Genomic DNA, 143,430 nt, shown 5'->3' with positions numbered 1-143,430 from the left:
GTTGGTATTTATCCTGGGCTTTGCCTATAAACTTCCATTTTCCCTCAAGCTGGTCACTTTCCCCAGCAATTTCACCCATACCCAAAGTTTAAGTTATCTCTTACTGATGCTTCTTAGGTTTATATTGTTAGCCTCGTTTCTCTCTGAAGCTCCAGTTTCATTCTGTGATAGCCTACTAAACCCCTCCCCTGGAGCTACCACGGACACTGCAGATTCAACATGTCCACAGCTACCCTCTATCCCTCCCCAAACTTGTTTCACCCACCACCTTTACCCTTTCACCTGGTCATCGAGAAAAAATATTGGAATCATTTTGAGTATTATTGTTATTATTATTATTATCATTATTATTATTAATTGGATGCCTACCTTGTCCCAGGATCTATGTCTTTATGTGCATTAGCTTATTTAATGCTCAGAACAAGACCTTAACGTAAGCATTATTGCTAATATCATTTTACAAATTAGGAAACAGAAACTTGCCTACAACTACTGAGATTTAAACTCAGGCAGTATAGTTTCAGAGTCCATACTGCTAATCCACACTATTTACAGTAACAGTACCAAATATCCATATGTTTCTAAACATTTTTCTCACCTTCCTTGCAGTTAAGTTGGACCATCTGGTTCTGGCTAGTAAGAATGGCAGTAAGAATGGCCTCTTCCAGGCCAAGGTCCTTAGGAAATGATGGTCCTCTCAATCTTTAAGACACTTAAGAAATGGTGTTCTGCTCAGTCTCTTTTTTGTTCAGCTGTGACAAACTTAGAGGCCATGAATTATGGACAATAAAAGAGCTGCAAGTTGGAAGAGACACTACACAAGGAAAAAAATGTTCCGGAGATTACATGGTGTTGTTACCACAACATATCCTAGCTTATCCTGACTAATTAATACAAGCAATATGCCAATAAATTCCTCCCTCTCCTTCACTATCTATATTCAATCAAATAGCATTAACAAATCTTCTCATTCCTCCTTAATTCTTCTCTGTCCTTCCCACAATGTTTTAGGTCAAGCTCTCGTTATTTCTTTAGTTGGAACGGTTACCAACATCTTCCAAACAACTGATCTTCTGAACTCCATCCCCAATCCATACTATACACTACTGCTAGAGTGACCCTCCTAAAATAACACTATATTAATGCCCTGTTCTTACTTAAAACTTTTTGGATGGCCTCCCATTCTCTACCACATAATGTCCAAACTCCTCAGCATGTTCTACAAGATCCTTGACAAGCTTGATAATACCTACCTCATTGGCCAGCCTCCTCGGATCTTAAACATACCTTACTCTGCTTTCTAATATGCTGTTCCTTCTGGGAGTGCCTTGTTTATGTATCTTCTGACACTCGCTTGCTTGTTGCGTTTGAGAGCTAAATCTTCTCTGACACTTTATTACATCTCCTCTTTTCTTTTTCTGTGCTCCCATGGCTGTTGCCCCAATCTTTTCTAGCCCTTATAGAATTGCATTGTAGCTCATTGTTACGTCTGTTCATTTTACTAACCGTGTCATCATATTTATATTAACACTTTTACTACCATGCACAATGTCTAGCACATATTAGAAAATTAAATAGTTGTTGAATGATCTGATGAATGCATGAATGAGTAAATATTTTTAGCTATAATGTCTTTCCTAGATAGCCCCTAGAGAAAATAATATTATTAAAACAGTCACAAAACTGTATTCTCTGGTTGTGGTTGTTAGTTTGTATAGAGAGACCGCAATGATGCCTTCTAGGATTTTTATGGAAACCATTTCCACATTGAATCTGGGCTGACCCTGTGATCAATGTCAATCAATAGAAAGGAGCAGAAGTGACACTGTGGAACTTCTAAAGTTGGGATTAAGGTATCTAAAACTTCCAGTTTCTTTGCTTGGAATATTCCCTTTCCTCAGAGAATCATGGGGAGGAAAAACTGAGATAATCTCGTCAACAGTCCCATATGATTTCTAGGATGCCAGCCAGCACAAGCTGCCAGCCATATGAATGATCTACCTTGGATATTCCAGACCAGTTGGGCCACAGATGACTGCAGCCCCAGTTAACATTTTATGGAAAAGAAGAACCCCTGAGCCTAGTCAACTCTTTCTCTCCTATTCTAACTTCATGTGATTTTGTGAAAAATATATGCTTTGTTGGGGTAAAATGACAATTTACAAAGTCACCTCAGCCTTACTATTACTTTCTGTGCATGCAATGACAACAGTAACAAGTTTGCTGTCTTTCAAAGTCTTTGCCAAGTTATCAATGCCTACCAATGTCTATGCTACTACTTTAACACCCGATGTTGAGAATGCAGATGTCTATGTTGGGGTGTGGTCTCTGGTCACTCCAAAAGTTATTGTTATAAATGCCATTGCTCTTCAGGATTCCACAGAGACCAACGTAAAACAGCCAGATTTAATCATATTTTAATTGCACTGTTTTCAGGCTAAGACTGAGGCATGAATCCATGGGGGCTGGTCCAGTAAATAATCTGAGTTATAGAATGACAGATGAAAATAGTGCTACATTCATAAACATTTCTCTTCCTTTGTCCTGGCCCATTGTCCTTAAGCCTCTTCTGTGCCCTGACATTCCCTTCCCTTGAATTAAAATCTTTTCAAAGAGGTGCTAAATCCTTGATGTAAAGAGATCCTAGGATGTGAATTCCACCAGATCTCCACTTGTCCAGATAAGAACCAAACCAAGAGGCTCAACATGCTCAGATTCCAGTAAATTAAGACCAGAGACACGTATTGGTTTTTTTCACCTGTGTACAATTCCTCTTCTCTCCCCACCTTTATTTGCTAACAGCTACACTTTTCCTGGGGAAACTGCCCTTTCCCCTTACTAATGAGCTGTGGTTGGATGTCAATTATAGCACATCACTCCACCCTGGCCCATAGGGATGGGAACATAACCCTGTTTTGGTCAATCATAGTAGGTATTTCATCTCTCTAGGGAAAGGAATTGTCCTAAAAGATGAGGACAGGCTTCAAGATAGAGCAATTAGAGTACTTCTCAGAGGATTTGTTTTTCACAGGAAGAGACTCTGGCTTTCTTGAAGTACAGAATAAGAAGGTTGTAATCTTGAACCTCAAGTGGAAAATACTTGGAGGAGATAATGAACCGAGAAGAATTAAGCAGAAGAGAGGTAAATGGTGCAAAACAGAGTGAGCCCTAGCTGCGTCAAGTTTGAAGTTACTCTCTCTGAGATTCCTGAAGTTACCTGCTCTCCACAGAATTTCAATTCTATGACACACCCCATTCTTCTTCCATCAATTCTTATTTTTTTAATTAGCTAGTTTGAGTTGAATTTCTGTCTATTACAACTTAAAATGCTGACTATTGCAAATACAAGCACAGCAAAATTATAAAAATATATTTTCTTGTTATTAAGTTACCTGCAAGTCATTTATATTTATAATGAGAAAATGACTTAAAGTAAAAAGAGCTGAAGTTGCAGTATACTTAAAGAGTTATCTAATAAGAAATCAATGTTCTATATGTAACTTGCAGTGACTATGACCTAATGAGGTTAACAAATGGTTCAAGAAAAGGAAATTCAATTCCCAGAGTTTTTTATAATGGAAAAAATTTATGAAATGTATGCTTTGTTAGGATAAATTGGCAATTTAGCTTTACTAAATTTCTCTTGCAACTCTATTTTGAAATTGTGGATTAAAATATGAATATATCTATAATTTTGCCATCCACAAAAGAAAAGATAATTATATACTATAAAGTGATAAAACTCTGAGAGAGTTAATACCATGCTCTGGATTTAATAAAGCTTTTTTATTAGTTTTTAAAGTGAATCATGAGCAAAGGTTTAACTAATATTGACTCATTCTTTTATTTAACAAATGATTATATTAACTTAAGAAGGAAAGTTTAGCAAAATATAAAGGTTATTTTATTTATTTATTTACTTATTTATTGTATTTTTCCAAAGTTAGAAGCTGGGAGGCAGGCAGACTCCTGCATGCGTGCCACTGGGATCCACCCAGCATGCCCACAAGGGGGCGCTGCTCTCCCCATCTGGGGCATCGCTCCTTTGCGGCTGGTGCCATTCCAACGCCTGAGGCGTAGGCCACGAAGCCACCCTAAATTCCCAGGCCAACCTTGCTCCAATGGAGCCTTGGCTTCAGAAGGGGAAGAGAGGCCCTGGCCGGTTGGCTCAGCGGCAGAGCGTTGCGGGGAAAACTGATGGCGTGCGGGGAACCCGGGTTCGATTCCCAGCCAGGGCACATAGGAGAGGCGCCCATTTGCTTCTCCACCCCCCCTCCTTCCTCTCTGTCTCTCTCTTCCTCTCCCGCAGCCAAGGCTCCATTGGAGCAAAGATGGCCCTGGCGCTGGGGATGGCTCCTTGGCCTCTGCCCCAGGCGCTAGAGTGGCTCTGGTCTCTGCAGAGCGACGCCCCGGAGGGGCGCCCCCTGGTGGGCAGAGTGTAGCCCTTGGTGGGCGTGCTGGGTGGATCCTGGACAGGCACATGCGGGAGTCTGTCTGACTGTCTTTCCCCGTTTCCAGCTTCAGAAAAATACAAAAACAAAAACAAAAACAAAAAAAAAAGAAGGGGAAGAGAGAGAGAGGAAGGAGAGGGGTAAGGGCAGAGAAGCAGATGGGTGCTTCTCCTTTGTGCCCTGACTGGGAATTGAACCTGGGACTTCCAGACGCCGGGCTGACACTCGACTGCTGAGCCAACTGGCCAGAGCCTATAAAGGTTCTTGTACACAAGGCCATGCCAAGGGTCATTTCTGAAATGTATAAAATATAAAGCTGTCTAAAGAAGACAAACTAATTAAATTCATCATCCAAGTTTTACTATGTCAAATGAGAAAGTAGAAATTTGACAACCTGATTTATACTGTAAATTGCCTTTGTACAGTGTGTTTACAAGTATGAACACTGATTTCCCAACACTGTGAAGAAAAGTAGGCACAGAGGATAAATATCATGAAAGAGAAAGGCAGCTAGCTACTGACTATAAAGTTTACATCTCTCCTGCTTTCAAATAATTAAATCACGCTCACAAATTGTGAATGGTGAAAGGTGTAAGTTGTTCAGTGTTTAAGACACTGTACTCTCACAGGACTTAAAAATAAACCACATGAGCTCCACTACTGATTGGAATATAAAGTGGAACTGCTCGCAATTAGGTTGCCAGAAGATTCTACTAAGAGAAATAGTTGACAAAACAAGCAACTGCTTTTTTTTTCATAGAATTTTGGATTCAGGTAGAATTCTAATGACTTCAATATTTTCCTTTTTATTATTTTCCTATGTAAACCTTGTGCTTCATTTCATTTGAGAATATTTTTACTCTGTAATATAATAGATAGTATTAGATTTTTATACTGTGGAAAGGAGAAAAGCATTGAACTCAATGTAGAAGTTTTACCTTATTTCATTTGTCACTCTCATAACCAAGAAACTAACATTTACTAAATGCATATGTGCCAGGCACCATAATGTACATTTGATAGACATACTGTCATTTCATCTTCCCTTAAAATCTATGGTAAGTATGTGTTATCCACATTTTACAGAGAAGAAAACTGATGCCAAATGGGTCTGCAATTTGAGGTTATTCAACTGGTTAATTGCCTGACCAGAATTTAAAGTCAGGTCCCCCTGACTCCAGAATATTTCTTTTTTCCATTGTTCCATAGTCTCCCAGATATAAAAGTTAGAAAGTTGAAAGCTAACAGCCTACTCTTAAAGCAGTAGCAATTGTAAAAAGAGAACTTGGAACCCTCAAAGATACTTTCCTTGAAACCTAGCTAAGAGGGTTTATGGGAAGAATTATATATATTTTTTTTATTTTATTTTTTTTAAATAACTCCTGGGATTTTGGATCTTGTGAGTTTTTTTTTCAATCCGTTTATTGTTAGGAATGGGGGGAGTTTTGTTTCCAGACTCTTTTTTTTTTTTTTACATAGGCAGAGATAGACAGGGACAGACAGGAACGGAGAGAGAGATGAGAAGCATCAATCAGTTTTTCGTTGCGCATTGCGACTTCTTAGTTGTTCATTGATTGCTTTTTCATATGTGCCTTGACCGTGGGCCTTCAGCAGACCGAGTAACCCCTTGCTGGAGCCAGGGACCTTGGGTCCAAGCTGGTGAGCTTTTTTTGCTCAAGCCAGATGAGCCTGCGCTCAAGCTGGCGACCTCGGGGTCTCGAACCTGGGTCCTTCTGTATCCCAGTCCAACGCTCTATCCACTGCGCCACCACCTGGTCAGGCAAGAATTATATTATTTGAGGTTAATAATAGCTCTTATTGATTCTTCTTTGAAATGATGTCTAGCAAATTCTTAGTAGAGTGCTTGTTATATTGTAAGAATTAACTACTTTCTTTTTCAGTTGCTCTCCACTTTAACAATGGGGGATTAATAAAATCTACTACTTCAGATATTTACTGTGTTTGTATCTACATAATAATGATATAGTGAATACCTATTATCTATCTATCTATTTATTTTTATTTTAGTGAGAGAAGGGGAGGCAGAGACAGAGTCCCTCATGCACCTCGACCAGGATCTACCTGGCAAGCCCTCTAGGGGGGATGCTCTGCCCATCTAGAGCCCTTGCTCCATTGCAACCAGAGCCGTTTTTTAGCGCCTGAGGCAGAGGCCATGGAGCTATCTTCAGTGCCCAGGACCAACACGCTCTAATCAAGCCATGGCTGTAGGAGGGGAGGAGAGAGAGAGACAGAGACAGAGAACAAGAGGAGGAGGGGTGGAGAAGCAGATGGACACTTCTCCTGTGTGCCCTGACTGAGAATCGAACCCAGGACTTCCACACACCAGGCCATAGCCATGCTCTACTGCTGAACCAACCAGCCAGGGCCCTGATACTTATCTTGTTTGTCCACCATGCAACCTTCCTCTGGGACACATCTATCCTCTGGTAAATTAAATGGCTTATCTCCATCTTATCCTAGTCCCTACATCCCACTCTAACTAAAGTTTCACTGTGGGAAGAAAGTATTTCTCTGCCTCTTAATGTTTAGCCATATGACTTTGATCAATGGCATGTATTAGGATGTTTCTGAGCCTAAGTTTCAGAGGTCTCCAGTGTGCCCTGGCAAGCTTACTGCTCGCAGAATGAAGATGACCACTGTGTGGAAGGCAGTCACCCTGGTCTCCACAACCAATATGCAGATCTGTGGAAATGAATGACAACTACTTTAAACCACTAGTTTGGGTCTTTTGTTATACAGCATTAAAGTGTTAACAGCTAACTGATACACCTCCCAGTCCATTCCACTCCCAGGCATATTGTTCCCATAAGACTTACTAGGCAGTTCTTACAAGACCTGACTTCTTGTAAGATCTTTTTACAAGATCTTGGCATCAGTTTGTCCAGAGGCTGACTGGGCCACTTAGAGCTCTTCTCAATACTTTAAACTTAGGCAGTTTTTCCGCAGCACTGAAAGTCTAAGGTGTAAAACTTGAGAGTTCCATTGGCCACTCTGGAGAAAGCAGTTTCACAGTGAGAAAGATGAGTCAGGAGGTGGAGGGCGACACCTAGGGGTTCTTTAGAATCCTCGTTGCAGTTATTCTTAAGGCCCTGCTTCATTCCTGTTTGTTTCTTGGGTTCTCTGAACCAAAAATTCTCTGTTTGACCAAGCTGTTCTAGTTTGGTTTATGGCTTAAAATTGATCACTTTTATTTTCTTATTGTGGTTAAAAAAACAAAAACAAAAACAAACAAACAACAACAAAAAAACCCATACGGTAATATTAGCTGTATGCACATTTCCTGGTCTTTGACAAACAACAAATCTCTAGATATTTTTCATCTTGCAAAACTGAAACACTACATACATCCATTGAATAATAACTCCTTTTTTTCCTCATCCTCCTTACTGCTGGCCACCACCAATTTAGTCTGTTTCTATTTAGATATCTCATATAAGTGGAATCATGCATTATCTGCCCCTTTGTGACCAGCTTATTTCACTTAGCATAATGTCTTCAAGGTTGATCAATCTTAAAATATATGACCAGATTTCCTTCTTTTTAGGGGCTGCATTGTATGTATATACCACTTTCCCCCCCATTCATCCACTGATGGACATTTCATTGCTTCTACCTCTTGGTTATTGTGAATAATGATGCAATAAACATGGGTGTGCAAACATACACATATTTTCTTGATGAATTCAAACTAATAATTATTTTGCTTTTTCTCCTTCTCCAGTTTGAGAGAAAACAATGGTGGAAAAACACTATGGATGACAATAATAATGGTTTTGGAACACAAACAACCAGGAGTGAAACATACTTCCACCCCAGGGCCTTTGCCCATACTATAACTTCTAGCTGTCAAAATCCCATTCTACCCTTATTTTAGGGGTTCTCTTAAATGCCACATCCTCATGGAGTTTTCTATGGTGTTCCCAGTGGAGAATCACTTTCTTTGGCTTGAACCTCCATGAAATACCTCTCTGCCTCTCTAGGGCTCTTATCACATTTTACTTACATTATGCTCTATTTTCTGTTGGATTCTTTCTGGAAAAATAAAGAGTGTTTTATTCATATTTGTATTTCCCAAATTATCCTATCAAATATTTTACACATAATAGGCACTCAATAAATATCTGTTAATTAAGTGGTCCCCCACCCAAACCTCAGAGTTAAAACTATATCCCTCTTTTATCTGAGCAACTCCATACATACTGTAACCACCTACTTTATACTGAAGGTTCATATTTCAATCACTGCCCGTAATTTGACTGAAATTAAAACTTTCAATTAAAATTGGAGGAATGACTCAGTCAGCTAGTTTTTTAAAGGTCAAAGTATTTGCTGGCGAAAGGCCAACAAGCTGAATTTGATCATGCCTTAGGTTAAAGTCTAGTTTAGCTTCAAAGTTCTTTAATTTTGTGATTTATATAGTTAGTTCTTCTCTAATAATAAATAAATGAATTTCCTGGTGACTTTCTTAAGTTATTAGAAAATATGCCTCGATTTATTTTTTCTGATATCTTTACACAGGCATGTTCTGTTCTTAGACCCAGAACTACTTTCCTATTCTATTTCTGGTTTATATCTACTTTTTTGGTAATCTCATCCATTTTTTACTTTAAATTTTATCTATGTGTAGATGAAACTCAAATTTTTATATCCTGCCCATATCTCTCCTCTGAATTCCAGACTGATAGGACCAACTAACTGCCTATTCGCCATCTTTATCTGGATGCATAATAGGCATCCTAAACTTAATGACTCAACACAAATTCTAAAATCCCATCCCCATTCCTCAGCAAGGTAGTCTCCTCTTCAGGTTTTATCACATCTCAGTTAACAGCCACTTATCCAACCTTTCTAGGTGCTTAAGTGTGAATCCTTGGAGTCATTGTCGCTTCTGTATGTAAAATCTCCCAATGGCTTAACTCAATCATCAGAAGAGCCGAAGGCCTCCTGGACCCTCACAATACTGTCCACCACCCCTCACCACAGTTACTCCTCTGAGCTCATTTTCTTTTGATTTTATTCTATTGTCCTCTTCCTTACTTCGCTCTTCCCACAGTGACCTCCCTACTGGACTTTTAATGCACCCAGAGGTTCTTTTTCCCCTTCCTCCCTGTCTCCCCACTGCTCTGTCTGTCGTGAATTAACTCCATGGCCCCTCCCTCACTCCTGCTGGATCTTTGCTTGATGTTATATTCCAGCAAGAACTTCTATCTGCACAGTAAATTTGCCTGCCCTTTCCACTTTATTTCTCTCCAAATGCCACATCAAACTATACTTGGCTTACTGGTTTTACTTACTATCTATCTCCTCTCACTAAAATGTAAGCTCCATGAGGACTGGAGTTTTGTCTGTTTTGTTTACTCCTTTATTTCAGTGCTGAAATAATTGCTGGAACATAGTGAACACTCAGTAAATAGTTCTTGAAAAAATGAATGTTCAAATAAATACAAAGGTCAGAACAAATATGGACAGAACAAAATGATGAAGAATAAATTTCCTTTCACTTCAGTTATACCTCTCAATGCATGTTTCCAGAAAGGCAAGAACGATTCCATGGTATACATTGCATTCTTAATTTTAAAAACACTCTCGCCGGTTCAAAACCCTGGGCTTGCCTGGTCAAGGCACATATGGGAGTTGATGCTTCCTGCTCCTCCCCCTGTTCTCTCTGTCTCTTTCCAATCTCTCTCTCTCTCTCTCTCTCTAATCAAAATGGATAAATAAAATCTTTAAAAAAAACACTCTCATTCAGTTATTTTTAAAAAAATGTATATAGTCTTGTGCCACTTAACAATGAGGATACATTCTGAGAAATGTGTTTTTAGGCAATTTTGTTATTGGGTGAACATCATAAAGTGCATTTACACAATTCTAGATGGCATAGCACAGGTGTGTAGTAGGCTATTGTATGTACCAGCAGAAACAAAAACAAACACCTGAACACACATTTCGATTAAATAGTACAATTTAAAAGGTGTTTTTCAGATTTTCAATGTATCAATGTTTGAGATGAGCAAAGACCAGGAAAACCACTGAAGATCATTGGTTTCCATGCAAACAGGTCCTCTCTCTTTCATTTGAGAGGGTAAAATTGTGAATCATTCTGGAGAAGACCTTCAATATTCAAAATTGTTAGTATAAATAGGCTTGCAAATTTGAATATCTTATTAATATCTTTGTTAATTTGAACAGCCTAGAATCACCCTTATGATTTGAACTTTCATTAGAATTATAAGAAGAGGCTAAGTGAATGAGCCTGCAATACTGAGTGATGAGTGTGTGCCTTGACCATAGTGAGTTTTATTATTCTTTATTCAAAAAATTCTCTAAAAGAATTTTGAATATCAAGAAAAACTTCATAAGTAGTTTATTCCACTGATTAGAGAGAGTGAGTGGATAAACAGCACTTTTCTTCTATAACCAGCTATCATTTATAGCTTATGGGTTTCTAATCCAATCATATTGTTCAGTGTTAAGTAATGGAAAATAATTAAAAAAATCTTATGATACAAATTTTTCATCAAAGTCAATAATAATTCATGATAATAAGTATTAATAATAGTAATTATTATAGCAATAAACACATTTTAAAAAAAGTAAGGTCTCAAAGAAATAACTTGTTATACCTCAAGGGGCAAAAAAAGAAGAACTAAGTTAGCAGAAGGAAGTAAATAACAAATATCAGAGCGAAAATAAATGAAACAGACTAAAAATACCATAGACAATATCAACAAAACTGTTCTTTTAAAGAATAAACATGATTCCCAGCCAGGGCACACAGGAGAGGCACCCATCTGCTTCTCCACCCTTCTCATTCTCCTTGCTCTCTATCTCCCTCTTCCCTTCCAGCAGCCAAGGCTCCATTGGAGCAAAAGTTGGCCTGGACATTGTGGCCTCCGCATCAGGTGTTAGAAGGGCTCAGGTTACAACTGAGCAACTCCCCAGATAGGCAGAGCATCACCCCCTAGTGGGCATGCTGAATGGACCCTGGTCAGGGCACATGCAGGAATCTGTCTCTCTGCCTTCCTGTTTCTCACATCAAAAAAACAAACAAAACAAAACTAATTAAAGAATAAACAAAATTGAAAAAATTTTAGCTTGACTAAGAAAAGAGAGAGAAACTCAAATAAATCCTAAATGAATAATGTTGATACTGCAGAAATACAAAGGCTCATAAGAGACTACTATGAATATGCCAACAAATTGAGTAATCTAAAAAAGGTGGGCCTGACCTGTGGTGGTGCAGTGGATAAAGCGTTGACCTGGAATGCTGAAGTCACTGGTTCAAAACCCTGGGCTTGCCCGGTCAAGGCATATATGGGAATTGATGCTTCCTGCTCCTCCCCCCTTTCTCTCTCTCTCTCTCTCTCTCTCTCTCTCTCTCTCTCTCCTCTCTAAAATGAATAAATAAATAAATAAAATTAAAAAAAATAAAAAAGGTGGATAAATTCCTAGAAATATTTAACCTACCAAGACTGTTCAAGAAGAAACAAAAAATCTGAACAGACTTGATTAATAAAATAGAGATAGAATCAGTAATCAAAATCTCCCAACAAAGAAAAAATCAAACATTTAAAGAGAACACCAATCTTCATTAAACTCTTCCAAAAAATTGAATAGGGAAAACCATTTTCAAACTCATTTTACAAAGCAACATAATTCTGCTACTAAAGCAGACAAAGACAAACAAAACTGACAAATCTTTTTGATGCCCTGATATATAAGTCAGACAAAGGCACTTACAAGAAAAGAAAATTACAGCTCAATATCCCTGATGAACACAGATGCAAAAAATCCTCAACAAACACTATCAAACAGCTTGACCAGGCGGTGGCGCAGTGGATAGAGTGTTAGACTGTGATGTAGAGGACCCAGGTTCGAGACCCCGAGGTTGCCAGCTTGAGTGCGGGCTCATCTGCTTTGAGCAAAGCTCACCAGCTTGGACCCAAGGTCGCTGGTTTGAGCAAGTGGTTACTCTGTCTGCTGTAGCCCCACGGTCAAGGCACATATGAGAAAGCAATCAATGAACAACTAAGTATCACAACGAAAAACTAATAATTGATGCTTCTCATCTCTCTCCATTCCTGTCTGTCTGTTTCTATCTATCCCTCTCTCTGACTCTCTCTCTGTCTCTGAAAAAAACAAACAAACAAAAAACCACACTATCAAACAGAATTAAACAACACATTAAAAATATTATACACTATGATCTAATGGGGTTTATCCCTGATATGCAAGGATGATTCAAATAGGCAAATCAATAAATGTGATATATCACAGTAACAAAATGAAGGATAAAAATCATATAATCATCTCAATAGATGCAGAAAAATCTTGACAAAATTCAACATTCTTTCACAATAAAAGTTCTCAACAAATTAGGTATTGAAGGAATGTTCCTCAACATAATAAAAGCTATTAATGACACATCCACAATTAACATTATACTCAATAGTAAAATTCTAAAAGCCTTTCCTTGAAAATAAAAAACAAGACAAAGATGCTCACTCCACCACTTTTATTGACATAGTACTGGCAGCCCAAAGCAAAGCAATTAAGCAAGAAAAAGAAATATAAGATACCTAATTTAGAAAAGAAATAAAACTGTCTTTTTGCAGATGACATGATCTTATATATAGAAAACCCTAAAAACTGCACCAGAAAGACTATTAGAACTAATAAATTCAGTAATGTTTCAAGGTAAAACAAATCAATATACAAAATCAGTTGTATTTCTATACACTAACAATGACTATCTGAAAGAGAAATTAAGAATATCCTTATTTGCAAGAGCATCAAAAATGATAAAAAATACTTAGGATTAATTTAACCAAGAATATGAAAGAATTGTATATTGAAAACTGTAAGAAATTGAAGAAGACACAAATAAATGGAAAGATACACCATGTTCCTGGATTGGAAGAATTACCGTAATATTGTTAAAATTTCCATACTATTCAAGACTATATATATTCAATGCAATCCTTACAAAATTACAATGGCATTTTTCACAGAAATAGAAAAAAACACATAGATTTATTTCTGGGCTTTCTATTCTGTTCCATTGGCCTATATCTCTGTTTTTATGCCAATACTGCACTATATTACTTACTATAGCTTTGTGATGTAGTTTGAAATCAGGAAGTGTAATGCCTCCGACTTTGTTCATTTTTCTCAAGATTGTCTTGGATATTCAGATTTGGGGGGGGGGGTCTGGAGTTCCACATACAAATATAGGACTGTTTTTTTTTTAATTTTTAAATCCACACATATGTAATCAACTACTATTTGACAAGAGCACAAAGAACACATATTGGCCATATTGGGGAATGGACAATCTCTTCAATAAATGGTTTTGGGAAAACTGAATATCCACATGCAAAAGAATAAAATTATCCCCCTATCATACATCACACAGAAGAATTAACTCAAAATGTATTAAGGACTTAAATCGAGACCTGAAACTATAAAAATCCTGGAGGAAAACAAAGGGGAAAAGCTTCTGGACATTGGTCTGGGGCAATGATTTTTTTTTTTTTTGGACGTGGCACCAAAGGCACAGGAAACAAACAAGAATAAGCAAGTGGGACTATGTGCCCAAGTCTCTGTACCACAAAGGAAGCCGTCAGCAAAATGAAAAGGCACCCCATGGAATGGGAAAAATATTTGCAAACCATATGTCTGATGAGGGGTTAATACCCAAAATATATAAGGAACTTATTATACAATGTAAGAGCAAAATATCCAAATATTGTGATTTTAAAATAGACAAAGAACCTCAATAAACGTTTTTCTAAAAAAGATACACAAATTATAAACAGGTATATGGAAAAGTGCTCAACATCACTAATTCATCAAGGAAATGCATATCAAAACCACAATGAGATATCACTTCTCATTTGTTAGGATGGTTATTATCAAAAAGAAAAGATAACAAATGTTGATGAGGAAGTAGAAAAAATGGAACTCTTTTTTTTTTTTCAAAAAAAATTTTAAATTTATTTATTTATTCATTTTTAGAGAGGAGAGAGAGACCGAGAGAGAGGAGAGACCGAGAGAGAGGAGAGAAAGACAGAGAGAGAGAAAGGGGGGAGGAGCCGGAAGCATCAACTCCCATATGTGCCTTGACCAGGCAAGCCCAGGGTTTCGAACCAGCGACCTCAGCATTTCCAGGTCGATCCTTTATCCACTGCGCCACCACAGGTCAGGCCAAAATGGAACTCTTGTACACTGTTAGTGGAAATGTAAATTGGTACAAGCACTATGGAAAACAGCATGGAGGTTTCTCAAAAAATTAAAAATAGAGCTACCATATGACCCTGCAATCCCACTACTGGCAGTATATTCAAAGGAAGCAAAAACAGTGTCTCAAAGATATATCTATACTCTCATGTTTATTGTCGCATTATTCACAAGAGCCAAGAGATGGACACAATATAAGTGTCTATTGACAGATGAAAAAAAAAAACCCTCTCTCCCTACTCTACTTGTAGTTAAATTTGCATAAGTAAAACGTGTACAGCAGTAGACATATCAGTAATTCCCTCCTGCTGTCTCATATTTTAGAATTGACTAGGAAGGAACTTGCCTTAATATTCCTTCCTTTAAAGTTTTCCTTGTTCTTTAATGTGTTTAGTATTTTTAAATTGTTTTAAAATGATCACATATACTCATCCTAAAAAATAGAAAGCTACAAAAAAGCAAAAGGAAGAAAAAATAACCATAATTCCACAATCTAAAGAAATTACTATTGATACTTTGGTGTATTTTTTCCACATATGCTTTTGTCGGGCTTATGTAGTTAAGCTCTATCTAGTGAAGTGATCTAAATGTTTTAGTACCTTGAAAAGAAGCTTTTAAAATTATGCACTTTCTTGCAATTTTAAATTGATATCTAAAATACTAAACATGAGTCAAATAGATTCACTTCCTTTTATATTGACAATAGAAACAATTGAACATTTTATAAGATGAAGTAAGTGAGGGTAGGCTATAATAGGAAGAAATATGCCATAACATAATAGCATCACCTTTAACTAGAGTACCGAAAATCTGTAAGAAATCAAGTAAAATTTTCACATGATTTTGTCTGATGTATCTAGAAAAAATGTCATAGTCCATCAAAAACCTAATTTACATTTAAGAAGATAACCATAAGTCCTTCATATTGCTTCTGATTTCAAGTTTCAGACTATCCCCAAATGGTCACAAATAACCCCTATGTGGCTAAAATTCAGAGTATTTTAACATGGGCTAAAACACAAGCATTTTAGTAAACTTTGCTTTTTTAAAGAATATATATCTGTTGGGGAAGGACTAGAAGTCTTATGAGTTTAAAGCTCCTTGATTAATTGTCCAAAAAGACTTCCCTAAAAATAATATTTCATTTGTTTGTTTGGTACTGTGGAGATTCTTACACCCAGGGTAATGCACAATACTGAGATTTAGGATGGAGGAATAGCACTGTTTATGAAGGGAAAGAAAAATGACTATGAACTCAAGTTCATTCTGAGAGAAATGAAATTTAGTAAAGGGCACATGTGGAAGCTGAGAATCTGGAACTAGACCTTTTTTGAACTATGTCTGCATTCTTCAAGAGCTAGAGTTTTACATTGAAGGCTTTGAATTCAGTCCCATTTCTTAGAGTTCTTAAGTCTCTAACAAACTCATGAGAAATATGACAAAGCTGACCTTTAGTGCATACCTCACAGGAAACGGTGATGATTCAGCCTCTAGCACCTGTTCTTCCAACAGAGCTGGATGAGCCATAAGGTGTTTGATGCTGAGAAGAATCAAGCAGCTGCATGTAAGTGCAATCCTTTGGATGAGTCAAAAAGATTTATGGTATTCATTTCTCTTCATAGAATCTACATAACTCTTTATGAATAATGGGTTAATTATTCAGTGGTTGAGAAAATTAACATAAAGTGGCAACTTATTTATCTGGCTTATTTGAAGACTGCATTCTTCTAAGAACAATTACCCTCAAGATAGTTAAAAAATTAAAACTTAAAGTTTAAGCCACGAAGTTAGAAAAATAAGTTCAACATTCTTGATAACTTTTCTTAAATGAATAATATTTTCTGTTATCTTATTCAATAAAGACTTTGGGACTGAAATTGTACTTTTTGTAATTACTCAGGGTTGTGAGCACTGGGAACTAAGGCAGGCCCAGACAGTGAACTGGGCATTGTTGGTCAAGTAAAGTGGATATAGTGTGGTAACACATACCCATTGAAGGCTGATGAGATAGCAGGAGAGGCAGCTGAAAGAGGGATGCTGGTACCATAAAATCTACTTCAGAAAACAGGCAAGAAACCAAGCTCGAGTCATTGACCTACAAGAGTTGGCACTCAGGGCTGAAAGTTGCAAAAAGTGTGGACCTGAGGCTGCCGTATATTCCTCTCTGTATGTAACTGTTTTCATATCTTTCCATTACCATTTTATTCTTCCCCATTTTACTTTTTAAATACTACCTTCTTTCCCACTTCAGAGTCCTTGAAATCCATTTACATCCTCTTTTGTAATCATGGCCGCTGATACAGTGTGCATGGACACAGAGAAGCCAGTGAAGGAATGTGCAGCCCTTTATTAGGCCTATTAACAGAAAAGCAGGATGCCACAATCAATCATCAAAATACTCTTCATTGTGCCTGACCAGGTGGTGGTGCAGTGGCTAGAGTGTCGGACTGGGATGCGGAAGACCCAGGTTCGAGACCCCGAGGTCGCCAGCTTGAGCGTGGGCTCATCTGGTTTAAACAGAAATTCACCAGCTTGGACCCAAGGTCGCTGGCTCAAGCAAGGGGTTGCTCAGTTTGCAGAAGGCCCGCGGTCAAGGCACATATGAGAAAGCAATCAATGAACAAGTAAGGTGTTGCAATGCGCAATGAAAAACTAATGATTGATGCTTCTCATCTCTCCGTCCCTGTCTATCCCTCACTCTGACTCTCTCTCTCTGTTTCTGTAAAAAACAAAAACAAAAACAAAAAACTCTTCATTGTAATTACACATAGAGTCTACAGTTTATTGGAGGCTGCAAAAGAGTTGTTACAGCTCTCATACAGTAAATGAGTCTTTTTTAGTCTATTTAGTGCCATGTTTTTTACATTTTGTGCTTTTTGTTGATGATTTTGCTTTTAAAATGATCCCCAAGTGTAGTCCTAAAGTCTTATGTGCAAAAAGGCTGCAATGTATATTACAAAGAAAATATGTATATTAGATAAACTTCATTCAGGCATGAATGATAGTGCTGTTAGCCCTACGCTTGATATTAATCAACAATATAGTTTAAATAAGCTATCGTTACACAGAAACACATAAAAAAAAGATTATATTGATCTGTTGATGAAATGTATGCAGAGGCTCTCAGGACAAAAGAATATGAATCATTAAAACAGTTAATAAGGCCTGACCTGTTGTGGCGCAGTGGATAAAGCGTCGACCTGGAAATGCTGAGGTCGCCTGTTCGAAACCCTGGGCTTGCCTGGTCAAGGCACATATGGGAGTTGATGCTTCCTGCTCCTCCCTCCTTCTCTCTCTCCTCTCTCTCTCTTTCCCTTTCTCTCTCCTTTCTAAAATGAATAAAAAAAAAACCAGTTAATAAATTGAACTTAAAATTTAAAAAGTTTTGCTCTCAAAAGACATCATTTATGGTCTCTGGCTAGTTAGCTCAATTGGTTAGAGTGTCGTCCTAAAACACCAAGGTTTTGGGTTCAATCCTGGGTCAGGGCACATACAGGAAGTGACCAATGAATACACAACTAAGTGGAACAACAAATAAATAGTTCTCTCTCTCTCTCTCCCTTCCTCTCTCTGTCTTTCTAAAATAAATTAATAAAAAAAAAGACAGCTTTAAGAAAATAAAAACGTAAGCTACATACTAGGATAAAATAGTTGCAGAACACATATCTGATAACTGGTTTCTCAAAATATATAAAGAACTTTCCAAGAATAAAAAAACCCAACAAACCAATAAAAATGGGGAGAAGAGTTGAACAGATTGTTCACTATAAAAATATATATAGCAAATCACCACCACCAGCCCTCATTAAAATAAATACATGAATTCTGATTTGCACTGAACTCTAACAATCTCATCTCCACTGTCCTAATTCCTCATTGTCCTCTCATTTTTTTTCTGTTCTGATTCACTGCTATCTCGTTTCCATCTTCATTTCTTTTCTGAGACTATTTTTTGGGGAAGACTGACTGTTGTTAAATCCAACAATGCCTTTTAGTTCTTATATTTAATCTCTGTTTGACACTGATCACACACCTCTACTCCTTCCTCTTATTGTTCTTCATGTTCTCTCTGAGTCCTCTTAATCTTTTTAATTATTTTCATTTATTTATTCATTTTAAAGAAGAGAGATAGAAAGAGAGAGAGAGAGAGAGAGAGAGAAGGGGGAGGAGCAGGAAGCATCAACTCTCACACGTGCCTTGACCAGACAAGACCAGGGTTTTGAAACGGCAACCTCAGTGTTCCAGGTTGACGATCCACTGCACCACCACAGGTCAGGAGAGTCCTCTTTTCCTAATCTTGGTTTTAATACTGTTGACATGCTGAAATATTCCAAATTTAGATCTCCAGCTCAAACATTTTTTCCCAACTTTACCAATGTCTGAATATGTGATAACGGCCCTGGCCGGTTGGCTCAGTGGTAGAGCGTCGGCCTGGAGTGCAGGAGTCCCCGGTTCGATTCCCGGCCGGGCACACAGGAGAAGCACTCATCTGTTTCTCCACCCCTCCCCTTCTCCTTCCTCTCTGTCTATCTCTTCCCCTTACGCATCCAAGGCTCCACTGGAGCAAAGTTGGCCAGAGCGCTGAGGATGGCTCCATGGCCTCTGCCTCAGGCGCTGGAATGGCTCTGGTTGCAACAGAGTGGCGCCCCAGATGGGCAAAGCATCGCCCCCTGGTGGGCATGCCGGGCGGATCCCGGTGGGGCGCATGCAGGAGTCTGTCTGACTGCCTCCCTGTTTCCAACTTCAGAAAAATACAAAAAAAAAAAAAAGAATATGTGATAAGCACTTATCAACATGCCCAGAACCAAATTCATCATTTCGCCACCATCACTCCTCCTCTTTGTGCTCAGTTAATGTCATTGCCTACTGGGCCAGCAAAACTAGTCACCAAAGTCATTCTTCATGTCCTGAATCCTTAATTTCCCACACACGTTGTTGAGCGCACAACTCCAAAAGTCACTATTTCTTTATTAGTCACAATAGCCTGTCCAACCTGCCTCCTCTTAGCTCTCAATTCTATTTTCTCCTCTCAGTTCTTGCTGCCTTGGCTTTGGTTTAAGTTCTCATTAGCTTTTGATTTTCAAAAGCTTCCTAACTGGGGTCTTCATCTTCAGTCGATTCTCTACACTATAATTAGAATTATCTTTCTACAATCCAATCTGATTGTTATTTCTATTTAATAACCTTTTTTAAAAGAGTTTTATCATTTTTTAATGTTTATTGTATTGATTTGAGAGAAAGAGAGGACATGGGAGAGAGAGAGACAGGAACATCAATCTATTCCTGTATGTGCCCTGACCAGGGATCCAACTAGCAACCTCTATGCTTTGGGACAATGTTCTGACCAACCAAGCTATCCAGCCAGGGCTATTAAATCATCTTTCTTACCTTTTGACTAACATCAAGATAAAGGTTAAACTACTTAGTAGAAATATTCAACCTGGAATGCTGAGGTCACTGATATGAATCCCTGGGTTTGCCTGATCAAGGCACATATGGGAGTTGATGCTTCCTGTTCCTCCCCCCTTTTCTCTTTCTCTCCCCCCACCTCTAAAAATGAATAAATAAAATCTAAAAAGAAATATAAAGTCCATTACATTCTGCCATTGACCCTAATTTTTCAGCTCAAATCCTATTCCTCTCAATCTAGAGAAGCACTTACCAGTCCCAGACATCTACGTCACTAGCACAATTTGTTCTTCGTATGTAAAATGTTTACCCACATCCTCTCTTCCACAGTTTGGAAAATTGTCATGAATCATTAAGCCCAGATGATAATCATTTCTTCTGTGTGGTCTTCGAAACAACCTTATTTGTCTATTCCAGTGGTTTCTCAACTCTGCGCATTATATTACCTGGGCAGGGAGCTTTTTTCAAATTGATTTTATTGGAGTGGCACTGTTTAACACAATTGTACAGGTTTCAAGTGCCCAATTCTATGGGGGGTGGCTTTTAAAAAATATCAATATCTCCCCCCCCCAAAAAAAAAAGAAGAAAAAAAAAATCAATGTCTAGCCTCCACCCACAGAAATTCTGGCTTCATTGTTTAAAATGAATTTAAGCATAGGAATGATTTAAGCATTCCTCTGGAGCAGAGGTCCCCAAACTTTTTACACAGAGGGCCAGTTCACTGTCCCTCAGACCGTTGGAGGGCCGCCACATACAGTGCTCTTCTCACTGACCACCAATGAAAGAGGTGCCCCTTCCGGAAGTGCGGTGGGGGGCCGGATAGATGGCCTCAGGGGGCCTCATGTGGCCCGCGGGCCGTAGTTTGGGGATGCCTGCTGGAGTATTTTAACGTGTGAGGTACTAAAAATATAAAAACTGAAAAGATAATGTGAAGTTTCTGACTTTAGGAAGCTTGCGATAGAGGAAATCAATAAATTAATTATCATTTACAATAGAACAGAGAGTATAAAGTGAAAGGCTGTGCATGTAGAACAGAGAGAGGAGGCAGGAAAAAGGTACGCCAAGAGAGGCCCCTGGAGATGCCTACTATAAACTAACCAAATATATGGCAAACATTTTATTTGCTTGTAGAATCCTGCTAAACCACTACTGATAGTTCAAAGCAAAGAATCTGTGATTTAATCACTACACAATACAACAAAAGAACTGTTCTGTAATCAAGCACCATGATACCTTCAATGCCCAGAACAATACATGGCACATAGTACTCAGACATATTTATTAAATTAATGATCAACACTAGCACGTAAAATTTCTTTTCTTTTCATTTCTTTTTTTTTTGTATTTTTCTGAAGCTGGAAACGGGGAGAGACAGACAGGCTCCCGCATGCACCCGACCGGGATCCACCCGGCACGCCCACCAGGGGGCGACACTCTGCCCACCAGGGGGCGATGCTCTGCCCCTCAGGGCCATCGCTTCGTTGCGATCAGAGCCACTCCAGCGCCTGGGGCAGAGGCCAAGGAGCCATCCCCAGCGCCCGGGCCATCTTTGCTCCAATTGAGCCTCGGCTGCGGCTGCGGGAGGGGAAGAGAGAGACAGAGAGGAAGGAGAGGGGGAGGGGTGGAGAAGCAGATGGGCGCTTCTCCTGTGTGCCCTGGCCGGGAATCGAACCCGGGACTTCTGCACGCCAGGCCAACGCTCTACCACTGAGCCAACCGGCCAGGGCCAAAATTTCTTTTCTTAAGAAACAAATTTATAATTAATACCAATGTTGGCTGCTAATTAAAACTAAGCATTGTATTTTTGGTGTCAAAGATTTTGACAAAGCACATATATGTATTCTACTTCTTGGATGAGACAGGTAAGATTAAATTAAGCTGAGAAAAAAAAAAAAGTACTGACAAAGCAGTTCACTTTCAGTAATCTGGGTTTTCCCAAATAGTGACACAAGAGCCAGTCTTTGAATTGGACAGTTTGAGTTCCTCTTCAAAAATCTGAAATGTAGGTCAGGGTTTGCTGACATTTCCATTGCCTCAGAGCTGCAAATCGGAAGAGATCACTGACAGGCAGGCAGTGGGGAAGAAGACATGGTGTGGACCTGGCTCTGAAGGGGAATTATGTGCTTCACACAGATGGAAAGGTAAAGAGAAAATGATCATCCAAATACTTAAAAACAGCTTTATTTCTTTTTGGAAACACATAGATAAAGTTCTTTTCTCTTTCCTTTTCTTTTCGAGAGACACAGGGAGAGAGAGACAGGAACATCGAGCTGTTCTTATATGTCCTATATGTGCCCTGACCTGGGAATCAAACCAGCAACCTCCATGCACTGGGACAATGCTCCAACCAACTGAGCTATCCGACCAGGGCTTAATTTTCATTGATTTTTAGAGAGACAGAAAGAGGAAGGAAGAGAGAAGACAGGGGGAAGAAAAGCATTTGTTGTTCCACTCAGTTGTGCATTTTTGGGTTGCTGCCTGTGTGCACCCTGACTGCGGATCAATTCCACAACCTTGTTGTTTTGGGATGACGTTCTTAACTGACTGATCTAACTGGCCAGGACCTAAAGTTATTTTCTCTTACAATTTCTTGTGATACTTTCTACAATGGTTACTGATGAAAATTGAATCTGTAATATTGTCTGACACCACATCATCTTAAATAATTAATTATTGTGTATATTCTACTAGGTGAGCAGTTAATTTCTGATTAGAAACACTTTAGGGCTTGTTATGCTTATCATTTATAAAGAGAACTACTATTTAATTATTTTTAAAAATTTATTTTTTTATTTCAGCTAGGGAGTAAAGGAGAGAGAGAAGAAGACAGAAACACTGTTCTGTTCCTGTATGTGCCCTGACCAGGGATCGAACTGGCAACCTCTGCCCTTCAGGACCATGCTGTAACCAACTGAGCTATCCAGCCAGGGCAAGAGGAGAATTACTATTATTAACAACTTATGAAAAGGACCCCTATATTCATGAGTCACTAGAACTCCAGATTTTAAAAATGTTATCAGATATTTTATGCTATTTGATGAGTCATGAACTTTGTTTTATATGAAAGGTTCAAATTTTATTAAATAGATAAAATAAATGAATAATATTGATTATTGAATAACTAAATTATGAATAATGTAAAAAACTGATTAACTGAATGATGTAACTCTAGTTGCAAACTCATGGCAATGTGTATAATGTGTTTCTTTTGAACGCTCTACAGATGAATGAGCTTCCTATAAATTCAACTAGTGATAATATATATGCATTTGTCTCACTTCATCTTTCTTCATTTTAAATGCCTTTTCTCTGGAGAGTCTGAACTTTCTAGTTTTCCAAAATTTTACTTATCAAATATTGATATTTTGGGAGCTTGATTGTACATAATCTGGTCAGGAGGAATAGTCATCATCACGAGTTAGAGCAGAGATTTCTGATGAGAGACTAGATTAGCAGAAATTGTATTAGATCAAGGGTCAAAAGGTCCTACTGAGGTCATTCATACTGATTTTTGAAGGGTATAAAATGCTACTCTTTTGCTTTGCTCCTCAACTTATATTATACCTCCTCATACACCAGTGATTTTTTGCCATTTCCTCCCTCCCTCCTTCCTTCCCTCCCTCCCTCCCTCCCTTCTTTCCTTCCTTCCTTCCTTCCTTCCTTCCTTCCTTCCTTCCTTCCTTCCTTCCTTCCTTCCTTCCTTCCTTCCTTCCTTTTTTCTTTAGTTTCTTCCTAATCAATTGTTTTCATCAAAGAGTTAGGAAAAATGTATTGCTTTTTATTATTTTATTAAAATATTACAATTTAAACATTTTTAATATTTTTTTCTAGAGAGGAACAAAGAGCCTTTTCCTGCTTTCCAGAATGAATCAAGTCACAGTTCAATGGGATGTGTTAATAGCTCTTTACGTATTCTTCAACTGGTGTAATGGAGGTATAATATTTTAAATACTTATTGTTGTCTTTTTTTAAATTTGAAAGTATTTGATATTTGTTTTTGATAAATACCTATTAGTCTATGGCCATACCACCCTGAATGCGCCCGATCTCATCTAATCTCCGTAGCTAAGCAGGGTCGGGCCTGGTTAGTAGTACTTGGATGGGAGATAAATACCTACTGTTATCATTTATTCAAGTAAAATATTGAGTGTCTAATATTTTCAAGACATGATGCTAGGATCTCTGAAGAACCAACAATTAGTATATTGGAAAAATTATACTCACATAAAAAATTATGTAGAATTAAATAAAAAGTCCAACCTTCTTCCAAATGCAGGATTTCTCTCTCAAGTATCCCTAATAAACAGACCTTTAACTCATATATAAACATGTCCATGAAGGAGTTTATTACTTTGAGTTGGCATGTTTTATTTCTGAACTATAACTCTTATATAATAATCCATCAACATTTTGAATTTAATTTAATTCCATAAACCATTTGTTAATGGTTATTCCATGTCAGGCATTGTTCTAAAGGTTGGGACACAATTCTGTCAGTGCCTTTATTTATTTTATTCTGCCAACTTTGTGCAGTAGTATTGTGTGCTATTATTATTCCTACCTTATAATTTACACAAATGTCTGGCACTATGGCAGACATAAGCAGTTTTGAGGAATCCAGGAAGGAGATCTTCAGAAGTTCAAACAGGGCTGAGTAGGTGGCAAGGATTCATTTACTGGGTGACAAGTAAGGGTTCTAGACCTTGAAGAAAACTTTGCAAATAATGCAAGTTACTCAGAGTAGTGACAATGCAAAACATTGTTCTACAGGTTGGGACACAATTCTTTTAGAGATACAGATATGGCCTCATCATCAGAACCAGAAGCCCTTCCAGGGTCAGACCAACACTATCCAAGAAGACTTGGGGAAAATAAGGTCTCAGTTACTTTTCCAGGCTTCTTGAAAAACACAAGTGACACGTAGGACTTCTGTTTATAAATTCAAGTGAATATAATTTATTAATTATATAAATTAATATAAAGCATAGAGAAATAAGATGAGCCCCTGTGATGTGGCATTAAAGACCTTTCAGCTTTCTATTAGAAACTATTTTATATATTATTGTCCAATCAGCTATGGAAAATTTTAATGTCATCTAGACTACATTTTCCAAGTTTTCTACTAGAATGTTATATTACCCCCTTTCAATAGCTTTGCTGAGATAACAAGATATATATATATATATATATCTTGTTTAACAAGATATATATATATATATATCATGTTTAACATTCCTCTGACCAATCCAAGAACTTTATTAAAAAGAGAAATTAACACATCTTTGTATGACTTATTCTTATGTAATCCATGTTGACTCCTTCAGATAACTGATTTTTTTATGTACTGAAAGATTACTGACTAACTCATTGTCAATATCATTGTATTTCTCTTTACTTACTGTATTTCTAACATTGAACATATATTAAATAGGCTGTTTTGCAATTCCTTTTTTTAAAGGAATTAAACAAAACCTAAACATTTCCCATATTATTAATTTAATGATGAATTTTAAGTAGATACCAAGTAATAGGTTTTTGTCATAAGAGTATGGTTTTATTCATTAAACTGAGAATTTTCATGTAAAACTTGTCATTATCTACAAAATATTGAAAGATCGATTGATTAGCTAGAGAATGGGGTTTAGATTCTGCAGTGCCAAGTGTTATATCTAATCTTATCTTTCAAAAAAGGTGTAGCCTCATAATGCCTCAGTTCTCTGCTTGAAGATAAGACAGCTCATTATATTTGCTTTTTAGACAGAGAAGCTTAAAGGCTCACACTAGTCTTCGCTCAGACTGCTGAACCTTAAGAGAAGCACAGTAAAAATACATGTTAATAAACTAATCACTTAAAAGATACACTTAGTCCCCAAACTTTTTCTCAATGGAAATCATTTAATTAATAGACAAGAATAAATTTTAAATGAAATAGCCTACTCTTTTGAATCTTCTGTCTTAATGTTTTACATGAAATTTATTATTTTAATCTACTTATTTCCAGGAATTACAAATATAAAGTGCTCTGGCCACATCTGGGTAGAACCAGCCACAATTTTTAAGATGGGTATGAATATCTCCATATATTGCCAAGCAGCAATTAAGAACTGCCAACCACAGAAACTTTATTTTTATAAGAATGGCATCAAAGAAAGATTTAAAATCACAAGAATTAATAGAACAACGGCTCAGCTTCGGTATAACAACTTCCTGGAACCACGTGCCTCTCTGCATTGCTCTACGGAATGTCCTGGGTATTCTCAAGAGATACTGATATGTGGAAAAGACATTTCTTCTGGATGTAAGTGTTGGGGGTGTATTCGAAGTCCAAATGAAAGCTGGTCTAACAATTAACTGATAATTACCAACTTGTCTAAAAATAGAGGTAAATTGATGTAGTTCACCTCTTGCATTAGTTTAGATTTTTTAAATGTATTTATTGATTTCTAGAGAAAGGGGAGAGAGAGAAAGAAAGGGTGTAGGAGAGAAGTGGAAAGCATCAACTCGTAGCTGTTGCTTCTTGTGTGCGCCTTGACCAGGAAAGCCCCGGGTTTTGAACCAGCGACTTCAGCATTCCAGGTCGATGTTCTACCCACTGTGTCACCTCAAGTCAGGCCTTACATTAGTTTAATACAGGAGTTGCAAACTTAAATGTCTCCAGGGGCCAGACTGGTAAAAAATATGAGTTCTGAAAGCTGGTCGGATCTATGCAGAGAGGAAAACACAAATATGGTCGATTGGGAACAGCCACTGCCCAGCGCCAGCATTTGTGAGGGCTCAATATTCCTAGATTTTTTTACTCTTTAACAGGAATATGAACTTTTAATGTGAATTTCACAAGTCTTACAATGTGACTAATGCATTTGAAAAAACAGTTTTTTCAACACCTGCCTGGCCAGACACAGCATACATGAGAGGCAGCAAACTCAAATTTTAAATGTTCTTTTCATTTATTTTCTCTTATGCTTTTTGTTTGTTTTTATTTTTCCAAACTAATATCATCAACCTTGAAACAAATCCCACTATGAAATTTTAAGGTTAAGATTTAGAGAGAAAAAAATAGCAAAACTAGCTTTGTGTTCCTGCTATATTCCTTACCAGCTGTGTGACCTTGGGCAGGTTGTTTAACTGATCTGAGACTCAATTCTGTGTCTGTAAAATGAGGCAAATTATACTGGCTGTGGTAAGCTCTTGATCTTAATAATTTACTTTAAAGCATATTATACATTTTAAAGTACAATGCCAATGTGCCTAAACCCTTAAAAACACATGTTTTGAATAAAACATAGAGGATTCTGATACAATTTTCTGCTTCTAATCCCATTGCCCCAATTGTGAATCACTGTGTTTATTCTTTTAGTTATTAAGAAAAACGATTTATCAAGTTTATCTTTTTTTATTCAGCAATTAAATTTAATGAGTTGACATTGATAAATAAGAGTACATAGGTTTTCAATTTGTGTTCACAGTATTCTGAAGATGTTTAAATTATTGTATATATGCTGATTTGCATAATTATATACTTAATTCTTAGTTCTACTATTATGAAGGATAGATAAATACATTGAGTACTGTTTTAATCCAGATATTTATTCCTATGGCATCTGGGCCCATTTTCAGTGAAGTAGGGGACTTTGAGTGTTTGCCATGTTTTCTTCCTCCATACTTATGGAATAAAACCTGAGTTCTTACTTCCTCATTGCCAGACATTACCTGGTAAGAGTCAGACCACTTGGCCCCTAGAGTGCATAACTGAAAAGCAGGAGGCTTCCTTGTTCTAAAATAAGGTCATTGTCCTACTTAACTCTGGTTACCTGATCTTGTAAGATTTTCAAAACAGAAGAAATATGGGAGGTGGTAGAGGTAAACTGAAGAAGAAAAGTAAGTAGTAGAAAGGGAAGCAGTAAATTTTGGAATCAAAGAATAAGTTTGACAGAGGTAAGCCTTAAATTGATAACAGCATGCTAAACTTGCCCTAAATTGTGGGAACTGAAACGACAGGCAGACATCTTATCTGAAGTCTGAGGACTCTTTACCTTGTCCACATCCTCGAAATATAAATAACCCTTAAGGCTTAAATACTTTACTGTATATCCTTTGAGGTGGGGGTGTTGAGATAATAAACAATTTCTTTGGAAGGCAAATAGGCAACTTCCACAGTTATGAGGAAGGGTTAGTTTTTAATTTAAACCAGAGAAAGAAAGGAGGCAAAAGAAGCATGGCCTTCTTCCCTGTGTTGCCGTATTGGTCAAATAAGTTTGTAAATATGATGTATATGTTTGCTCACTTATAGTTTGCATTGTGTGTGGGAGATAGGCTGTAAGCTGGCAAAGTCCTTATAGCCTAACGCTTAGTTTTAAGACTAAGGCCTTTCCTACCCTTTTAATACTAAGATCTTTTCAAAACTAAACTTTCCCCCACACACTTGACTGTTACATGGTGCGGGATGATGCACTCTCATGAGGAATCCCATTTATGCCTCAGATAAGTGGCTTTGTATCAGAGACTTCCTTATTTGTATATTGGCTTAAAGGCTTTAATTTTCTACACTATAATATAAAGCAGACCAGGTGTTCTCTCTTTCGGTTCCTGCCATCAGCATTGCAGAAGAGAGGCAGCCAAGATGGCGGAGTGCTGAAGAAGAAGCCAGTTAGTGCAGAGTTTGTGCAGAGAGAAGAAGATGGGGAACAGATGTGAATAAGGCTGGTGGGGCCTTTGATTCTAGGAAAACTCTGATGAGTCAGTAGCTTTGGGAGCCCTGAATGGAAAAGGCAGTGTTTTCCCGCTGTGTGTATTTACTCGCTTGCTGGGTGTGAACTAGGATTAAAGGGAATGGCCCACCAGTTCTTGGCTCTGTTGTTTCATTATTATCTGTCCGAATTAATTGCAAACCTGCATGGGCCAGCCGACTCTGATGGTGGCCGCGACTACTGGCTTTACATGAGGTGTGTGCGGTAGATTCCTCCCAGTAGCTCTCCCAGCGTTGGCTGAAGGCTTCTGTTCCCCCAAAACCACTGAGCAACGTTTAAGATCACAGGTGGCCTTTGCTCCCTTAGCAGCATAATAGGAGCACTATTCTCTGCAAAAGGCTGCTTAAAAAGAACATCACTCTCTCCATTTGTTTACTTTGTGAGTTGTAACTTCCCACACAAACCTCTGGCTATGAGTGTGAAAGTCTGATTGCCAGGTAAAAATGTCTTCAAACCCCTGTGTTCTTGAGTTCAGCATTCTTAGCAAACAAAACTTCCTATTTAAGTAGGTCAAAAAAAGGTTTTTGAGGGTTTTTATGGCACTCTAGAAATCACATTGCTTTCACTGGGTCACTTTCATCACAGGATATTTGTAATGTGAGCTCTACTATGTCAAACTAGCATTACTGTTTTAAACAAAATAATTATGTGTATATTTTTAGACTGGAGACAAGTTATAAAAGACAGAGAAGATAAATGAGTCATTGTTTTTCCTGAAAAGTTATCCGTATATATTTTAAAATGATCTGTACTTTAATGTATAATGTGTGAAATACAAACTATGATTATCACAATTTTCATTTTTAGCCATAATTTAAACACTTCTTAGATTCTTATCTGTGATTAAATGCATGCTTATTATGGGAAGTTTGTTCTATCAGAATAACAACGATCAGCCTGACTAGGTGGTGGTACAGTGGATAGAGCGTCGGACTGGGATGCGGAGGACCCAGGTTCGAGACCCTGAGGTCGCCAGCTTGAGCGCGGGCTCATCTGGTTTGAGCAAAGCTCACCAGCTTGGACCCAAGGTTGCTGGCTCGAGCAAGGGTTTACTCAGTCTGCTGAAGGCTCATGGTCAAGGCACATATGAGAAAGCAATCAATGAACAACTAAGATGTCACAACGAAAAACTAATGATTGATGCTTCTCATCTCTCTCCGTTCCTGTTTGTCCCTATCTATCCCTCTCTCTGTAGAAAAAAAACAACAACAAAAAAGAATAACAACAATCATGAAATCAAAAACTATAAGATGTCTTTATACATTTAAATATACCAAGTTAAATTAAACCATACATAGAACAGTCATATTGTCAATCATTTATTTAAAAGTTTAAATATCTTTGACTTAAATTTTAACCATCTTTTATCTCTACTTATCTTGATGAAAGCAGATTTATCCATTAAAAGCCTTATTAATCTTTAATATTGCTATATAGTACAATTAGATTTACCTGTGCTCTCCTTGGATAAGGAATTAAAGAATAATCTTTGCCAGAAGCATTGGATTTCTCTTCATTTTATCTTCTTATTATTATCATTTTATTAACTAAGCCAATCAATTCATAAAATACCATTTTATTGAGAAATTGTTATGCACCAAAAATATATTAAATGTTAAAAATTCAAAGAAAAGGGAATCACAGATTCTGCTTTCAAGAAGCTCTCAGTAGAAAATAATCCTTGGCTGAACTCTTAATTAACAAAAACACTGGCCTGTGATTAATGAGTGCCCCAATAATAGGGGAGGGATGACATTGGTAAGAAAAAGCAATCACTTAAACCTCAGCTTTGCATATTTCTGGGTATTCTCTAGTATATGGCTGGAGAATAGGTTTTTAATTCTTAAAAACTGAATAACCTGACAATGAGATCTAACAACAATTTGGTCTTATTCTCATAACCATACTCACATTCCCTTTACATAGATTCGCATTAATATTACAAATATTGTGTTTATTTGTATGGGTGTATATAATCTATTTGCTCTTTTGCAAAGTTAATTAACTGCCAGACAATTAAAACCCTGAGCATTCACTTCATATAGAATGCTATAGAATAAATAACATATCCCAAAGATTGACAGTTGTCTTTTATGATCACCAAATCAATGACACTATCTAAAACCAGAGGACAAAATAACTTCAGCACAAATCACTGTAATCACTGAGGGATAACAACTCAATCAACATTCAAAATGACTTAAATGACTGTTTTCACAGCTACCTCTAAGGTGCCGATAAACTTTAAAGATTTCTTTATCCAATTTGGTGTCCTGTTTCTTCCCATTGTAATTCAATGCTACAACTCACCAAAATATTTTAAAGTACTCTGGTCTAGTCTTCCTGTTTGAAAACCATTTTTTAATTATAAAATCAAATTACAGTCAATGAATAAAGTTTAAAGAGATTCAGACCAGCAAAAAGAAATGCCCATCATCTCTATAATCCCATAACCTCATCAGTAATGTAATCCTTCTTTAATAATTTAGAATGTCTTTCAAGTTACAATCTCTCTCTCTCTTTCCCTCTCCCTCTACTCTTTTCATCTCTCAAATGAAATCACTACACTATACTATTTTACAATCTGGTTTTTTTTTCACTCTATCATATGACTATTATTCACTAATCTAATTTTAAAAATGCTTAAATTGTATTCTACATTGTTTGGGGATATATTTTAGGACTGTATCATAGTTTATTTCATTTTATTTTGGGGTATTAAGATTGTTTCTAATTTTATTATTATTATAAACAATACTTTAAGAGGCATATTTTTTAGCCAAATATTTTGTATAGTGCCGCAGACCAGTGCAGCTAGTAATTCCAGGTCCTGAGTGGGAATGGTGCAGAATTAAGAAATAAGCTTAAAGAGAAAAAAAGGGATGGGCTCTGGAGGACTCTTTGCAATGCAAAAGATAGCTTGCAAAAGGTGAGTCTCCACTCTCCTACCGCTTTATTTATAGGGCAAAGTGAAATCATTAGCAAATCAAAGAAATTATTAAAACAAAGTCACATTTATAAGGCAACCCAAGAATTCTCCCAAGTTCAGAAACCCTCCACCCCGCATAGCATCTTAATCTTTACAAAACAAAGAATAAAAAGAAAACAGCCTCCAGTCTCTCTGAGGGACATGGGGGATAAGACAAGTAGAAACAATCCAGCATCACAGCTAACAGAGGTGTGGAAAAAAAAAACAGCCTGACCGGGCAGTGGTGCAGTGGATAGAGTGTCGAACTGGGATGCGGAAGACCCAGGTTCGAGACCCCGAGCTCACCAGCTTGAGCGAGGGCTCATCTGGTTTGAGTCAAAAGCTCACCAGCTTGAGCCCAAAGATGCTGGCTCGAGCGAAGGGTTATTCGGTCTGCTGAAGGCCCGTGGTCAAGGCACGTATGAGAAGGCAATCAATGAACAACTAAGGTGTTGCAATGCGCAACGAAAAACTAATGATTGATGCTTCTCATCTCTTCGTTCCTGTCTGTCCCTGTCTATCCCTCTCTCTGATTCTCTCTCAGTCTCTGTAAAAAAAAAAATTAAAAAAAAAAACAACTTAGCCTTTAGCAACTTCACTAAGCAAGTGAGGTGGGTGGGGGATTGGGATGAGTGCAAATAGCTTCAGAGCCAATATGGAGGTATGGGGAGGAGAATTTAGCCTTTTGCTAAACCTTGAACTGCAAGGGCTTTGCTGATTTGCAGTCTCCCACAGTATAGCTATGAACATTTCACTAAAGATGCAATCCTAGATGTAAAATTGCTGGGTTGCAAGATATTACTGTGATATATAAAGTGTTCCTCATAAAGGCTATAGCAATTTGCAAGTGTGTTAGAGGATTTTCCTGAGTTCATTCCAACACTGAGAATGACCATTTTTAAAAATCCTTGCCATTTTGATAGGTCTAAATGGTATTTATTATCAATTTGCAGTAATGATAATTTTTTCACATATTTATTTATTTTACAAGTAATATTCTTGATACATGATTTGCAGGTGAAATGTCAATCACCTTTGGGTATGACTTCAGGTGCATCAATGTCTATCCTTTTATTCTTTATGAGTCCTTATTCTGCCATTTGTCTGGTCATTTCCTGAGTAGTTTAGTTTCCCAGATAGGATTGCACACATAGGCACAAGCTAAGAGAGTCATATCTGAAAAGTGAGTATATAAGCAGCACTCAATTATTTCCATACTTTTAAAAATATTTTTCTTGGTAATTTATTATTGGATGATGTAACTGAAAATTCCAGCTGTTGTTCCATAGCTGTTGAGGTTTCACAGCCTCCAGAGGCCCCAACAAATGTCGTCAGAACTCTGATCTTTGCCCATGTCATGAGTTTTGTTTTCCCCTGTGTTGGCTTCATTCTTAAATAGACAGTTTCACTATGACATCAAGATGGCCACCAGCAACTCACAGCTCTATGTTACTCAGAGACAGTAATTTCAGGGAAGGAAGAAAGTGTCTCTTTTAGAATGGTTCCTAAAAAAAGTCACTTGGGGGATTCTGATTGGTTCACCTTGAGTCATATGACCATTCCCAAGGGAAATACTCAACTAATCAGCCTAGAGCAAGGGCATGTTTCTTTGTGGAACCTAGTAATTGATAACCCTTGGGATAGAAAGGAGGTGAGGTAGGGAATGAGAGAGCTGTTAGTTCTGAAAACGGAAAAGTGCTAGCAGAAAAAACCAACAATGTACTCTATAACAGTGGTCCCCAACAGCTGGGCCGCGGACTGGTACTGGTCCATGGGCCATTTGGTACCGGTCCGCAGAGAAAGAATAAATAACTTCCATTATTTCCGTTTTATTTATATTTAAGTCTGAACGATGTTTTATTTTTAAAAAATGACCAGATTCCCTCTGTTACATCCATCTAAGACTCACTCTTGACACTTGTCTCGGTCACGTGATACATTTATCCATCCCACCCTAAGGCTGGTCCGTGAAAATATTTTCTGACATTAAACCAGTCCGTGGCCCAAAAAAGGTTGGGGACCACTGCTCTATAATATGGTCACTCAGAGAAAGTACTGAGGAGAGATGGGGGAAGGGAGAAAGAGAGAACCTTGAAATAGAATTTTGTAATTACTACAGTTTTTTTAAATCTTGTTTTTTACTGTGGTAAAATAGATACAACATAAAACATACCACTTTATTTTTCTGAAGCTGAAAACGGGGAGAGACAGTCAGACAGACTCCCGCATGCGCCCGACCGGGATCCACCCGGCACGCCCACCAGGGGCGATGCTCTGCCCACCAGGGGGCGATGCTCTGCCCCTTCGGGGCGTCGCTCTGCCACGACCAGAGCCACTCTAGCGCCTGGGGCAGAGGCCAAGGAGCCATCCCCAGCGCCAGGGCCATCTTTGCTCCAATGGAGCCTCGCTGTGTTAGGGGAAGAGAGAGACAGAGAGGAAGGGGTGGAGAAGCAGATGGGCGCCTCTCCTGTGTGCCCTGGCCGGGAATCGATCCCGGGACCCCTGCACACCAGGCCGACACTCTACCACTGAGCCAACCAGCCAGGGCCAAACATACCACTTTAACTATCCTTAAGTGCACAGTTCTGTGGCCTTAAGTACATTGTTTTGCAACCATCACCACCATCCATCTCCAGAACTCCTTTCCTCTTACGAAACTGAAACTCTGTATCCATTACACATCAACTTTCCCATCCCTTCCTACCCCCAACCCCTGGCAGCCACCGTTCTACTTTCTGTCTCTATGACTTTGACTATTCTAGCTACCTTATATAAGTGAAATCATTCAGTATTTGTGCTTTTGTGTCTGGCTTATTTTACTTTGTATAAGGTCTCTAAGGTTTATCTGTGTTGTAGCATATGTCAGAATTCTCTTTCCTTTTAAGGTTGAACAATACTCCATTGTAGGCATGAACACTAAACTTTTCAAGTAGACTAGGTGCCAGAGTAGTAGAAAACCACTTTGGAGAACTCTTTCACAGGAGCCAAAGGCACATAGGTTTCAAGAGGGGTGTAACCCAAATACTAAATGCTGAAGAGGTCAAGGTCCATAATGACTGCAAAGAGATCAAGGGATTTACTGATTAGAACATCATTAACAACTTAGCAACAGTGGTTTTGGTGGAATAATGGACAAAATCTTGGTTGATAGGGGTTTAAGAGTAAATGGGAGATGAAGAAAAAGACCAGTATAATGAGTTCTTAAAAGAAATAAAAAGTTTTGCTGTTAAATAAAGGAGAAAGATACAGTGGTAGCTAAAAAAAGAGAATTTAGGGGGATGGAGTTTTTTTTTCAGATTGGAGGATTTTTTTTTTTTTTTTTTTTTAATGGGAGAACCTTGATCACATTAATATCCCTAAAGGAGTGGAGAATACTGAAAAGTACACAAAAAGAATGGAGCAATGTCGCCTGACCAGGCGGTGGCGCAGCAGATAGAGCGTCGGACTGGGATGCAGAGGACCCAGGTTCGAGACCCCGAGGTTGCCAGCTTGAGCGCGGGCTCATCTGGTTTGAGCAAAAGCCCACCAGCTTGAACCCAAGGTTGCTGGCTCCAGCAAGGGGTTACTCGGTTTGCTGAAGGCCCGCGGTCAAGGCACATATGAGAAAGCAATCAATGAACAACTAAGGTGTTGTAACACGCAATGAAAAACTAATGATTGATGCTTCTCATCTCCTCCATTCCTGTCTGTCTGTCCCTGTCTATCCCTCTCTCTGTCTCTGTAAAAAAAAAAAGTATAAATAAATAAAAAAATTAAAATTAAAGAACGGAGCAATGTTTGATGGCAGAGTGGCTTGCAAGGTGAGGTGGTAGGGAACAAATGAGAGAAGGGCTGAGTGGGGAATGACCTGTTTTCCAAATAAAATAGAAAGTTTATCAACCAACTACCTTATAAAGAACTTCATCTTTCTATGATAGCTCCTAAGTGATGCATTTTGTTGTAGATCCACCAGATGTCCCTGACAAGGTAACCTGTGTCATTTATGAATATTCAGGCAACATGACCTGTACCTGGAATACCGGGAAGCCCACCTACATAGACACAAACTACGTGGTGTACGTGAAGAGGTAGGTTCTTTCCTCAGCACGTGAGCGTGGGCAATTCCACAGCAGTTCAGCCAGTGCTTTACTCCAGCAGGGATGATCCAAGAAATCAGCCTCAGGCATTAAGTGTACACCCTGTGTATCCTCAGCTCCCTAGTTATGATCAATGAAGGTACCAAAACCCTTTTGGCCCGTTAATATTTTCACTCAGGGGGACAAGGTTTTCTATCATCTTTCTAACCTTTTAATTCATTGGTAGGGACCTGGGGGCAGGGTCCTAATGGTGATACAGCACGACAGTTTTAGAAGGACCTTTGCTTAAAAATCCTAGCACTATCCCCCTTCTAAAGTCTAAGCACTTAACTCAATTTCTCCAGATTGCCTTCTCTTTATTTTTAAAATGGGCCTAAAATAGAACCTATTGCATGGGTTTGTTCTAATTATTTATATGGAATTTGACTTTTAATAAAGTGTGTTTCACAGTGCCGAGTCCTTAGTTAGCACTAAATTCATAAAAGCTATTATTATTCTTAATAATTATTGCCCAAACTTAAATGTGGTGTCTGTATAAGCTGAGCGACTTTCTCAGTTGGCCTAAGTCTAGGGAGGTTACGAGGACACAGGACTTTCAGTTTTAAAACTGAAAGCAATAATTGAAGAAAGTAATTATTTTCTACTTGGAGTTGAGAAGAGCTTTGTAGAAATGCTCTTCTGTTATGTTCTAACAATACCCAGACTACAGGAACCAAGACAACTAGGCAGCCAAAATCTCTGGAATTTTATGCTTAAAGACAGATGGTTGATCATAAAATTATATTGCTTTATACTAAATTAAATTTGGGAAAATGTATGTTTAGTTTTTATTATTTAGAAACTGCAAAATACAGAAAGGTTGATTTAAAATAATCCCTTTTCATTCCTCAATATGCATAATTTAGAGATTTCTATGTTTCATTTAAACTACATCCATGTATATCCATATGTTTTAGACTCCTCTGCTAGTGTTAAAGATGGAAATAAAACCATTAATTTGAAGAATGCCTTTAGCAGTATATTTGAAATGCACTATCTTTCTCTCAAAAGTCTCATAAACAACTTTTTAATGAAAATTTGTTAGCCCCGTATTGTTTGCCAAGCATAGAGCCAAAAGCTTTATATATGCTACCTCACTTAATTCTCTGTGAGGTAGGTAAGATTATTTTTTCCGATTCTCACAAGCAAGGCTACTGAGGTTTGGCAAGGTTGGGCAATGTGTCCAGGGCCACACAGCCAGAGAGGGAGAGGTGGAATTTGAACCTGAGCTGGCCTCACTGCTTTATTCCTAATTTGGTTATTTTCTGCTGAAATGGGGGGAGAATCAGGTCACAGGTAATATTTAATAATTGCTGTCTAGATCTCATCATTACAGAAGAGAAAATCTTCCAAACTTGCTCTTGTTCTTTATGTGTTACTCAGAATAATTGTGATTAAAAAATAACATAAATTGTGAAACATAAAAAATAACACTTTTTTCCCCCCCAAGAAATACCGGGTAAAAACTAGACATTTTTATTAATACATTGATTGTTAAGTCTGGAGTTGCTCACTGCGTGTCACACTTTTCATTCTGAGCAGGGGTGGTACAGAGGCGTGGCCAGGTAGTAAAGGGATGAGGAAGACTCTGAGACCATAAGTGGGTTGTTCTGACGAATAACACATAATATGCTGAGCAATGTGTTCTGTATGTACTTCATGTGCATTGTATCTTCAATCCTCAGCTCCACCTTATGAGGCAACTATAATTATTGTTCCCATTTTACAGATGGCTTGGCAAGCTCATATTGTCTCTCCAAAATCACTTGGCTAATACATAGGGAGCCAGGATTGTAACAAGGGTCTGAGAGTTAACCTCTACCCCTTGACTCTAGGGTAAAATAGTCTCCATGGGATGAATAAAGGCAGTGGACCAAAAAACTAGAGTCTCATTGCTAAGTCCAGTTTAGGAATGTGAAAATGAGGGCAGTGTTGAGAGCAAACCCCACAGTCCAAGGTCACAGAAGACCAGGAAGTGCCAGATTGACAGAGCCTAGACCCTTGTGGATTTTTGTTACTTCCTGGACTCTTTTATTATCTCATGGCAGTCATGGTTGGTTGGTTAATTTTTAAAGATATAATAGCTTTGTTGAGTGTAATTCACATACCACACAATTAACCTTATATAAAGTGTACCATTCAATGATTTTAGTATACTCATGGGGTTGTACAACTATCACCACATCAATTTTAGAACATTTCTATCAAGCCAAAAAGAAACCCAGTATACATTAGCAGTCACTCACCATTTCTCCTCAACTTTCTCAGCCCTAGGCATTAGGAATCATATACCACATGGCCTTTTGTAACTGGCTTCTTTTATTTGGCATGTTTCCAAGATTTACCCATGGTGTGGCATGTACCAATATTTCATTTCTTGTTATAGCTGAATAATGTTTCATGGCATGGCTATATCACACTTCATCACCTCATTAATTAATGGAATTTGGATTGTCTTCACTTTTTGGCTATTTTGTATAATGAATAATGCTTCTATTAACATTTGTCTACAATACTTTGTGTAGACACATTTTCATTTCTCTTGGGCATATACTTAGAAATAGAACTGTTGTGTCACACGGGAACTCTGTTTAACCTTTTGAGAGACAACCATACTGTTTTCTAAAGCAGCTGCACCACTTGACACTCCCATTAGGAGTGTATCAGGGTTCCGATTTCCCCACATTCTTGCCAACACTTGTTCGTATCTTGCTGGTTACTGCCATCTTGGTGAGTGTAGGATCATCCTCTCAGGTCTCTCTAATCTGCCTTCTCAGGTTCTGGACAATAGAATTGTGTTGTAAAATTTTTTTTTTCTTTGCATTTTTCTGAAGCTGGAAACGGGGAGAGACAGACAGACTCCCGCATGCGCCCGACCGGGATCCACCCGGCACGCCCACCAGGGGCGGTGCTCTGCCCACCAGGGGGCGATGCTCTGCCCATCCTGGGCGTCGCTCTGCCGTGACCAGAGCCACTCTAGGGCCTGGGGCAGAGGCCAAGGAGCCATCCCCAGCGCCCGGGCCATCCCTGCTCCAATGGAGCCTCGGCTGCGGGAGGGCAAGAGAGAGACAGAGAGGAAGGAGGGGACGGGGGGTGGAGAAGCAAATGGGCGCATCTCCCATGTGCCCTGACCAGGAATCGAAGTGTTGTAAATTTTTTAATAAACATAGCACAATTTGAGAAAATACATTTGTTAGCAAAAACTTGCCAACTACCAGTTAATTTCCTATTTAATATCATAAAAATATTCTGCAAATAGTTTATAAGATTATTTATTTCTTTTAAATTCATTAATGCATTTAAAATTATATATGTTTGAATTATTTACATGTGGCTTTTTAAAATAGTTTTATTTAGACAATTAATTTTAATGGGGTGACATTGGTCAACTAGAGCACACAGATTCAGAGAAAACATCTCTAGATCATTTTGACATTCAATTATGTTGTATACCCAATCACCCAAAGTCAAATCATCCTCCTTCACCCTTCATTTGGTTTTCTTTATACCACTCCCCTCCCCCACCTCCTCCCTTTCCTCCCTTCCCCTCCCCCTGGTAACCACTGCACTCTAATCTATGTCCATGAGTCTCAATTTTGTGTCCCACCTATGTATGGAATCATACAGTTCTTAGTTTTTTCTGATTTACTTATTTTACTCAGTATAATGTTATCAAGGTCCATTCATGTTGTTGTAAATGATCCTATGTTATCATTTCTTATGGCTGAGTAGTATTCCATAGTATATATGTACTACATTTTCTTTATCCAATCTTCTATTGAAGGCTTTTTGGTTGTTTCCATGTTTTGGCCACCGTGAACAATGCTGTGATAAAATGCGGCTGCATGTGTCTTTATGTACTAATGATTTTGAGTTTTGGGGATATATACCCATTAGAGGGATTGCTGGGTCATACGGTAGCTCTATTCTTAATTTTTTGAGGTACCACCATACTTTCTTCCATAATGGTTGTACTACTTTACATTCCCACCAACAGTGAATGAAGGTTCCTTTTTCTCCACAGCCTCTCCAACACTTATTATTACCTGTCTTGTTGATATATGTGGCTTTTTTATGTTACTTACACGTGACTTTTGAAGGGCACATCTTCAATATAAAGTGAAGAATACCTGTAGTGAGTTACGAGAACTAAATTTGTTCCATTGGAAAGAGCAAAGCTTTAGAGTTTTACATTTAATTTCCAGTGCTGAGACTTATCAGTCAGGTGTCTTTTATGATGCAAATATCAGAAAACACAAGTGCTGTGACTTGAACAGATTGGACTTTACTGGAGTAGGTAGAGAAAGGGAGTAAAGAAGGACAAATATATAGTGACAGAAAATGATTTGACTTTGTGTGATGGGTATGCAACATAATCAACAGTTCAAATGCTGTAGAAACATTTACCTGAAACCTATGTACTCTTTTGGATTAATGTTACCCTGTTAAGTTTAATTTTCTAAATAAAAATTTTAAAAATATCATAGATGAAGGTAGTAAAAGAGCTGGCATGATAATTCAATGATACCCCAAAGACCCCGGCTCTTTCTACCTTTCTCCTCTGCAATCTCGTGCATTGGCCTTAATCCTCAGAGGCTTTATCTCCAGGCTTCTCATCTAAGTGCACTCTAGATGGAGCTTAGTACTGTCATCTAATAACATCCTCCATAGTTGTCAGCTGTGTGATCTTGGAATAGTTATTTAGCTTTGCTGAGCCTTAGCCTCCTGTGAAATGAGAAAAACTAATACCACACTGGGTTTTAAAATTTATAAGAAAGCGCCTGACCAGGCAGTGGCACAGTGGATAGAGCCTTGAACTGGGATGCAGATGACCCAGGTTTGAGATCCCGAGGTTGCCAGCTTGAGCGTGGGCTCATCTGGTTTTAGCAAAGCTCACCAGCTTGGACCCAAGGTTGCTGGCTCGAGCAAAGGGTTACTTGATCTGCTGAAGGCCCACGGTCAAGGCACATATGAAAAAGCAATCAATGAACAACTAAGGTGTTGCAACAAAAAACTGATGATTGGGCCCTGGCCGGTTGGCTCAGTGGTAGAGCGTTGGCCTGGCGTGCAGAAGTCCCGGGTTCGATTCCCGGCCAGGGCACACAGGAGAGGCACCCATCTGCTTCTTCACCCCTCTCCCTCTCCTTCCTCTCTGTCTCTCTCTTCCCCTCCCACAGCCAAGGCTCCGTTGGAGCAAAGATGGCCAGGGCACTGGGGATGGCTCTGTGGCCTCTGCCTCAGGCGCTAGAGCGGCTCTGGTTGCAACAGAGCGATGCCCCGGATGGGCAGAGCATTGCCACCTGGTGGGCGTGCCGGGTGGATCCCGGTCGGGCACATGCGGGAGTCTGTCTGACTGCCTCCCCGTTTTCAGCTTCAGAAAAATAAAAATAAAAAATTTTTTTAAAACAACAACAACAAAAAACCCTGATGATTGATGCTTCTCATCTCTCTCCGTTCCTGTCTGTCTGTCCCTATCTATCCCTCTCTCTGACTCTCTCTCTGTCTCTGTAAAAAACAAATAAACAAACAAAACATAAGAAAGCAAATTATAGAAAATGGTTTGCAAATAGGAAATTCTTAAGACAGTAACAACATAAAGGTGATGTTCAAGTATTATGGTGACACTGAAGGCTGACTCCGAAGGCTCATTTAACTTGTTCTTACATCAAAACCTGACTGATTTGGGAGATAAGTTTAATGCAAAGCCATGTTTAAAATAATGATCATGTAGGCCCTGGCCGGTTGGCTCAGCGGTAGAGCGTCGGCCTAGCGTGCGGAGGACCCGGGTTCGATTCCCGGACAGGGCACATAGGAGAAGCGCCCATTTGCTTCTCCACCCCTCCGCCGCGCCTTCCTCTCTGTCTCTCTCTTCCCCTCCCGCAGCCAGGGCTCCATTGGAGCAAAGATGGCCCGGGCGCTGGGGATGGCTCTGTGGCCTCTGCCTCAGGTGCTAGAGTGGCTCTGGTCGCAACATGGCGACGCCCAGGATGGGCAGAGCATCGCCCCCTGGTGGACAGAGCGTCGCCCCTGGTGGGCGTGCCGGGTGGATCCCGGTCGGGCACATGCGGGAGTCTGTCTGTCTCTCCCGGTTTCTAGCTTCAGAAAAATGCAAAAAAAAAAAAAATAAAATAATGATCATGTACATGATATTATAAACAACAATTTTATTTACACTATTTTCAAATAACAGTAATTTTGGACAGATTACTAGAAAGAGATGTCAAATATGCTCTACTAGGTAAGAATACTTTCTAGCTGTGGTACTCATTTGAACTAGAATATAAACTCAATTTGGCAATAATTTTTATTTGTTTTGTTCAGTGCTGTATTATTTGAGTCTAGAATACCTGGCATCTAGTAGGTGCTCTATAAATATTTGTTGACTGATTGATCTAAATAATAGATTAAATATCTATTAATATGTAATAGATATTTTCTATGATTTCCCTTCAGTCTAAACAATAATAAAGTCATATATTAAATTTTTTTCATTGTCTTTCCTGAAATCCAACAGTAAATTAATAAACCAAAATCAGATAAACCTAACCCAAATTCTTAGTGAAGTCTATATTAATGGGGTTTTATCACATTTTAAAGAAGAAACGAAAGACTAACATAAACATGAATGTTCTTCTCTAGCAAATTCAAAGAATGAGGTTCTGGAAGTACAAATCAATATCTATTCATCTTATAACTAAAAACATATCCATTGATCGAAAGAAATTAAAGAAGAACAAGTCAATTTTTCTAACTAGAAAAAAAGTCTCACCTCCCAGGAAAAAGCTGACTTATCATGAATTTTGTGGTTGAAATAGTAAGTGTCAGGTTTAAAAAGACTTTTCTTGATCCTAGGTTCCTGTAGTTTCCAGTTTGGCAGATAGCTGGGGGTGAGCATTTGCAAGGTTTCACTTCCAACTCATGTGGTTCTATTTTCCAGTAAAATCACAGCTACTGCCAGGCATTTTATCTCAGCCCACCCACTTGTTTCAGCAGTGGCAGAAAGATGTTTCTTCCATTTCAGCATAGGAGCCATCAGGGCTCCTTTCTGGGGTTGGGCTGAAGTTCTCAAGTATAGGAATTGTGTTAGCATTACTTTAAGAATTTCTTTCACCCTGGTACCTTAGCAGTGACCGCATCAGCAGAGCTGCAGGAGGGTGATCCACCTACCCTCCTGTCCCTTTCTGTGTTTTGCTATGAATCAATGGGTAGAGACAGAAAAAATAATCTCTGCTAATAAGCGTCTACCTATTACTGTACCAATATGCTCAACAGGTTCATGTATATATGTTCTATCTTTATCTTGGAAGATTTTGTAATATCTGGCATAGTGCTGTCTTCTCAATAAATACTAACTGAATGAAAATTAATTAATGATGGTGGCCCTTCTTTGCATTACATTCAAGTCAACTTAGCAAATATTTATTAGCATTTTGTCTTCTTGGCATCATGTTAAACACTGGAACTTTTTTACAATAGGCACTGTCTCTGTGCATGGAAAGCTCATAATTTTTTTTAGGATAATATCAATGGTAGAATTTTCAGATGCCATATGAAAGACCAATAGAACAATTATTTTTGGAAGGTATATAATTTCAGACCTTCTAAAATCAATTGTTTATTCTGTTGATTCATAAGATCTGCTTATTTTTGACGCATCATCCTTTCATATGTATATTCCTAACCAGCAGAAAGAGTTCTTAGATATGATTCCAGATGTTTTTAAGGCTCTGATGTTGTGTTTCAGTAATACTTTTACAACTCATTTGAGCAGTTCACATTTTAAAAATTCCTTTCCTCACCAATCTACGCCTATACTTGGAAAGCTGGAGACAAACACAAACCTACTAACTGATAGTACTCTATATTCATGACTGCTAACCGCAGCTGCACCCAGAGTGCCACCCAGTAATCCCACTATGTTTTACTGGACAAATCGCTCTCCAACCAAGCCAAATAATTATTTCATTAAGTTTTCTCTGATCTCTGATTCCCAGCATCTTTCATTCTCTACTGATGACCTGTCTCCTTTTTCTCAATCAGTACCACAACCTCCCTCATCTACTGATGCACTGGCATCTGTACACACACACTTGGTCTTCCCTTCTACTACTGTAGATGAACTACCATTGCCCCAAGGCCAAGTCTCCACTTGTGCACTGATCGTACCTCTCCCGTCTACTGGAGAACACTGCTTCAACAATGTTCCTCTCCTTCTTCGGCATCATCACTTTTTCTATCTTTACTGGAATATTCCATTCAGCTTTAAAACATGCTGCCATGTTCCCCCCCCCCCCTTTTTTTTTTCACAGAGACAGAGAGAGAGAGAGAGAGACAGACAGACAGTCAGGGAGAGGGATAGATAGAAACAGACAGGAACAGAGAGAGATGAGAAGCATCAATCATCAGTTTTTCATTGCAACACCTTAGTTGTTCATTGATTGCTTTCTCATATGTTCCTTGACCGTGGGCCTTCAGCAGACTGAGTAACCCCTTGCTCGAGCCAGCGACCTTGGGTCCAAGCTGGTGAGCTTTGCTCAAATCAGATGAGCCCGCACTCAAGCTGGCAACCTCGGGGTCTCGAACCTGAGTCCTCTACATCCCAGTCCAATGCTCTATCCACTGCTCCACCTCCTGGTCAGGCTATGTCTGCCCTCTTGAAAAATACCACCCTCCCTTGGTCCTTGTCCTCTACTACCCTATTTCTCTGCTCTTCTGTATGGCAAATCTCCTCAAAAAATTATCTGTATTTTGTCTCTGCTTCTGATCTTTTCATTCTCTCTTTAATCTAGTTAGGTCAAGTTTTTGCCCTTCACTGAAACAGTGACACTAAAGACTTTCCCACTGACAAATTCAATGGCTTATTCTTAATCTTTGTCTTCCTTACCAAGAACATTTACTATCAGGAGTATTTAATTTAGCTTTTCACTTCCTTCTTCTGGCTTCTAAGACACTACCCCCTTTTGGTTCTTTCCTACCTTCCTGGATGCTTTTTCTGTCTCTTTGGCTGATTCTTTTTCATTTCTAGTAAAGTAATAGAAATGCACTATCTTAGGATCTCTAATTACCTCTATCTAAAACTCCTTGCCTAAAAGATCTCATCCAAATTTATAGTGTAAAACTCCCTAATTTATATATTTCCAATCCAGACATCTCTTGAATTACAGCTAACATATCTAAGATCTTATTCAACATCTCCTCTTAGAAATCCAAAAGGTAACTCAAAACTAACATTTTCAAAATCAAAATCAAATACCCAGTTTACTCTACTCAGACTTATATTTCCCTTTCCAGTAAATGGCAACTCTATCCTTCAGATTATTCAGATCAAAATCATTGGCTTCCTTCTGGATCCTTCTCTACAAATGATCAGCAAAACATATTGGATCTCTTTTTAAAATATGACCTCTTTTCACTACCTATATAGTAATCTTGGTCCAAGGCACATTATTTCTCATCTGAGTTAGTACTAGAACTTCCAAACTAGTGCCCTAGCCTTCACATTTGCCCTCTTATAGTTCATTATTATTCACAAGTAGCAGAGTAATCCTTTTCACATGCATATCAGATCATGTCATTTTTCTGCTCAAAATCTCCCAGTTCACTCAGAGCTAAAAACCAGAGTCCTTCAATGCCTTATGTGATCTTACAATGCTTTCTAAATCTCTGCCTCCTCCATAACTCTCTGATCTCTTTTCTAATCTCTTTCCATCACCTTCACTCTCCTCACTCTTGGACTCCCTGTTTACTGTTCTTTGAATGGGGCAAGCAAGGTCCTAACTCAGGGCTTTTGCAGATTGCCCAGAATGTTCTTTCTCCAGAGAGCTACAGTACTTGATCATTTACTGCTCTAATGTCACCTTCTCAGATACCCCTTCCTCATCTCTATAAAACAAAAAAGTTCTCCCACCCTTATTTCTAGCACTTTGTAACCCATTTTTGCTTCATTTTTCTTCTGAACACGTATCACCACAGGGCATACTATATATTTATTTGTTTCTACCAGAATGTATGTTCCATGAAGTTTGGGACTTTCTCTGTTTTGTTCATTGTCGTTCATTTATGTAGTATTTTGATTTATAAATGCATTACTTGGTAGCATAATGTTGGTTCCTCTTTTCCTTCCTGGAGTTTTGTCTAAAGTAGTGCTTAGAGCACAGTGGTATTAAATAAACACTGTAAAATGAGTGATTAAATAAACAAAAGACACTATTCACTATCATCATCATAAAAATGGCAGCATTTATTGAAAATCTGTTAAGTACAACTAGAGGTAGGTGAACATGAGACTTCAGAAAACTATAAATCATGCTGACTTCCTTCAACAAACAATCTGTCATGTATTAATTAGCACATGAAAAGAAATAAAAATAAGAAATTCAAAAACTGTGTAATATACAGTTTTACATAAAAATAGTCCCAAAGTATGGTCAATCATTATTGGAATCTTTATCTAAAATAGTGCTTTGTGATCTAGATGTTAATATGACAGTGGGTTTTTTAAAAGCAGAATTAAATTGTATAGTAACTATGGTTAATGTCAGTTTAAAAATACATTTTCATTTTGACTTGTGATCTCAATATGTGTGGTAAAAGAATTAGCCACAAACCAATTAAAATATGCATGTGGTTTTCTCTAACTGGAAAATATTCAAAGATGCCCTACTTACTCCTCACACAGAGTTGCTATTTTCTTATTTTCACATTTTAATCCTTTTTTAGCATGAGGTTAGTGTACCTTATAACAAATTCTCTGCTAATTTATGTTCTACCTTATTTCAGAAAGAATATGTCAACTATGTAAACACTTGAATTTAATGGCATAATCTGACCTCAGATACAAAGCAATATAAAATTTCCCTTTTTGAAGTTTAACAATTTTTTAAATTTCATTTTTATTCTTTTAAGTGTGTAAAGGTCTCATGTCTTAAGTACCTTTTAAGTCATAATAATAATTGTTTTTTAAAAAGCCCCTTATTATGTGTGAAGCCACCTGCTCCATGCGTTCTTATTTCATTTACTCATTTATCCCATTTACTCAGGATAACAACAATGTTATTACTGCTATTTCACAGATAAGTAAACTGAAGTACATAGAGATTAAATAACTGGCTTCAAGTCTCACAATTTGTCCAAGGGTAGAGCCAAAATTGAACCTAAGTCTGTTTCTAAAACTGAAGCCCCGTGCATTCATCGCTATGATACATCCTTCTTGTCCTCTCATGGTATTCATAGTGATCTCCCTGCTGCTGAGAGGAAAGAGGCAGCACCAGAAGATATACTCTGAGAGTTAAAAACCTAAGCTGAAGGCCCTGGCTGTTTGGCTCAGTGGTAGAGCGTCGGCCTGGCATGCAGAAGTCCCGGGTTTGATTCCCGGCCAGGGCACACAGGAGAGGAGCCCATCTGCTTCTCCACCCCTCCCCCTCTCCTTCCTCTCTGTCTCTCTCTTCCCCTCCTGCAGCTGAGGCTCCATTGGAGCAAAGATGGCCCGGGCGCTGGGGATGGCTCCTTGGCCTCTGCCCCAGGCACTAGAGTGGCTCTGGTCTCAACAGAGTGACGCCCCGGAGGGGCAGAGCATCGCCCCCTGGTAGGCGTACCGGGTGGATCCCTGTCGGGTGCATGCGGGAGTCTGTCTGACTGTCTCTCCCCGTTTCCAGCTTCAGAAAAATACAAAACAAAACAAACAAACAAACAAAAAAAACCCTAAGCTGAACTAGATAGAGTAGCTGCTGCCACCTGCATGCTATGTACCCCCTCATCCCCCACTGATCCACCTCTGTCAGCCTTAGAGTGATGCCTTGATTACCTATTGAGGTTATCCTGCTCTGGTACTGGCAATAAGTTTAAAAAAATAGAAATATAATTTATGTACTATTTTGATTTATAAATGCATTTATTACTTGGTAGCATAAAGCTGGTTCCTCTTTTCCTTTCTGGAGTTTTATGTTTTAGCAAACACAACACTCTGGATTCCAACAAATCTAAGTGTCTGGCAATTTATAATTCTGGCTGCAGTATTATGGAGTTGAAGAAATTTGAGAATTGCTGTAGAGACACATAATAGTAACAGGACTGGAAAAGGAGCCCTAAGGATGAAGTGACAGTGATTTTTAAACTGTTGCTTCTCCACAAAGCCTGTCAAATCAGTCCAGTGCTTGCCACAGCAGCACAAATACTATACAGGGGGTCCTTAGGTTATGACAGAGTTCCATTCCTACATAACCCGAATTTGGGTGTAAGATGAAACACACCCTAGCCTAAGTCACTTACCTATCCTAACACAGTTGTAAAATCATAATCTAGAACAGGGGTAGTCAACCTTTTTATACCTACAGCCCACTTTTGTATCTCTGTTAGTAGTAAAATTTTCTAACCGCCCACTGGTTCCACAGTAATGGTGATTTATAAAGTAGGAAAGTAACTTTACTTTATAAAATTTATAAAGCAGAGTTACAGCAAGTTAAAGCATATAATAATAATTACTTATCAAGTACTTGTGTTGGATTTTCGCTAAGTTTGGCAGAATAAATCTTTATAAAACAACTTACTATAGTTAAATCTATCTTTCTATTTCTATTTATACTTTGGTTGCTCTGCTACTGCCCATCATGAAAGCTGGAATGTCCACTAGTGGGCGGTATGGACCAGGTTGACTACCACTGATCTAGAACATAAAAACACAACTAAGCCACAGAAAAAGGAAAAGACATAAATATACTGTACTGTACACTGTATTGTAGTAACCGAAAAAATGGCAAAAGAATGTGTATAAAAAGAAATTCCTTACCTTTATTCATGTGGTTGGTTTGCACCCTGGAAAGGACATTGCAAGGTGGGAGAGAGTGACCTATTGGGAAGAAGAAGCTGAAGAGGCAGGAGAACTCGCAGAAGGTGCTGGAGATACTGGGTCAGAGGGGCTGATTCCTTTACATGCTCTGGGATATGCATTACTGTGTATTCTTCTGCCACGCACAACCAAACTAGTTTGCCCATGCAGTCCATAAGTATGACACTAATGGCATAAGCTGAAACACTCACGTCTCAATTTTTTAAGGTTTTTATGGGAGTGAGCATTGTAAACCTGAAATGTTGTATGTTGAACTGTTGTAACTCAAGGACCCCCTGTAATTGGAACAGTGCAGAGATGATGGACATGACCCCTGAATGAGGGTGACACACAAATTTGTGAAGCATTCTGTTCATTAAATATAAGAATGTAAGATACGTGTTTTTCACTGTTGTTCAGAGTGTTAGGTTATTTCCTTCTAAATGTATATCAAGTTAGGTTTCACAATACAATAAAATTAACTTAGAAGTCTACAAGTAATATATCAAACAGGTAGTTAATGTAGAGATAAAACCTTAACCATGACCACAGCTACAAAAACAGGGAGGAAAAGATAAAATATATTTTTCTTTATAATTTTTAAATTTGTTTAATAAGATATTTTTTAAATGCTTCATCTTCTTTGGTTGTCTCTTAAGGATGATAGATAGAAAATAATTAAAAATGGTGAACTGGAGCCTGACCAGGCCCAGGCAGTGGCACAGTGGATAGAGCATTGGCCTGGGATGCTAAGGACCCAGGTTAGAAACTCTGAGGTTGCTGGCTTAAGCATGGGGGGGCTGGCTTGACCGTAGGAACATAGACACAACCCCATGGTCACTGGCTTGAGCCCCAAGGTCACTGGCTTGAAGCCAAGATCACTGTCTTTAGCCCAAGGTCACTGCCTTGAGTAAGGGGTCACTGGTTCAGCTGGAGTCCCCAGGTCAAGGCATATATGAGAAAGCAATCATTGAACAACCAAGGCACCACAACTATAAGTTGATGCTCCTACTTCCCTCCCTTCCTGTCTGCCTTTGTTCACTCTCTCACACATGCACTAAATAAAAGGGGGAGGGGCAAACTGAGGATATTAGAAAGGCAGCAGGCTGTTGACAATAATGGAGAAACTGGCAAAAAATGCTGATATTCACAGAAAGATACTTTAGTTGGAAATGTGCTTAAGTTCTCCTGGTCTTCGGCAGACATTCAAATGCAGCTCCCAGTGAGAGCACAGAAAGGAGATAGCTATACATATGGAATAGCAATGGAAGCCACGTGGTGAGTGAGCCAAGGGAAAGAGCTAAGGGAGAAGGCAAATGCCAAGGGCTGACCCTCAATGTGGTGGATGAACAGAAGGAGGGAGGGGAACCCAGGTGGAAGGTTGGCAGAAGGAAATGTCACTAAGCAGGAATGAAAAAGAGATATAGGAGCTCTCATCCAGAAGATAGGACAGGGTCTTGTAGTCAAGGGAAGTAAACATTTTAAGTATTTAAGAGGGACAGATACTAAAAAGCGATTCAGAAAACTTCACCTTGGGAAGGACTCCATTTTAGAAGACTAGTTTCATGGAGAAAGTGAAGGCAGAAATCACAACCAAGGGCTTAAAAAACAAGTAGAAATGGTAACTTGGATGTAGTAACCAAGGATGTAGGATATCTGACTGAGAAACTTTAAAAAAAAGAAATAAAAAGAGTTGGCAGTTCAAAGCGTTCAGGAAATGTAGACTTAGTTAAGTCTAGTGAAAACACTTTCATGTTATGAATGGATCTGATTATAGATAATGATGTCTAAGAACCTGAGGGGGCCTTATATTTACCCCTGCAGATTTCCCTCATGAGCTATCAACCGAGAGAAACCACAGAGTCAGCCGGCAAAAATCAAAATATAAAAGCATTTGTATTTTCATTAATTTAAAATATTTTATAATATTTACTACTTGATAATGGAGAGCATGGTTTTGTAACAGTAAACTTTCTAATACTGATCCTTCTGGAATAAACAAGTTTATTGCCCTTCCCTTCAATCATAGCCAGCACCAGACAGCTGCAGGTCCCGATGTGGGAAACTCACTTTTCGAAGTCTTACAGCATATTGGAGGAAAACACTAGAACGGGTCTGACTCCTGAGAGAAAAACACAGAGGAAGGGACTGAGGTGTACATGCCCAGATCTTCTTACGTAGAAACACCCTCACTTTGATGAGGGAAGAGAGAGCAAGGGGCAGGACAAGAGGCCGGGAGGTTTAACAACAATCTGAGCTTACAGAAACCAAAAAATGAAAGAAGGACTATCCTCCAGTACTCTCCTCTCCACCACTTGCAACCTCTACCCTGTAAAAATATCATAGAGAAGAAATTTTTTAAAGACTTAAAAGAGAGACTCAAATTTTTGTTCAAAGCTATCATCAGTTAATACAATTTTAAGTTTTAGCCTTAACAAATTACATTTGAAAGTTTACCAAGTTTAATTGGCGGGTAAGAGATACTCAGTTATTCAATTATAAAAGCAGATAAATATAGTTTGAAGTGATAAAATAATAGCTCTCTCATTCCAAACTGAGTCTCTCTCCTCTGCCTTCTCCATCCTCGAGAGCAGTGAAGGACTTCCTTTCCCTTCATCCAATCAGCCACCTGTTCCAGGCATTTCTACTTCCAAAATTCACAGAAGGTCTTTTTGACCTGGTCTGCTCTACTTCAAATTATTTCTTATTCTTTCATGCTCCAGAGTACTGAATTTGTTGAATTTTCTCAAAAATGGTATGCCATTTCATTTATTTGTTTCAGAACATGCTGTTGTTGTTTTTTTTCTATCTGGAAGGTTAGTCTTCCCCTACCCCATCCAGATCTACACCCCGTCATCATTTCCACATCCCCTTCTTATCCTTATCCTACGTCTGGTAGAAATGTCCGACTCAGAGCCCTTTCACTGAACTGTCTGCCATGCTCTTTCTCATGGGTGCTCATTTATTTCAAGCTCTATCCAGGGCCGACTTATTCAATAGGCACAGTAGGCACAATGCCTAGGACCCACAGTACTCTCCAAAGTCTATGAAAATGCTTAATTTCATTTAAAATCAGAAGGAAAAAATGAACTTTTAAGTTAAAAAAATATTTTTATATATGATATTAATATATTTGCTTTTATAACAACAGTTGTAAAACATAAAAACATGGGTATGTACTATACACACATATATAAATATAAACACACCTACATACATATATTATTATTGTTGTTGTTGTTGTTATTATTATTTAAGTGAGAGGAGGGGAGATAGAGAGACTGGATTCACCAAGCGACCCTCGTCTGGGGCTGATGCTCTGCTCATCTGGGGCCATGCTCACAACAGAGCTATTTTTAGTTCCTGAGGCAAAGGCTCCATGGAGCCATCCTCCATGCTGAGGCCAACACACTTGAATCAATTGAGCCATGGCTGCAGGAGAGTGAGAGAGAGAAAGAAAAAAAGGGAGGAGGGTGGAGAAGCAGATGGTCGTTTCTCCTGTGTGCCCTGACCAGGAATTAAGCCCAGGACTTCCACACACTGGGTGGATGCTCTACCATTGAGCCACTAGCCAGGACATACTATTTTTTTTCTTAATGGAAGGAATCCATAAGGGTTAAATTGCTTAGGGCCATGAAAGTCACACTATAGTCCCAGATAGTCTTGAATATCTTTTGTTAAATTCTCAAAATGAATTCAATTTTGATCCATTTTCCAGTAAATGTTACATTCTGAAAGCAGGCTAAAAAGGTAGCATCAAAAAATTGAGGAGTAATTAATTCAAACATAACATAAGTATAATATATTTTTTTTTAAGTTTAGAGACAGAAGAAGAGCAACAATATCTCACCTCACATTATATTAACATCTCCACTGATTCATTGCAAGGAGGCAAGAAGTATTTGGTTTGGGTCCAAGCTACAAATGCCCTAGGCATGGAGAAGTCTAAACAACTGCAAATTCACCTGGATGATATAGGTAAAGAAAAGAAATTCCATAGTCTTTACAAATAAACAACTAATTTGTGCTGACCTAGTTAAGTTGTCTATATCTGAAAGGAGTTTTCTGAAAGTTCCTGTAGATCATGATCAAGGAAACAAGATTTACCCATAATTACTACATGGGTGTATATGTTTTAAAAAATATTTATTGTGATAATTTTTTATGTTGAAGCATTGTTCTAAGGGCTAGGGAGAGTAAGATAGACAAGGTACCTGCTGTCCTAAATATCTGACAACCTAACAGAGAAGATGGAAAGAAATAAAAAAATAGAATAAAGTGTTGTGAGTCTTATGTAGTGAGAAGTGCAGCAAGCATAATGAAGAATTCTTCTACATGTGCTATTGTGGATGTTCTGTTTTTGTTTTTATTTTGGAAAGTTTTACAAAATACACAGAAAACTGTGGAGAATTACGTTGACATCTCTATGTTTATCAGCCAAGTTTAGCAAATGTTAATATTTTTTTGCTTCAGGTAATTTTAGACTTTACCTTTTTACCTTACAATATAGGATAAATATTTCTATTAATTTACAATACTATTTTAATTAATGTCTTTAGTCACTTATTGTTGGAGATTTAGACTGTTTTCAAATTTTCACCATTATAAACTATTGTCATGAACAATCTTTGGCTAAAGTTTTGCTTGTAGTTTGTTTTCTCCTTGAGATAAATTTCAAAAAGTAATTGGGCCTTTTACAAATTGAGCCTTTTACAACTACATCCCAGCCCTAAAACCACACTTCAGCCAAAGAGCACCAAGGGATCACCCTTTATTTGGAGATCCTAGTGCCAATTATTTTTAATCACAGTAGCCCACCCTTACCAGTGGTTTTGCTTTATTTTGACTTCAGGTATGCTTGGTCAACTGCAGCCAAAAAATATTAAATAAAAAATTCTAGGAATAAATAATTCATAAGTTTTAAATAGTGTAGTATTCCAAGTAGTGTGATGGAATCTCAAGACATCTTGTTACATTTTGCCCTGGAAGTGAATCATCCTTTTGTCTGGCATATCCACCTGCTGTGGATACGCTACCTGCCTGTTAGTCGGTTAGCAGCTGTCTTGGTTATCAAATTGACTGTGGCAGTATCACAGGGTTTGTGTTCAAGTAACCATAACTGGTATTTTACTTAAGAATGGCCCCAAAGCACAAGAGTAGTGATGCTGGCAATTCTGATATGTCAAAAAAAATCCATAAAGTGCTTCCTTCAAGTGGAAAAGTGAGTATAGTACAAAAGAAATTATGATAGAGCAAAAGAGTGAGAGAGCACACATTCAAATAACTTTTATCACAGTATATTATTATAATTATTCTATTTTATTATATGATATGTTATTGTTGTTAATAATCTTACTGTGCCTAATCATAAAATTAAACTTTACCATAGGATGTATGTACAGGAAAAAAACACAGTATACATAGAATTTGGTACTGTCCATGGTTTCAGGCTTTCACTGGGGGTCTTGGAATCTATCCACCATGGATAAGGGGGGGGCTACTGTAAGAAGGATGATTTCAGCAAGCTGACATTTATGCAATACTTTCTTCAGTGCTAACTGCTATTACATACATTATCTTACTTAACCCCCACATCAGCCTAATTTAGTAGAAGAGATTATAATGTATACATGAGGAGACAGGCTAAATTGCTTCAAGAAATTTGAGATTACAGAGCTAAGCAGCTTCTAATTCCAACATCCTATCCTCAGTTTTTATTTAAAAGCACATTACAATGTGTCTGAAAGCTTTCCTTCTGACTAATAATTTAGGAGATGTGATGCCTTCTTTTGGGGTACACTTTGGGAGATCACTAAGGTCTTTGGAACTAATATCTCAACTTTTCAACTTCTGTCTTGATTAAACTCAACTATCTCAACTAATAGGATTGGTCTAAAAATCTGTCATTGCCTGACCAGGTGGTGGCACAGTGGATAGAGCATCGAACTGGGATGCAGAGGACCCAGGTTCGAGAACCCGAGGTCACCAGCTTGAGCATGAGCTCATCTAGTTTGAACGAAAGCTCACCAGCTTGGACCCAAGGTCACTGGCTCGAGCAAGGGGTCACTCGGTCTGCTAAAGGCCCATGGTCAAGGCACATATGAGAAAGCAATCAATGAACAACTAAGGTGTTACAACGTGCAACGAAAAACTAATGATTGATGCTTCTTATCTCTCTGTTCCTGTCTGTCTGTCCCTGTCTATCCCTCTCTCTGACTCTCTCTCTCTGTCTCTGTAAAAAAAAACAAAAAAAAATCTGTCATTATTCTCTGAATATTGGATTGAAATATTAATACTGCTGACTATGGTGATGAAAAATAATTCCATTGTATTATATATTCTTAGAGTTACAGTTCTCTTGACCATGACCTACACATTTTTGTGACTTTACATTTTGAGGTAAAATGAGGAAATATGCCCTTTTCTTATAACAGATTAACCTTCATGGATTAAAGATAATTAAAGGCTATTGTGTCCACTATCATTATGGCAATGTAATTTTTAGTAAATAAATTATTGTTAGCATTACTGCTATTATTATTATTATTGTGACCTTATTAGATCTTAATATTATCAAAGTATGTTCCAGACAACAAGCACATCACATTAAATTCTGGAAATAATCATACATGGTACGGTGCCCATTTTACAGATAAAGGAAGAGATACAATAATTTGTTCAAGGTCACATAGCTAGTGAGGATAGCTAATTTTCATTTCATATTTGTTGACTTGCCAGAGTTAATTACCACCCCACTTCCCAAAAAGGAAAAATCTCATCTGGCCACCACCTGCAAATCTGACGTCCCGCTGAGGACCTTGGAGCCTCTTGTTTGGAACTGTTATGTCTCCTACTCTTTCTCTCCCCCGCTCCTCCGCTTCCTCCTTTATCATTACTCAAATAATGTAACAGTATAGAGGGCTCTACCCAACAAAGTCACCAGAATATTGATAGATGAGCTGTTTTCATTTGTGACAATTTAAGAATGAGACATTTCAAGTTAGATAAATGAACTGTTTTATGTATGATACTGAAGACAGTGGTCTCTCCTGGGAGCAATTTCCACATTTACAGCTAAGGATTGTGCTTTAATTAAGTTAAAGAGGCTGTGCTGAAAAGCAGAGCTGAGTTAATATAGTGCACTGACACTTTGCCAAAATGACTTGTGAAAGCAAGGATTAAACTTCTCTTTTAGAGAAATAAATTTAAATGCAGAAAGTGCAGTGACTTATGAACACTAATTCCCTCTAATGAATAATTATAGGTAAATACACGTTATTAGAAATATACCAAAAACTATAACCTGGTTCTTTATTTTTATTTTCAATTTAGAAAATTAAATTCAACAGGGTGATATTGATCAATAAGAGTACATAAGTTTCAGGTAAATATTTCCATAGCATTTGAACTGTTGATTATGTTGTGTACCCAGCACCCTAAGTCAAATCATTTTTCATCACCATTTATTTGTCCCTCTTTGCACCCTTAACCCCCCCCCCCCATGGTAACCACTTCACTTTTATCTACGTCTATGGGTTTCAGTTTTATATTCCACCTATGTGTGAAATCATATAGTTCTTAGCTTTTTCTGATTTACTTATTTCACTCAGTATAATATTCTCAAGTTTCATCCATGTTGTCATAAATTACACTATGTCATCATGTCTTATGGCTGAGTACTATTCCATTGTATATATGTACCACTTCTTTATCCAATCCTCTATGGAGGGACACTTTTGTTGTTTCCATATCTTGGCCACTGTGAACAATGTTGCAATGAACATGGGGTTGCATGTGTCTTTATGTACTAATGCCGTGACGGCGAACCTTTTTATAAAAACCGCCCATTTTGCAGTGTTGGTCAACCTGGTCCCTCCGGGGGACCAGGTTGACCAACACTGCAAAATGGGCGGTTTTTATAAAAAGTTTGCTATCACAGCACTAATGTTTTCAAGATTTGGGAGTAGGTAACCAGTAGAGGGATTGCTGGGTCATATGGTAGTTCTATTCTTAATTTTTTGAGGAACCACCACACTTTCTACCATAGTGGTTGTACTAATTTGCATTCTTATGAGCAGTGAATGAGGGTTCTGTTTTCTCCACAGTCTCCCCAACACTTGTCATTACCTGTATTGTTGGTAATAGCCAACCTAATAGGTGTGAAGTGGTCTCATTGTAGTTTTGATTTGCATTTCTCAAATAGCTAATGATGATGAGCATCCTTTCATATATCTGTTAGCCATTGTATGTCCTCTTGAGAGAAGTGTCTATTCTCAAAATAGACACTCTCAAAAATAGGTCCTCTCCCCATTTTTTTTCTTTTTTTTTCATTTTTCCGAAGCTGGAAACAGGGAGAGACAGTCAGACAGACTCCTGCATGCGCCCGACCGGGATCCACCCGGCATGCCCACCATGGGGCGACGCTCTGCCCACCAGGGGGCGATGCTCTGCCCATCCTGGGCGTCGCCATGTTGCAACCAGAGCCACTCTAGTGCCTGGGGCTGAGGCCACAGAGCCATCCCCAGCGCCCGGGCCATCTTTGCTCCAATGGAGCCTTGGCTGCGGGAGGGGAAGAGAGAGACAGAGAGGAAAGCGCGGCAGAGGGGTGGAGAAGCTAATGGACGCTTCTCCTGTGTGCCCTGGCCGGGAATCGAACCCTGGTCCTCCGCACGCTAGGCCGACGCTCTACCGCTGAGCCAACCGGCCAGGGCCTCTCCCCATTTTTAAATTAGATTATTTGCTTGTTTGTTGCTGAGCTTTGTGAGTTCTTTATATATTTTGGATATTAAGCCCTTATCAGAGCTATTGTTTGCAAACATCACTCCCATTTAGTTGGCTATTTGTTTTGTTGTCAGTTTCTTTTGCTGTGCAGGAGCTTTTTAGTTTGATATAGTCCCATTCATTTAGTGTTGCCTTTACTTCCTTTGTCTTTGGGGTCAAATTCATAAATTGTTCTTTATGGCCAAGGTTTATGAGTTTAGTAACTATGTTTTTTTCTATGCAATTTATTGTTTCAGATCTTATAATTAGGGCTTTGATCCATTTTGAATTAATTTTTGTGCAGGGAGAGAACATTATACTGAGTGAAATAAGTAAATCAGAAAAAGCTAAGAACTGTATGATTTCACACATAGGTAGGATATAAAACTGTGACTCATGGACACAGATAAAAGCGAAGTGGTTATCAGGAGGAGGGGAAGAGTGTAAAGAGGAACAAATTTAAGGTGATGAAAAATTATTTGACTTTGGGTGATGGGTAAACAATGTAATCAATAGTTCAAATGCTATAGAAATGTTTACTTGAAACCTATGTACTCTTATTAATTAATGTCACCTTGTTACATTTAATTTTTTAAGTAAAATTTAAAAATATTTCATGGCAGAAAAAATTCAATCGTACATTGTTTATAGATAAATACATCTGAGATAAAAAAATTAAAAGCAATATAATTATTACCAATAAATTAAAGATAGAAGTTACTTCTGATGGGAAAGGGAAAATAGGTTTCGGAGTGGATGTTAGGTCACTAATCAATGTCTTCCTTAGGATCTAATTTAGTTTGTTTTCCAAATGGATGGTCAGTTATTTCATAATATTTGTCATTTTCTTCTTTTCATAAATATTTTCTTTTATAGTTTTATCATATACTTTTATCATATGCTAAGTTCTTTTTTACAGTTGGGTCTGGATTTGACTGTTCTTTTAAAAATGTAAAATCTTAGTCCTGGCCAGGGGGTTCAGTGGTAGAACATTGGCTTGGTGTATGGATGAACTAGGTTCAATTCCCCATCAGGGTACATAGGATAAGCAACCATCTGATTCTCCACCCCTCCCCCACTTCTCTCTCTCTCTCTCTCTTTCTCTCTCTCTCTCTCTCTCTCTCTTCCTCTCCTGTAGCCATGGTTCAAGTGATTTGAGCATCAACCCTGGGTGCTCAGGCTCTGTGGAGCCTACATCTCAGGTGCTAAAAATGGCTCAGTTGAGAGCATAGCCTCAGATGGGCAAAGCATTGGCCCCAGATGGGAGTTGCCAGGTGGATTCTGGTCGGGGTGCATGCAGGAGTCTCTTTGTCTATCTCCCTTCTTCTCACTTGGAAAAAAAAGAAAAAAAAGTAAAATCTTATAGAAATGTTTAAAACCCAAGCAATGATAGAAAAAAAAACTTAACATTTGAGTCTCTTGTAACAAAAAATATATTCAAGTATAAGTTATATAACATATTTATTTGAAACAAATATAAGCCCATTCAAATTTAAAGACTTAGATCTCTACTGAGTTGACCTGCTCTGTGTTAAGACTCTCCCTTAAACTTTACTTACTGTGATCTGCATTTCTCATGTGACTAAACAGACTTTTAGTTCCTTCCCAGAATATTTCTTTCTGCAAAATTTGCTTGTGCTGCTAAACTCAGTGGTAGGACAAACTCACAGACAAGAGACAGGGTTGGAGGGTGAATAACTTGCAGCACTGAGGATGTTTAAGTGGTCCCAGGTGGTCTCAGAGTCCCCAAGAAGGTCCACTTCCTTGTACAACGTTAACTCGCTCAGCACCTCCAATGGGATCCACTTCCGTGACTCTAGAAACCTCTGAATATTGATTCTTCTTACAAGTAGTTTACACTCATTAAAGGAAATCAACTATGGGAATCAGATGATAAAAGTTCAGTACAGTAAGCTCATTAATGAGACTAATTCTGCTACAACTACTTCTGTCCTATGCCAGGTTTAGTATAAGAATTTTATTCTAAGACTGTGCTACTAGAGAGCAAATCTTTAATTTTTATATTTCTTTATAAATTATATACCTGTGCACATTATTTTAAATAATAGTTATTAATAATAAAATAATAATTTTCCAGCCCTGGCTGGTTGGCTCAGCAGTAGAGCGTCAGCCAGGTGTGTGGATGTCCCAGGTTCAAATCCTGGTCATGGCACACAGGCAGAGCAACCATCTGCTTCTCTACCTCTTCCCCTCCCCCTTCTCTCTCTCTCACACACTTCTCCTCCTACAGCCATGGCTCGAATGGTTAAGCAAGTTGACCCCAGTTGCTGAGGATGGCTCCATGGCCTGCTTTAAGCATTGAAATAGCTTGGTTGCTGAGCAACGGAGCAGTGGACCCAGAGCAAGCCCTGGTAGGGAGCTTGCTGGATAGATCCAGGTGCACATGGGACTCTCTCTCCTCCCTGCCTCTCACTTAATAAAAATAAAATAAAAAACAAACAACAACAATGACAATGAAACCAGTAATTTTTCCAAAGAATATTTATAAATTTAGAATAAATTAAAAGAAAATGAATTCATAGAAGATATTAAACTGTAACAATGGTCCCTAAAACACACACACACAAGCTCTTGAGTTCTTTGTTAAATAACACCCTGATTGAGTGGTTCAGTGAATAAAGCGTCATCCTAGTGCACTGAGGTTGTGGGTTTGATCCCTGGTGGAACAATGAGTTGATGCTTCTCTCTCTCTTCCCCCCCTCTCTTGCTTTCATTTTCTCTCTCAAACTATGGAATAATAATAATAATAATAATAATAATACATCTAGCAAAGTCATAGGTTTTTATTGTTGTAAGAATGCATATAGGAGAAATGAAAAGTGCCAGTGATTCTATTCTGTTCAGACAGAACAATGTTTTAAGTATTTATACAGTTTAGATATACAGAGATTTCAGTTATACAATAAAAGAGCTATTAAGATAACCATTCAGAATTTCAGGTCCCTTTTGAAAGTTATAATGTAGCAATAATTGGTAAAAATCTTAGTCTTGTAAGATTTGCTTTGTTCAAATCATACTTTCAAGTACAGATTTGTTTTAATGGAAAATAAAACAAGTTAACAATAAATATAAATATTCACACAAATTTCCATTTAACACCAAAGAATAAGAATATCATTGTGAAAGGTTTAAATTTAAGAACTTATCAAATCAAATTCTCTGACCGAAATTTAAGATGCAAAGCATTATCTCTCCCTAAACAGACCCAGGGAAGAAGAACTAGTTCCTTTATTTCCTTTTTACATGCTTTTGTGAATAAGGCCAGGCTCTGGAATTTCGTTAGTGAGGATTTATAAGGGTGTGAGAAGTGGAGGAAAGGCAAGCCTGTTTAGAGTGCCTTTGAAAAGAAAAGAAGAATGGGATAAATTGAATTTTACTAAAGAACCATAATTTTCTCCTATATAACAGAATAGAAAACAAAACAAAAAAAATCTTAATTGTTAATTAGATCATGGAATTGTTTTTAGCACTTTGAGTTTTAACATATCATTAGATTAATGAAAAGATAGATACACATTTTTCCCTAGGCAAGTTTTAAATTGCTGGGTTTTTCATTTTGTTTGTCTGCTGTTTTAGTGATACCTGCTGCAGCCATCATTTCCAGGGCTGAGGATTTAAATACTACAGTGCCGAAGACCATAATTCACTGGAATAGTAGAACAGCAATGAAAAAGCTTTTCTGTGAAATGAGATACAAAGCTACAACAAACCAAACTTGGATAGTAAGCTAACTTTCATTATTCTTTTTTTTTAATTTTTAAATTAATTTTAATGTATTGTGTCAACATGGATTCAACTGTCCTACTGAATATAACACCCTCACCCCCACCCCCATGTCCCTATTTACACCCTTTTTGACTCCCTCCCCCTAACTCCGTCCCCCTTTCCCTCTGGGATTTGTTGTCCTATTATCTGTATCTATGTGTTATGTATAGATAATTTCACTAATCCCTTCACCTTCTCTGATCCCATCCCCTCATCCCCCTTTCTTCTGACAGCTGTCTCTTTGGTCCCAGTGACCCTGCCTCTGCCTCTATTTCATTCCTCAGCTCACTTTGTTCCTTAGATTCTACATATAAGTGAGATCATATGGTATTTGTCTTTCTCTGCCTGGCTTATTTCACTTAGCATAATACTCTCCAGGTCCATCCATGTCATCGCTAAAGGTAAGATTTCCTTCCTTTTCATGGCTGCATAGTCTTCCATTGTGTATATGTACCACAGCTTTTTTTTTTTTTAATAAATTTTTATTAATGGTAATGGGATGACATTAATAAATCAGGGTACATATATTCAAAGAAAACATGTCTAGGTTATTTTGTCATCAAATTATGTTGCAAACCCCTCGCCCAAAGTCAGATTGTCCTCCGTCACCCTCTATCTAGTTCTCTGTGCCCCTCCCCCTCCCCCTAACTCTCTCCCTCCCTCCCATGTCCTCCCCCCCCACCCATGGTAACCACCACACTCTTGTCCATGTCTCTTAGTCTCATTTTTATGTTCCACCAATGTATGGAATCATGTAGTTCTTGTTTTTTTCTGATTTGCTTATTTCACTCCTTATAATGTTATCAAGATCCCACCATTTTGCTGTAAATGATCTGATGTCATCATTTCTTATGGCTGAGTAGTATTCCATAGTGTATATGTGCCACATCTTCTTTATCCAGTCTTCTATTGAAGGGCTTTTTGGTTGTTTCCATGTCTTGGCCACTGTGAACAGTGCTGCAATGAACATGAGGCTACATGTGTCTTCACGTATCAATGTTTCTGAGGTTTTGGGGTATATACCCAGTAGAGGGATTGCTGGGTCATAAGGTAGTTCTATTTGCAGTTTTTTGAGGAACCACCATACTTTCCTCCATAATGGTTGTACTACTTTACAGTCCCACCAACAGTGAATGAGGGTTCCTTTTTCTCCACAGCCTCTCCAACATTTGCTACTACCCGTCTTGTTGATAATAGCTAATCTAACAGGAGTGAGGTGGTATCTCATTGTAGTTTTGATTTGCATTTCTCTAATAACTAATGAAGCTGAGCATCTTTTCATATATCTGTTGGCCATTTGTATCTCTTCCTGGGAGAAGTGTCTGTTCATGTCCTCTTCCCATTTTTTTATTGGATTGTTTGTTTGTTGTTGAGTTTTATGAGTTCTTTGTAAATTTTGGATATTAGGCCCTTATCTGAGCTGTCGTTTGAAAATATCAGTTCCCATATAGTTGGCTGTCTGTTTATTTTGATATCAGTTTCTCTTGCTGAGCAAAAACTTTTAATTCTGATGTAGTCCCATTCATTTATCTTTGCCTTCACTTCTCTTGCCATTGGAGTCAAGTTCATAAAATGTTCTTTAAAACCCAGGTCCATGATTTTAGTACCTATGTCTTCTTCTATGTACTTTATTGTTTCAGGTCTTATATTTAGGTCTTCGATCCATTTTGAATTAATTTTAGTACACGGGGACAGGCTGTAGTCGAGTTTCATTCTTTTGCATGTGGCTTTCCAGTTTTCCCAACACCATTTGTTGAAGAGGCTTTCTTTTCTCCATTGTGTGTTGTTGGCCCCTTTATCAAAGATTATTTGACCATATATATGTGGTTTTATTTCTGGGCTTTCTATTCTGTACCATTGGTCTGAGTGTCTATTTTTTTGCCAATACCATGCTGTTTTGATTATCGTGGCCCTATAATATAGTTTAAAGTCAGGTATTGTAATGCCCCCAGCTTCATTCTTTTTCCTTAGGATTGTTTTGGCTATTCGGGGTTTTTTATAGTTCCATATAAATCTGATGATTTTTTGTTCCATTTCTTTAAAAAATCTCATAGGGATTTTGATGGGAATTGCATTAAATTTGTATATTGCTTTGGGTAATATGGCCATTTTGATTATATTTATTCTTCCTATCCAAGAACAAGGAATATTTTTCCATCTCATTGTATCTTTTTCGATTTCCCTTAACAATGCTTTGTAATTTTCATTATATAGGTCCTTTACGTTCTTTGTTATGTTTATTCCTAGGTATTTTATTTTTTTTGTTGCAATCGTGAAGGGGATTATTTTTTTTAGTTCATTTTCTAATATTTCATTGTTGGCATATAGAAAGGCTATGGACTTTTGTATGTTAATTTTGTATCCTGCGACCTTACTGTATTGGTTTATTGTTTCTAATAATCTTTTTGTGGAGTCCTTCGGGTTTTCGATGTATAGGATCATATCATCAGCAAAAAGTGATAGCTTTACTTCTTCTTTTCCGATATGGATGCCTTTTATTTCTTTGTCTTGTCTGATTGCTCTGGCCAGAACTTCTAGCACCACGTTGAATAAGAGTGGAGAGAGTGGACAACCCTGTCTTGTTCTTGATTTAAGGTAGAAAGTCCTCAGTTTTATGCCGTTTAATAGGATGTTGGCTGATGGTTTACCATATATGGCCTTTATCATGTTGAGATATTTTCCTTCTATACCCATTTTGTTGAGAGTCTTAAACATAAAATTGTGTTGTATTTTATCAAAAGCCTTTTCTGCATCTATTGATAAGATCATGTGGTTTTTGTTCTTTGTTTTGTTGATATGATGTATTACGTTAACCGTTTTGCGTATGTTGAACCATCCTTGAGATTCTGGGATGAATCCCACTTGATCATGATGTATTATTTTTTTAATATGTTGTTGTATTCGGTTTGCCAGTATTTTGTTTAGTATTTTAGCATCTGTATTCATTAGAGATATTGGTCTGTAGTTTTCTTTCTTTGTGCCATCCTTGCCAGGTTTTGGTATGAGGGTTATGTTGGCCTCATAAAATGTGTTTGGAAGTATTGCTTCTTCTTCAATTTTTTGGAAGACTTTGAGTAGAATAGGAACCAAGTCTTCTTTGAAGGTTTGATAGAATTCACTAGTATAACCGTCTGGGCCTGGACTTTTATTTTTGGGGAGATTTTTAATAGTTTTTTCTATTTCCTCCCTGCTGATTGGTCTGTTTAGGCTTTCTGCTTCTTCATGACTCAGTCTAGGAAGGTTGTATTGATCTAGGAATTTATCCATTTCTTCTAGATTGTTGTATTTGGTGGCATATAATTTTTCATAGTATTCTACAATAATTCTTTGTATTTCTATGATGTCTGTGGTGATCTCTCCTCTTTCATTTTGGATTTTATTTATTTGAGTCCTGTGTCTTTTTTCCTTGGTGAGTCTTGCCAAGGGTTTGTCAATTTTGTTGATCTTTTCAAAGAACCAGCTCCTTGTTTTATTGATTTTTTCTATAGTTTTTCTGTTCTCTATTTCATTTATTTCTGCTCTGATTTTTATTATCTCCTTTCTTCGGCTGGTTTTGGATTGTCTTTGTTCTTCTTTTTCTAGTTCCTTAAGGTGTGAAGTTAAGTGGTTTACTTCGGCTCTCTCTTGTTTGTTCATATAGGCCTGAAGTGATATGAACTTTCCTCTTATTACTGCTTTTGCTGCATCCCAGAGATTCTGATATGTCGTATTTTCATTTTCATTTGTCTGTATATATCTTTTGATTTCTGCGCTTATTTCTTCTTTGACCCATTCATTTTTTAGAAGTATGTTGTTTAGTTTCCACATTTTTGTGGGTTTTTCCCCCTCTTTTTTGCAGTTGAATTCTAGTTTCAAGGCTTTATGATCAGAAAATATGCTTGGTACCATTTCAATTTTTCTAAATTTGCTGATATTGTCTTTGTGGCCCAACATATGGTCAATTCTTGAGAATGTTCCATGTACACTAGAGAAAAATGTATACTCTGTCGCTTTGGGATGAAGTGTCCTGTAGATGTCTATCATATCCAGGTGTTCTAGTATTTCGTTTAAGGCCACTATATCTTTATTGATTCTCTGTTTGGATGACCGATCTAGAGCCGTCAGCGGTGTATTGAGGTCTCCAAGTATGATTGTATTTTTGTTAGTTTTTGTTTTAAGGTCAATAAGTAGCTGTCTTATATATTTTGGTGCTCCTTGGTTTGGTGCATATATATTAAGGATTGTTATGTCTTCTTGATTCAACTTCCCCTTAATCATTATGAAATGACCATTTTTGTCTCTGAGTACTTTTTCTGTCTTGTAGTCAGCATTATTAGATATGAGTATTGCTACATCTGCTTTTTTTTGGGTGTTGTTTGCTTGGAGTATTGTTTTCCAGCCTTTCACTTTGAATTTGTTTTTATCCTTGTTGCTTAGATGTGTTTCTTGTAGGCAGCATATAGTTGGATTTTCTTTTTTAATCCATTCTGCTACTCTGTGTCTTTTTATTGGTAAGTTTAATCCATTTACATTTAGTGTAATTATTGACACTTGTGGGTTCCCTACTGCCATTTTATAAATTGCTTTCTGTTAGTTTTGTATCTAGTTTGATTCTTCTCTTTTGTTTTTCTATCATTTGTTTTTGTTTGTTTGTGTTCCATACTTCTTTCCTCTGTTGCTACCTTTTTTAAGTCAAGTGTTTTTGTGGTGGTTTTTTTAAGGGTGGTTACCATTAAGTAATGAAAAGGGTACCTACCATATTCATTGTAGTACCCTATCTTATAAGTATTTCTGCACTTCATCATCCTTTGCTACTGTTAATCTCCATCCTCTCCCCCCTTTTTTTCCTTTGTTGTCACAGTTTAAGTTTGGTTTTATTGTGTTCTTGGTGGAGCTGTTACTTGTGGTGTTGTTTTCTTTTGTTCTTTGAATCTGGTTGGAAAACCCCCCTTAGTATTTCCTGGAGTGGGGGCTTTCTGTTGATAAATTCTCTCATCTTTTCTGTATTTGTGAATGTTTTTATATCTCCTTCATACTTGAAGGATAGCTTTGATGGGTATAGTATTCTTGGCTGAAAGTTCCTCTCTTTCAGGGCTTTAAATATTGGAGTCCACTCTCTTCTAGCTTGTAGAGTTTCTGCTGAGAAATCTGATGATAATCTAATAGGCCTTCCTTTATATGTTGTACTCTTCTTTTCCCTGGCTGCCTTGAGAATTTTTTCTTTGTCATTGGTTTGTGTCATCTTTATTATGATGTGCCTTGGAGTGGGTTTGTTGGGGTTAAGAAAACTTGGTGTTCTGTTTGCTTCTTGAATTTGAGGCTTTAGTTCCTTCCACAGGCTTGGGAAGTTCTCGTCTATTATTTGTTTGAGTATATTCTCCATTCCATTTTCTTTCTCTTCTCCCTCTGATATACCTATTATTCTTATGTTATTCTTTCTGATGGAGTCAGACAATTCCTGTAGGGCTTTCTCATTTTTTATTATTTTTGAGTCTCTTTCTTCTTCTCTCTGTTGTGCCTCAAGTTGTTTGTCTTCTATTTCACTAATCCTATCTTCAATCTGGGCTGCTCTGTTAGCTAAGCTTGTTACCTCATTTTTCAGCTCGTGAATTGAGTTTTTCATTTCTGTTTGATTTGTTTTTATAGTTTCAATTTCCTTGGTAATATATTCTTTGTGTTCATTGAGTTGTTTTCTGATCTCCCTATATTGCCTTTCTGTGTTTTCTTGTATATCTCTGAGTATTTTTAAGATTTCTATTTTAAATTCTCTGTCATTTAGCTCCAAGGCTTCCAATATGTTAAGTCTTTTCTCCATAGATTTTTCCACATCTATTTGTGTTACCTCTCTTTCTTTTGTATCCATAATATTCGATTTCCTCTTTCTTATCGGCATCTGAGGGTGGTCTTATTGATAGCACTAATTAGAATTAATAAAGGGTAAAAAGAAAAAAAAAAAGGGTAAAACACCCCACAAAAAAAAACAGTAATAATTTATTATTTCCCCCTTTTTTTCTCTCTTCTCTTTCCCTCCTCTCCCCTCCTTAGGGAAATATCGTGCCTATAATGGAGGACCTGATTTGGGGTGAAGAGTTCAAGGGGCAAAAAAAAGGGAATAGGGACCTACTAAATGCAAAAAAAAAAAAAAAAGGAAGAAAATCTTAGACAAGCATAAGATGATTTGCTTGTAAGTGATGGTCAACTAAGAGATATAATGAGAGGGATAAGAGGGAATCAGAAAAAAGGACCAAAAAAGAATAATAAAGAAGAAAAAATAAAAATAATAAGTAAAAATCTGTTGTATTAAGTGGAGCGAAGACTAAATACAATGGAGACCTTGGGTTGGGAGGACCCAAAATGCCACAAAAATAAACAAACAAGAGAAAAAAAATAAAAACAAAAGCAAAAAAGAGAAATAAAGCCAAAAAAAAAGCCTTGAGTCCCAAATTGACTAATTTGTTCATGATTGAGGATTATATGGGAGGAAAGTAAAATGAGAAAAGAAAAAACGAATAGAAAGGAAAAAATAAGAAAAAGAGAAAAACGAAGGAAGAAATAAAATAGGAGGAGAAAAAAACAAAATAAAGCAAGACAAAAAAAAAAAAAAAAAAGAGGAGAGAGTGAGAGTTAAGTGTTTTGGAGTATAACCTTAAAGGAGGGTGAGGATGAAGAAGAAAAATAAAATGCAACACTCATGGGTAGTGTAGTTCAAGAAAGGGGAAGCATAAGATGGGCAGAGAATAGAAGGACCGAGGTGGAGGAAATAAAGGCAAAAAGATAGAAGAAACAAACAACAACAACAACAACAAAAAATTAGTGGATCAAGTTGTAAAGTCTGTGGGTTTTTCTTGATTTTGAGAGATTAACTTCTTCCTTTTTCTTTTCTCTCCCTCTTCCTAGTCGGTGACTCTGTACCCCAGGCTCTGCCCCTGTGTCACTCTTAGGTAGGGATTTGCAGTTGATGGGATTCTATGGCAATGTCATATAATTGGCTTTAGTCTTGCTGGAAGTAAAGGCTTGTTGGCGTTTGCAGGGTCCAACGATGAGAGAGTTTGCTTTCCTGGATTCTCTCTCCTAGTCCCCCCTTTCTGAATTAGCAGCCTGGTGATCCAGCTATAAGGCTGCAACTGCTTCTGCCTGGGGAGTAAGAGGCTCAAAGAGCTGGGAAATCCCCACTCTATCCCCACTCAGTGCAAGGCTTTGGGAAAGGCTCTGACAGTCAGGGCCTCCAGTGTAATCAGGCGGGGGTGGAAGTCAATTGTTGTCAAGGTGACTGTTCAGCGCCTATCATTTAGTTGGACCTCTCAACCCAGGCTTTCCACACTTTGTAGCCTGTTTTTGCAGGGAAGAAGAGGCACTAGTCTCTGCTTACGACTAGTGTAGTATAGACCTTATTATCTGCCAAGTCCTTCTTGTTAGCGTTTATCCCTTAATATGGAGGCTCTATCAATCAGAAGTTGCCCCCGCCCCTTTAGCGAGAGGCACTAAAAAATATCACGCCTCTTGTCTTGGATCGCTGAACTGAGAGAGATCTTATCAATTAGAACCGAGGGTGCGCAGATTTTATGGGTTAAGCTGATTTCAGTGATTGGGTCGCAGCTGTGTTTCCGAAGGTATTTTAGGCTGCCTGCACGCGCCCCTCCCCCAACGCTTGATTGTTAGCTTGAATGGCTGGGTGAGGTGCCCCGCCCACGGAGAGAATCTCCCAAGCCTCTCCCTCGCCGCTGGCGGCTGGACCGCACCAGGCGCAGGATAATGGAGCCCCCTGGGTGTGCGGGCCAGCAGGGCGCCCTGGGCGCGTGGAATGCCCAAGGCACGCGCGCGAATGGGGCGCTCCGGGCACCGGTGACCGGCGACCCCACTCGCAGTGTGCGGGCCGCTGGGAACGTCAGCGGTGCTCAACCCGACCGGGCGCGCGCGCGGCGGCTCCTGGCGGCCGCTGGCGGAGGCAGTCGCTCGCGGCAGTCGCTCGCGGCAGCCGCTTGCGGGGGCTCGCGGTTCCCAAGTATATGGGCTGACTCACCGCAGGCGCACTCCCTCGCGGCTTGAATGAGCGTCGCTGCTGTGGTAGCTTCCTCCACACCCTCGTCTCTCAGATTCAAGTGATAACAGTCCTTTTGCTTTCAGTTTGTGTGGAACTCCGGAATGCTCCGAGGATAAATTTTTTCTGTTTCTAGTTGATAAATTTGTTGTGATTTAGGGGAGAGCTGTCGGACGCGCTTCTCACGGCGCCATTTCCGTCGTACCACAGCTTTTTAATCCACTTGTCCAAGGACGGACACTTGGGCTGTTTCCAGATCTTGGCTATTGTAAACAATGCTGCAATAAACATCGGGGTGCATATCTTCTTTTGAATCAATGATTTGGTAGTCTTAGGATATATTCCTAAAAGTGGGATAGCTGGGTGAAAAGGCAGTTCCATTTTTAATTTTTTGAGGAAACACCATACTGTTTTTTACAGTGGCTGCCCAGCCTGCAGTTCCACCAACAGTGCAGGAGGTTCCCTTTTCTCCACACCTTCATCAGCACTTGTTCTGTGTTGATTTGTTAATGAGCCCCATTCTGACAGGTGTGAGGTGGTATCTCATTGTGGTTTTAATTTGCATTTCTCTGATGATTAGTGACGTTGAACATTTTTCATATGCCTATTGGCCATCTGTATGATCTCTTTGGAGAGGTGTCTGTTCAGTTGTTTTGCCCATTTTTAATTGGATTGTTTACCCTTCCTAGTATTGAGTTTTAGAAGTTCTTTATAAATTTTGGTTATTAACCCCTTATCAGATATATTGGTGAATATGTTCTCCCATTTTATGGGTTGTCTTTTTATTTTGTTCATGGAGTCTTTTGCTGTGCAAAAGCTTTTTAGTTTGATATAGTCCCATTTGTTTTTGTTTTGTTTTTTGTCTTATATTTCACTTGCCCTTGGAGATATATCAGCAAAAATATTGAGAGACATCGGAGAGTTTACTACCTATGTTTTCTTCCAAGATGATTATGGTTTCATGCCTTACATTTAAGTCTTTTATCCATTTTGAGTTTATTTTTGTGAATGGTGTAAGTTGGTGGTCTAGTTTCATTTTTTTGCAGGTAGTTGTCCAATTTTCCCAATACCAATTATTAAAGAGACTGTCTTTATTCCATTGTATGCTTTTACCTCCTTTGTCAAATATCAATTGACCATAAAGGTGTGGGTTTATTTCTGGGTTCTCTGTTCTGTTCCATTCCATTGATCTGTATGCCTGATCTTATCCTAGTTCTATGTTGTTTTGATTACAATGGCCTTATAGTATAACTTAATATCAGGAAGTGTGATACCTTTCACTTTATTCTTCATTTTCAGGATTGCTGAGGCTATTCGTGTTCTTTTTTTGGCTCCATATAATTTTTTGAAATACCTTTGAAGTATGCCATTGGTATTTTGATAGGAAGTGCATTGAATTTATAGATTGCTTTGGGTAACATAGACATTTTAATGATGTTTATTCTTCCTATTAATGAACATGGTCTATGCTTCCACTTGTCTGTATCTTCCTTGGTTTCTTTTATCAATGTTTTATAATTTTCTGAGTACAAGTCTTTTACCTCCTTGGTTAAATTTACTCCTAGGTACTTTTTTGTTGTTGTTGCAGTAGTGAAGGGGATTGTTTCCTTAATTTCGCTTTCAGACTCTTTATTGTTGGTGTATAAAAATGCCACTGATTTCTGAATATTGATTTTATATCCTGCCACCTTGCTGAATTTATTTAGTAGTTTTTGGACTGAGACTTTAGGGTTTTCTATGTACAGTATCATGTCATCAGCAAATAATAATAGTTTTACTTCTTCTTTTCCAATTTGGATGCCTTTTATTTCTTCTTCTTGCCTGATTGCTGTGGCTAGAACTTCCAGAACTATGTTGAGTAAGAGTGGTGAAAGGGGTCACCCCTGCCTTGTTCCTGATCTTAAGGGAATTGCTTTTAATTTTTGCCCATTGAGTATGATGTTGGGTGTCAGTTTGTTATAGATAGCCTTTATTATGTTGAGGTATGTACCTGTATTCCCAGTTTGCTGAGAGTTTTGATTATAAATAGGTGCTGGATTTTATCAATTTTTTTCCGCATCTATTGATATAATCATGTGATTTCTCTCCTTCCTTTTGTTTATGTGATGAATCACATTGATTGATTAGCAAATATTTTACCAGCCTTGCCTCCCCAGAATAAATCCCACTTGATCATGATGTATGACTTTTATAATGTATTGCTGGATCCGGTTTGCTAATATTTTGTTGAGAATTTTAGCATTTAAGTCCATCAGGGATATTGGCCTATAGTTTTCTTTCTTTGTAGTGTTTTTACCTGGTTTTGCAATGGGGATAAATGCTTGCCTTATAAAAGGAGCTTGGAAGTTTTTCTTCCCCTTGAATTTTTTGAAATAGCTTGAGAAGGATAGGTGTTAGTTCTTCTTTGAATGTTTGGTAAAATTTGCCTGTGAAGCCATCAGGTCCAAGGCTTTTGTTAGCTGGGAGTTTTTTGATAACTGTTTCATTTTCATTTGTTGTAATCGGTCTGTTTAGGTTTGATTCTTCCAGATTGACTTTTGGAAGATTGTATGTTGCTAGGAATTTATCCATTCCACCTAAGTTGTCCAATTTTTTTGTAGATAGATCTTCATAGTATTTTCTTACAATCCTTTGTATTTCTGTGGTGTCAGTTGTTACTTCTCCACTTTCATTTCTAATTTTATTTATTTGAGTTTTTTGTTTTTTTCTTGATGAGTCTGGTTAAAGGTTCATCAATATGGTTTACTTTTTCAAACAACTAGCTCTTTGTTTCATTGATCCTTTTTTTTGTCTTTATGTCATTTATTTTCACTCTGATCTTTATTATTTTCTTCCTTCTACTTCCTCTGGGCTTTATTTGTTGTTCTTTTTCTAGTTCTTTTAGATGCTGAGTTAAGTTGTTTATTTGAGCTTTTTCTTGCTTCTTAAGGTATGTCTTCCCTCTCAGAACTGTTTTTGCTGTGTCCCATAAAATTTGAGTTGTTGTATGTACATTTTCATTTGTTTCAAAAAATTTTGAATTCTTCTTTGATCTCATTGTTAACTCTTTCGTTACTTAATAACATACTATTTAGCCTCCAAGTGTTTGAATGGTTTTTTTTTTCTTTATTGTAGTTGATTTCTAGTTTCATGCCATTGTGATCAGAGAAGATGCTTGATATGATTTCAATCTTTTTAAATTTATTAAGACTTATTTTGTGTCCTAACATGTGATCTATCCTAGAGAATGTACCATGAGCACTTAAAGAATGTATATATATCCTGCTGCTTGGGGGTTAAAGGTTCTGAAGATGTAAGTTAAATCCAGTTGATCTAGTGTCATTTAAGGCTGCTGTTTCTTTGTTAATTTTCTGTCTGGCAGATTTGTCCATTGATGTTAGTGGGACATTGAAATTCCCTACTATTATAGTATTGCTGTTGATCTTGCCCTTTATGTCTAGCAAAATCTGCTTTATATATTTAGGTGTTCCTATATTAGGCCCATAAATATTTACAATGGTTATATCCTCCTGTTGGATTGCTCTCTTTATCATTATGTAATGACCTTCTTTATACCTTACTATAGCCTTTGTTTTAAAGGCTATTTTGTCAGATACAGCTATTGCTCAACTTACAACCACGATTGGTTCTGACAGACCATTCATAACATGATTTGGTTGTAAGTTGAGTAGGCTATATGTATAGTACTGTGAAATGATGTTATAAAAATCTTTGTCATATTTTATCTTAATTTTCTTTCATTATTGTTATATAAATATATCATAATTTTCTTTGTTCATTTTGTGCCATTTGTATCATCTCTACACCATTTTGTTTCTTATTTTTACATTTGTCAGGTTTAAGTAAAACACTGCATTATCAGTACAACTGGTTTAATATTTGCAAAGACAATTTCCTCTTGGTAGACATCTTGGGAGGGGTTTGATGAAAAATATCCAAGACACAAAACACAAATTGCTGTACTGTAAGTTGCATAGGTCGTAAGTCAATTAATATTTGTATAAGTATTGCTACTCCACTTTTGTTTTTCATTTCCATTTGCATGAAATACTTTTTTTCATCCCTTCACCTTCAGTCTATATGTACCTTTTGTTTTGAGGTGGGTGTCTTGTAGACAGTATATGTAGGGGTCCTATTTTCTTAGCCATGTAGCTACCCTATATCTTTTGATGGGAGCATTTAATTCATTACATTTAAGGTTAATATCGACATGTACTTATTTGTTGCCATTTTATTCTTTAAATTTACATTCCTCTTTTTCTCGATCTCTCTCTTTTTTTCCTTTACTCTTTTTTTTGGGGGGAGTGACATATTCTGGCTTTCTTCCATCTCTCCTTTTTTTTTTTACAGAGACAGAGAGAGAGAGATTGAGGGATAGATAAGGACAGACAGACAGGAATGGAGAGAGATGAGAAGCATCAATCATCAGTTTTTCGTTGTGACACCTTAGTTGTTCATTGATTGCTCTCTCATATGTGCCTTGATTACGGGCCTTCAGCAGACCAAGTAACCCCTTGCTCAAACTAGTGACCTTGGTTCCAAGCTGGTGAGCTTTTTGATCAAGCCAAATGAGCCCGTACTATGCTGACGACCTCGGGGTCTCGAACCTGGGTCTTCTGCATCCTAGTCTGATGCTCTATCCACTGCCTGGTCAGGCTCCTTTACTCTTTTTATAGCAGGCCCCTTAACATTTCTTGTAGTACTGGTTTGGCTATAATGAATTCCTTGAGGTGTTTTGTTTTTTTTGGTCCTGGAAGGCTTTTATTTCTCCTTCAATTTTAAATAAAAGCCTTGCAGGATAGAGAAGTCTTGGTTGTAGGCTCTTGTTTTGCATTACTTTGAATATTTCTTGCCAATCCCTTCTGGCCTTAAGTATTTCTGTTGAGAAGTTTGATGTCATCCTTATGTGGGCTTTTCTGTTGGTAATTAACTGCTTTTCTCTTGCTGCTTTTAGTATTCTTTCTTTGTCTCTTAATTTTGGCATTTTAACTATGATCTGTCTTGGGGTAGGCCTCCTGGTTTCCTCTTTAATGGGACTCTCTATGCTTCTTGAACTTGTGTGACTTTTTCCTTCATCAATTTATGGAAATTTTCAGCTATGATTTCTTCAAACAGGATCTCTAGCCCTTGTTCATTCTCTTATCTTTCAGGAACCCCTATGATGCAGATGTTGTTTCTCTTCATGTTGTCACAGAGCTCTCTTAGAGTTTCCTCAGTCTTTTTGAGCCTCTTTTCATTTTGCTGCTCTACTTCTGTGCTTATGTCTAGCTTATCTTCTAAATTGCTGATTTGATCCTCTGTTTCCTTCAGCGTACTATTGATTCCTTCTAGTAAAGTCTTCATTTCGGATACAGTGGTACCTTGAGATATGAATTTAATTCGTTCTGTAACTGAGCTCGTAAGTCAGTCAACTCGTATATCAAACTGCTGATACTGGACCGGTGTTGCACCAACACACCAACTAGAGGCAGCTTCCCAAATCACAACCTGTATCTCGATATTTCGCTCAGATCTCAAACAAAAATATAGACAGAGTAGCAGCTCGTATCTTAAAAAAAAAGTGTATATTGGTCTGTTCATATCTCAAGGTACCACTGTATTGTGTTTGTCATTTCTGACTGGTTCTTTTTTATGATTTCAATGTCCTTTTTGATGCCTGCTGTCTCTTTATTTAGGTGCTCCTTATGTTCATCCATTGTTGCTCTAAGATCCTTGAGCATCCTAACAATCATTATCTTAAACTATGCATCCAGTAGTTTGGTTACTTCCGTTTCATTTAATTCTTTTTCTGGGGATTTCTCTTGCTGATTCATTTGGGTTGCATTTCTTTGTCTACCCATTTTGTCTGTGTATAGACTCCTTTGGGCATGCTGCTTTTGTAGCTAGCTGTCTCGGGCTGGTGCTATCTGCCACCAGCTACCAGTTGTGTTGGTTCTAGATCTTCTTGGGTTGGCATCAGCTGTTGTTTGTAAATCCCTATTGGCTTCTTGTTTGCAATTACTCCTCTTTTTGCTGTTTGTGTTGGCATTTTCTGTGCCTGAGTAGTGTGGGAGGGGCTAACCTATGTATAAGAATCAGCTTCCTCCTGCTTAGAGCGGACAGCACCTCTGTAAAATCCCCAAAGCTCTGTAAGATTTTCCTCCACTTTTCAGCTGCTCCACTCCACCTCCTCTTACAGCTGCCTGGTCTTCCCAGAATCTTCTGTAGAAAGACTGTAGTGTGGGCCCAGACTGGCCTCACCCAACCAACCCCTCAACAGGTTGCAACAGGTTGGGTTAGGGCAGCTATGGTTGAGAATACAATGTTAGTGGGACCCCCTGCTTCAGGGGTCTCTTGGGCAGTGGCTCAGTACAAGGATTGTGGCCCCTACTCCAGAGCCTAATCGCTCAGCCACTGCTGGATACTCAAATTTTATTTCTGCTCAACAAGGTGAGCAGGAGGTTCAGATCAAGTGGGGCCAACAGTCCCCTCTGCAAAATCATGATTCTTACAGATCATGAGACCTGGTCTCAAGGAGGAAGACTGAGAGAGTCCTCTCCTGGGGCTGACTGTGCCCCCCCAGAAAGTGGCTAAGCCCATCAACCAGATCCAACAATAGGCACATAGTGACCCACACTTTGAATGTCCATGCTCCAAGCTTCTCTTCCTTCTCCCTTTGGAGTCTAGCCCAGCAGGGTAGGATATTCATCACCCAGGCCAGCTGACTGTAAAGCTCCACCCTATCCAATGCACATACGTTGCTGTGCCCGTGTTGATCACAGAGAGCAGAACTCACTTCAGCTGGGCCAGGTGTGAGGAACCCTTCCTTAGGATACCACTCTAGCAAGGGTTTTTAGGTCCTGAACTGGTACTCTCCATAGCTGGCCACTGGATATGCCAGCCCTGGGCCTCCTTGTAAGAAACCCAGTGCAAACCAGTGGGAGACAGCCCGTGATGCCCTAAGCAACCTTCTTGGAGCTAGAAGCAATCCAGAGTTTATGGCTGACTCTAGTTGGGCCCAGGTGCACACGGAAATACCAGCTTCACACCTGGGCTGGCTTTTACCCACTCTGGGCCTGGGGGAAAGTCCACTCAAAAGTCCAAGTTTCCCTGAATCCATCCTTCTGCAACCTCTGTCTGCTGGCTGCTTGTTGGGCTTGGCCACTGAATAAAACCTCTGCTAGAGTCTAGAGCCTATAGCAATTCAGGGATTAGGAAAGGTGATGCATATGGCTCTGCCTCTCATCCCAGGTGTCAGTCTGTCCAGAGTTTTTTCACAGACCTCAGTAGGGTGTAGCCCCAGGAGTCCAGTGGGTATGGCCTCTGACACCCAGAGGTGTGGTCTACCCTCCCTCTGGACAGTTTCAACCGAGTCTCCAGTGAGGTGGAAGCACCAGTCTTAGACTCAGGAGTGTGTGTGTGTGTGTGTGTGTGTGTGTGTGTGTGTGTGTGTGATGAGGGGTTGGGGTTGGCTCTGGTGGCTCTGGCCTTAACACCAGAAAACTGAGTCACTGAGGCACCCCCTGCTTCCTGGGCTCTCAGAATGACCCTTCACCCTGACTGGAGCAGGAAAGACTCCTGAGGGCAGAGCAGTTGTTTTTCCCCAGGCTGATGCCACTCAGGGGGGACTGCTCCACCCAAGAAAGATGGCGACTGCAGTGTTGGAGAATGACTCAGCATAAAGGTTCTGGTGGCTGTCCCCCACAGTGTCTCTCCAACTTTAGACTTTCTTCATGCAACTCCAGTCCTCTCAGCTCTCCCTCCACTGGAACCCCAGTTAAGTGTCTGTGATTGAAATTTTCTGCACGAGCCCTTTAAGATGGAACCTGCATTTCAGAAACTCAGTCTCTTTCTCGCAGACAGAAACACTGCTCTCTTCACTGCAAAATGCTATGTGGGCGCCTCTTCTAGGCTCTGGGGCTCTAGGCTGGGGCTCCAGGCCTAGGGCTGAGCTCCCACACCTCTCAGGGTGACCCTCCCCATAGGGAGAATCCCTTCAGACCCTCAGCCGCCCCTCACTCCTGAGAGTGGGACAGCCCTTTCCAAGTCTCTGCCCTTCCTACCAGTCTCTGTGTGGCTTCTTCTGTGATCCTTGGTTCTACAGTCCTCTTCCTTTAGTCCAAACTTGTTTTTTCAAGATGATTGTTCTTAAATTAAGATGTAATTCAATTTGGTCCTGGAAGGTGGCAGTTGGATTGTCCTTCTACTCCGTCACCATTTTGGGATCTCACTTTCATTATTCTTTTGCATGTAAGTGAATGAAAAAGAGATAATCAACAGCTGGTGACCACAGTGGACTAACAATGACCTATTTTACATGCTTCAATCTGATTCTTTGTGTGATATTCAAACCACTCTAGTTCTAATAATGATTGTGATATGCTTCCAAACAGAGACATGTTTTCTGAAAAGGTCTTCTTACCTTTTGTAAATTGCTAAACAGACAAATGTTTAGCTAAGTGATTCCTATCTACTTAGCTCCTTGTAATTCAGTGCCTCCTAGGGTGAAATTGACACTAGTAGTCATGGATATAAAAGTTAAGGATTCTATGCTGAAAATTTAACAGGCATCCAGAAAAATAAAAACTGTTCATAAAGAATTTGAAATTTATGGGTGTCTTTTTAAATGAAAAAATATGCAATTTAAAATATAAGATTTGTTACTAGTTTAGGCTTCAGGTTTAGATGAGCATAAGGTTAAAAAATAGATATCTAGACAAACTAATCATCCTTTAAAACCAATGGCAAGTTATCAACTGTCTTAGGAGAGGCCACAGGTACAAGATTCATTAATAAAATCACATCACATGACAGCACTGTAAACATCAATAAAAACTCACTAATTTGAGCTATAAGGCAACCACAGTCTGAGAAAAAAGTTCCAATTTGGGGTATTTGAATATTAATGCAATTTTATTTTTTAAATTGCAATGAACTACCATTTAATCAAAATTTTTAAGAAATAGAGTTGTCTGGCTCTTCTCAATTAAAAGCTATTATCATGTATAATGGATACATAGATAAAGAAGATGTGGTATATAAATACAATGGAATATTACTCTGCAATAAAAGAAAATAAAATCTTGCTCTTTGTGACAACATGGATGACTAGAGGGCATTATACTGTGAAATAAATCAGACAAAGAAGGACAAATATATGATTTCACTTATATTTGGAATCTTAAAAAAAATAAATAAAGAGAACAAAACAAAAACCAACCCATAGATAAAGAGAACAATTTGATATTTGTCAAAGGGGAGAGAGGTAGGGGGATGGGTGAAAATGAAAGAAGAAAGAAAGAAAGAAAGAAAGAAAGAAAGAAAGAAAGAAAGAAAGAGAAAGAAAGAAAGGAGGGGAAGAGAAGAAAAGAAAAGAAGGGAGGGAGGGAGGGAATTGGAAGGAAGGAAGGAAGGAAGGAAGGAAGGAAGGAAGGAAGGAAGGAAGGAGAATGTTAGAAAGTTCTGGGTGAAGATGGTGGATTGAATACATTAATCATTAATCCAAAGAAAATAAAACCAACAATCCTCTTTTTTAAAAAAGTTATGTATTATGTATGAATTTACCAGTTTTTAGGGAGTTAAATGTATTTAACACTAATCTTTGGTGATGAGTGTGATCCGAAGCCTTCTTCTGCTTCAGCTTTGCTGAAGCATCAGTTTTGCTGTAGACCAATGTGTTTAAAGAATATGAAAAAAGGTGAGGATAAAGCTTTATTGATGCTGACCTCATGATATCTTCTAAAGATTGCTCTTTGAAAACAAATTCGTCATGTGAATTTGTTTACTTACCCTTGTTCATTTAAATCAGAAATGTGAACTTTACAGTTGTTTGGATTATATCAATACTTAGATGCTAATCCACGTGCTGCATCATCTGGTTAATAAACAAGTGACGATCTTTCTGGACTCCTTAACTAAATAATTATGGCATCTGTGTGAACAGCAACCCCACGCTTAAAGCCTGGGACAAGTAAGATAAACACAAAACAAAAACCCACAGCCACTCTTTTGTCTATGTGGAACTTAGATAAATCTGAAAACAACCTAATTAATTCCTTGTCTTAGATTTTGAGTTCAGCTAGGGTTTTGCTCAACCTGGGCCTTTGTGCTGTGTCACAGTCATAGGATTGTACTGAGAATATGAAACTCTCTTTTTTGGCATAAGTAGGAGGTAATAGGCTGTAAGAATGTTTAGAAAATACAAAGGAATTATATTATCAGCATCTCTGAATAGGTTTATAGAAACCAACTGTTTTCTGGTTGAAACCCTGGTTCTTTGCTCCCCCTGGTGGAGGTACCTGTGCTACTGTGAGACTTGGTAACAGGTAAATTTGAGTTCACTTTTCAAAACCTCTTTAATCAGGAACAGGCAAATGAAGGAGCTACAAAAATATGTTACCCCATTTAACCTTCATAACAATCTTTTGTGATAGGTAGTATCAGTTCCATAACAGAATGGGCTCAAAAGAGCTAAGCCAGGTTCTTTAAATTTTTATACTGCTAGTAACCAAGTGCTGCACACAGACCTTACATCACTTTGGGCACCAAAATTTTTTGAAAAATAAAAACAAGTTTTAACCCAAAACCTGTATTCTATCCCTTCTGCTGTGATTCTTCCAAATGTAACCACTCACACAGAAAAAAAAGGTGAATTCCTATTTCTATCTAGATCAGGGGTCCCCAAACTATGGCCCGCAGACCGCATGCGGCCCCATGAGGCATTTATCCAGCCCCGCTGCACTTCCGGAAGGGGCACCTCTTTCATTGGTGGTCAGTGAGAGGAGCATAGTTCCCATTGAAATACTGGTCAGTTTGTTGATTTAAATTTACTTGTTCTTTATTTTAAATATTGTATTTGTTCCCGTTTTCTTTTTTTACTTTAAAATAAGATATGTGCAGTGTGCATAGGGATTAGTTTTTTTTTATAGTCCGGCCCTCCAACGGTCTGAAGGACAGTGAACTGGCCCCCTGTGTAAAAAGTTTAGGGACCCCTGATGACCCAAGTCCAGTCAATAACAGCCAGAACAAAGCTTCGTGTTTTACATTTGCTACTCCATCAATTTTGTCTGGGTCATGAATAAAGTGTTGTCTTTGCCTCCATGTAGGGAGACAGGAAGTCAGAGTCAAGAAAAGTGGGAGGGCATAAAGGACTGCAGATTTGCTCTTCAATCTCAGCTCTACCTTCTTCAGATATTGCTAGAGGAAGGTTTCTTTATTTCCAAGTGGCAGGCAGCTACCAGGAAAGCTTTGTGGCTAAGCACACAGACTCTAGAGTCAAAGACTCACTCTAATAATCTAGTTGTACAACTTTGGGCAAGTTTCTTATCTTCTCTGTGTCTGATTATTCCTATTCCTAAAATAAGAATCAGATAAGCACCTACCTCGTAGGGTTGTGGGGATGATCAAAGGCTGTAAGAAGCTAGCCCATAACTTGGAATAGATTTGTTGTCCAGTAGATGCTGGCTGTTGTCCTTACTCTTCATCTGAACCTCCAGGGGAGCCATGCAGCAGGCTTGGTAAAGCAAAGGAAGCCCACCTGAAAATCAAAATCAGTGCATTGAGAATACTTCTCAGCCACTTTTAGCCAAGCTGCATATAGACTATGAGGTATAAGCCAGCTTTTCAGGTGATCCTGCAAAGCGGATGCCATGGCAAGAATATTCACCTACTTGGTTATATTCATGGACTGTCTCTCTGGCATCTCAAACTGGTGTCAAAAATTGAGCTCAGTAGCAGTCCTTGCCCACTGCTGTGTTACATATCTTCGAAGCTTGCCCACTGCTGTGTACACTATCTCAGGACCATTTGCCATGTGCATGTTTACAAGCATCCTTCCCCATCCTTGAGTCCCTGGAAAGCAGGGCTATTCCATAATCATTTTTGCATCTACATTGATTCTTATAATGTCAATTTCACATAGAGAGTATTCTGAAACATTAGTTATTAGTCCTATTACTTGTCTTTAATAGTGCCCAAAAGAGCAATAGTAGTTTAAGGAAATCTCTCCTGTAAGTTCAAGTAAATGGTTTAATGGTGACTCATTCTCTAATTACACAAAACGAGGGTATTGGCAAACTTTTTATTCAAAGGCCAAATGTGAACAATTGAGGCTTTGCAGGCCATGAGGTCTCTGTCCCGACTACTGAACTCTGCATGTACAGCATGAAAACAGCCTCAGACAATAAGTGAGTGGATGTTGTTGCAATCCAGTAAAATTTTATTTTGGACACTGAAATTTGAATTTTATATAATTTTTATGCATCATGAAATAGTCTTCTTTTGATTTTCTTTCAGCTATTTAAAAAATGTAAAAACCAAGTGTTCATTCTCTTCCTGGAATGGCTAATAGAATAGCGCACAGAAAGCAGAGGGTCAAATCCTTGGCCTTTGCATTTCAAAAGTATGAATGCTGGTACAGTGTAAGACAGGAGACTTGGAAGAATATGTGATTAGTCACATTAAGTTTCCCAATAGTCATGCCCTCTTCCTTCTCCACCAAATACTAGATAAAGATGCCCTGAGCAGAAAGAGGGGAAACTGCCCAGGGGCAGGGGTAAGAGGAGGAATCAAAGAGTTAAGACACTTGTGAGTCACCGAGAAGGGTCCTCTCACCCTGAGCCATGTCCCCAGGTTGGGACTTGGAGGAAATCAAGATTATAGAACTCTAAATAGGTTCAAGATTCTCTTTCCCTTCGCCCAAGGATGCTCCCAGAAACTTAGATGTAACCCTAAGGAATGAGCTACCTCAAACCGATGGAGATGAAGTCTCCATGCCCCCAATTGCAGAACTGAGGATCTAACTCAATGGTAGTCAACCTGGTCCCTACTGCCCACTAGTGGGCGTTCCAGCTTTCATAGTGGGTGGTAGCGGAGCAACCAAAGTATAAATAAAAAGAAAGATTTAACTATAGTAAGTTGTTTTTTTGTTTGTTTGTTTTTGTTTTTTGTTTTTTTTGTATTTTTCTGAAGCTGGAAACGGGGAGGCAGTCAGACAGACTCCCACATGCACCCGACCGGGATCCACCTGGCACGCCCACCAGGGGGCAATGCTCTGCCCATCCGGGGTGTCACTCTGTTGCGACCAGAGCCACTCTAGCTCTGAGGCAGAGGCCATGGAGCCATCCCCAATGCCCAGGCCATCTTTGCTCCAATGGAGCCTTGGCTGCGGGAGGGGAAGAGAGAGACAGAAAGGAAGGAGAGGGGGAGGGGTGGAGAAGCAAATGGGCGCTTCTCCTGTGTGCCCTGGCTGGGAATCGAACCCGGGACTTCTGCACGCCAGGCCGACGCTGTACCACTGAGCCAACTGGCCAGGGCCTAGTAAGTTGTTTTATAAAGATTTATTCTGCCAAACTTAGTGAAAATCTGACATAAAGTACTTGGTAAGTAATTATTAGTATATGCTTTAACTTGCTGTAACTTTGCTCTATGAATTTTATAAAGTAAAGTTACTTCCCTACTTTATAAATCACCATTACTGTGGAGCCAGTGGGTGGTTAGAAAATTTTACTACTAACAGAGATACAAAAGTGGGTGGTAGGTATAAAAAGGTTGACTACCCCTGATCTAACTGAAAATTAGCTGCTATAAAAAATAAAGTCCTGTTTTTTGCACTTGAGATCATACCCTCGCCAGAGGCACTCAGTTAGGTCTAGCTTTCAATGCTGTTTTCAGCCTCTGAAAATATCATCTTGAGGTGTCATCTTGTGGTTGCAAGGCCTTCAGCAGTCATCTGGCTTGCCTCATAGTAGGAACAACTTTGTTTTATAACAATTCTATAAATTCTTCTTTCTAGTTTAGAATTCTGGCTGTACTTTAAATTACTTCTTCAAGAGAACTTATCTATAAAGGTAATGGCAAGAGACATATTGGAGAATAATAACTCCCTTCTAAGAGAAGCTAACAGGAAGCAGAATGCATATGAAAGTCAAACTTTTGACATGAGTAAAATCTACTCTGGGATTCAGGAGACCCCAGGGGTTGCCAGTCATATTAACATAGCAAGAAAATTCTAGGGACCGTGGGTAGAGATGTGGCTTGTGGGAACAGAATGAGATCTTTCAGGGAGTGTGACATTCCCAACACATATATTTTCATGCATTTTACATTTTCAGTGCATTGCAAGTTATAAAGATTTATGTTAAGACTGTTTTTGTTGTTGTTGTTGTTGTTGTTGTTTTGTATTTTTCTGAAGCTGGAAACGGGGAAGCAGTCAGACAGACTCCCGCATGCGCCCGACAGGGATCCACCCGGCACACCCACCTTGGGGTGATGCTCTGCCCATCTGGGGCATTGCTCTATTGCAACCAGAGCCATTCTAGCGCCTGAGGCAGAGGCCATGGAGCCATCCCCAGCGCCTGGGCCATCTTTGCTCCAATGGAGCCTTGGCTGCAGGAAGGAAATAAAGAGACAGAGAGGAAGGAGAGGGGGAGGGGTAGAGAAGCAAATGGGCGCTTCTCCTGTGTGCCCTGGCCGGGAATCGAACCCGGGACTTTCATTCGCCAGGCTGACACTCTACCACTGAGCCAACTGGCCAGGGCAAGACTGGTTTTTAAGGTTGGGTTTTAACAGAAGAATCCCTAAATGAAGTTGATATCTTACTCTTTAAAAGAAAATCTTGACAGTTTCAACGTTCTCTTTCATGAGTGTCTTGTAACTGTTTTCTCCCACCTGCTGCATAAATGCATTTCTAGATGTATTTCATGTTTATCTTTCAATTGCGCTTCACCTTGTTCAGTAAATCCACAATCGCAACATACTGAAGGTGCTGTAGAAATGCCCGGTTTCTCTCTCCCATCTCAAGCAGCTTGTTTGGGGTCCTTTCTCATTATGTTTTAAGGCAGGCTCTAGTGCCCCAGAAACTGATTTGTAAGCTACTTTATTGCTTATCTTCCATTGGAATTTTACAGTTCAGCTTTCTTCAATGTTTTATTTTCTCTCATATATGCATATACATCATAGGTCTTATAGAATCTGCATAAATCTGCAATAAGGACTAAGTTAGCAGCTTAGTTTATGAGTAATTTTTTCTAAAAAGCATCTTTAGCAAATGAAACTATTTCATCATTCATGAACAATTATTGATCTTAATACCCAACTGCAGAAAGGGGTGGAGAAAAAAGACTGGAATCAAACAATCGCTATTAGGTCTCCCATTTCTTCCATCCCATGAAAGCCAGCTATCCCAAAATTAAGAATATATTCCATTTGGACTTTCTTGAAATCTAAAATCTTGAGAGAGTTGTCAAACATAATATGTACTCCATTTGTAATGTTGAATGATATGTATTTAATTATTTATGGCCATGTTTTAAAATCCCCTCTTTCTCTTTGTTTTGCCAGGCTCTAGATGAGTGCCTGAAGCATAGTAGGTCTCCATGCATTTCTGCTAAATAAAATAAGTTGTTATAAAGTACAGTGTATTATTTAATTATTGTTATTCATTCATTTTAGGTTAAGGAATTTGACACTAATTTTACTTACGGGCAACAGTTAACATTCTATTTGGAGCCAAACAGTAAATATGTATTTCAACTGAGATGTCGAGAAACAGGTAAAAGCTACTGGCAGGCCTGGAGTTCACCATTTTTTCATAAAACACCTGAAACAGGTGAGTGTATTTATATATTTAATCGCTAAGGATTTTCTTTTGACCTCTGTCTCTCTTCTAATTATATACATTTTTATTCTTCTTCTATCAAAATTGACAAAACTATTAGGGCAGGTGGTAACACTTAAATTGTCATTTTGCTTTGATTGTGTTAAGTCTGACTACAATTTATGAAACAGTTCTCAAACATTCCTGGGCACAGAAAACAATGAAAACCACCTGGTATGCATGTTTACTGAGCCTTCTTCACAGGTCTCAGGTAGTGGGGGGGGGGGTGCTCCAGCATCAGCATTTCTTACAAATATCCTGGGTGATTGTGAGGCATCTAATAAGCTATAACCTTATTTGAAAAAAAATTATGAGTACATACAACTCTTTAGGTCACTCTGATAAAATATATACTTCTAAAAGAGAGACACATCAATAACTGTTGATTACCTATTATATACAAAAAAATCAGAAAGAGTTAAAGCACTTAAATGTGGGATTATTTAATTCTCTTCTCAATAAAATATAGCTGAGCTGTGGTTTCTCTTTAGATATTTCTCTGATCTTAATATTATTGGTTTAGTATTCTAGTCATTTACACATGTAATTCAATGAGATTTTAACCAAGTAGACTTCAGTTGTAAGCAAACAATAAAATGAATCTATTGTATCATAGTATTCCATAATGGCCTCATTATCCTGAAGATGTCTCCTTACTATATAGGTAGCTTATACACTAGATTTAATTTTTTCATTTAAGAACTGAAGAATTTATTTATAATCACCCTCTTGTTAATATCATCTTTATTATAAGATCTTGTAATTGTGTTTTATGTTTTCAAAGCACGTTAACATACATTATAAATATTGATGACTGCCAGCATGTAAAGAAAGCGAAGACCCAAAGACTGGCTTAAAAGTCCTTTTGATGCCCTCTGAAGTCCGAATCTTAGAAACACATTACTATCTTTTAACTCATTTTTTAATTTTTCAATTACAGTTGACATACATTATTATATTAGTTTCAGATGTACACCCCAGTGATTAGATATCACATAACTTACTAAATGATCATCCCAATAAATCTTGCATTCATCTGACACCATACATAGTTAGAATATTATTGACTATATTCCTTATGCTGTGTATTATATTCCCATGACTATACTGTAACAACCAATTTGTGCGTCTTTTTTTTTTTAATAATTTTATTTATTTATTTATTTATTTATTTATTTATTTATTTATTTTAATGGAGTGACATCAGTAAATCAAGATACATATATTCAAAGATAACATGTCCAGGTTATCTTGTTGTTCAATTAGGTTGCATACCCATCACCCAAAGTCAGATTGTCCTCTGTCACCTTCTATCTAGTTCTCTTTGTGCCCCTCCCCATCCCCCTTCCCTCTCCCTCTCCCCCCTCCCCCCGTAACCACCACTCTGTTATCAATGTCTCTTGGTCTCACTTTTATGTCCCATCTACGTATGGAATAATGCAGTTCCTGTTTTTTTCTGATTTACTTATTTCACTCCGTATAATGTTATCAAGATCCCACCATTTTGCTATAAATGATCTGATGTCATCATTTCTTATGGCTGAGTAGTATTCCATAGTGTATATGTGCCACATCTTCTTTATCCAGTCATCTATTGAAGGGCTTTTTGGTTGTTTCCATGTCCTGGCCACTGTGAACAATGCTGCAATGAACATGGGGCTGCATGTGTCTTTACGAATCAATGTTTCTGAGTTTTGGGGGTATATACCCAGTAGAGGGATTGCTGGGTCATAAGGTAGTTCTATTTTCAGTTTTTTGAGGAACCACCATACTTTCTTCCATAATGGTGTACTACTTTACATTCCCTCCAACAGTGGATGAGGGTACCTTTTTCTCCACAACCTCTCCAACATTTGCTATTACCTGTCTTGTTAATAATAGCTAATCTAAAAGGTGTGAGGTGGTATCTCATTGTAGTTTTGATTTGCATTTCTCTAATAACTGAAGAAGACGAGCATCTTTTCATATATCTGTTGGCCATTTGTATTTCTTCCTGGGAGAAGTGTCTGTTCATATTCTCTTCTCATTTTTTTATTGGATTGTTTGTTTGTTTGTTGTTGAGTTTTAGGAGTTCTTTGTATATTTTGGATATTAGGCCCTTATCTGAGCAGGTGTTTAAAAATATCATTTCCCAATTAGTTGGCTGTCTGTTTATTTTGTTATCAGTTTCTCTTGCTGAGCAAAAACTTCTCAGTCTGATGTAGTCCCATTCATTAATGTTTGCTTTCACTTCTCTTGCCTGTGGAGTCAAATTCATAAAATGCTCTTTAAAGCCCAGGTCCATGAGTTTAGTACCTATGTCTTCTTCTATGTACTTTATTGTTTCAGGTCTTATGTTTAGATCTTTGATCTATTTTGAGTTAATTTTAGTACAGGGGGACAAACTGTAGTCCAGTTTCATTCTTTTGCATGTGGCTTTCCAGTTTTCCCAACACCATTTGTTGAAGAGGCTTTCTTTTCTCCATTGTGTGTTCTTGGCCTCTTTATCAAAAATTATTTGACTATATATATGTGGTTTTATTTCTGGGCTTTCTATTCTGTTCCATTGGTCTGAGAGTCTATTTTTATGCCAATACCATGCTGTTTTAATTGTCGTGGCCCTATAATATAGTTTGAAGTCAGGTATTATAATGTCTCCAGCTTCATTCTTTTTCTTTAGGATTGCTTTGGCTATTCGGGGTTTTTTATAGTTCCATATAAATCTGATGATTTTTTGCTCCATTTCTTTAAAAAATGTCATTGGAATTTTGATGGGAATTGCATTAAATTTGTATATTGCTTTGGGTAATATGGCCATCTTGATTATATTTATTCTACCTAACCAAGAACAAGGAATATTCTTCCATCTCATAATATCTTTTTTGATTTCCCTTAACAATGGTTTATAGTTTTCATTGTATAAGTCCTTTACATTCTTTGTTATGTTTATTCCTAAGTATTTTATTTTTTTTGTTGCAATCGAGAAGGGGATTATTCTTTTGAGTTCATTCTCAAATGTTTCATTGTTGGCATATAGAAAGGCTATTGACTTCTGTATGTTAATTTTGTATCCTGCGACCTTACTGTATTGGCTTATTGTTTCTAGTAGTCTTTTTGTGGATTCTTTGGGGTTTTCGATGTATAGGATCATATCATCTGCAAAAAGTGATACCTTTATTTCTTCTTTTCCGATATGGATGCCTTTTATTTCTTTGTCTTGTCTGATTGCTGTGGCTAGAACCTCTAGTACCACATTAAATAAGAGTGGAGAGAATGGACAACCCTTTCTTGTTCCTGATTTAAGGAGAAAAGCCTTCAGTTTTGTGCCATTTAGTATGATGTTAACTGATGGTTTATCATATATGGCCTTTATCATGTTGAGATATTTTCCTTCTATACCCATTTTGTTGAGAGTCTTCAACACAAAATTGTGTTGTATTTTATCAAAAGCCTTTTCTGCATCTATTGATAACACCATGTGGTTCTTGTTCTTTGTTTTGTTGATATGGTGTATTATGTTAACCGTTTTACGTATGTTGAACCATCCTTGAGATTCTGGGATGAATTCCACTTGATCATGATGTATTATTTTTTTAATATGTTGTTGTATTCGATTTGCTAGTATTTTGTTTAGTATTTTAGCATCTGTATTCATTAGAGATATTGGTCTGTAGTTTTCTTTTTTTGTGCCATTCTTGCCTGGTTTTGGTATAAGGGTTATGTTTGCCTCATAAAATGTGTTTGGAAGTATTGCTTCTTCTTCAATTTTTTGGAAGACTTTCAGTAGAATAGGAATCAAGTCTTCTTTGAAGGTTTGATAAAATTCACTGGTATAGCCGTCTGGGCCTGGACTTTTATTTTTGGGGAGGTTTTTAATGGTTTTTTCTATTTCTTCTCTACTAATAGGTCTGTTTAGGCTTTCTGCTTCTTCTTGACTCAGTCTAGGAAGGTTGTATTGTTCTAGGAATTTATCCATTTTTTCTAGGTTGTTGAATTTAGTGGCATAGAGTTTTTCATAGTATTCTACAATAATTCTTTGTATATCTACGATGTCCGTGGTGACTTCTCCTCTTTCATTTTGGATTTTGTTTATATGAGTTCTTTCTCTTTTTTCCTTGGTAAGTCTTGCCAAGGGTTTGTCAATTTTGTTGATCTTTTCAAAGAACCAGCTCTTTGTTCTATTAATTTTTTCTATAGTTTTTCTGTTCTCTATTTCATTTATTTCTGCTCTGATTTTTATTATCTCCTTTCTTCGGCTGGTTTTGGGTTGTCTTTGTTCTTCTTTTTCTAGTTCCTTAAGGTGTGAAGTTAAGTGGTTCACTTGGGCTCTCTCTTGTTTGTTCATATATGCCTGAAGTGATATGAACTTCCCTCTTATTACTGCTTTTGCTGCATCCCAGAGATTCTGATATGTCGTATTGTCATTTTCATTTGTCTGTATATATCTTTTGATCTCTGTACTTCTTCTTTGACCCATTCATTCTTTAAAAGTATGTTGTTTATTTTCCACATTTTTGTGGGATTTTTTTCCTCTTTTTTGCAGTTGAATTCTAGTTTCAAGGCTTTATGATCAGAAAATATGCTTGGAACAACTTCAATTTTTCTGAATTTGCTGATGTTGTTTTTGTGGCCCAACATATGGTCAATTCTTGAGAATGATCTATGTACATTGGAAAAAAATGTATACTCAGTCACTTTGGGATGAAATGTCCTGTAGATGTCTATCATATCCAGGTGCTCTAGTGTTTTGTTTAAGGCCACTATATCTTTGTTGATTCTCTGTTTGGATGACCGATCTAGAGCCGTCAGCGGTGTATTGAGGTCTCCAAGTATGATTGTATTTTTGTCAGTTTTTGTTTTAAGGTCAATAAGTAGCTGTCTTATATATTTTGGTGCTCCTTGGTTTGGTGCATATATATTAAGAATTGTTATGTCTTCTTGATTAAGTGTCCCCTTAACCATTATGAAATGGCCATTTTTGTCTCTGAGTACTTTTTCTGTCTTGTAGTCAGCATTATCAGATATGAGTATTGCTACGCCTGCTTTTTTTTGGATGTTATTTGCTTGGAGTATTGTTTTCCAGACTTTTACTTTGAATTTGTTTTTATCCTTGTTACTTAAATGAGTTTCTTGTAGGCAGCATACAGTTGGATTTTCTTTTTTGATCCATTCTGCTACTCTGTGCCTTTTTATTGGTGAGTTTAATCCGTTTACATTTAGTGTAATTATTGACACTTGTGAGTTCCCTATTGCCATTTTATAGATTGCTTTCTGTTAGTTTTGTGTCTTGTTTGATCCTTCTCTTTCGTTTTTCTATCTTTTGTTTTTATTTGGTTGTGTTCCATACATCTTTCCTCTGTTGCTATCTTTTTAAAATCATGTGTTTCTGTGGTGGTTTTTTCAATGGTGGTTACCATTAAGTAATGAAAAGGGTTCCTTCCCTGTTCATTGTAGTGCACTATTTTGTGAGTACTTTTCATCTCCATCGCCCTTTGCTACTGTTAATCTCCACCCTCTCCCCCCCTTTCTTTTTGTTGTCACAGTTTAAAGTTGGTTTTATTGTGTTCTTCTTGGAGCTTTTACTTGTGGCTTTGTTGTTTTGTTTTTTTTATTCTTTGTATCTGATTGAAGAACCCCCTTTTGTATTTCCTGGAGTGGGGGTTTTCTGGTGATAAATTCCCTCATCTTTTCTGTATCTGTGAATGTTTTTATTTCTCCTTCATATTAGAAGGATAACTTTGATGGGTATAGTATTCATGGCTGAAAGTTCCACTCTTACAAGACTTTAAATATTGGGGTCCACTCTCTTCTAGCTTGTAGAGTTTCTGTTGAGAAATCTGATGATAGTCTAATTGGCCTTCCTTTATATATTGTATTCTTCTTTTCCCTGGCTGCCTTGAGAATTTTTTCTTTGCAGTTGGTTTGTGCCAATTTCATTATGATGTGCCTTGAAGTAGGTTTGTTGGGGTTAAGAAAACTTGGAGTTCTGTTTGCTTCTAGAATTTGAGGCTTTAGTTCTTTCCACAGGCTTGGGAAGTTCTCATCTATTATTTGTTTGATATGTTCTCCATTCCATTTTCTCTCTCTTCTCCCTCTGATATACCTATTATTCTTATGTTATTCTTTTTGATGGAGTCAGATAATTCCTGTAGGACTATCTCATTTTGTTTAATTTTTGAGTCTCTTTCTTCTTCTCTCTGTTGTGCCTCAAGTTGCTTGTCTTCTATTTCACTAATCCTCTCTTCTATCTGGCCTGTTCTATTAGCTAAGCTTGTTACCTCATTTTTCAGCTCGTGAATTGAGTTTTTCATCTCTGTTTGATTTGTTTTTATAGTTTCAATTTCCTTGTAGATATACTCTTTGTGTTCATCGAGTTGTTTTCTGAGCTCCCTAAATTGCCTTTCTGTGTTTTCTTGTATATCTCTGAGTATTTTTAGGATTTCTATTTTAAATTCTCTGTTGTTTAACTCCAAGGTTTCCAATATCTTAAATTTTTTCTCCATAGACTTTTCCTCATCTATCTGTCTTACCTCTCTTTCTTTTGTATCCATGATATTCGATTTTCTCTTCTTTAATGGCATCTGAGGGTGATTTTGTTGATAGTATTAATGAGATTTAATAAAGAATAAAAAGTTTTAAAAAATAAAAATAAAAATAAAAAATTGAGTTTTTTTTTAAAAAAATTAATCATTAAATAAAGAAAAATAAAATAAAATAAAAATTTGGAAAAAAAGGGAATTATTCCTTCCCCTCTTTTTTTCCTCTCCTCTCCTCTCCCATCTTTCTTGAGAAAACCTTGTGGTGAACTGTGAATTATATTTTACTAAATAGAACAAACAATACCTGTAATGGAGTGCCTGAATTGGGGAGAAGTAATAAAGGGGTAAAGGAAAAAGAAAAAAAAGAAAAAGACCTGGCCGGTTGGCTCAGCGGTAGAGCGTTGGCCTGGCATGCGCGAGACCCGGGTTCGATTCCCGGCCAGGGCACATAGGAGAAGCACCCATTTGCTTCTCCACCACCCCTCCTTCCTCTCTGTCTCTCTCTTCCCCTCCCGCAGCCAAGGCTCCACTGGAGCAAAGATGGCCCGGGCGCTGGGGATGGCTCCTTGGCCTCTGCCCCAGGTGCTAGAGTGGCTCTGGTCATGGGAGAGCGACCCCCGGAGGGGCAGAGCATGACCCCCTGGTGGGCGTGCCGGGTGGATCCCGGTCGGGTGCATGCGGGAGTCTGTCTGACTGTCTCTCCCCGTTTCCAGCTTCAGAAAAATACAAAAAAAAAAAAAGAAAAAGAAAAAATATATATATATAAAAAAGGGGGGGTGGTATAGACCCACAAAAAGCAAATAAGGAAAAAATTTGGGTCAAGAATAAAATGATTTGCTTTTAGGTGTTGGCTGACTAAGAGTTATGATGAGAGGAATAAGAGGGAAACAGGAAAAAGGGGGGGAGGAATTAAAAAATTACTATTGTATTTAGTGGAACAAGAACTCGATAAAATTGAGAGCCAGGGATGGGAGCACTGCTAATGAGTTACAAAGGTGAAGTAAAAACCCCCCAAAATGCCACAAACATAAGTTTGAGTCCCAGAGAAGATAATTTGTTATTGAGGTTTGAATGAGAGAAGACTTAAAGGAGAAAGGAAGAGACTAATATAGAGGGAGAAAAGAGAGAGAGAGAGAGAAAGAAAAGACGGAACCACTAAAAGAAGAAAAAAGAAAAAGGAGGAGAGAGAGAGAGAGTTAGGGGTTTTGGAGTGCAACCCTCATAGAGAGAAAGGAAGAGGAAAGAAGATAATGGGAGATGTAACACTTATGGGCAATGTAGTTAAAAGAGAGGCGAGAGTAAGACTGACAGAGAATTAAATGACCAAATTGGAAGAGGAAAAAAAAATCAAGAATGAAGATAAGAGACACAGACGAACAAATATAATAAAATAGGATAGGTTATAAAGTCTGCAGATTATTCTTGATTTTGAGAGGTTATCGTTTTGCTTTTGCTTTTCTGTCTCTCTTCCTGGTCGGTGACTTTGTACCCCGGGTTCTGTCCCTGTGGCATGCTCTGGTAGAGGTTTGCAGTTGATAATTCTCTATGGCGATGTCATGTATTGGGCTTCAGTCTCGTTGGCAGTCAAGGCTCATTAGCGTTTATAGGCTCCGACAGTGAGAGGGTCCATATTCCTGGAGCCTCTCTCCTAGTTTTTCCTTCCACAATTAGAAGCCTGATAATCCAGTTATGAGGTTGCTGCTGCCTCTGCCTGGATAGTAAGAGGCTCAAAGAGCTGGCAACTCCCCACTCTATTTCCACTCCGTACAGGGCTCTGGGTAAGGCTCAGTCAGTCAGAGCTGCTAGCATAATCAGGCAGGGTTTCCACCCACACAGAGACCTCTAACTCTTCCCCTCTGTGGGATAACACGGGTGCCCACTCCTGAGGTGTTCAGAGGAATCTCTTGCCCACTCTCCATGTGCACCGACCATGATGTCAGACCAGCCGCGTCACACTTTGAGTGAAACCTCTGCCCACACGGAAAAGTTCCAGCGTTGGAATTGGCTCTCGCTCCCTCCCCGTGCGCGGTCCCCTCAGGGTGCTAGGGCGGTTCGAAGATTCCGCTCCTGGCCCGCTCACAGGCCTCTGACTCTGCCCCTCTGTGGGAAAACACGGGCGCCCACCCCTGAGGAGTTCAGAGGAATCTCCTGCCCACTCTCCGTGCGAGCCGACCTGTATATCAGGCCAGCCGTCTCTCAGTCGAAGAAAGCCCTCCGCCTGCATGGAAAAGTTCCAGTGTTGGAATTGGCTCCAGCTCCCTCCCCATGCACGGCCCCCTCAGGGCGCTGGGGCTCCTCAGAGATTCCGCTTTCGGCCCACACAAAGGCCTCTGACTCTGCCTCTCTGTGGATTAGCACGGGCGACGCCCACCCCTGAGGTGTTCGTAGGAATCTCTCGCCCACTATCCACGTGCACCGACCAGGAAATGGGGAAAATGGCTGCCCCACTTGTCTTTCTTTGTTTGGGTTTGGCGTGCGTGTTAGCTTGAATTGCCTGGGGTTTTCCTTGGCTTGGATCTCTATGCCACAGCCTGGTTCGGCCTTTTGTGCCGGGGCCTGGATCTATTCACTCCCTATGCCCGCCTTAGTTTCTATATTCTCAGTTCTCAGTGAAAGCCACCCTGTTTGGGTTAGCGAGGAAGGCGGAGCATTTCTTACTCCCTATTTCCCCCGGGGTTTGACCATATATCTAGCCAATCTTTCGCTCGACCATACCTTCGGGTGTGTTGCGAAACATCTGAAGTATCCAAGGATAGGTTTTTCTGTTTCTGGTTGAAGATCTTGTTGAGTTTTGGGGGAGATTTATCAGTATCACTTCCTACCATGTCATTACTCTGACGTCATCTCTCAATTTATGCTTCTTTTTTTTTTTTTTTTGTACTTTTCTGAAGCTGGAAACAGGGATAGACAGTCAGACTCCTGCATGCGCCCGACCGGGATCCACCCGGCACGCCCACCAGGGGCGACGCTCTGCCCACCAGGGGGCGATGCTCTGCCCCTCCGGGATGTCGCTTTGTCGTGACCAGAGCCACTCTAGCGCCTGGGGCAGAGGCCAAGGAGCCATCCCCAGCGCCCGGGCCATCTTTGCTCCAATGGAGCCTTGGCTGCGGGAGGGGAAGAGAGAGACAGAGAGGAAGGAGGGAGGAGTGGAGAAGCAAATGGGTGCTTCTCCTATGTGCCCTGGCTGGGAATCAAACCCGGGTCCCCCGCACGCCAGGCCGACACTCTACCGCTGAGCCAGCCGGCCAGGGCCTATCAATTTGTGCTTCTTAATCCCTTCATCTTTTTCACTTATTCCTTCAACACCCCTCCCATCTGGCAACCATCAAAATGTTCTCTGTTTTTATGAGTCTGTTTCTGTTTTGCTTATTCTTCTCTTTGTTGTTGTTTTTTTAAGATTCAGTTGTTGATAGATATGTATTTGTTGCCATTTTGTTGTGCATATTTTTTATCTTTTTAAAATTATTTATTTATTTATTTATTTATTTTGTGGCAGAGACAGAGAGAGTGAGAGAGAGGGATAGACAGACAGGAAGGGAGAGAGATGAGAAACATCAATTCTTCATTGCAGCTCCTTAGTTGTTCATTGGTTGATTTCTCATATGTGCCTTGACTGGGGGGCTACAGCGACCAAGTGACCCCTTGCTCGAGCCAGCGACTTTGGGCTCAAGCTGGTGAGCCTTGCTCAAACCAGATGAGCCGTGCTGAAGCTGGCAACCTTGGGGTCTCGAACCTGGGTCCTCCACATCCCAGTCCGACACTCTATCCACTGTGCCACCGCCTGGTCAGGCTTTTTTTCTTCTTCTTAAAGAAGACCCTTTAACATTTCATATAATACTGGTTTAGTAGTAATGAACTTCTTCAGCTTCTTTCTTGTCTGGGACACTCTTTATCTGTCCTTTGATTCTAAATAATAGCTTTGCTGGGTAGTTGTCTTGGTTGCAGGTCCCTGCTTTTCATCACTTTAAATACTTCTTGCTACTCCCTTCTGGCCTGCAAAGTTTCTGTTGAGAAATCAACTGACAGGCTTACGGAAGCTCCCTTGTAGGTACCCAACTGCTTTTCTATCGCTGCTTTTAGGATTCTCTCGTTGTCTTTAAATTTCCACATGTGTCTTGGTGTGGGCCTCTTAGGGGTCACCTTGTTTGGAACTCTCGGTGCTTCTTGGACTTGTATATCTGTTTCCTTCACCAGCTTAGGGAAGTACTCAGTCATTTTTTAAAATAGGTTTTCAATTTCTTGCTCTCTCTCTTCTCCTTTGGGCACCCCCATGATGTGAATGTTGGAATGCTTGAGTTTGTTCCAGCGGCTTCTAACCTTATCTTCATTTTTTTTTTCTTTTTGCTGTTCTGATTGAATGTTTATTGCTTCCTTATATTCCAAATCATTGATTTGATTCTCGGCTTCATCTACTCTACTGTTGATTCCCTGTAAATCACTCTTTATTTCAATTAGTGTATCCTTTATTTCTGATTGGTCCTTTTTTATGCTATTGAGGTCCTCACTAAGTTCACTGAGCATCCTTATAACCAGTGTTTTGAACTCTACATCTAGTAGATTGCTTGTCTCCATTTTATTTAGTTATTTTTCTGGAGTTTTGTTCTGTTCTTTCATTTGGGACATTCTTTGTCCCTTTATTTTGACCACCTCATCTGTGTTTGTTTCTATGTATTAGGTAGAGCAGCTATGTTTCCTTAACTTAGTAGAGGCCTAATGTAGTAAGTGTTCTGTAGGGTCCAGTGGCACACCTTCCTGATCACCCAAGCTGGACACTCGAGGTGTCCCCCCCAGGCAGATCAGTTGCAAGGACTGGCTATGACCACCAGCCACTGTGACTGGTTTTCAGGGGCCAACTCCACAGAGCAGGACTTATTTCAGCAGGGCTCTGGTGCCTGCTGAGTATGCACCTTGAATGTGTCAATTGTAGAGGTGGTTATGCAGTACCTTAACTTGGTCTCAAGCTGTCCACTGGATGTGGTGGCTCTGGCAACTTCCTTCACAGAGGTTCAGGCCAGGTCAGCTGCCACCAGTGCTCTGCCTGGGGCCACTGAACATGAGCTACAAATGTTCTGCAAATGGATGCTAATTGTGCTGGACCAATTAGAGGTACCCAGGCCAGCTCAAGCTGTGAACTATGCTAGCTGCTAGTGCCAGGCTAGGGGCCACTTAGAAATATGGGGCACGCTGAGGCCAGATGCTTCTTGTTTGAGAGATTTTGGGAAAATCTGAAGCATGAGCCAAGACAGGCCATTTATATGAAAAAGCTATACATAGAGGCCTATCTTAGTGGTCTCTATGCTTGAGTAGGCCTGGAAGTTGGGTGGAGTAGGGCCTCAGGGAATCACCAGGGTGGAGCAAACAGTGTGAGCCAGGCTGATGGAGTCTCAGATATACTGCTCACCTGCTGGCTCTGTAGTGAGACAGTGTCATTGAAGGAATTATTGCCTCTGCCACACTTTTGTCTGGGAGAAAGATGCCCCCCTCCTCCACCGCCATCAGCTCTTGCACTAATGCTGGACAATTCAGTTCCTCCCCATGTGTCTCTGGTACCTTTTAAGCTGCTGCCCCAGCCCTGGAGTTCAGAGGGAGTGAGTCTGAGTAAGTAGTGCACAGGCCCGTTAAGAGGAGCTGCCTGGGACTCCACTAACCCTCTGTCTCCCTCAGTCGTAATTCCCACTGGTTTATGCAGCCAGAATTTTGGGGGGCTTCTCTTATTGGCATTGGAGCCTGGGACCCCTCAGTCCTCAGGGGGGACCTCTGCTGCCGAAATATCCATCCCAATTTTTAGCTACCACACGTGGGTATGGAATCAGGCTGTTCCACATCTCCATCCCTCCTACCAGTCTGGCAGCTTCTTTAAATCCTTAGTTGTAGGATTTCCCATCAGTCAGATTTCAGGTGGTTCTGAATGATGATAGTTCTGTAGTCTAGCTGTAATTTTAGTGTAGAAACACATTATTAAGGGAATCATTTGCAATGCCAAGTCTCTTTTTTAAAAGCTGCTTTTGGCCTGATCAGGTGGTGGCACAGTGGGATACAGCATCGGCCTAGGACACTGAGGACCCAGGCTTGAAACCCCAAGGTCACTGGCTTAAATCCAAAGGTCACTGGCTTGAAGCCTAACATTACTGACTTGAGCATGAGGTCACTCTGGTCAAGGCACATATGAGAAAACAATCAATGAACAAATAAGGTGCCACAACTATGATCTGATGCTTCTCATCTCTTTCCCTTCCTATCTGTCTGTCCTTATCTGTCTCACTGTCTCTCTCTCTCTCTGTCTCTTATAAATAAATAGATAAATAAATAAATAAATAAATAAATAAATAAAAGTTACTTCTGAATTGAAAATATTCTCTTAAGTTGGTATTGTTAAGAATTCTTAGGACTTTAGATGTCATTTATAATAGCCATAATTTAATTTATTTTTTTTATTTTTTAATAGTCATAATTTAGTTGATAATTAAATTATTTTTAAATGAAATGTAGAATAGTCTAACAAGATTATTTAAATTGATAACTAACATTTACTTACCACTTACAAATTACTACTGTGTAAAATCTTGTTTGATTTTCATGTCAGCCATATTTGGTAATGTAATTGACACCATTTTACAAATGAAAATGTGAGGCATGATTTTCTAAATAGCACATTGCTAGAGGGTAATGCAAGTCTTCTTACCAATAGCCCTCAGCAATCTCATCAGTTTTGTTAACCAATTACATCAAAGTGGAGGAGCAGTTTATTGAAGTATTCTACAAGGTATGTATAGGATCATAAATTTTCTTTTTTAAAAGGAAAGGTCTTAAACCTTACATCAAAGGAATAGGAACATCACAGCTATCATGTAACAAACTTAAATTTAAAGTATTGGTTTCTTGTCCTAACCAGATAGCTCAGTTGGTCCTTCTTAGAGTATTGTCTTACTCTACAAAGGTTGCAAGTTCGATCCCCAGTCAGGCACATACAGGAACAGACCGATGTTTCTCTCTCCCCTCCTTCCTCTCTCTAAAATAAATCAATAAAAATAATAATAAAGTGTTGGTTTCTTAAGAGAAAAAAAGTCACTTGAGGCAAAAGTGCCAGTTACAATTAAATATCCCAGCCATCGCTGGTTGCCTCAGTGGTAGAGCATCACCTGGCATGTGGATGTCCCAGGTTGGATTCCCAGTCAGGGCACACAGGAGAAGTGATCATCTGCTTCTCCACCCCTCACCCTCCCTCTTCTCTTTCTCTCTTCCTCTCTTGCAGCCATGACTTGATTGCTTTGAGCTCTTTGGCTCCAGGTTCCCTGAGGATGGCTCTATAGAGCCTCTGCCTTAGGTATTAAAAATAGCTCAGATGCAAAAATAGCCCCAAATGGGCAGAGCATTGGCCCCAGATGGGGTTGCCCAGTGAATCCCAGTCAGGGTGCAGAGTCTGTCTCTCTCTCTCTCCTCCTCTCACTTGGAAAAAGAAGAAAAAAAAATTAAACATCTCCAAAAAGCTGGATCTATATAAGTTTAACATGTTAGCTAAGAAAAAACATAAACTTCTTTTAGTTCAAATTCTTTTCTAAGACACATTAAATGAGAAACAGCGGAAGTGTGTTAGGAAAAGTGCTAATATTATATCTTTTGGAAAATATATCTCTTTTTTTTCTGTTTGTAAAAGCAAAGTAAGTATATTGCAATATACAACTTATAAGTCACTGCAGTTTACATTTTAATTTTTTCTTATACACATATTTTTAAATAAGTACTGTAGTGTATATATGTTTAAATCCTAATTTTCTTACTTGTTAAATTTTAAAGAACTGCTTAATGGCTGCACAGCATTCAAATTTATAGATGTACAATAATTTATTGAATCATTTCCCTACTTTAACAATATCTAGGTTACTGCATTTTTTTCACTATCAATAAACATCTTTGAATAATAACTTTGTGTATAAACTCTCCTTTTGCTTTTAGGTCTTACTGTCTCAAGAGTTAATCACATTTTACCATGCTTCATGCAAGTTGTTCAATTGCTCATTAGTAAATCTTTAATATTAGTTGCTTTTTAAAAAGGTAGTCATTCATGTTCACTTAGACTCTACCAGGAACCATGCATTCGCTAGGTACTTGCAGAACCTCAATGAGCAGAGAGAAAAATTCTTTAATTCTAGAAAAGACAGTCAATAAAAAAAGCATAATAAAAAAATAAATTACATAGCACTATAAAAATATAAATAGAAGTAGTAAGAATGAAACCTCACAACTAAAGTTTTAATTATTTCACAATTTAAAAAATAAAATAGCCTAACCAGGCGGTGGCACAGTGGATAGAGCATCGACTAGGACACAGATGAACCAGGTTCAAAACCCGAGGTCACTGACTCGAGCATGAGGTCACTGGCTTGAGTGTAGGATCATAGACATGACCTCATGGTCACTGGCTTGAGCCCAAAAGGTTAATGGCTTGAAGCCCAAGGTTGCTGTCTTGAGCAAGGGGTCCCTAGCTCGGCTGGAGACCCCTGGTCAAAGCACGAATTAGAAACCAGTCAATGAATAATTAAGGAGCCACAATGAGTGCTTCTCATCTCTCTCCCTTCCGGTCTGTCTGTCCCTATCTGTCCCTCTCTCTGTCTTTTTCTCTCTGTCTCTGTCACAAAAAAAATTTAAAAATAAAATAAATAAATAAAATAATTTCTATAATACTTTAGTTCACCAACATGTTTGATAATGGAGTTTTCTGAGCAACCAAACTTTCCTAGTAATTAAAGGTTTATTTATTTATGAAGAAACAGCGTAGGCAGTAATGTTCCTTTTATGCAGGAATTTTCTATTTTGATCTCCAAAACTGTTATATGTCTATAACTGAATTGATTCATCTCCAAAAAATGTGCTTTCTTTCCCCAGGCCTATAACTTCATAAGTGAATGGTTTTAAATCAGCATGTTCATTGTTCTTGTGCATCTAGGTTAACACACCTTTGAAATGTCAGAAGTAATATCCCAGCAAGTGGATATAGAGAGCACATAATGTTGTTAACTAGCCTGTAATCCAATCCCTGCCTTGCTTTCTTTCACCTTCATGTACATTCCCTTCTTAATTAATTGCATTTTAGTAAAGCTGAAAAACTGTTATTCTCAAAAGCATCTGAGATCTATCTTGCTCCCTGGTATATGTCACTAGTTAGGCCCAAATAAACTCATGAAAATTCTAAAAAACAAAAACAAACAAAACTCACACACGCACACACACACACACACACACACACAAACACTTACATAATGTGCTTTCAAAATTACGCCCAGATGGCTCTGCGGACAAATCAGGAAGGAGGTGTGGCCCCTAGTATTCTTCTGTATCACTTTCCCTCTGGATGGTGCCTTTCCTTGGTCTTTAAAAAACTTGGTCTCCAAAAGAAAAAAAAAGCAAAACAAAACTCATTTATAGCAAGGGTTAAGTGACTTACTCTCTCTCCTTCCTCAGAGTATTTAGAGTTTATTAAAAAAACAAAGCCTAGCCCTGGCCGGTTGGCTCAGCGGTAGAGCGTCGGCCTAGCGTGCGGAGGACTCGGGTTCGATTCCCGGCCAGGGCACACAGGAGAAGCTCCCATTTGCTTCTCCACCCCTCCGCCGCGCCTTCCTCTCTGTCTCTCTCTTCCCCTCCTGCAGCCAAGGCTCCATTGGAGCAAAGATGGCCCGGGCACTGGGGATGGCTCTGTGGCCTCTGGCCCAGGCGCTAGAGTGGCTCTGGTCGCAACATGGCGACGCCCAGGATGGGCAGAGCATCGCCCCCTGGTGGGCAGAGCGTCGCCCCTGGTGGGCATGCCGGGTGGATCCCGGTCGGGCGCATGCGGGAGTCTGTCTGACTGTCTCTCCCTGTTTCCAGCTTCAGAAAAATGCAAAAAAAACAAACAAACAACAAAAAAAAACAAAGCCTAATAATAATTTAAAAAAAGAAAGAAATCTCAGAATATAATATCAGGCTTTAGCAAACACACAAGAAAAGTTTCTCTAGTTAGAAACTCATATTTTTCTATGCGGGTTTAATAACAAAAGGTTAATTAAGTGACTGAATACAGGATGACTTCAGGATAATAAATAATAATATCTAACATTTATGAAATGCTTTCTACGTTGGGCACTGTGATAAGCATTTTACATATGAATTGCCCTTTACTATCACGGCCGGAGTGTAATTATTATTCCAATCGTGCATGTAGAAATATATGAGACACCACACGGGAGGATTAAGCAGTTTTGCCAAATGTTACAAATCTGGTAAAGGGTAGACTAGGGCATAAGGCAGGCTTTAGGAAGCTAGCACCTGACCTTTAGCATTGACTTCTCCGTAAGAGACTTAGGGTGCCCTGTGTCAGCTCCACCTCAGCCATGTGGCTGAATCCTCCTCTACACACTAGCTAAAGATAAAACTATCCCGACAACACTTCATTTTAAATGTAATGTTTTTATGAAACGAGTGAACCATAAGGTGCTATCAATTATTTCTACTTTGGCATGAATACAAGATGTGGAAGCAGATTTGGATCAAGGTGATGAGAATGAAACCCAGGACTACAGGAACCTTGGGATAGAGCAGTCTGAGATGAAGAAAAAGTAGCCTTGGCCAAGATAGGGCCAGTGATGGGATTCAGCCGGTTCGCCTCAGTTCAGCAGAACTGATACCTATTTTTTTGTTGAGTTTGGTGAACCAGTTGTTAGAATGGCACTTGTAATCAGGGTTCTCTCTAAGGTGGGTGCCTGGGCAGCCACCCAATGTGGAAATCACAAATTTACATTTCTTACTCTTTTTTAATGTTCATCTGCACAACAGTGTATTCTAAGTGCCTGTAATAATGTTCATTCCATCCAGAGGTGAAAAAATATGATGAAACTATGCCTGTAATATTTATGATATTTATTCATTTCACAAAACTCATTATACCTTTGATGAAATACATTTTAATTCCCTTGTATTGATTGCATTAGTAAACAAACATAATGTAAAGAGAAAAAGTGTCAAGCAATCAGGGGGTGACAATTTGTATTTTTTTGTGAGGTATTAATAATTTTGCATTAATATTTTAAAACTCATAACAATCTAGTTTTGTGTACTTCTTTTATTGTTCTTATTTAAGTATTAAATGAATGAAATAATAAACTTCCTTTTGGTATACCGTTTTTATATTTAAAACGGTCATTAGGGCAGAGAACTGGTTGTTAAATTATTTGAATCCCACCACTGGATAGAGCTACCTCAGGGCATTGTGTTTTTCAAGCTGGTTATGGTTCAGTCAAGTGTCTAGAAAGCAGTGCTTCCCAGTGTGGAGTCCTGTGGACCATCTGCCTTAGAAATGCTTGGAAATTAGTTTAAAACCAGATTTGTCAGTCTCTAGCCAAGTGATACTTCTGCATTAAAGTATAAGAACCACTGTATCTAGAGATTAGACACGCCCTTTCAGAGGGACAAGTGTTATGAACAACAGTGTTGGGTGTGGGCGGGATATGCAGACAGAGCTGAACAGAATTAAACACCACATTAAAAAGACTATACAACCATGATCAAGTGGGGTTTATCCCTGGAATGCAAGAATGATTCAACATATGCAAATCAACCTGACCAGGCAGTGGGCACAGTGGATAGAGTGTTGGATTGGGACATGGAGGACCCAGGTTCAAAACCCTGAGGTCGCCGGCTTGAGCACAGGGTTGCTGGTTTGAGCGTGGGATCATAGACATGACCCCATGGTCGCTGGCTTGAGCCCAAAGTTCACTGGCTTTAAGCCCAAGGTCACTCACTGGCTTGAGCTCAAGGTCACTGGCTAGAGCAAGGGATCACTCACTCTGCTGTAGCCCCGGGTCAAAGCACATATGAGAAAGCAATTAACAAATAACAAAGATGCTGCAACGAAGAATTGATGCTTCTCATCTTTCTCCCTTCCTGTCTGTCCCTGTCTCTCTCTCTCTCTCTGTCTCTGTCACACACACACAAAAACATGTGCAAATCAATAAATGTGATACAGATACACTACATTAACAAAATGAAGGATAAAAGTCACAGATTGTACCAATAGATGCAGAAAAAGTTTTTGACAAAATTCAACATTCTTTCACGATGAAAGTTCTTAACAAATTATGTATAGAAGGAATGTCCCTCACATAATAAAGGCCATTTATGACAAGCCGACAGCTAAGATCATACTCCATGGTAAAATGCTAAAACCCTTTCCTTGAAGATCAGAAACAAGACAAGGATGCCCGCTCTCACCTCTTCTATTAACACAGTACTGGAAGTCCAAACCAGAGCAATTAGGAAAGAAAAAAAAATTAAATATGCAAATTGGGGGCAAAAGTAAAACTCTCTTTTTTGCAGATGACACATCTTATATACAGAAAACTCTAAAGTCTTCATCAAAGAACTATTAAAACTAATAAGCAAATTCAGTATAGTTTCAAAACAAAAAAGGCAATATACCAAAATCAGTTTCATTTCTATATATTGATACTAACAAGGAACTATAACAAAGAGAAATTAAGAAAACAATCTCATTTACAATAGCACCAAAAAATAACAAAATACTTAATATTAGTTGAACCAAGAAGATAGAAGACTTAGCCACTGAAAACTATAAGACACTGGTGAGAGAAAATGAAGAAGACACAAATAAATAAAAGGATATTCCATGTTCTTAGATTGGAAGAAACAATATTAATGGTGATTTTGGCAAAGAACGTGGGACAGAAGGGGGTTAGTACATGAGAATCTCAGGCCATTATCTTTTATGCTATCTGGTCACCTCTCTTCTTCTTCCCCCTGCCACTGCTTACTAAGTCACTCATCACCCTAACCCACTTCAGGAGCCCAGGAATCCCAAAGCACCGGATGCAAGACTATTGCCCCAGTGAAACTTCACGTCCCACATTACCCGTCTGCCTAGACCCTGCCCTGCCTCTGGATGTGAGGTTTCTGCTGAGGCTCTGAGAACCACTCGGCTGCTAATGTTGGAACTTCTAGACCAGTGGTCCCCAACCGCCGGGCCACAGACTGGTACCGGTCCATGGGCCATTTGGTACCAGTCTGCAGAGAAAGAATAAATAACTTACATTATTTCCATGTTATTTATATTTAAGTCAGAACGATGTTTTATTTTTTTTTTAATGACCAGATTTCCTCTGTTACATCTGTCTAAGACTCACTCTTGACGCTTGTCTCGGTTACGTGATACATTTATCCGTCCCACCCTAAGGCCATTCTGTGAAAATATTTTCTGACATTAAACCGGTCCTTGGCCCAAAAAAGGTTGGAGGCCACTGCTCTAGACCACCAACCTGGAGAACTGTAAAAATTTCTGGGGGTCTTTCAGCAGTACAGAAAGAGCCCCAGAGGGGAAAAGATAATTTATTAGCATAGAAAACCAACAATGAGAATGTGAAAGTCAATTCCCTAAATTCTCTATTACTGATGTAAAAAAAGTGAAAAGAGGACTTCCAGGCAGGAGTGTTTTTAATTCTGCTATTTAATACAGATCCCTTTGTAAAGAAGAAAAGGCACAGGCTCTATAATCTCTTTAATGACAAGTCAGAGGCTTGAGGGAAGGGCAGTCACATTTCATAGTGACTAATTAACTTGCTTGAATTGCTACCTGCAGTAGAAAAGCTTCCCAGAGAAATCACATTATTCTTTTGTGTGTGTGTGTGTGTGTGTGACAATTCTCCAAAGGAAGGCAAGTATGAGCAAGATATTAAACCACATGGTATTTTCTTCTCACAAAACACTATTGGTTGTTGCATTACCAATGACTCTACAGATTCTCACTCATTTTTCAGGACTTTTAGTGACTAAAAGAAAAAAAAAGTTCTATCAATGTAACTAAATATAGCTGATATTAAATATAATAAAATTAGAGGATGGCACCCAGAATATACTTTTCAAAAATTCTGTTGTTTGTAATTAAAAATTTCTGATTCATTCATATTGAGATGGATTATAAATTTGTAAATTCATGGTTACTAAACTGGGTTAAACAGATATACAATGTTCCATAACATATTAATCATTCTAGACTCTTCATCTGCATTTATTTCTTCTTCTTTGATACTGTCCCTACCTAGTAAACCACTAAAATTTTGTAGAATAAAAAGCCAAAAACCAAAACCTCAAAAGAGCTTCACAATCTCTTTAAGGTTTGTAATCCACTTCTAGAGACTAAAAATTATGCATTCCCATGAAATAATAATCTTCTGATTTAGTTTCCTGTTGTAGGTCAAACAAGTTATCACAAACTTAGTAGATTAAAACAGTACAAATTTACTATCTTATAGTTGTGGAGGTGAAGAATCCAAGATCAGTATCACTGGGCTAAAAAGGTATCAGCAGAGTGGTGTTATTTTTGGAGGCTTCAAAAGAGAATTAGTTTCATTGCTTTTCTGGATTCTAGAGGCTGCTTGCATTTCTTGGTTTGTGGCCTATCTTAAAGCCAGAAGCATAGCATCTTCTCATTTCTTTCTCTGACTCCTGCATTCTTTTGAAGGACTTTAAGATTTCATTACACCCATCCCTATAATCTAATCTTCTCATCTCAAGCCCCTTTTGCCACATAAAATAATCTATTAAAAGATTCTTGGGATTAGGACCCAGACATCTTAAGCAGATGAAGAATATTGGGAAGATAGCCAAAAATCAAGAGGAAGGCTGGCAAAATGGTCACAAACTGGATCTAAGGGACATTAGGAGCCAGAACCACAGCCAGAATTGCAGTCTAGGAAGCACCTTGTCAGAACCTACAATTAGCACAGCCTTGCCTGCCCTGTGCCCTGGATACATTGGCGCTGCTGTGACCAGACCCTGTAATAGCTTCTGCACTCATATTGGATTCTTAATTTTTTAAGATTTATTTTAATTAATTTTAGATAGAGAGGAATGGAGAGAAACACTGATTTGTTGTTCCACTTATTTATGCTTTTATTAGTTGATTCTTTGTTTTTGTGGGATTTTTTTTTCCTCATCAGTTGATTCTTATATGTGTCCTGACTGGGAATCACACCTGTGACCTTAGCATATTGAATGACACTTTAACTAGCTGAGCTACCCAGCCAAGGGTATATTGGCTTCTTAGTGATTTCCTGGAGCTGTGTGCTCTGTGCAAGTGTGGGGAGCTAGGTTCAGGTCATCTGCTGGTACAATAGGTATTTGATGGCTCCAGGGAGAGGGGGTCTCCACTCCCCTGAGGCTTCCACAGTGGGCCGTCCTACCTGCTTCTTACCTACTTTAGGATGCCTGGAAAGAAGTATGTCCTGGTGCTGGGCAACTGCAAAAATAGCAAATGTCCACTCAACTCTTTAGACTCAGGAATAAGTACCTGCTATGTTTGAGAGCAAGGCTGCACTTTTGAAGAATCTTAACCACTGGGTAAAACTTGGAAGTTGCTCATTCCTGCATACAAAATATTGCTAGACTTCAAGGTCAGACCCTCACCTACATATGGTCTATGTCATTTTGAAAAATTTCATGGGTGGCTGTTGCTTTTTACTTTTTCCTCTTCTTATTCTTTCTCTTTAACAATATAACTGCCATACATATATTCCTTGCCTTCTTCTCCCTCTATGTGCTTAATACTTACAGCCTAGGAATATAGGTATGGGAGATAATCCCTTGCTATGTCCAGGCATACCCTTCTAGTCTTAATATACAAGGAATAACCCATGAAATGATTCATCGTTTGACTTGTTTTTCAAGGTGTGGCAATGAGTTTGTTCTGACATATCCTTTTCTCTGCCCTGGGCTTCTAATGCCTATTTGATGTCTGGCCATTGCCTTTTTCTTTGCCACTGACATGAACTAGAGTCAAATCTTTACCATTGGCCCAATAATGTTGAATTTCAACCACAGAGCTAAACTGGCCTGGGGAGATAGCACTTAAATACTATGAAACAGCAGAACTTATTAGAAGAAGGAGATCAGAACAAAACCAAAAGGAGATGTTTATGTTTTAAGAAAAATAAGACCAAAGAAAAATATTCCAATAATTTGAAAAACACACCCTTTGTCTCTTTTAATATGACTTTTTTCTTGAATATTTAGAACCTTCTGAAAGAAAGGTCTAGAAAGGTTTCTGTGTCAGTTCTGGTCAAAACAAAGCCTTTTTGATGTCAAATCTTGATGGTAAGATTGGCAAGGGAAAAAGTAAATAAAGGTGCCTTATAAATGTCAATTCTCTTGGGCCAGTAATTCTACTTATAGATATCTAGCCTTAGTAAATAAACAGAGATCTGGAAAGGAGATTTATGTACAGTGCTATTTATCCCAGAGCTAGTTATAATAGTAACAGTTTGAAATACAATCTAAAAATTCAACAATAGCAATAGCTAACACTTACTAAGCTTTTAATTTGCATAAGGCATGATACTAAATGATTTATATGAATTAGCTCATCAAACCTCATAAGTGAAGTGGTTATTATCCAATTTTACAAATGAAGAAAATGAGTCACAGGAAGTTAAGCAATTTGCCCAGGGCTATGCAACTCCAAGTAGAAGAGCCAGGGTTTGGACTAAATTTTGTCTGAGTCCAAAGCTGGTGTCAATAGGGGAATGACTGAACAAATAAAGTACAAACATAATGAAGTATTAAGTTGTCTTTAGTATCATGGTTTTGAACAATTTATAATAAAATGAGGAAATGTTCACCTGTGGTTGCTCAGTGGCTAGAGCATCTACCTGGAACACTGAGGTCGCCAGTTCAAAACCCTGAGCTTGCTGGGTCAACGCACATTCATCAAATGACAAGCAAGCAATGAACAACTAAAGTAAAGCAACTATGAGTTGATACTTCTTGCTATCCACCCTTCTGTAAAATCTATAAATAAAACCTTTTTAAAAATGTAAAAAAAAGTTTATGATATACTATTTAATAAAAAAGAAAATCAAGACAGAACATTTAGTAAAGAGCAGTACCGATACACACACACAAAATAACAAATATAAAAAGAATTGTTCCCAGCTGGTGAAGAAATATAAAATTGCCTTTTTTCCCCCATACTCTTTTATACTTTTCAAGCAGCTTACAAGTTGCTTTTCAGAAGAAAATAACTTTAGGCTGGAATATTATAAGGATCAGTGCTAAACGGGTTAGCCCAACCACAACCCACGGTGGTGGGGTCCAGAGCCCCATAAGGCAGCAGCTCTAACCCCCTGGCCAGCCCCCAGAGGAGCAATGGCTAAGTCTCAGCACGATGGAGGCTGCTTGCAGAGCTGACTGAGCTTCCCCGTTCAAGCCATCCAGCTACAGAAGTAAGGTTATTACCAAAATTATTGGGGCCAGCAACCAGCAAAACTATGTGTCAATGTCAGAACTGAATGGAAATTTTTGCTCTGAGACTTCTACTCATGTGACTTTGGGCAAGTCGTTTAGCCTTTTTACACCTTTGTTTCCTCCTCCATAAAATAAGGGTAATAGGCCCTGGCCAGTTGGCTCAGTGGTAGAGCGTTGGCCTGGTGTGCAGGAGTCCCCGGTTCAATTCCCGGCCAGGGCACACAGGAGAGGCGCCTATCTGTTTCTCCACCCCTCCCCCTTCCTTCCTTTCTGTCTCTCTCTTCCCCTCCCACAGCCAAGGCTCCATTGGAGCAAAGTTGGCCCAGGTGCTGAGGATGGCTCCATGGCCTCTGCCTCAGGCGCTAGAATGGCCCTGGTCGCAACAGAGCAATGCCCCAAATGGGCAGAGCATCGCCCCCTGGTGGGCATGCCAGGTGGATCCTGGTCGGGCGCATGCAGGAGTCTGTCTGACTGCCTCCCCGTTTCCAACTTCAGAAAAATACAAAAATAAAAAATAAAAAATAAGGGTAATAGTATTACCTACCAGATAAAGTTGTGAGAATTGAATGAGAGGAAGTATGTAAAGGGAAGTACTGAGGAGATTGATGTGACATTATCCATAAGAAACAGATGAAATACATATTATTGCTAAGACCAAATCCTTTTGAGCAGAGTTGATTAAATTAGGCTGGTGTTTGATGGGCCAAAAAAAAGTGGTATATTATGGCTAAGTATAAGAAACTAAATATTTTTTTGTTTGAAACCACTCTAATTTCTTATGAACATATTTCTTCTATAAGACTACCTCTAATATCCAATGTCAGTGTGTATAAATTAAATAAAAATTTTACCAAAGTAGAGATGATTTGGGTTTTCTGAGTATACTCAATTATGTGCTGTGAGAGGCACATATTTAATATTCTGTTGCAAAGACAGAACTGTCCTATTATGGACACAATAGGCATTAACTAAACAATAAAAATACCAAGAGATTTTTCTAGCACATTAGTCAATACACTGATGATCACAGCTAACATAGTTTTTCAGTTATAAAAGTGGTGCATGTACGTCATTCTGTGTTTGTGAATGCCTTTGTATGTGTACTTGGAAATACTATAAATTACTAATAGCAGGTAGATTACAAAGATAGGATTAGAGATGGTTCTTTTATTTTTCCTGTTAGAATTCTTCTTTCTTATTATGGTTACTGCTTTTATAATGAAAAATGTTAAATATCATCTAAGAAGAAATTACCTAACCACTTGGTGGCAGTATGCCATGAAGAATATAATCTATATAGCTTCATTTCAGTCCTACACTTAAAAATTTTGCCATTGACTTGATTCCTTGTAAAATAATCTTGTTTATAAATTATTTTACTTCAGATATCTGATTCTTTATGAAATTACTCTCTGATAATTAAGCCTCTCTTTTAAATGACTTTAATATAATCTCATTTAAACTAATGCACCTGGTTGATTTGAAACTATGATAACAAAAAACCTTAAAGGAAGATTGTGTTTACTTTTTTTTTTTTTTACAGAGACAGAGAGAGAGTCAGAGAGAGTGATAGATAGGGACAGAGAGATAGGAATGAAGAGAGATGAGGAGATGAGAAGCATCAATCATCAGTTTTTCATTGCGACACCTTAGTTGTTCATTGATTGCTTTCTCGTATGTTCCTTGACCGCGGGCCTTCAGCAGACTGAGTAACCCCTTGCTTGAGCCAGCGACCTTGAGTCCAAGCTGGTGAGCTTTGCTCAAACCAGATGAGCCCGCACTCAAGCTGGCGACCTCGGGATCTCAAACCTGGGTCCTCCACATCCCAGTCTGACACTCTATTCACTGCGCCACCGCCTGGTCAGGCGTGTTTATTCTTTATTAGGGCTAATAAAGCCCTAGTCAGATTTGAAAATTATTTTTATATGATGCAAATTAATAACTAAAATTTCACTGCCAAATAACTACCTGTACTTTATACAACAGAATTGCATTAATCTATATTAGAAGCCAACAGATGGCCTGACCTATGGTAGCACAGTGGATGAAGTATTGACCTGGAATGCTGAGATCACCAGTTTGAAACCCTGGGCTTGCCCGGTCAAGGCACATATGGGAGTTGATGCTTCCTGCTCCACCCCCCCTTCTCTCTCTCTCTTCTTTCTAAAATGAATAAATAAAGTCTTTTAAAAAGGGGGGGAGCCAACAGCAATATATCTTCTTGAATAAAAACGCTAATTTTAAAATAGTGAAAATGAAAATAGTAATGCAGCAACATATGCTATAAACCCATGGTTTCGACAAATTGAAAATGGTGTCACATTTTAATGGTACATTTATCTTAAAATTTCAAACGGATGTAGAGATGCAGACTCCTGTGTGGGCTCCCTGAGAATGAACAGAAGCTTATAAAATACTACTTGAGATGAGCAAGCCTGGCTGCCGGCCATGGTGCATCATCTGGCTCCCTCAGAATCTGATGGAGCCACATACTTGGAACAAAAGACCTAGTGAAGCCTGGAGAAGCCAGAAGGAATTTCTGATTTGTCACAATTCAGTCAAACATTTCCCTCTGGCTGCAGAGAAGCCAGCACAAAAACATAGGGAAGAACTTTTGTCTTTTCTGATGTTTTCATCTTCTGAGATTCCCTGCCCATTGTTCTTGGAAAACTGCTCTTAAGTTGAGCTTGTGCTGGCACCAGATCCACCTTTAAAGAAAAAAAACCTTCCAAAGACCCACAGAACCTTTTTATGGGAACTCTGATATTTTATTCAAACAGAGTTGTCTGGGCCACATAGCTTGTTATATAGATGTGTGATATCTCAATGGCCAGTAAGGACACCTCCACTTATGATTTCCTCTGGCCCCCAAAGTGATTCGTTTAAAAGAGGCCTTTGAACACTGAAATCAGATTGACTAAATAATAGGGCTTGAGGTGCTCATGGAGATCCAGGGCTTAGAACCATTTCCAGGAATGTCTTCTGTCAGCTGGGAGAATCACGTCCTTGAAATCACCTCTGGCAGCTTTTAATGATCAGGAGCAAAGAGATGGGTAAGGAAGCTCCAGGACTCTTTTGAGTTCAGACTGAAAGCGAGTTCACAGTCAAGGTTGCTCACCCATGCTGGTCAGAAGCTTTCATTAGCAGCATCCTGAAAGCCTTTAGGACGAGCCCGAGCTGGCCAGGATCCTTGCCAGCGGGACTGGAGCAGAGGGAAGTCACTGATGACACTCCACCCCTGTGTTACAACCTCAGAGTGTCTGATAATCAAAATTTGGCTTCCTATGTGGTGCCAAGATGCTGTTCACTAACAGCATCTCAAAGATTGTGCAAAGGCAAGAATGACACATGTTGGAGGCTCTTAAGGAAACTTAAATGTTACTGCATCATCTATTAGAGGGAATCAAGTAGAGACCAATTACTGCATTTTTCTGGCTCAGTGAATGAAAACAAGCTCCTTGGTATTTGTTGCCTAGAAGCCTCATAAAATTAGTGGACACACCTTGAAGTTTTACAAACCCTAAGTATTTTTAGTGTGTTTTTCAGTATTTCTTCCTTTGGATTTACCCAATTAAATAAAAAGAAGAAAAGACACACAATCGAAGGCCTTTGCTTTTATGCCATTTTTCAAACCTATTAAAGTTACTGTTTTACTTTAATCGTCTCCAAACAAGTAAAGAAACTCTCTAGGAAACTGGGTAACCTGAGTGCAAAATATGAAAAGCTGATGCTATTTTCTTTTTATTTAAGTTCCCCTGGTCACAATGAAATCATCCCAACATGATACTCGGAATTCAGAGCTTCTAATTGCTTCTATCTTTAAAGGACACCTTATTTCTGGTAAGAAAATACAACTTGGATTTTTCTAGTAATCTTTACTAATCATTTATTTGAATTCTCCATACTGGAAAAAATTATGTGTCAGGCATAAATTTCTTGATAAGAAGATTTGCCTTATGCTTCCTATAGGAAAAGAATCAATAAAGGTCGGCTTAAAATTGAATTTAAAGAGTGGTAAAGGTGAATTTCACCAGCTTTTGCTCTGGGTTGGATACATTTTCATTTCAATTGGTGCTGGAGCTCAAGCCTCTAAGACTTCTTTCTACAGTGTGTCTGTAAATCATGGTGCACTTTTGACTGGTCACAGGAAAGCAACAAAAGATAATAGAAATGTGAAGTCTGCACCAAATAAAAGGAAAACTCTCCCAGTTTCATACCTATTCAGTGCAGTTTGATGTGGGCTCATGCACAGATTTTTTAGGGCTCCTTAGGTAGCTATCCTGTATAGCCTCTAAAGACTCATCACTGACTGATGGTCTACCAGAACGGGGTTTCTCCACCAAACTGCGGGTTTCCTTCAACTGCTTATCCCACCGAGTAATGTTGTTCTTATGTGGTGGTGCTTTGTTATAAAAGCGCCGATATTCACGTTGCACTTTGGTCACGGATTCGAATTTAGCAAGCCACAGAACACACTAAACTTTCCTCTGTACCATCCACATCTCGACTGGCATGGTCGTGGGCTGCTCCGCTGTATACACGGTGTTACGTCATCATCTGCACATGCGCACATGCTGCCACATCATCCTACAGAAACTGGGAGAGTTTTTATTTTATTTGGTGCAGATTTCACATTTCTATCGTCTTTTGTTGCTTTCCTGTGACCAGTCAAAAGTGCACCATGACTTTACGGACACACTGTAAAATATTTCCATTATTTTAGTGGCTAGGAGTTTTATATACACCATGCGCTAGGAGTTTTATATACATCATCTTTTTCAATCTCCAAAACAATCTGATGAGAGAAGGGTTCATACTTTTTTACAGAAGGAAAAGCTGAAGCTCACCGAGGTTGAAGAACTTGTCCGAGTTCACACTGAGTGACAGACAAAAATTCAAATCCTGACTTTCAAATTCTGAAGTTTGTACACTTTCTATCATAAAAAACAATCCTATTTTATTTGTTAGTATGACTCAAGATTTTCCATTGATGAACATACCTACACATTTTAGGCATAAAAAGATTTTAGATCAGGTGTGCAATGGGCAAATACAACTCTACATTGAAATTCCAAACTGGAAAATGTTAAGCATGACTATTTCACTACTGGCCACTGGTAGACATTTTCTTGCATAGAAATCTGACAGTTATAGCAAAGAATTTTTCCAGATTATATTGACATTCTTTGGACTTGTGTTTATTTATTTAACAAATATTCATTAAGTAACTACTATGTGCCAGGCTCTGTTCTGGGGGCTGGGGAATCAGTAGTGAAAAAAATAAACAAAGCCCCTGTCCTCACGGAGCTTATTCTAGAGAGATGGGGGAGGTGAGAAAAACAACAAACAAAACAAGAAGAATAAAGTCAGGTGGTGGAAAATGTCATAAAGAAACATGAAGCAAGGTATGAGCACTCTGTACATGTGAATCGCTTACAAGCCGACAGGTTGAATACAGATCACTAACTACTGATGCCTACACACCTTGATATTTCTGTGCGAAGAGTGGAGGCTAGGAACTTATGGCAGTTCCATCAGATAGGTATTATCTCTATTTTACAGAAGAGAAAACTTGAGCTTCAGCAAGTTTATAATTATGCCCCAAAGTTATAGAGCTGATAAGTGACAGTCCATTTCAAACCCGGGTATCTCGGGTCACTCTGCTCTGCTCTTGGTCCCCTTTACCCAGTCAGATGTTAACGTGAGTATTCTCCATCCTCCAAGCACTAATGCCCAAGGGTATGTGCCAATCAGTATCTTCCATTAGTTGCATGAAATCTTCAGCATCCGTGTTTTAGTCCTAAGAAAACACTAATTTCATATCTCTCTAGAACTTTGAAGTAATCTAAGCCTCTGCCCACCAATTGGCTTTAGGAGAGGGGCTGGACAGCCCTAGAGATTCCCAAGGGTATGGTAGGTCAGAGGTGGATTAAGGTTGGTTGAGGCCCCAGGCACAGAAGAAAATATTGGGCCCCTTAAAAAAATAAAGGCAGGATAAAAATACATGTTAATCATATTTTTAAATAAATAAAAACTATTATGTACTATTAATGTTAAAATTGCACATATGAAACCAAACTTGGTGTTGAATGTCCTTCCTCAGCAGGAAAAAATTCATGACTTTTAAAGAATGATGACAAGTTCTATATAACTTCTTTCTCACACAATAGGTTAAATAAAAAACAACACCCCAGTTGTGATTGTGGCCAGTTTTAGACTCTGTTACAAGCAATTGGGAATTCTTGCTTTTGTCAGAAACACCAAATGGGGTTCATCACTTAACCTTTTTATGTAAAATATGCATGCACAAGCTCAGAAGAATGTCTAATGCTAACCACATTTGCTGGAGATGCACTTCTAGAAACCCACTGACATCATGTACATTCAAACCAATTTTTTTAAACAAAAAGAATTGTTATGCAGTTTGAAAGGGCAGTCACTTTATAGTGTAAGGTCAAGATTAATTTTGTTTTGCTCTGTTTCTTTTCTTTTTTTATTTTTTTTTTATTTTTTATATTTTTTACAGAGGCAGAGATAGACAGAGCCAGACAGACAGGAACAGAGAGAGATGAGAAGCATCAATCATTAGTTTCTCGTTGCGCGTTGCGACTTCTTAGTTGTTCATTGATTGCTTTCTCATATGTGCCTTGACTGTGGGCCTTCAGCAGACCGAGTAACTAACCCCTTGCTGGAGCCAGCGACCTTGGGTCCAAGCCGGTGAGCTTTTTGCTCAAACCAGATGAGCCCACGCTCAAGCTGGCGACCTTGGTGTCTCAAACCTGGATCCTTCCACATCCCAGTCCAACGCTCTATCTACGGCGCCACCACCTGGTCAGGCTGTTTCTTTTCCTTTGAGATCACTGACTTTGCCTTTGTGAGAACAATGATTCTGATATTAAATGGACACTAATGCTTAGCTAAAATCATTTTTCTTTCTCTTCAGACAACAGGCAACAGGACATTGGACTTTTATCAGGAATGATCTCGTTGGCTGTTTTGCTGTCAGTTCTTTCATTGATTGGGATATTTAACAAATCGCTCCGAACTGGGTAGGTTTTTGCAGAATTTCTGTTTTGTACATGTATTTGTACCATCAAAATGTAGCCAATTCAGTTATTTACGAGCAAAATCCATCAACATTTTTATTCGGAGAAAGCAACAGTATTTAATGAGAACCTACTTATACCAAACTCTTTACAAACGGCATTCATTTAATCCTCAAATGACCCTGCCAGAAATGTTTAATGGTCTGATTTACAGAAGACTACAAGGCTGATAGAGGTTAAGTGGTCAACCCAAGATTACTAAACACTAAGCAGGAGTCAGAACTGGCTGATCTCACAGCCATGTACTCTCACTGTGCCTTTAAGTTTATCTACAGTGACTAGGTTTAGAGTAGTTAAGTTGTAACCTACCTCAGATTCTAACCAAGCAAATCCTCTGAATCAGTGTGCACAGAAGTGTTGCACCATCTGAATTCACTACTTCGACACCAATTGTGTTAGTGTTTTAGCATGCAGCCCCAGTGCCCACTCTCCTTGGCCTTCTTCAGTCATTTTCCCCCAATATGATATTAGTAAGATCTATAGCTAGTTATTTAAAAACAAGATTATGAGGAAAGCAAGGCCTTTGGTTGCCTAAATTTTACCAGATGTACTGAATACATATTTCTAATCTGTTGTTTCATGTGGCAGCAATGACTCACATTTTAACACATATGAATGATCCATGCCTAATTGGCACTGGGTTTCTCTTTGTTGCCATCACTAGCTTCATGAGATAACCTTTCTTCTAAATTTATAATCAAAGTGCAATAGATTTAGAATAAACTATTCTAAATAAAGTATACTGCTTACTTTTTAAATTTATGTGTGATATTTCCTCAGAACCTAAGTATTTAAATTACACATTAATAAACATATCCCTAGTACCCTTAAAAGGTGGGAAAATGAATATAAACTTTATTTTCGTTTGTTTTATTTTTATTTAATTTATTTTATTCATTTTAGAATGAGAGGATGGGAGAAATAGGGGGAGACAAGAAAGTGTGCTATGCAGGAGGCGTGGTACAGAGTTGCAGTTACGGGTGGATTTTAGGAAGAAATTTATTATGATTAATAACAATAAAAAGTAATCAAAGCAAAAATCAAAAGGGGCTTGAACTTATGTAACCTATAGTAGAATCAACACAACAATAAACTATACAACATCACCAGGCGAACAAACATCAGCCTGGGCTCTACCTCTACACAGCATCACCAGACAGAAAAACATCAGCCTGGGCTCTAGAGTAATAGCTAGTTAAAGCAATAGACTAAGAAAAAGAGAACTGTGAGTGTGCACAAATCTCACCACACCGTGGAGGAACACATCACCAGACCAGAAAGTGTCAGCCTGGGCTCCAAAGTTGGTCACCCACTGTGTGCATCAATAAAGAAGAGTTCCCTAGAGCTTTAGGGGCGGTCTGAGACCCCACATATATCTATAGGAAATTTTTGGCTGGAGGTTATTAAATGAGGGTCCTTTGTGCATAACCTCTAGGAGTAAAGAAAGGTCACCACGCTCTGAAATAATAATAATAATTGCTTAGACTGGCAATCAAGTGGTAAGAACATCCTCCCAGCTTCAGGGGAAACTACAGCAGGACTTCTTATCCCGCCCTGAGTCAATGACTCAGTCATTTCTGCAGCCATTTTTTGTGACCCTTATTGTTCATGTTCAATTGAGTTCAAATTCATGTGTGTGTGTATAATTCATATACATATATATATATATGAATATATACAGTGTGTCCGTAAAGTCATGATGCACTTTTGACTGGTCACAGAAAAGCAACAAAAGACGATAGAAATGTGAAATCTGCACCAAATAAAAAGAAAACTCTCCCAGTTTCATACCTATTCAGTGTAGTTCAATGTGGGCTCATGCACAGATTTTTTAGGGCTCCTTAGGTAGCTATCCCGTATAGCCTCTACAGACTCGTCACTGACTAATGGCCTACCAGAACGGGGTTTCTCCACCAAACTGCGGGTTTCCTTCAACTGCTTATCCCACCGAGTAATGTTATTCCTATGTGGTGGCGCTTCGTTAAAAACGCGCCGATATTCACGTTGCACTTTGGTCATGGATTCGAATTTAGCAAGCCACAGAATACACTGCACTTTCCTCTGTACCGACCACATCTCGACTGGCATGGCTGTGGGCTGCTCCACTGTATACACGGTGTTAGGTCATCATCTGCACATGTGCACATGCTGCCACATCATCCTACAGAAACTGGGAGGGTTTTCCTTTTATTTGGTGCAGATTTCACATTTCTATAGTCTTTTGTTGCTTTCCTGTGACCAGTCAAAAGTGCACCATGACTTTACGGACACACTGTGTGTGTGTGTGTGTGTGTGTGTGTGTATTCACATACTGTTCCTCCACAGAGAGCAACATAGATTTGTGGTTCCACTTATTTATGCATGCATTGGCTGATTCTTGTATGTGCCCTGACTGGGATAAAACCCACAACCTTGGCACATCAGGACAATGTTCCAACCAACTGAACTACCCAGCCAGGGTTATTTTAGGCCATTTTAAAATATACTTGATTATAAAGCCTTTTGAAACATTTTAATGTTCAAATTTATAACACATAAAAATATTATTTGTGTTGTTATTTAAAGAAGTCTAAGTTAGTGTAAAATTCTAAATAACATTAAATTTGTTACTAAGAATTAACTTCCTCTTAAGAACAAATAAGAAAATAGGCACCTGAAACCTATATAATTTTATTAACCAATGTCACTCCAATAAATCTAATAAAAAATTAAAGAAAATAAGACAATTCTTTGCTAATTAAATTATTTAAATAAGCATTCTTTTTATAAAGACAAACAAGAGATAATTCTTATATAACTATTATACATATGAACACATACTGTTATTTACTATAACCATATATTATACTGATATATATATATAAATTTTATTTCAGAAGTAGAACTGGAAAACAGAGAGTAAAACATCTTAAATTATGAAACCAAAAGTGGGTAAATATACATATATATATTGTACATCTATATGTCTATAGATGTATATATATATTCTCACTGTATCAGCAGCTATATAAGAAGTTTTCTACAATAGCATAAGTTTACTAATTTGATCTAATTTTAGGTATAGAAAGAGAGTATAAATTATTTAAAATGAAACAAAACAAAACAGCAGAATCACAAAAGTTTGCATAAGTAAGAAAATTATTTCTACCCTACAGTTCAAGGTCAAATTGGACTAGCAAAGTACCTTCAGCTATTTTGGTTGTTACTTAGTAAAAGTTCATAGAGAAGCTGCTTAAACAGATAAACAAGTCTGATCTGTTGTTAATGGATGCTTGGCTAACGTGGATAAATGTGCCAGAGGTTCAGTTTCATTTCTTCTAAGTTCCTGGTACAACCTTTTTGCTCAAGTCAATTTTTACTGTAAATGCAGAAAGTGCCAAGGGGTAGCTTTCGTGAAGAAGGGAGTCATACACAGCTTCTCCCGCTTCTTTCCATCGCCTCCCCCCAGTGATCCTGAATAAGGGACAAGTGCTATCCTGACTGTGCCACAATACTGTAAGGCATCTCCGCAGCCCCATTCCATCCACACACAGTTAGAGGCACCACTATCATCTTGACCCTATTTGGAATCATTACAAATTCAGAATTAGAGAACCTCAAATTATATGGTTTTATTATAAAACATTCTCTTCTTTAAACCTTTATTTTTTTTAAAGTTCTTTTTAAAAATTTATTTCTTGATTTTTAGAGAGAGAGAGAAAGACAGAAATGTCCATCTGTTCCTGTATGTGCCCTGACTGGGAACTGAACCCACAACCTCTGTTTTAGGATGATACTCTCACCAACTGAGCTACCCAGCTAAGGCCTCTTCTTTAATACTTTCTGTGGTTATGGTCACACTGGAAAGTTCTACAAAATATCCCTTAAGTTTTCCGGTGTTTCCACATTGAGATCTCCTGCTCATCATGCTCTCTGCCATATCTAACACATGCACAGTTTTCACTTCCAGGGTGCTTCTCCCACTTGTCTTGAATCTGGTGTGAGTGCTTTGAAATGTTCCAGACCATTAGAGAGTAACAGAGCAATAAAGAGAAGAGAACAGATATTAAACTCTGAACAGATATTAAATCAACTTCCCACTTAACTACTTAAAGAGATGGAAATCTTAGCTCCTGCTTCTGAAATTTTTACTTTTATTATGCATTTTATTCTAGGAGATTTTCTAATCTCCTACATGATTGTCTGCACCAAATCCTAAAATAGTAGAATGCTTCTAATGCGTCGTTTTTGTTTTTTAGAATTAAAAGAAGAATCTTATTGCTAATACCAAAATGGCTTCATGAAGATATTCCTAATGTGGAAAACAGTAATATTGTGAAAACGCTACAGGTAACTGAACACCATCAGATAAAAACTAAATGGCAGCTGTGACCAAGAGGGCAGTTTAACAGAGTAGAATTTCCATTCCAATAAATAAATCTGTGTGCATATTAGCATAACTGTATAAACACATGTAGAAATAAAATTATACATATTTCAAATCACACTTGAGAGATGATCAAGTTAGGAAAAGAAAAGAGGGGTAGATGAAAGAAACAATGCTATTCAAAAGAGAAAAGTGAAGTGGAAGATTGTAGGCTAGGTGCCAGAGTCATTTGGTGGCCGTGCAATTGGTAGGTGTCTTCAAGGACCAAAGGAAGAGGGTATAAAAGCTCAATTGAATGAGCCTCAAAGACACAAAGAGATTTTTGTTTTACATGAAATTGGAGAAGCAGGTGAAGACCAAGGAGGACACCTTCTCGTTCTGGAGACCCAATGGGATTCAACAAAAAAATGTGAGAGGTCTGTGGGAGATGGTGTTACCAGCTGTGGGCCTGGTTTCCACTCCAGCAAAGAAGAGAAGGCAATGCTCTGCCCACCAGGGGGCGATGCTTTGCCCCTCTGGGGCGTCGCTCTGCTGAGACCAGAGCCACTCTAGCGCCTGGGGCAGAGGCCAAGGAGCCATCCCCAGCACCCGGGCCATCTTTGCTCCAATGGAGCCTTGGCTGCGGGAGGGGAAGAGAGAGACAGAGAGGAAGGAGAGGGGGAGGGGTGGAGAAGCAGATGGGCGCTTCTCCTGTGTGCCCTGGCCGGGAATCGAACCGGGGACTTCTGCACGCCAGGCCGACGCTCTACCACTGAGCAAACCAGCCAGGGCCTTAAGGACTCCATTCAAAGTCAACTTACTCCTCAAACACCCACCTCCTAATACCATCATGCTGGGGATTAAGGCTTCGACGTATGAATTTTGGAGGGACACAAACATTCAGTTCATAGCAGTCTCAAATGGAAACAAAACAGGATTTTCCTCCTACCCCTTTTTTTCATTTAAGCAACCAAGCATTTTCTTATTGTAAGGCTCGGTAATATTACGAAGAATTCCAACATATTTCAAAAGACCCTGAAATAATATGAAGTTAATATGCAAAATGCTTCTTTCTCTTTAAAAATTTTAAACCAGGATGTGTGCTTAAAACGTGCATTATTTTTATTATTCCTTTCCTTCAATATCCTCATGGGAGGATTTAATAAAGATTTGGAATTGAGCAGGATAACAAAGGAGAAAATTGTATGGGAAGATAAACAATATAAGAAAAGGGAGGGGGATAGGAGAGTTGAGGGAAATTAGAATTCCACTTCTTATTCTGTTAACCAGCTGGCCCCTTTAAATGTCTTTTGTAAAATAAAACAATGCTTTTTCTTCCCAGGAAAAAAGTGAATTTATGAATAACAATTCCAGCGAACAGGTCCTCTATGTTGAGCCAATGATTACAGAGATAGAAATCCTTCTCCGAGAAGAACACAAGCCCACAGACTACAAAAAGGAAAATGCAGGATCCTTGGAGACAAGAGACTGCCTGCAAAAGTCCCTGCTCACCAACACCACCACTGTGTATCTTCCTAACCTCAACACTGGCTATAAACCCCAGGTTTCAAATGTTCTCAGTGAGGGAAACCATCTTGGCGATAATGATGAGACAGCTTCCTCAACTCTTAAACCACTAGTCGATTCCTTAGACCTGGAGAAGAATGCCCGGTTTAAAAAATATCCTAATTTTGCTCTTTCTGTCTCAAATGTGAATTCGCTAAGTAATACACTATTTCTTGAAGAATTAAACCTCATTTTAAATCAAGGAGAATGCAGTCCTTCTGACAGGCAAAACTCAACAGAGGGGGAAAGTACCATGCTTTTGGAAAATGCTTCGCCCAGTGAAACTATTCCAGAACAGACACTGCTGCCCGATGAATTTGTTTCCTGTTTGGGGATCATGAACAAGGAGTTGCAATCTAGTAATTCCTATTTCCCACAAAATATTCTGGAAAGCCACCTTAATAGGATTTCACTCTTGGAAAAGTAGAGCTGCGTAGTTAAAATTAATGTGAGAAAGCTGCTTTGCAATCTGACGTTGAATTTCCCCCTCAACATAAATTTCATTCTGCTGTGTTTTTTAAAATTAGAGAATTAACATCCAAAGATGGAACATACTTCTTGGTCAAAAAGGCAGCAGCAATATTAGGAGCACCTCTTGAATTTTTTTTTTAAATATCAGCTACATTCTTTTTATTTTTCCTCATTGCAAGTCACAGAACAGATCTCTCTGTTGTATGAAGGAAAAATAATACAAAAATACATGGTAGGGAAGGAAATGCTGAAAAGAGTGATTTTAAAATCAAGACATTAATATTAGATTGCAAGGAGAGAAGCAAATTTAATTTTTATTTTATTTCTTAAAATTCTCTTGAGTAGATAAAAATATAGCCCCCAAGAACAAAATTAGTAAGGGACAGAAACAGAGGAGCGATTAGAGGAGCGATTATTAGCATGTTTGCTGTGTTTTTCCCTAGTACTCTGTATTCAGGTGTTAGGGATTTGATCTTTCCTTACTTTGACTATGGACTAAGAAAGTTATAAAACAAGAATGTGTGGAAATCATGAGATTGCCATCTTCATATATGTTAAGAATGATGGCATTGTTCTGTGGTGTGGTTGGTGTACTAATTACACTTAGTAGAATTAATGAAGTAGCAGATGCAGGGTCAGCAAGGTGTAATTCTTTTGTGATCAACTATGTATTAGATATATGTCAGAAAATTACTGTTCAAATGTATATATGTTGCCTGACCTGTAGTGGTGCAGTGGATAAAGCATTGACCTGGAACGCTGAGGTCACCAGTTTGAAACCCAGACTTGCCTGGTCAAGGCACATAAGGGAGTTGATGCTCCCTGTTCCCCCTCCTTCTGTCTCTCTCTCCCCTTTCTCTCTAAAAATGAATAGATAAATTTTTTTTAAAAAACTGATATATGTCTAAATACTTGCCACACTTTCCATTGCTCCATATTCCATGTCTTCTGCAGACATCACCAATTGATCAGCACATGCCTGTCCGCTCAGCCTTGAAATGGCTTCAGAGTCAATCATCTCATGAATGGACCTAGAGACTATAATGCTAAATGAGATAAGCCAGCAGAGAAAGAGAAATACCATATGATTTCATTCATATGTGGAATCTGATGAACAAAACAAACTAGCAAACTATACAAAAAAGAAAAAGAAGAATCAATCATTTCGACACAGTGCTAGTGATGGCCACAATCAATAATGGCTGAGGCTGGAGATAAACTCCACCTGCCAACCAGGTCAATAATAAAAACAGGATGATCTTAAAAATATAAAATGCATATTTAAAGCTGAGAATTGGTACCCAGCAAACTTCACTATTGTGATTAATTTCTTTGTTGATCAAGGGGAACAATTTTTTAATGATGAGAACAATGTGAAAATAGGGTAGCTTACCCACTTAGTTTCTCTTTCTCTTCTAAATTGTCAAAATAACATATTCAGATTATATAGTTTAATCTTATTATAACAAATCAAGCAATTAATGGAAAAAGGGACCAGTTGCCAACCATGTGTTTAGCATCTGAACAAGCTATTTTGTTTTGTTTTTGAACTTTTTTAAATAAAAAAAAGAAAAATTTCATTTAAAAGAGGATGGCCAAACACCCTGGTTTTCCTGGTTTTTTATCCCCAATGATAAATACAATCAGTGTACCCTTTTACTCTCAGAAGCATCTCACTGGATGATAAATCATATGGTCATATATTTGTGAAGACTGTTTAATGTCCAGCTTGTAAGTAATTAATCACAAGTCATCTCTTTTTTGCATTGACAACCCTCTTTATTTTAATTTATATCATTTACTAAAGCCATTTTCTTCCAAAAATAGAATATTAGTATTCACAGTGCAAAAACCATATCCTATTCTGTGAAATGCTATTCTATTTTTCCAAAAATATGTATATATTAGCTATATTTTACATATCCTGAAAGTATATTTTAAATCACTGATGAAATACTAATATTAAATATCTTGATTTGTAAATGATCATAAGCCTTTGCTTTATTCTTCTTCAAAGGGAGAATGTTATGAAGCAAAGAGGAAGGTAGTATTTGAGATAGAAATAACAGAAGACTGAGATAAAACTTGGATGTTTACCTACATAAAGATGACATCTGTTAACATGTGAAGGCTATTTTCATAGTGTATTTCAGTGCAATTGTAATCTGCTGCACATCAAAAAAGCTTTTGTTAAATTTAAAGAATTGCAGCATTATTCGATCCTCTTTATATGTTACTATTTAAAGCAAGAGTCTCCTCTAAAGCTTCTTGCTCTCTAAAGTGGGAAGGAGACTGTCTCCTCCCACATCCACATCACTATTTAGCACAGAGGAGATGATTCCAGGTCTATCTTTGCCATTGGCCCTCATGGTCCTAATGGACTAAAAAATCGAAGCAATACCTATTAACAGAGGCAATGTGCCAGCCATTGCCCTAACTCCAAGAAAATTTCAACCGCTTTATTGCAATGCAACATTGGTAAACAGGCAAGGTTTTCCTTTCTATGATTCTTTTTTTTTTTTTACAGAGACAGAGAGAGGGATAGATAGATAGGGACAGACAGACAGGAACGGAGAGATGAGAAACATCAATCATTAGTTTTTTGTTGCACATTGCAACATCTTAGTTGTTCATTGATTGCTTTCTCATATGTGCCTTGACCGCGGGCCTTCAGCAGATCGAGTAACCCCTTGCTCGAGCCAGTGACCTTGGGTCCAAGCTGGTGAACTTTTGCTCAAACCAGATGAGCCTGCGCTCAATCTGGCGACCTCGGGGTCTCGAACCTGGGGTCTCGAACCTGGTTCCTCCGCATCCCAGTCCGACGCTCTATCCACTGCACCACTGCCTGGTCAGGCTCTATGATTCTTTTATTCAAGTATTCACTTAAGTGGTGAACATCCTGACTATGTGCTAGGCACTCTGAGTGCTTTGGATATTATTAAAACCAGCCAAGTCCCTGCAGCCTGAGGAACTTACATTTTAGAGAAGAAAGGCGTGAAGGTAGGGGATGAAGAGAAGCAGAAAAGAAATAAAGAAAAAAAGAACGGATAATAAGTGTTGTGTAAAGGGGTAAAATGGGATAATGTAGTGGAGAGCAACTTGGTGGTCACTTTACACTGGGTAGTCAGAGAAAGTCTCTCCCAAAAGGGGACATTGACTTTCCATTTGAATCACAGGTAGGAGCCAGCATGGGAGAATCAGCTTGCCCCTGATAAGTTCCTCCTATAGGAAAATTCTCCAGTGGCTAATTATCTCTACTTCTTTCCCTCCTATTCATGTTGCTCCTAACCCCATTCCCCTGCCACCTCTCCCTTCTTCAGTCAGAATTTTCTGTAGGTTTTGGGGACAAGTGTGTATCTCTTCATCGTTCCATTTAGCTCTTGGGCTTATTATTAACTTTCTGAATCTCACAATCTTTGTAAATTGCTGCTTCCTAAATGAATGTGTCACCCTTTTACTTTCAGAATGATATATCTTTTTTATCCTTTTTTTGTATTTTCTTTTTAGAAATTAAATTTAATGGGATGACATTGGTTATAAGAATACATAGGTTTCAGGTAACCATCTCTACAGCATTTGAACTGTTGATTGCGCTGCGTACCCATCAACCAAAGTCAAATCATTTCTATCACTGTTTATTTGTCTCTCTTTATGTGTCATGCTTCTTGGTGTGGGTTAAGGAGAAAAAGGAAGAGAGAAGGAGAGAGGAAAATCCCCTCATGGATACCATTAGAGGAAAGAGAAGGAGAAGAGAAAGAAAGAAAGAAAGAAAGAAAGAAAGAAAGAAAGAAAGAAAGAAAGAAAGAGAGGAAGGAAGGAAGGAAGGAAGGAAGGAAGGAAGGAAGGAAGGAAGGAAGGAAGGAAGGAAGGAAGGAAGGAAGGGAGGAAGGGAAGGAGGAAGGGAGGGAGGGAGGGAGGGAGGGAGGGAGGGAGGGAGGGAGGGAGGGAGGGAGAGAGGGAAGGAGGGAGAAAGAAAGAAAGAAAGAAAGAAAGAAAGAAAGAAAGAAAGAAAGAAAGAAAGAAAGAAAGAAAGAAAGAAAAGCAGATTAATTCTCAGTAATACTGTAGCAAAATGGAATGTCATAATTCTGGACAATTCTAAAACTAAGGGATATCCACTTTTCTCCTGTTCTCCCTTGCTCCTCCCCCCTTCCATTCTTACATGGAGGAGGCACAGTTGAAGTACTGTTTTGGTGTTTTCTTGGGGTTTTTTTTTTTGTGTGTGTGTGTGTGTGTGTGTGTGTGTTTTATCCCTTTTAAATTAGGAATTTGTTATCACTAGAGTTAGAATTAATATTTGATGATATAAGAAGACGTATGAGGCCCTAGACAGTTGGCTCAGTAGATAGAGCATCAGCCTCATGTGTGAAAGTCCCAGGTTTGATTTCTGGTCAGGGCATACAGGAGAAGCGACCATCTGCTTCTCTACCCATCCCTTCCCCTTCTCTCTTTCTCCTGCAGCCATGGCTTGATTGGTTCGAGCAAGTCAGCCCCAGTTAGTGAGGATGGCTCTGTGGCCTCAGCCACAGAAGCTAAAAAAAAAAAGAAGACATGAATTTTAGCACGAGGTTCTCAGGTAAGGGGAGTTGGTGTTCAGCCCTGCTGGTTAAAGCAGAGGGTGTTCTCAACTTCTTTTCTTATATTTTCAGTCATCCTCTCTTTGACATAGAGGCAGAACATGACTATAGCATAGGTCAGTGTTTTCATAAATAAATTTTAGCAGCTGAAATAAAATCTGTTGCAGAAGCCCAAAATATAAAACAGGTGAAAGCAAACCTCTGTTGAAACAGAGGTTGAAGGTCATGCCTGAAGTAGCCTACACACGCAGTGTGAAAATCCAAGGGTGGGAAGAGGGCAGAGAGTTCTGTCTTCCACACCTGAGTGATCTGGATCCCAGCCCAGCCTTGAGATGCTCGTACTTCAGGATTTTACTGCACTTTCCACCTCAGCCACAGGCTGGAAACCCAGACTAATGGCACCACAACTCCTCCAACCTCCCTACACCCTGAACAGCTTCGTAAAAAAGAGATCTCTTTCAGAGGGTGTGAAAAGAAGCAGTACTATATATAAATAATTAACCGGTTTCTTTCTAATTACATTATCATAAATGACTGGGTTTTGTTCAAGTTTATGTTCTTTTTGTGATCACAAAGAATAAAATATTGTGTTGTGAACATAATTAGGTTTTATAACCGCAAAGATTGTTGAATTGTGCTATGGTTTATCTCTCTTTTTTTTCTTTTTCTTTTTTTTTTTTACTGTGACAGAGAGAGTTAGAGAGAGGGATAGACAGGGACAGACAGACAGGAACGGAGAGATGAGAAGCATCAATCATTAGTTTTTCGTTGTGCATTGTGACACCTTAGTTGTTCATTGATTGCTTTCTCATTGTGCCTTGACTGCAGGCCTTCAGCAGACCGAGTAACCCCTTGCTCGAGCCAGCGACCTTGGGTCCAAGCTGGTGAGCTGGCGACCTCGAACCTGGGTCCTCAACATCCCAGTCCGACACTCTATCTACTGCGCCATCACCTGGTCAGGCTGGTTTATCTCTTTATGAAGTCATTATACCAATTATAGGACGTGATGCTTTAGTGGGTAATGTTATCCACTTGGCAGACAGTATTGATTTAAAATAAGTGGTTAAAAACAGTTTATGGAGTTCTCTGGGGTAAAAGCACAAAACTAATATAAAATAATTGGATTTTGATTCATGCAGTACACATCATGGATAGCGTACTGCTTTGCTGGATGCTATAGTTAAGGCAATTTTATAAAGAACTCTAACAAAGGTTTAGAATGTTATTAGGTCTCTTTCCCACTGCTGAGATTACATCATTAAATTCCAATTAATGTTTCATGTTAGGACTCCTTTAGCCATTTTGCTAATTTCATTTTTCAACCTACTTTGTACCTTTTTATTCATCAATTTTCTGAAGATTCATTTCCTTTATGCTTACATTTAGGAAAACAAATTATCTAGTTTTCATAATTATCATTTAGCAATAAATTAAGAAATTATTCTTAAATGATTCATTTTTGTTTGGAACAAACAGTAAATGGATTCTGGCCTAGCTTTATGAGAAGAAAAAAAACCCAAACTAAGAAAATGTTGGAGAAACATAACATAGTTCATTCCTGAGATCTGTGGTTCAAAAATTCAAGCAAAACAAACTGCTGTTTCTAACCATAAAGGCATACCTCAAAGTTGTGACTCTGTCTGAGCACAGGAAGGAAATCATAAATAGTCAGACACTGGAACTCAAGTGTGAGATACAGAAGTCAACAAACCTGACCATTTTTTTTTCTGTTCATATCCTGCCTAAGAATTTTATTAGAAGTGAGTGAGAAAGAAAGAATAGTAAAATTTTAAACAAGCATTTTTATTTTTAAGCTACACAGTATCTCATTTAAAAAATATTAAAGCAAACCTAGCCAGTTGGCTCAGTAGTAGAGCGTCGGCCAGGTGTGTGGAAGTCCTGGGTTTGATTCCCAGCCAGGGCACACAGGAGAAGTGCCCATCTGCTTCTCCACCCTTCCCCCTCTCCTTTCTCTCTGTCTCTTTCTCCCCCCTAACCCCCCACAGCCAAGGCTCCGTTGGAGCAAAGTTGGCCCCGGGCGCTAAAATTGGCTCCATGGCCTCCACCTCAGGTGCTAGAATGGCTCTGGTTGCAACGGAGCAATGCCCTAGATGGGCAAAGCATCGCCCCCTAGTGAGCTTGCCAGGTGGATCCTGGCTGGATGCATCACATGTGGGAGTCTGTCTCTCTGCCTCCCTGCTTGTCACTTCAGACCAAAATAAAATAAGCCTGACCTGTGGTGGCGCAGTGGATAAAGCGTCGCCCTGGAAATGCTGAGGTCGCCGGTTCAAAACCCTGGGCTTGCCTGGTCAAGGCACATATGGGAGTTGATGCTTCCAGCTCCTCCCCCCTTCTCTCTCTCTATCTCTTCTCTCTCTCTCTCTCTCTCTCCTCTCTCTGTATCTCCCTCTCCTCTCTAAAAAATAAATAAATAAAAAATAAAAATAAATAAAAAAAATTTAAAAAAAAATAATAATAAAATAAATAAATGAAAATCAAAGTGATACCAACATAAATGGAGCGAAAAATACCAGTCCCTGTGCATATCCCTGCTTCCCATGCCCCATTCCCATCATCATAATAATTTCCAATCAATTAGTGTTTTTCTTTCCAGGTTTTTTAATGGTTAAAAATGTGGTATTGGTTTGTGACTTGCTATTTTCACCTAACAATATATCTTGGCAATCTTCACATGTTGTTTTATATAGCTATACTCTATTCTTTAAACAGTTGCACAGTATTTCATAAGATAAATATATTTACCTGTTCTGGACATTCTGGTTGTTTCCAATTTTTCATTTTTATATCCATTTCTAAAATAATTTCTTTTATCTACATCTTCACACACATAAGTGATTGGGATGGCAAGAGAAATAAATGTTTAAATGGATATCATAAGAAGGAAAATACAAGGTACCTGAGTGGAGAGGCAGGAAGTGTCAGAAGGCTTTGGAGCAAAGAAGATGTGAAGAAACATGAGCATGCACTGTTAGCACAGGAATGCTCTTGTCCACTTAGTAAAGAGCACCAATGCTGAATTCCTATCAGACTCCTGCTGTTTTGTTTTAGTGTTCAGAATTTCACAGTAAATATGAAAAATGTAATATATTCATTGGAGACTGACTGATGTGCTACTTATTTTAAATTTCTTTTTATCTGGGTTTAAACAAAGTTCAGTATTCATTTTACTTTAGGATTCGCTGTAGATTTATATATTTTAGTTGTTGAAAACTGAAAATCATATTTTCTTAAATGAGATTAGTATTTTAAGAAGCTGCCAACTGCCAAATATTTGCAAGTTCATTTTTCCTTTTTTTAGTATTCATTGCACATTCCATTCAATATATTACTTTGGAGATTCCATTTGATTCAATAGAGACAGCATATTGAGAACCCTGAGAAGGATAGGAAAGAACTTGTTAAAGCCCAGAGTAATGCAGAAAAGCAATTTTAACAACCACAACAATAACAACAAAATGCTTTGAAAACAGAACCTTAATGAAGTGATGATTTTGAAAAGCACTCTTTAAAACACTTCTTTTTCCATTTTGTTTCTTTTGTTTTACTAAGCAATGGAAAGCCTCATTTAGCAAAAAAAATTGCAGAAAAGCATTTAGAACTACAAATGTAAATAATATTGCAATAGGTGGACTAAATTTTCTTCTTTTATTCTCTGTGGAAGGGCTTGAAGTAAGGTCAAACAATCAGAATTTTTGAAGTTAGAACCTGCCATATGCCAAGTGTGTGACCTTGGACAACCACCAGAGTTTGATATTCTCTCCCAGTCCTATTTTCTGGGACACAGATACTGATTTTGGTGTATCTCGCTAAAGAAGATATGACTGAGTTGACTACCCTCCCCTTCCTGAAATACTTTTGTCACTTCACTCCAAGGAAGACACCACAAACCCATGACCTCTTTGACCACTCATTTACAACCTCCTTTTCTGGTTTCACTTCTCCTGTTTTAAAAAATAAATGAGGCTCTGGCTAGTTGGCTTAGTGGTAGAGAGTCAGTCTGGCATGTGGATGTCTAGGTTCAGTTCTTGGTCAGGGCACACAGGAGAAGCAGAAGCGACCATCTGCTTCTTCACCCTTCCCCTACCCACTTCTCACTCTCTTCCTTCTCTTCCCACAGCCATGACTTGATTGGCTTGAGCACATCGGCCCTGGGCACTGAAGATGGCTCCATGGAGCCTCTGCCTCAGGTGTTAAAAATAGCTCAGTTATGAGCATGGTTCCAGATGGGCAGAGCATCAGCCCCAGATGGGGGCTGCTGAGTGAATCCCCATGTGGGCGTATGTGAGAGTTTGTTTCTCTATCTTCCCTCCTCTCACTTGAAAAAGAATGGAAAAAAAAGAATAATAGCCAATGACTCAATCTATTAATTCAAATCTGCTTCCAATGAGAAGTAAAATAATGTTACATGAAGACAACAGAGAACTTTCAGACCTCAGTGTATTTTCTGTGGCCCTTCCATAATCCTCTATTATTATATCATAAGTCATTGTTCTTTCTCTTTCAACTGCCACTGCATACTTGATGTGAAAGCAATGATACAATGTAAAAATGTTTTTTTCTTTTCAACTGTGCACTTTTATTTCCTTAAATCACTTCAACATGACAGTTAGTTTCAACTACCTTTTTTATTTTTGACCAAAACACTGATTTCAAATAGATTCAAATGGCTAAGTTATTAGCACTTCAGTGGACAAACAGTACCTTACATTGCTTCAGGAAGAAATGTTTCTAGTCACCACATGAATTAGACAACTATCTGGATGATAGGGGCAGACAAATTGTGTGGTGTGTTAAAGAAAATGGCCAAACAAGTGTACTCACCTTATAGAACATTAGTTACATAGCTTACTAATTAAAAACAGTAGATAAATTCTAAAAGACCAGGCATTCTCGTAGTTGATAGGAACGTTGGTGTAAGGATACATTGCTAAAATCTACCTATAATAGTCAAGTAGAGATAATCCACAGAATGTATGTATGTATGTATGTATGTATCGACTTCTGTTTCAATCTAGCCTGTTAATTTTCTAGGTGAAGCTGGGGTTGGCTTGGTGATTTGGACAGAGGTGGCCAAACTAGGGAAGATCTTACTTTCCTGACTTCTAGGCCAGGACTCTTTCATCAAATTAGCTGCTTAGAAATGGACCAGTAGGTCTCACCTGGCTGAATGTTAGAATCACCTACAGTTAGAACTAAAAACAAAACAAAACATAACAAAAACCCCACTGAATTCTGATCACCACCACCAGCCTCACTGACTTTTTTCCCCCAAAGTTTCATTAGGGGTATTTTCAACACTGTGAGGGTTGAAAAGCATTAACTTAATTGTTCTTCCTTGTGAAAAGGAACTTTTTGCCTTTATACACTATTATTTACACCTTCAATTCTTCCATCACTTCTTTTTCTCAGGAACTCTCATGTGACAATGAACTACTCTGAAACCAGATGACATGCTCTGAGGGGCCAAGGGGAGGCAACAGCCCCGGTCAGCAGACCAAAGGACTGATGCCCCATCCCCAGTCTTACTCAGATATTTATTAGCCAGTACAAATAACTCAAGGAAGCAGACAGCAGAAGTTTTCAGGGGGTGTAGTAAGGACAAGGAACATGCTGACTTCTAATCTCTGTTCTGAGAGCCTAAACATTTCCTGTTGCTGAATCTTATCCTGCTGTTTTGCTGTTTCTAGTACAGCGTCAGAGAGGCCCCTGGACTCTCATCCGCTCAGAGCTTTGCTCTATAGCACCTTGCTGTCTCTAATTGTTGTCCCAACTCTGCATGTTTTCAGAGCATATTCCTAAGAGGGACAATGGATGCCAACCCATGGGAACCCCTTCACCTCACTACCACCCCATCTATAAACTTGCTGTCACCCAGCCTCTCTCTCTGCTTCCATAAAACAAGGGACGTATACCTTTCCCCCATCAGGCTAATCTTTCCACCTGGCACTGACTCTCCCCCTCATCTTGCATTTCCTTAGGGACTGGCTGTAGTTATCTGTTTATATATCACACCCATCTTGGTCCATTTACTAATGTCTGGCTCATAATAAATGAAGTAGAGACTTCTAATTGTCTATTCAAAATCCATTCTCATGTTCTTAGTTACCAGCAGACTCTTTATATACTGCTCACAAATATTAGAAGATATTTCAAAATAAATATGAAGTGATTAAAAAAGGCCTTGGCCGGTTGGCTCAGTGGTAGAGCATCGGCCTGGCGTACAGAAGTCCCGGGTTCAATTCTCGGCCAGGGCACACAGGAGAAGCGCCCATCTGCTTCTCCACCCCTCCCCCTCTCCTTCCTCTCTGTCTCTCTCTTTCCCTCCCGCAGCGAGGCTCCTTTGGAGCAAAGATGGCCTGGGCGCTGGGGATGGCTCCTTGGCCTCTGCCCCAGGTGCTAGAGTGGCTCTGGTCGCGACAGAGCGATGACCCGGAGGGGCAGAGCATCACCCCCTGGTGGGCAGAGCGTCACCCCTGGTGGGCGTGCCGGGTGGATCCCGGTCGGGCGCATGCGGGAGTCTGTCTGACTGTCTCTCCCCGTTTCCAGCTTCAGAAAAATACAAAAAAAAAAAAAAAGAAGCATTTGATATTTTTTTATTAAACAAAAACATTAGAAAAGCAAACGACAAGTCAAAGGAAGTTTTATTATGCAAATGAGATGCAAAACCAACTTTTTTTTTTCGTTGGTGAAAATGCACACAAAAGCCTGAATGTACTGGAGTATCTGCACAGTCCTTGATCGCCTAATTTTTACGAGCAGACTATTATTGTATAGCATCATTGAACCCCACTGAAAGCCACATTTTCAAGTCTCTCTTGCCCCTAGGTGTGGCCATGAAACTGAGATCTACATAGAAGCTGTTAGAAGGATTTCCAGATAATCTTTTATTTATTTATTTATTTATTTATTTATTTATTTATTATTTTTTGTATTTTTCTGAAGCTGGAAACGGGGAGAGACAGTCAGACAGACTCCCGCATGCGCCCGACCGGGATCCACCCGGCATGCCCACCAGGGGCGACGCTCTGCCCACCAGGGGGCGATGCTCTGCCCCTCCGGGGCATCGCTCTGCCGCGACCGGAGCCACTCTAGCACCTGGGGCAGAGGCCAAGGAGCCATCCCCAACGCCCGGGCCATCTTTGCTCCAATGGAGCCTTGGCTGCAGGAGGGGAAGAGAGAGACAGAGAGGAAGGGGGGGGTGGAGAAGCAAATGGGTGCTTCTCCTATGTGCCCTGGCCAGGAATCGAACCCGGGTCCCCCGCATGCCAGGCCAATGCTCTACCGCTGAACCAACCGGCCAGGGCCCCAGATAATCTTTTTAAAGGGGGAGACAGACAAATGGAGAGTAAGATTCCCATCTTCCTCCCCTTCCTCCTTCCTGATGACTGGAAAGTGGACATCACAGTCCAGCAGCCATCTGGGACCATGGGTGACTCAGAGTACAAAAGCCATGCACTGCGGATAGAAGAGCAGAGAGATGGAAGAAGCTGTCGGCCCTGCTGACTTTGAGGAGCTGCCTGGGAGGCCTCATCTCTACTTTTAGATGAGACTAATGCTTTTAAATTACTGTTATTGGTCATCCTGGTTTTTGGGTTGGGGGGGGGGGTTTGTATCTGAATTAATCCTAATAGATATAATAGGTAATCAGAAATTATTTTTTCAAAGAATGAATGGAATACACCCATGTGGTGGTCATCTATGGTCTCCCCAGTCCTCCTTTCCCAGGAACTGCTCCTTTCCTCCTACCCATGTTCCTTCTGTGTCACCCTGGCCAGCTGGCTGCCCCTGACTGGTGTGAGGTATCCTAACACAAGTGAGGCCGGCTGAAGGCTTTCTCCAGGACTTGCCTCTTATCAAAACAACTGAGCTAGAGGCGTGCCCTGACCTCAGCCAGACCAATCAAAGATTTCCTTCGAGAACTTTGGAAAAATAGAGACTCTCTCCAGTGACAGAATTTTAGATGTAAAACTCAGAAGTTGCTGTCAGTCATGTCTTACTCCATGTGACCAGAATAAAAGTAGGATGGTCCACATACAAAGAGCAAGAAGAATAAACAGATGAACAGAAAAAGGTAAAGCGAAGAGATGTGTAGAGGCCCTGAATAGGAACAAAAAACAGGGACAGAGTTCAGTGCCCTGAGGCAAAAGCCACAGTGGCTTTACTGACAAAAGTACTGAACCAGCATCGTACTAAACACAGCACAATAGGGATAGAATTAGCAATTCTCATTAATCAATAGGTGGGGACACTTGAGCTACTTCCCTATATGGCTAGTTGCCATGGCCATCACAGCCACCTGGCTCATGCAGGTTCCCATTAGATTTGGAGAGATGGTAATGAAACAGTGGAGCCAAAAACTAGTGAGCCATCTTTTTTTTTTTTTTCTTTTTTGCATTTTTCTGAAGTTGGAAACAGGAAGGCAGTCAGACTCTCACATGTGCCCAACCGGGATCCACCCGGCACGCCCACCAGGGGGCGATGCTCCGCCCATCTGGGGCATCGCTCTGTTGCTACCAGAGCCATTCTAGCACCTGAGGCAGAGGCCATGGAGCCATCCTCAGCACCCAGGCCAACTTTGCTCCAATGGAGCCTCGGCTGCAGGAGGGGAAGAGAGAGACAGAGAGGAAGGAGAGGGGGAGGGGTGGAGAAGCAGATGGGCGCCTCTCCTGTGTGCCCTGGCCGGGAATTGAACCTGGGACTCCTGCACGCCAGGCCGACGCTCTACCACTGAGCCAACCGGCCAGGGCTAGTGAGCCATCTTTTATTCTAGCCTCGCACCTGTAGGAGAGTAAATACACACAGCAGGAAAACACTTCCCTTTCCATTCAGGGCTCCCAAAGCCACTGACTTTCTTCAAGTTTTCCTAGAATCTAGGCCCCATCAGCCTTATTCACCTCTGTTCCCCATCTCCTTCTCTCTGCACAAACTCTACACAAACTGGCTTCTCCTTTAGCACCCCGCCATTTTGGCTGCTCTCTGCTCTGCAACCACATGGCCTCTGCCAAAATAGCCTCTTAGCTCCTCCTCCTCCTCCTTCTCTCTTCTTAAAATCCTTTAGTGTGAAACCCCTCCTCCAGCACACATTAGTATAACCAAGCCCCTTCCCAAGCAGGAAGGTAATTAGCAGCCCCACGTGGGCAGTGGCCATCTTTAACAATAAAAATGAGCAAAACCAGAAAATATGGATTTTACAAACTCATTTGCCCAACATTCCCTTACTCTTTTATCTGCTCTACTGAAGTTCCTCTTCCTGACTTTCTCATTCTTGTCACTGCTTCCATTTGTATATATCAATAAATACCTGTAAGGACTGGGGGTCGAAGCACTCTAATGAAAACTGTATAGGAGATTGTGAGGCAGTTTCCCCAGATCCCTCATTGCATTCCTTGTGGTTTCTGTGTAGTCATTGTCTCTATGACAGAGATAAAATGAGAAGCTTAAATGCATCTAAGTACCCGGTTTTAATTGTTACTAAGGTTCAATCACATTCATGACTTACAGTTAATGAGAAATCTTTATAGTAGTTTTCACTTTGCTTAAGCTACTTTGTTTAAGCTATTTATAATTAAGATTCCTAATTAATACAACCCCCTAGCCGTAAAAAGAAAAGCTTTGTATTTTGCTCCGAGAATCTATATGATTTTCTTCTAATAATGATTAGCTATGACGCTGTTTTGTTTTGTTTTTTATCTTGTACATGAGTTTACTGGGAATTGAACAGGTATTACTACACGAAGATATATTTGATGTTGCTTTCAGTAAATCATTACTGGAGTTAAATCTAAAGCTATTCTAACAGCTTCTCCTACACCAACCTCTTTGCAATTACAAATAGAAGAATTAGCAATCAGTGCAATTCAGCTTGAAGACAGCACTGTAAATTTTAAAAAGCCTGTGAGCATTGGATTACACTATCAACTCATTGTGCATCCTAATTGGAAGTCTAAAATGAAAACAAATTGCTGATGTTTTTACTTTTTTAAATGTTTATACTTTTCAGCTTTCTATCTCAATGATTATGCCTAGATATAGATACTGCACATTATCTGAGAAGAGGACAATCTCTTTAAATTACAAGACTGATTTTCAGTTGGGTAAAGTATGGCTAAACAAAATGTTCAAGCAACCAGATACAAATCTTTTCTATGACTACATAAATAATTTTTTTTGCACAGTAATAAGTTTTATGTGGTATGGTATATAAAATATGAAGCCCTTATCTGTGTTTGTGCATAAACCAGGTAAACTTGTAACTTAAGTGTCACTTCCCACATTTTCTGCTGTGAATAGTGTTGGGCAAATGAGTTTGTAAAATTTGTGTTTTTTGAATTTGTTCACTTTTACTGTTAAAAATGGCACTGGGCAGCCATGGGTGTGCTTGCCCTCAGAGCAGGGCAGTTGATTGCAAATTGTGGATTGTATTCCTGCTTGGGAGAGGCCATTGTCTTGCTAATGTTTGCTGGAGGTGAGGTTTTTGCTCCAGAAAGTTTTAAAAAGAGAGAAGGAAAAAGAAAAGGAGAAAGAAGCCATGTTTGCAGGGAGAGCAGAGGGGATGCAGAGTGCTGAAGAAGAAGCCAGTTTGTGCAGAGAGAAGAGGGTGTGCAGATGGGGAACCGGAGGTGAGGGGCTTTTGCGAGCTCTGCTGAGACTGGTGAGGCCTTTGATTCTAGGAGAAACTGGAGAAGATTCTCCTGGTTGTGGAACTGGAGAATGTGTCAATGGCTTTGGGAGCCCTGGGTGTTTGCTCGTCGGTTGGTGTGAGACTTTAATAAAGGAATGGCCCACCATTTTTTGACTCTACTCTTTCTTTACCATCTGCCCAAATCTAATGGGAACCTGAACCAGCATGGCCACAATGGTCATGACTACTGACCTTACAAATAGTCTTAAGGGCTTGACAGAAATGAAATCTCAGTGCATAAATTGAAGGAAAAAAGTATCTGTTATAAATATGAGTTGTACAATTGATCTATATGCCTGTTCTTATGCCAGTACCAGGATGTTTTGAGTACAATGGCCTTGTAGTATAACTTGATATCCGGAAGTGTGATATCTCCTGCTTTATTCTTTCTTTTCAAGATTGCTGAGGCTATTCGTATTCTTTTTTGGTTCCATATAAATTTTTGGAATATGTGTTCTATATCTTTGAAGTATGTCATTGGTATTTTAATTGGTATTGCATTAAATTTATAAATTGCTTTGGGTAATATAAACATTTTAATGATGTTTATTATTTCTTTTTTTTAAATTATTATTATTATTATTATTATTATTATTATTTTTCATTTTTCTGAAGCTGGAAACAGGGAGAGACATTCAGACAGACTCCCGCATGCGCCCGATCGGGATCCATCCGGCATGCCCACCAGGGGCGACGCTCTGCCCACCAGGGGGCATCGCCATCCTGGGCATCGCCATGTTGCGACCAGAGCCACTCTAGTGCCTGAGGCAGAGGCCACAGAGCCATCCCCAGCGCCCGGGCCATCTTTGCTCCAATGGAGCCTTGGCTGCGGAAGGGGAAGAGAGAGACAGAGAGGAAAGCGCAGAGGAGGGGTGGAGAAGCAAATGGGCGCTTCTCCTGTGTTGCCCTGGCCGGAATCGAACCCAGGTCCTCCGCACACTAGGCCGACGCTCTACCGCTGAGCCAACCAGCCAGGGCCGATGTTTATTCTTTCTAACCATGAGCACGGAATATGCTTCCACTTGTTTGTATCATCCTTGATTTCTTTTATCAATGTTTATAATTTTCTGAGTACAAGTCTTTAATCTTCTTGGTTAAATTTACTCCTGATACTTTATTTTTTTGGGTTGCAATAGTGAAGGGGATTGTTTCCTAATTTCTCTTTCTGACTGTTCATTGTTGGTGTATAAAAATGCCTCTGATTTCTGAGTAGTAATTTTATACCCTGCCATCTTGCTGAATTCATTTATCAGGTCTAGTAGTTTTTTGACTAAGACTTTAGGGTTTTCTATATACAGTATCATATCATCTGAAAATAATGATAGTTTTACTTCTTCATTTCCAATTTGGATGCCTTTTATTTCTTCTTCTTCTTGTCTGATTGCTGTGGCTAGGACTTACAGGACTATGTTGAAGAAGAGTGGTCAAAGGGGGCACCCCTGCCTTATTCCTGATCTTAAGGGGATTGCTTTAAAATTTTTCCCATTGAGTATGATGTTGGCTGTGGGTTTGTCATAGATGGCCTTTATCATGTTGAGGTATGTTCCCTGTATTCCTACTTTGCTGAGAGTTTTGATCATGAATGGGTGCTGGATTTTATCAAATGCTTTTTCTGCATCTATTAAAATTATCATGTGTTTTTTGTCCTTCCTTTTGTTTATGTAATGAATCACATTGATAGATTTGCGAATATTGTACCAGCCTTGCCTCCCCAGAATAAATCCCATTTGATCATGGTGTATGATTTTTTTCATATATTGCTGGATTGGTTTGCTAATATTTTGTTGAGGATTTTAGCATCTACGTTTATCAGGGATATGGCCTATAATTTCTTTGTGTTGTCTTTGCCTGGTACATATATACTGTGGAATACTACTCAGCCATAAAAAATGATGACATCGGATGATTTACAATAACATGGATGGGCCTTGATAACATTATACTGAGTGAAATAAGTAAATCAGAAAAAACAAAGAACTATATGAATCCATACCTAGATGGGACATAAAAATGAGACTCAGAGACATGGACAAGAATGTGATGGTAATGGGCAGGGTAGGCAGAGGGGGGGAGGGGAGCGGCACAAAGAAAACCAGATAGAAGGTGACGGAAGACAATTTGACTTTGGGTGAGAGGTATACAACATAATAAAATGTCAAAATAATCTGGAGATGTTTTCTCTGTACATATGTACCCTGATTTATCAATGTCACCATGTTAAAATTAATAAATAATTAAAAAAAATAAAAATAAATAAATAAATATGAGTTGTACAAATTTATACCTGGCTCTTTCCATACATTATTTAACTTCTCCACAACTTATGCTGCATTATTAGCACTTTAACATTGAGGAAATGGTCAAAGAGATGAAATATCTTGCTAGGGTCACCCCACTTATACCATTATGTCCTACTATGAATTTGTCAAGGTACAGAAACTTGTTTAAATTGTTTCTTCTCATTAACCTTTGCCATGCAACACTAGAATCTTGGTAATAAGAATGTGTACATGACAAGAATATAGCTGTATATACTAAGAGTATATTAAGTCAACAGGTGTGTATAATAGAAGAATTACTGAAGGCACACCTGTGAAACATTTTCAGATTCAGCAATAATAAATTATTTTAAGTGGCTTGACCACCCAGTGAAATATGTGATACTGGACTGAATCCTATGCCAAGGTTAAGTATAAGGGGAGATTTGCTATAAAGATTATTATTGGGACATCCAACACAATTTTAATATGGGGTTATAGGTTTTTTTTTAATGTTGTATCACTGTTAAACCTCTTGCATTTGATACCTGTACTGTGAATGCTTAAAAACATATCTTTATATGAAAACTGAAGTATTATAGCTAAAGGGTCAGAATATATGCAACCAACCTCTCTCAGATAACTTAGTGAAGAAACTGTATCGAGAGAGAGAGAGAGAGAGAGAGAATAGATGTTAAAAATAGTCTGGTAAATGGCATACGGAAATTCTATGTATTATTCTCATGATTTTTTTGGAAAATTGAAATTACTTCAAAATATAAGGTTCATAAAAAAAAGCACGAAGCTTAGACCCAGAAGGCCTGGATTTCCCATTACGCATCTGAGTGACATCTGTCATTTCACATAACCTCTCCAGACCATGTTAAATACAGAAGTTATTTGTTTTAACTATGGATTGGCATTCCATTCTGTGAATAAAACTCAGCTCATCCATTCCCTTATATAGCTTAGTTTTGACTTTTTCACAATTACAAACAGTGCTACAGTGAGCAGCTGTATACATTCCTCCTTGTGCTCGTGTGCAAACTTACCCTAGAGTTGATCCACGTGTATCAACGGGAATAAACTCAAGAATATAAGATTGCATGAAAAAAAGAACAGTGCAAAAGGATACATTAATGTGAGTCCATTTGTGTAAATTTTCAGACACTAAAATACATGGTAAAAATACAAAAACATGCACTGGGTTAATATGCACCGACTTCACCAGAGTTTAACTCTAGGGAAAGGGAAAGAAGGAGTAGGTCAGGTGGGCTTTAGTAATCTCTACAGTGTTTTATCTCTTAGAGCAGGGGTCCCCAAAATTTTTACACAGGGGGCCAGTTCACTATCCCTCAGTGTTGCACTCGCCGGGTAAAACAAACACTGGAGACATTTGGAGAGTTTCAGACAAAGTTTTATGGCCAAGAGAAAAAGAAAACAAAGCAAAACAAAACAAACCTGTGCAGGGGTGAACTCAAGTGGTAGTCACAAGAGCCACACCGAGCGCCTACAGTCTAGGGGTTCTTATAGCATAGCAAGCAAGCAGTTCATACAGAAGCAAATTTGGCATTTAGCAATTGGCTCCCCCAAATTAAATTCTAGTCACGTGCCTTAGTAACCAGTCATACAGTTGAAAGCCCCAGCTGGAAATATCCCTATCTATCCCCTAGGATGTGGTTACATTTACTGTCTTAGGAGTTCTTGTGACTTCCTTATCTCAAGGACTCCTTAGCTCCTAACCATCCTGGGAGTCTAACGACTTCTCTATCTCAAGGACTCTTCAGCCCATCCTGGGAGTCTGGGCTCACCTGTTTACTGGACTAGTTCCTTTGAAGTTATTTCTAAAGCCTATTAATATATTTTATAGCTTTTATTCGAATGTCACACTCAGACCGTTGGAGGGCCAGGCTATAAAAAAAACTGTGAACAAATCCCTATGCACACTGCACATATCTTATTTTAAAGTAGAAAAACAAAATGGGAATAAATACAATATTTAAAATAAAGAACAAGTAAATTTAAATCAACAAACTGACCAGTAATTCAATGGTAATTATGCTCCTCTCACTGACCACCAATGAAAGAGTTGCCCCTTCTGGAAGTGCGGCGGGGCCGGATAAATGGCCTCAGGGGGCCGCATGCAGCACGCGGGCCATTGTTTGGGGACCCCTGTCTTAGAGAGAGAGAGAGAGAGACAGGGAGAGACAGAGGAAGAAAGACAGTAATACAAGAGTTTGGTTAAAGACTCTCAGTCCCTTCCAGCTCTAGTGGTTCTTATTTGAGTTAGATTTGTAATCTTATGCTTTATAACCTTTAGCCTGCTTATGAGTGTATAGATTTAATCAAACAGAAATCAACAAGTACATATTAAGAAAATACTTAAGCAGGGCACTGAGCTACCTACCAGGGAGTCAGAGATAAATATATAAAATGTCTGGAATGGGACTCTGATGTTGTATTAAAGAAAAAGCTAGGTTAATCATTTCCTTGAGATAATGGAACTTAAGCAACAATTAAAGGAGGTAATAAACATGGGGGTAAGGGCGGGCGTTAGTTAGAGAAATGCTTTTATCTACTTGATGTGAAAACAGGAGCTTTCCATTCTTAGCTCAGTGAACTGCCTAAGGAAGTTACACACCAGAAGGAAACATGTTATTACACACTAGAATCGACTGGCCCTCCATTATTAACTACAATGAAATTGCATGTTTTGAAACAGCAGAAGAACACAAGCAAAGAGAAAAATATTTTTGATCCAGAACTAGTATCACTTAACATAATACAAAGTGGAAATTTGGTACTTATCCAGTGAGTTTCTGCAACTTTGTAACCAAACAGGATAGTTTAAGCAAAAAGTGCATCTATTACTGTGTACATATGATTACAGCACAGCAGATCTCTCTACCTCCGAGGGTCATTTCTTGAAAATATGAATGTATTGAATAAAAAGAATTTATCCATCAGATCTCTTATGGACCAAAGAGCAGAAAACATGACTCAAATGAACTTAAATGAAAATAGGAATTTATTGGATCAAGTAACTAAAAAATCCAAGAGTAGATTTATCTCAGACAAGTAGTACACCTTGCTGAGAAGCTAAGGCTACGGCATCAAGATTCAATTCCTCCCCATTCTCTTGGCTCTCCTTTGCAATGCTGGTTTCATCTTCAGACTTTATACGGTGGCCGCAACAACTCCAGACTCAGGTCACTCTTACTGCCAGCAGTCGCAGGGAAAAGATGGACTCAGTTGAGTGGTTCCTACACAAATTCCAGTATTTAGAGTATTTGGCATAACCTGTGTTGTGCTTATCTCCAAACTAATGAATCACAGTTCCCTGGTATTGGGAAAACAGCTGTGTTAGGCTTGCTCGCTTACACTCTGCCTGATTAGCCTGTGCGCACGTGGCAGTGCCACACATGTCTAGTCTAGTTAAGGCTACGAGTGCTTGCTCTCAGGGTGGATGGCAGATTGCCTAGCCACCGCTGTGAGGGTCCATTTTTGCTGTTTGTTCGCCTGCTGCTGTGAGAAGCAGTTTCCCCCCTAGCTGTCTGCTCATCTGCCATTGCAACTTTATTAAACAGGAATGGCCCAATGTTTGCAGGCTCCACAGTTCCTCTACCGTCTGCCC

At 38.9% G+C, this 143,430-nt stretch overlaps 1 protein-coding gene and 1 non-coding gene across 2 annotated transcripts; both read left to right on the top strand.

Moving 5' to 3' along the window:
* The first annotated feature begins 22,178 nt into the window (after positions 1-22,178).
* On the top strand, positions 22,179-124,064 carry IL23R (interleukin 23 receptor). The gene is made up of 12 exons (XM_066264984.1): positions 22,179-22,261; positions 22,919-23,049; positions 23,952-24,054; positions 26,122-26,418; positions 35,779-35,902; positions 52,591-52,751; positions 61,131-61,276; positions 84,766-84,922; positions 112,522-112,611; positions 115,715-115,820; positions 120,116-120,206; positions 121,565-124,064. Exons 3-12 carry the CDS (start codon positions 23,985-23,987, stop codon positions 122,213-122,215), a joined length of 1,893 nt encoding a protein of 630 aa, XP_066121081.1. The 5' UTR covers positions 22,179-22,261; positions 22,919-23,049; positions 23,952-23,984; the 3' UTR covers positions 122,216-124,064.
* LOC136332777 (U6 spliceosomal RNA) lies at positions 49,050-49,152 on the top strand. The gene has a single exon (XR_010730915.1). It is a non-coding gene; the product is annotated as a U6 spliceosomal RNA (small nuclear RNA).
* Positions 124,065-143,430: the final 19,366 nt, after the last annotated feature.

Source organism: Saccopteryx bilineata, chromosome 3, assembly GCF_036850765.1.
Source record: "Saccopteryx bilineata isolate mSacBil1 chromosome 3, mSacBil1_pri_phased_curated, whole genome shotgun sequence".
NCBI classification, from domain to species: Eukaryota; Metazoa; Chordata; class Mammalia; order Chiroptera; family Emballonuridae; genus Saccopteryx; species Saccopteryx bilineata.
The sequence above is the reverse complement of the archived record's forward strand: the minus strand, read 5'-3'. Positions and strand labels throughout refer to the sequence as shown.

Bases quoted from the DNA above. Each gene is read 5' to 3' on its own strand.
- IL23R (XM_066264984.1), top strand. From the start codon at position 23,985: ATGAATCAAGTCACAGTTCAATGGGATGTGTTAATAGCTCTTTACGTA. The intron at 26,419-35,778 runs GTAAGTGTTGGG...ATTTTGTTGTAG, and splicing joins AAAAGACATTTCTTCTGGAT to ATCCACCAGATGTCCCTGAC. The intron at 52,752-61,130 runs GTAAAGAAAAGA...CTGCTGTTTTAG, and splicing joins AATTCACCTGGATGATATAG to TGATACCTGCTGCAGCCATC.